The sequence below is a fragment of the Corythoichthys intestinalis genome, chromosome 22 (genome assembly GCF_030265065.1).
Source record: "Corythoichthys intestinalis isolate RoL2023-P3 chromosome 22, ASM3026506v1, whole genome shotgun sequence".
Lineage (NCBI taxonomy): Eukaryota > Metazoa > Chordata > Actinopteri > Syngnathiformes > Syngnathidae > Corythoichthys > Corythoichthys intestinalis.
Window position 1 is genome coordinate 9,317,224 of NC_080416.1, and position 144,179 is coordinate 9,461,402.

At 38.3% G+C, this 144,179-nt stretch overlaps 2 protein-coding genes across 5 annotated transcripts; both read left to right on the top strand.

The window, feature by feature from the left end:
• The first annotated feature begins 13,918 nt into the window (after positions 1–13,918).
• hivep1 (HIVEP zinc finger 1) lies at positions 13,919–91,368 on the top strand. Of its 4 annotated transcripts, XM_057827357.1 has the most exons (10): positions 13,919–14,115; positions 14,257–14,483; positions 16,039–16,176; positions 68,070–68,123; positions 74,535–80,083; positions 82,450–82,583; positions 82,668–82,843; positions 83,143–83,244; positions 85,824–86,284; positions 89,644–91,368. In XM_057827357.1, exons 3-10 carry the CDS (start codon positions 16,137–16,139, stop codon positions 90,502–90,504), a joined length of 7,377 nt encoding a protein of 2,458 aa, XP_057683340.1. In that variant the 5' UTR covers positions 13,919–14,115; positions 14,257–14,483; positions 16,039–16,136; the 3' UTR covers positions 90,505–91,368. The 4 variants fall into 4 exon arrangements, with proteins under 4 accessions (XP_057683340.1, XP_057683341.1, XP_057683342.1 ...); XM_057827358.1 differs by lacking the exons at positions 13,919–14,115; positions 14,257–14,483 and adding an exon at positions 14,502–14,779; XM_057827359.1 differs by lacking the exons at positions 13,919–14,115; positions 14,257–14,483 and adding an exon at positions 14,834–15,314.
• Positions 91,369–95,706: 4,338 nt separating this feature from the next.
• Positions 95,707–99,489, top strand: edn1 (endothelin 1). Its single transcript, XM_057828191.1, has 4 exons — positions 95,707–96,069; positions 96,162–96,303; positions 96,408–96,560; positions 98,975–99,489. Exons 1-4 carry the CDS (start codon positions 96,009–96,011, stop codon positions 99,006–99,008), a joined length of 390 nt encoding a protein of 129 aa, XP_057684174.1. The 5' UTR covers positions 95,707–96,008; the 3' UTR covers positions 99,009–99,489.
• The last annotated feature ends 44,690 nt before the right edge of the window (positions 99,490–144,179 follow it).

Genomic DNA, 144,179 nt, shown 5'->3' on the forward strand with positions numbered 1-144,179 from the left:
GACACCAGAGACAAAATTGTAGACCTGCACCAGGCTGAGAAGACTGAATCTGCAATAGGTAAAACGCTTGGTGTAAAGAAATCAACTGTGGGAGCAATTATTAGACATACAAGACCACTGATAATCTCCCTCGATCTGGGGATCCATGCAAGATCTCACCCCGTGGCGTCAAATGATAACAAGAACGGTGAGCAAAAATCCCAGAACCACACGGGGGGACCTAGTGAATGACCTACAGAGAGCTTGGACCACAATAACAAAGGCTACTATCAGTAACACAATGCGCCGCCAGGGACTCAAATCCTGCACTGCCAGACGTGTCCCCCTGCCGAAGCCAGTACGCGTCCAGGCCCGTCTGCGGTTCGCTAGAGAGCATTTGGATAATCCAGAAGAGGACTGGGAGAATGTGTTATGGTCAGATGAAACCAAAATAGAACTTTTTGGTAGAAACACAGGTTCTCGTGTTTGGAGGAGAAAGAATACTGAATTGCAGCCGAAGAACACCATACCTATTGTGAAGCACGGGGGTGGAAACATCATGCTTTGGGGCTGTTTTTCTGCAAAGGGATCAGGACGACTGATCTGTGTAAAGGAAAGAATGAATGGGGCCATGTATGGAGAGATTTTGAGTGAAAATCTCCTTCATCAGCAAGGGCATTGAAGATGAGACGTGGCTGGGGGTCTCAGCATGACAATGATCCCAAACACACAGCAAAGGCAACAAAGGAGTGGCTTCGTAAGAAGCATTTCAAGGTCCTGGAGTGGCCTAGCCAGTCTCCAAATCTCAACCACATAGACAATCTGTGGAGGGAGTTGAAAGTCCGTGTTGTCCAACGACAGCCCCAAAACATCACTGCTCTACGGGAGATCTGCGTGGAGGAATGGGCTAAAATACCAGCAAAGGTGTGTGAAAAGCTTGTGAAGAGTTACAGACAATGTTTGGCCTCCGTTATTGCCAACAAAGGGTACATAACAAAGTAATGAGATGAACTTTTGGTATTGACCAAATACTTATTTTCCGCCATGATTTGCAAATAAATTCTTTAAAACTCAAACAATGTGATTTTCAGTTTTTTTTCTCCACATTCTGTCTCTCATGGTTGAGGTTTACCCATGTTGACAATCACAGGCCTCTCTAATATTTTCAAGTGGGAGAACTTGCACAATTAGTGGTTGACTAAATACTTGCCCCACTGTATCATAAACTACCACTGCTGTAAAAAAATATCTATTGATGAGTTTATTGATTAATTAACTGTTGGCCCCTTGCAGCAAGTCTTGTGTACTTTTCCTTCCCGGAGATAAGGTGAGCGTGGGTGTGAAGATAGATAGTGGGGTTAAAAATACGCGGCAAAGAGAATGAGTCACCCGCCTTCCCTCCTTCACTCCCTCCCTCCCCTCAATCCCGGTCTGCTTCTAAATAAATCCACGTCGACACGCCCGCGTGCATACGCTTGTACACGCGTGCATGGCTGACATTACATAAGGCCGCGTGGGAGGTGTGACGACAGCCATGTATAATACATTCAGACCCCCCCCCCCAACGTATCACTTCTTATTTTGGGGGTGGGATTTCCATCATGATTGTTTTTAACATTCGGAGGTTTAATGGCAGCAGCAGAATTTGGGGTGACGTCAAAACTTTTTTGGAATTAGTCGACAATATTATTTGCATTGTTTTTTGTTTTTTTTAAATCAGCCGTCAATATTAATTATTTGAATTTTTTTTTTACTAACTGTTCCTTATCAAAACAATGGCTGACTTTGTGATGGGCATCCCAGCAATTTTGAACTGGCGGCAATTATTCGAACATTTTGTTTTGCATTATCTCATTTTTAAAGGTTCTGACAATCTGCAATTTGGATATTTTTGCATGAAACACGAAGTCGAGCCATGAGATTTGCTCTTGCAGACCACACAATATGTTATGATGGGCCAGATATGGCCCCCGTGCCTCAAGTCTGACACTAGTGAGTCAATGCATTGTTTTCAGCTTAAAGTTGGTTTAATCCTGTATGATGGAAGACTTTTAATAAAGTTTAACAATTTTTTTTTTCCAGGTAGGAGTCAAATAATTTCCTTTTTGCTCTCATCTTAAGATGGCGTGCCAATGGGCTCTTGTCACATAAGCATTTTCCCTTATTAGCTTCCCAACTGCAGGAATTTTCCTCCCTGTGGTCACGTCACTGGAAATGTTGACACAGAACCAGGCTGCTCCGAAAAAAATTAACTGAATTCCAGCTCGCTCTCCTAAGTCCTTCGTCGCATTGTAGGAGAGTTTCTAGGTTTCCTTGACATTGACGGCGATAGACGTCTATATGATTTGAGAGCAAAACTTTGACTACTTAGCCTTAAAAGGGACTTTTTGGTCATTTAAAATTGTGTTTTATTAACATTTTACTAGTTTACAAATATAAAGTCATGTGAAAAAATTATGACACCCCATTAAATATTCAGTTCTTTATTAAGAAATGTTCATATATCAAAGTCTTGTTTTTCTTTATCTCTGAAAAAGAAAGTGATTTAATTGCCGGTAAACAATAAAAATTAACATTGTTTCACCCATTAAACCAAATATATAAACAAAAATGCATATTCTGAGGAAAAAGTTTGGAGACCCTACCATCCAATGGCTAGTGTTACCCCTTTTGGCGGAAATAACTTCAGTGAGCCGCTTTTTGTAGCCATCTACCAGTCTTTGACATCGTTCTGAAGAAAGTTTGCCCCACTCCTCAACGCAGAATACTTTCAGCTGTGAGATGTTTGAGGGGTTTCTTGCATGTAGAGCCAGTTTCAAGTCACCCCACTGCATCTCAATGGAATTAAGCTCTGGGCTTTGACTCGACCATTCCAGGACTCTCGATTTCTTGCTTTTCAGCCAGTTCTTGCTGGATTTACTGGTTTGTTTTGGGTCATTGTCATGTCGCAGGGTCCAGATTCCCTTCAGTTCTAATTTTTTCACAGCTGATCTCAAATGTTCCTCAAGCACCTTTTGATACACGATATAATTCATGGTGGATGGTGGGCTGGCCAGGTCCTGCTGCAGCAAAGCATCCCAAACCATGACACCTCCACCTCCATGCTTGACAGTCGACATGAGGTCCTTTTCCTGGAATACTGTACTGGGTTTACACCAAGGGCGTAGGTTTGCATAGGGATCGTAGGGACATAACACTAGGAACTTTTTTCAAGATGCTCAAATTGTCCCCACCAGCTTTTAAGTAACCTTGTTTCATTCAGTTCAAATATATAGGTAGTTTAGATTGTCTTACCATAGGATGTAAGGATAGAATTGACCCTGCCATTATTAAGTGAATTATTTGCATTATGTCAAGACTTACATTTATCCCTTTTCACTTGCTGAATGTGCCAGTACACCCCCCCCCCCCCCCAAACAAACGTTTGGTTGGCTGATGACTTGAAGCCCCCTGTCCCGCCACAAAGACACAAACACAGACATACTCACACAACCCCGACAGATTCATGTCGACAACATGCCACCCCCTTCGGAGAAGAGGGATATTAGAAGTTTTTTTTGGGCCAGCAGCAACCACTGTAAGTCATGTAAAAAGACGTCAGTGTTGTGGAGGTGGGGGAAACACCACTAATTTTGCTCCTGAAAGTCCGACCTGCAACCTGTTAGGATAACATTAAACTTACTAACCGTCAAAAGTACTGTGGTCAGGCCAACCTTCACAAGGAACAACAAAGTCAAGCTAGTTGTCCCATATTTGGATCATTGTTTGCATTATGTGCATCATGGTAATATCGTCCCTACCAATGTTGAGACCAAACGTACGCCCTTAGTTTACACCAAACATGCCCTCGCTCTGGTGTCCAAATAATTCAATTTTAGATTCATCTGTCCAAACAACATTATTCCAGAAGTCCTGGTCTTTGTCTACATTCACTCTGGCCAACTTCAGTCTGGCCTTCATGTTCTTCTTGGAGAGCAAATGTTTCCTCATTGCAGACCTCCCATGAAGGTTAAACTTGTGAAGTCTCTTTCTGATTGTAGAGGCATTCACTTTCACAACAACAGTAGCAAGAGCCTGCTGTAGGTCCCGTGATGACATTTTAGGGTTTTTGGAGACTTCTTCTAGCATCTTGCGGCCTTCTCACGGGGTGAACTTGCTTGGACGACCAGACCTGGGCATGTTGGCAGTTGTTTTGGAGGTCCTTCAATTGTAGACTTATTTTCCAGACAGTGGAATGGCTGATTTTATGTTCTTTTGAGATCTTTTGAAATCCCTTACCAGACTCATAAGCTTCTACAACCTTCTTTCTGAAGGCCTTAGACAGCTCCTTTGATGTCACCACAGTGTTTTCTCTCACTTCAACAGTCAGGGGCACACCAAACTAAATGTGAGGTTTAAATAAGGCAAGCTTCCTTCATGATGTCCTAATCATATGCACCCGATGTGATACACCTGTGTGTGAATTTAGCTATTTTAAGTGGGATTGAATGTGGGTGTGTCCTAATTTATTCCTCAAAAGAAATTGCATTTATTTAAAATTACATTGTACAGAAAGTTATAAAAAATCTTTTTTCCAGTTTTAATTGTTTAGTTCTATTACTTGAATCTTGATTGTTAAAATTGATATTAAATATCCATATGACCAAATATGTTAGAAAACACACAGGCTTCTATAGGGTGTCCTAATTTTTTCACATGACTATGTACAGTATTCTCCCCAATGCTTTTTGAGATGTTAACTGTTAACTTCAAGCTTCAAGGAGTTAATTAAGACCTTCAACTTGAAGAATTAAAAAAGGGGAGGCAATCAGGAAAAAAGTGGGTTTGTTGGAATAATACCGTATTAGTCAGAGAGAAAAGGAGGGGAGGAGTCGGAAGTGGCTCCCCTGCTGCTTCATCCATCAGCTGATTTATGACTTACATGCAGCACTTAATAACCTTCTCTTGTCCTGGTGTGCTCCAGCTCCTCGGGCAAGAACAGAAAAGCATATTGGGGAAAAAAAGACCTGCGCTGTTCAGTGGTCATGTTTCAGTACCATTGGCGGTGATAGACGTCCAATCCATTTGGCTGGCAGTGATCAATCACCGTCTGGTGACAAGTGCTCTTGAGTTTTTGATTACCCAGGTGGGGTTGTTATAAGTATCGAAAAGTATCGATGTTGAAATGTTCTATGTGGATACAAGATTTTGATGACCAAACTATCAATACTCAACTAATCTGGCTTGCTGTTGCACCGTTGTTTGTTTGTTGTTAAAGCTTGAAGTGAAACTTTCTGTGGTGAGTTTATTCATGAGTCACACTACAGAAATTTGATTAAAAGAATTGTTTTTTTTCCCTATACTTTTTTAAAAATATGATTAAAATAATGTAAATAAATAATAAATCAATAAAAATAAACTGAGAAGCCCAAAAAAGGGAATTCGGACAAAATTCATGTCAACAGTGTCTTAATGATGAAATGACTATTAAAATAAAAAATGTATTGTTCCCTCATTTATATTTTAAAAATGTACATAAGTTTAAATTAAAAACAATGAAAAATATAGAAAATATAAAGAGAACATGAAAATAAAATGAATTAAAAAAATATTTTTTTTCTGGTTTCCCCACTACCTTTAATATTTAAACAAATAATTAAAACAACGTAAATTAAAAATTTTGAAATCAAAAAGCACAAAATAGAGGATTTGGACAATTTTTCTTTTTTATATTTGAAAATAATACATCTATAGAAAAAAATGGGTAAAGAAATATATAAAATTGAGAGTTCAGAGAAAATTATTACCGTAATTTTCACACTATAAGGCACACCTGACTATAAGCCGCCACCCACCAAATTTGACACGAAAACAGCATGTCTTTATAGATAAGATGCACTGGAGTATAAACTGTAGCTGTCCTCACTGTATCATGGGATATTTACACCAAAGTATATTAACCAGTAACACTTTATTTGACAACGGCATCATAAGAATGTCATAAGACCAAATGAACCTCATGAAGCTTTGAGCCAATTGGCTGCAAAGCTTCATTGCTTCAAGAAGCTTCATTTGGCCATCACTGCTTCCTTGAGGGAGAAAGTCTACCTCTGCCGCCACCTGCTGTCAACACTGTTGTCGTCCAACATGCCTCCTAGCATACATTGCAGTGCTACAGATGTAAATTACAATCAAAATTCATGTTCTGTGCTAATTATTTCTTCAGTTACTGTTCTAGTTGTTTCATTAATTGCTAGTTATGGTATTTAGTAGCACTTTTTTTGACAGTGGCGCCATAAGACTGTCATAAAACCATCATAATTATGACATGATACAGCAATGAAAATTAGCGAATGCTTATGACAAATGTCATTTTGTGTCATCCAGCAAATTATCTCACCTTTGAATGGATGACATAAATGGAGTTAGTGACATGATTTGCCGGATGACAGTAAATGACAACCAACACAAGCATTCATTGATGCCCATGATAGTGTCATGTCATAAATATCACGGTCCTATGGCAGTCTTGTGATGCCGCTGTCAAATTAAGTGTTACCTATTAACCCAAATAAATCAACCAATAAGCAACACTGGACTATAAAACGCAGGATTCAAAATGAGGGAAAAAAGTAGCACCTTATAGTTCGAATATTACGGTAACTGTTTTTCCCTTTTTAAATAAGTTAAAACAATTAGGGTTGTTCCGATCATGTTTTTTTGCTCCCGATCCAATCCCGATCGTTTTAGTTTGAGTATCTGCCGATCCCGATATTTCCCAATCCGATTGCTTTTTTTTTTTTTAAACCCGATTCAATTCCAATCATTCCCGATAATTTTTCCCGATCAAATACATTTCGCAATGCATTAAGAAAAAAAATGAATAAAACTCAGACGAATATATACATTCAACATACAGTGCATAAGTACTGTATTTGTATATTATGACAATAAATCCTCAAGATGGCATTTACATTATTAACATTCTTTCTGTGAGAGGGATCCACAGATAGAAAGACTTGTAATTCTTAAAGGATAAATGTGACTTTGTATATTGTGGCTAAATATTGCCATCTAGTGTATTTGTTGAGCTTTCAGCACATGATACTGCAGCCATTTAACTTCTGCCCAAATGCATGATGGGAAGTGCAACCATGACTGTGCGTAGGAGCACCAATTGATATATCTTCTCTGCGTTGGGAAAGAACATAGGGTGTTAAGAAAATGATCAACTACTGCCTTTCTTCCCCACATTGCCTCCCACATTTTTTTTTAATTGCTGAGAGAGGTATTGTAAGGCTTTAGCCATATAAAAAAATGGCTCCAAAGGCTGTCAAAATTCTCTCTATTCATTATACGCTGCCTTTTAGCGCTAACTATAGGTAAAACGGCGTCTTTATAGATTGAATGCGACAATGCGTGAGTGGGTCGTGCAGCGCATGCGTTAATTATTTAACGTGATTAATTTAAAAAAAATTAATTACCGCTGTTAACGCAATAAATTTGACAGCCCTACTTTAAGCCAAAACTACTCTGGATGACTGTAAGACATTTTGTCTGTAACGTTAAATACAATTAGAAAACGATTTAAATAAAAAATATGTATATATATTAAAAAAAGGCATGTCCGATATTTTTTTGCCGATTCCGATACTTTGAAAATGACGTGATCGGACCCGATTGATCCCGATCGATCGGGACATCTTTAAAAACAATGTAAAGAAATACATATGAATATAAAAATGAAAATTTTTTGCGTTTGAGTGACACAATAAAATTCAATTTTCTAGTCTCGAAAAACATTACTTTGACTGCACTCAATTAAACTGCATTAACCAAGAACCATATTTTTAGGGTCACGCAGTCCCTCACAAAGTGGTGAACCTCACTCCAACCTTGCTCGTAAACAACAGAATTTTGCATGTGCAGTTAACTCATTCACTACTAAGTATTCGCAGAGTATTTGTTGTGATAGCTAATAACGTTTATATTAAAAACATCCATTTCCTGCCACTAAGAGCAATAAAGTGATACTCATTTCAATTTATTTTTTCATTCATTAGGAGCGACGCGCTGATGCCTGAGCATCAAACCTTTCGCGTGTGTTTGAGCCGTGGACTCATGGGAGGAGTCTGAGCATCGCCAAGGCAACAGCCCCAGTTATGTAACGTCATATGGTGTTGTGAAAACAAGGCGTCCAGGAACGTGTTTCCCACAGCATGCATGGAAACACAAATTTGCTTGAAAACTGCGCTCAAAGTTTATCCCAGGGAGCGTTCGCTTATGAATGCTCACTTTCAATGTCTATTTTTTTTGCATATATGAAGGAAATCACAAGTGGCTTCCCTCCACACAAGAGGTTGTTTGTTCTGCCGGGCAGCTGTGCTTATGCTCTTTCGGTTATTATTAGAATGACTGTCGTTTGCGCACTTAAGTTGAGAAAGTCCCTTTCTTTTGAATAGCCTCACGTTGGTGATGTGACAGCAACCAGAAGGTTTTTTGGGTGCTATTGATGGTTATAGATGTCCAATTCATTTGAACTGGGAGGGCTGCATTATTCAAACTTTGACATGAAACTTTCTTAAGAGAGAGTTTATTCGTCAATCGAAAACACATTTATCTAGAGGGCATCTTGTGTAACATTTTTATATTTTAACTTGTTAGCTAACATTGACAGGCAGCGATGTCCAATCTGCTATGACTAGGAGGTCTGCCAGCAAGCACTCAAATTTAGAAGTGAAACTTTCTTTTGTGAGTTTATTCATTATTAACACCAAATACATTTGATCAAATACACACATCTAGAAGACATCTTAGATAAAACTAGAGGTGCAGTCTTAGAGAGCAGACCTTGTCCTGCTCACCTTGGACCTCACAACCCCAAAATGTATTGACTTCTTCTGTTTCACATTGCAATCATCCTGCAAGTGTGATAGTAATCCCTTCATTCACTCTTGAGCTTATTGAATGCGAATATATAAATTAAATTTTGGCCTTGTGACCTTTGACTCCCAAATTAAATCATGTTTCATATTACAAACATGTCATGCATATTTGATAACAATCCCTTTGTTGTTGTTGTTGTTTTTTATATTTTAAAAACAAAAATACTAATTCAATTTTGGCGCTTTGACCTTTGACCCCCAAATTCTATCACCTCCTTTGTTACATATTAAATATTTTCAGAAAATGTAATCACAATCCCTTTAATTTTTTTTTCTTAAACACAAAATACTAATTGAATTTTGCCCCTGTGACCTTTGACCCCCAAATTTAATCACCTCTTCTGTTTCATATTAAACATAATTTGCAAATTTGGTAACAATCCCATTATTTAATTTATTATTATTTTTTTTTCAACACAAATATACTAATTCAATTTTAGCCCTGTGACCTTTGACCCCCCCCCCCCCCAAATTAATCACCTCTTCTGTTATATATTAGACTTATTCTGCAAATTTGAAAACAATCCCTTTATTTGTTGTTTTTTTAGTTATATTAAACACAAAAATACTAATTCAATTTTGGCCCTGTGACCTTTGACCCCCAACATTTAATCACTTCTTATACATATCAAATATATTCTGAAAAAACTTTTTTTTTTTTTTTTTTTTTTTTTTTTTTTTTGTAGTTAAACACAAAAATGAAAAATTAAATATTGGCCCTGTGACCTTTGATCTCATGACCCAGAAACTGAATCATTTCTTGTTTCATAATGCAAACATATCCTGCAAGTTTAAAACAATCCTTTTATTCGTTCTTGAGTTCTCTTGAACACAAACATGGACAAAAAGACATTTGGAAGTGAATACATACTGACGAAGGTAAAAAAAAAAGCACCCCAATCAGAGCCAACGTGAACTCCTTAGTTGCCATTGACGGCAATAGACGTCCAATCCATTTGGCCTGTAGTAGAGTTAAGACTTACATACTAAGATCAGCATATTTAATGCATTCTAAGACCTAAAAAAACTTAAAGCCAAAAGTTTTTCCATTCAAATGATCTATTTGAAGTGGTTGTAGTTGAAGCAGGTGAGTCATAAAGTGCAAAGAGAGGCAGGAGTCCCACTCTGCAGTCTGCAGGAAGCCTGTAATGCGACAGTGGGTGGCTGTCACACAATCACTTATTAATGGTAATGCCTTACTGCAGCATCCTGGCTTTCTCACACTACAATAAATACAAGTAAAAAAAACTCTCAAACGATCAAATTGTGAGAAAATCTTCAATAATCTTCACTATTTTTGACGCATAAACAAGAACAGCCACTATGTTGCATTGCGGGTTTTAATAAAAGAAGAGTGCCCGGGGGGAATAGAACTACTGTATGTATACACACATTTTTACAAGAGCCCATACTGTTGGGCAAAAAATAGCCTGACCTTTCTGGTTCTGTGATGTGTCATAGCCAGGCCAACTTGCGGCGGGCATAAAACAAGGAGGATGAAAATAAAAACATTGCGTCACGATGCTAAAGGGGGCGGCACAGTGGACTAGTCTTTAGTCAAGGATTGAGCCTGTTTGTCGTTTAACGGGGTTTGCGTGTTCTCCTTGTCGAAAAAATTATGTAGATTGACTGACTTGAACTGAAACAAATTTGGGGTTGCGACACTGGAAATGCACACAAAGGTTTGGTTTTTATTGGAAAAAAGTCTTGTGAGGAGGAGAAATCAATTGTGTGCCGTGACCAGTTTTATAGGAATCGACTGAAAACAAAAACCTCCATTTTGGGGTTTAAGGAAGGCATTTTGTCACAGATATGTAGCAAAAAATAGTCAGGGTTTGTTATCTGAGCAATAAAAATTGTAACTATGGTGAAATGTCACAGGAAATGGATAGAAGTCCAATCTTTTTGGACTTGCAGCAATCATAATTACAATAAATGAAGATCTCGTTGTGAAAGTTTCTGAGGTGCAGCTATTCCCAAATCATTTTAAAATATATACTGTTGTACCTCATTCACTTCCATTGACTGTGATAGACATCAAATCCATAATGTTGCCAAATCACCTTTGCAGGTTGGAGTCTTGCCATGGGCCATTTTTTTTTTTCAACTTCCATTACAGAATTTCAAATGTAGAGGCCATGATCGCTGCCACCACCTCTAGTCCAAATGAATTGGACGTGTATCGCCATCAATGGCAGCTAATGAGTAAGTTTGTAATCTATGCAATAAAACGCGCTAAAAATGTGTTAAAATGTCGCTAAAAGCTAAATTTGCACAATTTAAGTCACTAGTTGCCATTGACTCCGAGATGTGGAGAGTCTGGTGGCAAATAATCCCTCTCAGATCTCCCAGTCAAAATGAATTGGACGTCTATTGCCGTCAATGGCAGTGAAGGAGTTAACAGCGTCCAATGTTGTAGTTGGACTTTTTTTCAAATCAAGGGTGTATGTTTGCATCTGTACATAACACTACCAACTTTTCAGGATGCTCAACTTGTCCCCACCAACTTTTAAGCAACCTTATTTGCATGGTATAATGAGTTCAGTTATATAATTATAATAATTATATTTATACAATAATAATATACAATTATGTAATAATAGTAATATAGATTGTCTTCCCATATGTTGTAAGGATAGAATAGACCCTATTAAGTGAATTATTTTTGTTATGTTCAGACTTTTATTTATCCCTTTTCACCTGCTGAATGTGTAGGTGCCCCCACCCCCCGCCACACAGACACAAACACACAATCACACAGCCCCGACAGATTCATGTTGTCAACATGTCGCCTCCTCCACCCCCTTTGAGGAGGGATATTTTTCAGCCAGCAGCAGCCACTGTAAGTGATGTGAAAAGACGTCAATGTTGTGGAGGTGGGGGAAACGCCACTAATTTAGCTACTAAAAGTCCGACCTGCATCAGAGTTACCATAACATTAAACTGTGTGAACTTGCTAACCTGCAAAACTAATGCGGTCAGGCCAGCCTCCACAAAGTCAAGCTAGCCATCCCTCATTTGGATCATTATTTGGATTACGGTAATGCAACAAATCACTTTTATATTACAATACTTTGAGTCTAGGGCATACGTGGAGATTAATGGGGAGCCGGGGCGGTCATAAATGTCATTTGGCCGAAAATGTCACTAAATATGAATTTAAAATTAAGACATGCCGGTAAAATGTTGTCTATAAAAGTTGTAAAGCGATAAAACAACAAAAATGAATGAAATTAACAAAAAAAATCTTTTTATAATGGGTCAAAATTATTTTTCGAACACATCATGTGACTAGCACCTTAGAGACTGCCATTTGCTTTGCTTAGCCAAAACCACCTGAGGACAGATTCTGGCAATATTCAGTCAAAAAGGATGCGGCGTCTACTTCTCCACAAGGTAAGAAAGAAAAACGCACACGGACACACACACAGCTGGGATGTCAAGTACCGTGCCCTCCATAATTATTGAATTTATAATATGTGTTTTTTTGCTTCTAATATTTTTTTTTCTTCTAAATAATATGGGACCCGTATGAGGTGCTTTTCAGCATGCGCATCTTTCGTGGCACGCCAGACCAACTTAGAGTGTTTGTTGCCAAAAAGCTCAATCTTGGTCTCATCTGACCAAAGCACACGGTCCCAGTTGAAGCCCCAATACCGCTTGGCGAACTCCAGACGTTTGCGTTTATGATTCTGAGTGAGGAAAGGTTTTCTCCATGCATGCCTCCCAAACAGCTTGTTGGCATGTAGACAGCACCTCATACCCACTGTGAAGTATGGAGTTGGGTCAGTGATGCTGTGGGGCTGTTTCACTTCCAAAGGCCCTGGGAACCTTGTTAGGGTGCATGGCATCATAAATGCTTTCAAATACCAGGACATTTTAAATCAAAATCTGTTGCCCTCTGCCCGAAAGCTGAAGATGGGTCGTCACTGGGTCTTTCAGCAAGACAATGACCCTAAACATATGGCCAAATCTACACAGAAATTGTTCACCAGACACAAAATCAAGCTCCTCCCATGGCCATCTCAGTCCCCAGACCTCAACCCCATTGAAAACGTGTGGGGTGAGCTGAAGAAGAGAGGACCCAGGTCTCTGGATGATTTAGAGAGATTCTGCAAAGAAGAATGGCTGAAGATCCCTCTTTCTGTCTTTTCCCATCTTGTGAAACATTATAGGAGATTTGGTGCTGTTGTGTTGGCAAAAGGGGGTTGTACAAAGTATTAACACCAGGGGTGCTAATAATTGTGACACACATTATTTGATGTCAAATAATTATTTCTTTATGTTGGATTTTCCCCCCACTGAATAAATGGGCTTGTATTGAAGGTTGGATTTTTCCTTTTTTTCCCCATGAAGGTCCCATATTATTTAGGAAAAAAAATATTTGAAGCTAAAAAACATAATTATTATAAATCCAATAATTATGGAGGGCACTGTATGTACCAGCATGGGCTAAGCTACTATCTGAGCATATATCATGTAAGTTAATTTCATTGCTGACACTCTGTTCCGGGGTCATCAACATATTTTGCATAAAAGTTAGTATAAGTCAGTACAGATTTATTTTGCATTGATCATATAGCCTATCAATTAATTAGGTTCATATTCGTAAGGAAATGTAGCCCTGACCCCCCTTCAATAATCTGGTCTAATCAATGTCCCGTCCCCAGTAAAAAGTGTACATGCAGGTTATGCTATTATATCGTCCCTACCAATGTTGAGACCAAACCTACGCCCTTGTTTTAAATACTGTACAATATCAGGATTGAACTCATTTTTATTATAGTACACATTGCAGTTACGTTTTTAAATGACTCAAAACCATAAAAGTTATTAGTGAGTCCTAGAAATACTAGTATATTTTTAAATGAAATTTTAGGAATGACGAATTCTAATTTTGTCATAAAAACCTTCGTCCTACTTCATACATTTAGTTTCAAAGAACATGGCGGAAGCATACCTACAAAGCACAGGCTAACCAATGTTTTTTTTTTTCTTTCATTCTTTCTTCCCTTAACCGCTGCTACTGAAAGCGGCCGGTTGTATGTGACCGACTCCGAGCTGCTCGATCCAGGCAACGCTCGCAGAAAAGCCCGCCGTTGTGTCCCCGCTGCGGGTTAGTGCATGGGAAAGCCCAGGCGGTGCGGTGGTGGCGGAGGGGCACAACGTGACCTGACAACAAGGAACCTCCGGGAAAACCGTCAATCCTGAAGTATGCTAGGAGAGAGAGAATGGGGCTCCGCCGAGGGGGAGCACGTACCATAACACGTCATTGCGGCGCAATATTAGCCAATTCACACGCAGTTTGACAACTCCAATTTGACGCTGCTTGTTGTTTGTGTCTTATTAACAGAGGAAAAATAGCACGGATGCTAATTAGCTCCGCCGAGTGGAGCGCAAGTCACGGGCGCTGCGTCCGTCACGAGCCCCCCGCTGCCTTTGAAGGACACCCCGTGGCTAGGAGGCGGAGACGGGACCCCCGGTGACGTCAGTGGGCCTGTCTGTTTCCTGCAATAGAAAGTGAGCGAGAAGGTGAAGAGAGAAAACAGGAGCTGAACCCCGTCTTTCTTCGCTTTAAAGGTACGTTACAAGTGGTAGTAGCTAAGCAACACGCGGGTTTAACTGTAAACCCACTCGAGGGGAGATCCCTATGCGTGCTTTCGAGCGTGTCGGAACGCTGCCTGGATGTTTTTTTTTAAAATTTTTTTAACTACCGCTAGTTAGTAAAAGCTGCGTTCATTCGTCGTGTCATGCAACGTTCAAGTTCACGTGGAAGCTAGCTTGTTGACGCTGTCCCGGCTGGGGTCATTAACTGACGCGTGGTCGGCTAAACTCTCTCCTTTGTGTTCGTTTGCCCTTGTTCAACCCTATTTTAGGTAAGAGCTAGTTGTTTATTCGTTCTAACGAACGTGCGGGACCGCGTTAGGCAATGTTGTGCTAAACTTGCACGAGTGCAGCTTGGTTTTGTTGTCTGAAGGGAAGTGTTCCATTTAGCTGTTGCAGCGACAGCGAGGGGTTTTCCCTGGCCCCTCCCTCTTTTCGCAGGGCGTTCACGTGTTGCCAGAAAATACGCATTTCCCCTTACATTGTGCTGCTTTGCAACATGCTGGATGCAGTAGGAAAAAAACAGGGAAAAATACAGTTTGGCACAACTCACGGGTCTCAAATGTGACACAATTGCACATGCATTTTTGTTTTTTGATATAACGGTTTCGATGGTTCCACTGGTATGCGTGGAGATGCTTCAGTAGTGAGGTGTTTTGAGACAGTGATGGTGTTTTTCTTGGGTGTTTCCTTGCACGGAGGAGAGAGAGCGAGGGTAAGACAGACTTGCAGATAGACAGTCGTCTCACTCCTCCGCCTCGTCAGCGTCGTGGAACCTGCCGTGGAGAATCCAAAGAGAGGATGCAGGTGAGAGGCTCGTCGTGTGGCTCGCATGGTAGATGCATGCAGACAGCAGTGGCGCTCTCATCGATGATGTCATAGCTGGAGCAGCCACATGGAAGCAAGTGAATGGAGAAATAGCATCCACTTGTAGTAAGTGTTATGTAATCACGGCGGAGGGCAAACAAAGGATGGGTCCACAAGCCAGGATGCTCACTGCAAAGTGTCGATGTGTCGTAGTTGATTGGATCAATGTGTCATTTGTATATCTACATTTTCTGACATCCACCCTTTTGAATGTGTTTTTCCCCTTAAAACTTGCAGGAAACCTTGGCCCTTTTTTTATGTAACTTGTGTGTTTTTCCCAGGTCACCAAAAAAAGTGTTTTGTGCGGTTCTATCGCCTATTTGTGCCACCAACTTAAAACGGCAAACATGTGATGCTGGTTATCCTCTGTGTCACCCTGAGCTTTGACCGCAAGCGCGCACAGAGCTTTTATTGTTCGCATCTTTCGTCGGCGGAGAGCGCCTACATGTCAATTCGGGCTCGGACGGTCGCATCCGATTTGGTTACGAGGTGTGACGATAGATGCCACAGAGGACCTCTGAAAGGCCGGGGCACCTGTTTGAGGACCAATCTCAATCAGCTGCTCTGTCCTCAACCAGCACGCAGCTGACTATGAATACAAGGCCGGCATAGTGCGGCGTTTTCTGCTGAACTCATTCTGACTGGCGTGTTTTTTTTGTGATAGATGTACGCAGACGGCGCCGCCACGGGTCGCAGCTCCTCTCAAGGTCCGACGGTATCGCCTGGTTTTCCCAAGATGCACTTGTGAACCGATGAGGAAAGATGCCACGTACTAAGCAGAACAACCCGAAAAATCTTAAAGGTGAGTTTGCGCAGTCGGGATTTTCAGATACAACCAGGGGTGAAAGTGGGCCAGAACGGTCAGGAACACAGTTTTGGTGTAAGATTCAGGGCCGGAACCCAGTTCCGGTGTAAGATTCGGGGCTGGAATGCTGGTCTGGAACATTGTGCTTTGATTCCAAAAATATGACGACGACTGTAAAAACGCTATGTAAAAAAATAAAAAATGCTTAGCTGCCACACATGCATTTCATCTACAAGAAGAAAACAATCTACCAACATCAGATTTACATACACAAGTGCTAACAACAAGCGTAATAAAGTGCTTGTGTAGCATAATCCGTTTCCACCGATATTTATTATTTATTTTATTCCACGGACGGCATGGAGGTTTCCCCAGCTGCTGCAGTTATATGAGTCTGACGATGATGAGTCACGTCAATGTGCGAATGCACGCAGCAAAGCAAAACGCCTGGACTCATTTATCCATTGAATTGGCTGACATACTGACGTGTAATTAGCAGAGATAGTTAGCTCTGATTGGTTCAAATGTGCATGTTTTCTGGAACAGCAAAAAAAAAAAAAAAAAAAAAAGTTTGTTGAATTGATGCCAAAAAAAAGGCCAATGCAACAGAAAATGGATCAAATCTTTAAGAGCAGGGAAATAGTTGAGGAGGCTTATTTATCATATTTAGTTTTATTTGCTCTGATGGGGAGGTTCAGAACATCTTAGCTGTCAATGTGCACTTTGGACTTATATTTGTTCATTTATGTTAGGCCACTTATTCATTTCCTTATGATTTAAAAAAGTCAATGTTTGCGTGATCTTCAAAATATATTCCATTTCACTCTGCAAAATAAAAATCATTTGTACTTATTTTTATTTAAAAAAAAAAAAAAAAAGATAGCAAATATATACATCAACTTCAATTTTATTATACATCCTATGTTCTTAAGTAGTTAAAATTGAGATTTGGCATTTAGTATGTGAGGAAATGAGGGAAAATAAAAATGAGGAGATGGAGGTTGGGGTCATTGCTGTTTTTGTTAACTTTTATTTTGCAAATCATTGAAACAATACAATTTTGAATGAAAATCAGTTTTTGTTTGTGTTATAGAAATAACTGCCAAAACCGTTTTCTTTGCATTTCAGTAGTTTTAGGAGGTTTTAACCCCCCCCCCAAATAAATAAATAAATAAATAAATGAATACATAAACAAAATTTCTGGCTCCGCTGCGACCTTCACGTCGGGGAGTTCTGACAAGAAATTCTAGCCACTTTCATCCCTGGATACAACCCCTAGCAAAAACTATGGAATCACCAGTCTCGGATGAGCACTTACTCAGACATTTTATCATGTAGAACAAACTCAGATAAAAAGCTTGAAAAAATAATGAATTAGTTCAAAAGTGCATCTTTCATTTCATGTTTTCTTCAGGCAGTCATCTTTGTAAATCTCACTGGAACGGCACCAAACAAAAGTTCCAGCATCATCACCTTGTCCAATGCAGATTCTTGACTTTTGACACCTTGTCCAATGCAGATTCTTGACTCTTGACAAGGTGATGATGCTGTAACTTTTGTTTGGTGCTGTTCCGGTGAGAAGAAAACATAAAAATTCCCTCAGTCCTTGATAATGGGCTGCATGTCAAGCAAAGGCAGTGGGGAGATGGCTGTGGTTAAATCTTCAATAAATTCACGTTCAAGTTTACATTGAAATTTTAGACAGCATTCTTATCCCTTCAACTGAAAATATGTCATTTTCCAAGATGACAATGCATCATGCCACAGAGCTAAAACTGTTAAAGCATTCCGTGGAGAAAGACTCATCCAGTCAATGTCATGGCCTGCAAATAGCCCAGATCTCAACCCTATTGAATCCCAAGGATGAGCTGGCAATTGCAATCAAAGAGAGTTGGCACCAAATTGATGAAGAATACTCATTAAGTCCATGCCTCAGAGATTGCAAGCTGTCATAAAAGCCAGAGGTGGTGCTACTAAATACTAGAGATGTTTTAAATGTTATTTCGTTGTTTGTTTCTCATGATTCCATATTTTTTTCCTCAGAATGGAGTGATTCTCTCTATAAAAGTAACATTTACTGACCACCACAATGTTTTTTATTCATTTCTTTTAGTGTTTCTGAATGCTAAAGAGTTGCACTTTTGAACTAACTCATTATTTTTTTCAAGCTTTTTATGAGTTTCTTCTACATGATAAAATGTCTGAGTGAGTGCTCGTCCGAGACTGGTGATTCCATACTTTTTGCTAGGGGTTGTAGAAGTCTAATAAATTTGAAGTGGGTTCACCACTTCGTGAGCAACTGCGTGAGTGAAAATTTTAGTGGTTCTCTGTTACCAGATTGACATTTTCACTGTATTTTTCTCATCGGCGGCCAGTTACGGCAATAGATGTCAGCCAATTTTGACTGGGAGTGAGCGCAAAATATGGAATTTCGTTCTTATTTTGCAGATTTTTTTCAAATGGTTTTTGTATATTTCTACACTTAAAACTCTCCTCCTTTGAATTTATGTGAGTTGTAATGGAGGACTTCCAGTAAATTCTCATGAAAAGTGTCTCAATTGTGAAATTTCTCCCCATTCAGCTGCTCTTTGAGTCTGTAAACTCACTTCTGATTGTAAATGATTCCTTTGTTGCCCGTGACATGGATTTTCCGTCCTTAGGAAAGAAAAAAAAAACCTAAGAATGAGATTGCAATCTCAGAGAAAAATTGGGTGTCATCCTTTATGATGATTAAGCCAGGAATGCTCAGCTCATGTACACAAACGATTCATCGTAAACTGTTACAATATGTCAACTGAAGAACAAGAAAATACCCCAATTGTTTTCATTGTTGCGTTCATATTTTAGTATATTTGAATAGTACTGTTTGTATCTCATTCAAGGACAAGGTTGGGGTCTATCCCTGTTAACTCATATTGGCTGTCATTGACGGCGCTAGTTGGACTTCTATTCCCGTCAGTGGCTGCTAATTATTTAAACTTTGTAAGCATAGTAGATGCTTGAATCCATTTTTCCTGATATTTTGCCATATTTTCAAATATTTTTATAACTCAAGATTACAAATCCGATTTTTTATTACCTTTTTAAAGTGATTTATGAATAGACTCTCGCCTAAGAAACTTTCACTCCCATAAACTAAATCCGCTTCAGAGTATTATTAGGGGGTATTAATTGTATTCGTGTCTTACAAACATTATTAAATAATAAATGTATATACATTAAGTTAATATAAAAAAAATACGTAAGTCATGTAAAAAATAAAAAAAATTTGAGAATATTTAATTTGTTTTTACACCTTGTTGTTTTTGTTTTTTCCCCCAACTCGTTTGCCGCCATTGACAGAGATAGACGTCCAATCCATTTTGACTGGGACATCAATTCAATGCCAGCCATCCCAGTTTACATTTGAGGACTATTACTGTCAATGGCAGTGAATGAGTTAAGATAAATCGTCAATTTCCTGATCATACAATCCCGATAATTTGCACAACAATACAAATTTGCCAATGTTAGTCCATTAGATTCAAGGCTGTCTGATCAATTTCGATACGATAATATGTACATATTGAACACCAAATCCCATGTATAAAAATACAAAGTAATTTTGACGTTTTTGACAATTTTGTTGTTGAAATGGTAAATGGTGTTATACTTAAGTTTTCTTGACACCTGAATGTCAACCTACAGTAATTTTCGGACAATAAGCCAGGACCTTTTTTGTCTCTCTAGTGTCATCCGGCAAATTATGTCACTAACTCCCTTTATGTTCAGCTCAGATCTTTTACATGCATTCGAAAGTGAGATAATTTGCCAGATGACACTAAAAGACATTAATGCTCATTTCAGTGTCATGTCATAATTACGATTGTCTTATTACAGTCTTAAGGTGCCACTGTCAAATAAAGTGTTACCAAATACCATAACTAGCAATTAATGAAACAACTGGAACAGTAACTGAAGAAATAATTAGCACAGGACATGAATTTTGATTGTTATTTACATCTGTAGCGCTGCAATGCATGCTAGGAGGCATGTTGGACGACAACAGTATTGACAGCAGGTGGCAGCAGAGGTTGACTGTCTCCCAAAAGGGAGCAGGGATGGCCAAATGAAGCTTCTTGAAGCAATGAAGCTTTGCAGCCAAGTGGTTCATTTGGTGTTATGAGAGTCTTATGATGCCGCTGTCAAATAAAGTGTTATCGGTTAAAATCTTTTGGTGTAAATATCCCATAATACAGTGAGGACAGCTGCGGTTTATAGTCCAGTGCGTCTTATCTGTGAACAAATGCCGTTTTCGTGTCAAATTTGGTGGGTGGCGGCTTATAGTCCAACAATTACGGTATTTTTCTCACAAAATGTCTACCTAAACAATGACGACTTTGATCATTTTTCTGTTGATCCACCTTAAATTGGCTGTGAATGAGTCAGGTTTCGTTCAAATTAAGGTTAAACAAACATCTCTCCCGGTCTGTATGAATCATCCCCAAATGCAAATGCAAAAGTGACACCCACTGCAGCATCTGCAGTGCCGCCGCCGTCCCTCATTAGGAACAAGGTTACATTAAAAAAACATCAAGTCCAAGTCAGCTACTGATCCCTTTGTCTGCTCCGCTTCCACTTCCTAATTGAAAATTGCCGTGCGGATCGACAACGACGATGCGTGCTTTGGCGCCCGACGCTACCGATTCCCAGATCTGTGAACAGCTGACGTCTGTTGACACGTGAATCTGTCAATTCGCAACATAACACACCAGCACTTTCCGCCAATGGGTGGCAAGATGCTCGGGCTTCCATATGCTCCACCAGACAAATCTTTGCTGTGTGCCCCAGCATGGAATTATCGCATTCAGATCCCTTATATATTGTTACATAACAACCACCAGGGTGTGAACAGAAGACGTTGGGAGTCAAGTAGGACAAGAAAAGATGGAGACGTAACTTTTTTTTGTACATTTAACTCATTGACTGCCATTGACGGAGATAGACGTCCAATCCGTTTTGACTGCGGGGCGAATGAACAAATATTTAGAAAATAACATAGTTTGAGTGCTGTACATGGTAATATGCCAAATTTACTGTGTGCGCAATGTAAAAATGGCTAATTTCTAAAGCAACTGTAGTTCGTCTAACAATATTAATTGTTGATCTGTTAATTTATATCTGTAATTTTGCAGTGAACTATGGATTGTAATTCTGCCAGGCAAAATGGATTGGATGTCTATCACTGTCAATTGGTCACGTGATCATTGGCAGTGAATGAGTTCATAATAGATTAATCTGTTGAATAATTTATCAATTATTTGATGGTTTTGATGGATTCGTCTATTTTATTTATCTAATTTTGCAGTGAACTATGAATTCTAATACTTTTACCCAAAATGGGTTGGACGTCTGTAGGGCTGCAGCTATGGATTATTTCAGTAGTCGGTTAATCGATGAACTGGCTAGTACGAATAATCGAGTAATCGGATAAGGAACATAAAAAAATTAAAATGAGCTAAGCGTCAAACGGTATAAAAAAAAAAAAAAATCAATAAATGATGATCTAAGTACAACAAAATAACAATTGGCTAATTTACATAGCAAAAGTCATCTAGTTTAAATGCTATAAAATCCAAACTTTTTTTTTTTTTTTAAACAATGCCCTTAACAAATGGTCCAAACACATATTCCCAGAAAAAATGTCTAAATATACCTCTAAATTAAATTGTGAATGCATTACAATACATTATCTCAAACAAAAACTTTGCTTATGTTGGTCTTAACAGGGAGCAGCTGGATTCAGCCATGTGAAATGAGTTATATCATATTTAAATTTGCCACCAGAGGGCAGTGTATTCACCCAAATCAATAAAATTTAACGCAAACAATTTCAAAACAAACCATTACAACATCACTTGAATTAAACAAATTAGCGAAGCAGCAAAATTTAATTCAAATCTGTTTTCTAATCGAATTGCTTGAGTTAATCGATTAATTGTTCTAGCACTAGACGTCTGTCACCGTCAATGACACTATCACGTGATCATTGACAGTGAATGAGTGAATGAATGATAAAAGATGAATCTGTTTAATAATTCTTCAATTAATTTCTGGCTTTGAAGGATTCGACTGTTGACTCAATTTCCAATTAATCTAATGTTGTCAGTCAAAATGTATTAGACGTCGATCACTGTCAATGGCACTGTCACATGATTATTGGCAGTGAATGAGTTATTAGACTAATCGGTTGAATATTTCTTCAATTAATTGCTGGTTTCGATGATTCATTTCGCTCCTGAATTTGTGATTAATCTATTGATTCTAGCACTGCCAGTCAAAATGGATTGGACTTCTATCACCGTCAGTGGTGCTGACGTATGATCATTTGCAGTGCATGAGTTAATAATAGATTAATCTGTTGAATAATTCTTCATTTAATCGATGTGTTCGGTAGACTTGTCTGTCTACTAAATTTGCAAATAATCTAATTTTGCAGTGAATTATGGATTGTAATGCTCTCAGTTAAAATGGATTAGACGTCTATCACCGTCATTGGCAACCATTGTGAGCCACTGTTGCCACTAATGCCCACAGTGAGAAAGAAAAAAACGGGGAAAGCACAGTATGTTTGGCTGAAGCTGCTTAGAGACCAGCTGTTTGACAAAAGTAAACACCAGAAAGGAGACGGGACGGAGGCTGCAGGGGTTCCCAAATTTCACTATTGTTACCCGCAAAGTACGTCATGGAGGAAAAACACACAGGAAGGAGCAGGAATAAAAACATTTAGCTGTGGTGAAAATGGAGGCATTTTTACGGCTTGAAATGCTAGAAGTGTGTCACCTCCAAGGCTAATACCATTTCACTTAATCCTTAAGTACATTCTTTATTTCCCCCCAAATCTAAGCGCCACTATATTTTAACATAGCCATGTATTTTGAGAGATGTTAAAAAATATGCTCTTAAGCATATGCAAAAAAAATAAAAGTGTAGTCAATGTAAAAATAACACATTTTAGAGCAGATCTGGTTCTTCTATCGCTGTAAATTAAAGTGACATATTTTGCAAAATTAAACTAATTTCAGGGACGTGACTAAATGAGTAGAATTCCGACTTGCGTGCACGACCCAAACCCGAGCGAGTATGCGGTTCAAGCGGCCTGGGTGGTCTGTTTGTTTAGTTTTTGGGCGCCCCTAAAAACTCACGCGGACTCTCGAACAATGCCATTGTTTATGGAACGAACTCTGCATTCCGCCAGTCGTATAAAAAGCTTCTGCAAAGCCCGACGGGGTTAGCGGGCTAGCACGCGCGGTGATGAATGTACAGTACAACAACTGCGGTGAACGGGGTTGGATTTAACAAGGTGGAAAATGTTCAGCCTGTTAAGATAAACAGGGAGAGGATGCCTTTAAGTGTATTTACGGAGATGGATTGTATTGAACTGTATGAATCTAAGCGTTAGCATTTGAGTTGTTGTAACGTGGTTGAAAATGCTATGGATTTTTTGTCGGTAAGGTTGTGGTTCAGTAGTTTTTAACTGCTTTTGCTGTTAATAATTTTGTGCTGATCGTGGTACAGTGGAACAATTGAGGGAACAGTGGAATTTTTATTTGGTAATGATCAGGCTGAAAATGACATCAGTAGGTTTTATTTTTAAAAAAATGCAATCATTAGGGGTTTTTTCCCTTTACCCTTTCATGCATGAATTTTGATTCCCTCACCCCCACCTCCTTACAGAGCACTCATTAAACTAATTGGCTGCCATTGTCAGCGCTAGACGTCCAATCCATTTTGACTGGGAGGGGCGAATGAACGTTCATTCAGTCAAAATGAATTGGACGTCTACCGTTGTCAATGGCACCGAAGGATGAGCAAGAACAAAGTCCTGTCAGTTTAAATGAATTAGATGTCTATTGTTGTCAGTGGCAGGCAAGGAGCTATGAAAAAAACTACATTATAGTGTTTATTGGTGCTGCGTGTATTTATGTATTTTATTCGTTTTAGTTTTTATTACCATTTTATTTATAAATGTATTTAATTTGATTTAAAAAAGTATAAAAAATACAAAAATGATAAATAATTTAAAAAAAACAAAAGGGCATTCAAAATAAAAAAATGTAACCCCCAAACCCTAACTCGAGGTGAGAGCATGAGAGAGCATAATTAAACACACCATGATTTTAACGAAATATTACCGCGTACTTACCTTGTTTCGATCCAAAAACTCCATGTAGCATGTCTCACTGGGTGTCAAGACACAGCTGTGAATGGCCACAGCTGGAATTTTTGGGGATTTTTATGGATGAAACACGGTAATATAACAAGGGTCGCAATGCAGAAATCGCAGACATCAAGGAGTGGATGAGATTTTCTTTTTCAAATATTTACCCTTTTAAATGTTTTTTTTTTTTTTCTCAAATTTTCTTTGTTTGGATCAATTATCATCTAAAATATTGGGGAAAATGCGACAGTCACAAAAAAATATAATTAAGCGATCGTTATAAGATAGATATCCGTGACCTATTTACAGACCCTATTTTTTTCATTGTGACGTAATTTGTTTAAAAGTTTAAAATATGCGAGTGAATAATTTTATCAAGTTTTTTTTTTAAACTAAATATTAGACATTAATTCATGATTCTAAGCTAAAAATGATATTTCGAATAATAAATATAATTACTTGCCTTCTTTTTATGGATGGGTTGAAATAAAAGCGGTTGGCCGGTGTCTGAAAAACGGGGGTCTCCAGGGTAAAACGGACAAATTAAAAATAGTTCTGGGGCTTAATGCGCCATGAATCTGCCATATATATGGCGGACAACACAGACAAGGCTGAAAAAGCCGTTTCTGCTTTTGCACCCCTCTTTAAAATAAACTGCTGTATTTTAAGCCAAAACAACTTTTGTGTATGATAGAACAATATGTCTGTATGCTGCAATAGCAGATTCATGGCGCATTAAGCCCCCGAACTATTTTTAATTTGTCCATTTTACCCTGGAAACCCCCGTTTACAGATGTCGCGCAACCGCTTTTGTTTCAACCCAGCCATAAAACGAAGGTAATTAATTATATTCATTATTCAAAATGTCTGTTGTTTTTAACTTAGAATCATTAACTGATGTTTCATATTTCGTTTAAAAAAAAAAAAAAAAAGACTTAAAAAAAAATTTCACTCACATATTTTAAACTTTTGATCAAATTCCTGTCACGATGGAAAAAAGTGGTGTCTGTAAAAAAAAGTCACGGATATCTACCTCATAACTATCGCTTAATTGTATTTTTTTTTGTTATTGTCACATTTTCTCCGAGTTGTTAGATGATAAATAATCGATCCAAACAAGAAAAATAGAAGAAAAAAAAACGTTTAAAAAGGTAAATATATGAAAAAGAAAATCTCTACCACTCTTTGATGTCTGCGATTTCTGCATCGTGACCCTTAAAATTCCCCAAAAAATCCAGATGTGGCCATTCACACCTGTGACTTGACACTCAGTGATACATGCTACATGGAGTTTTTGGGTCGAAACAAGGTCAGTATGCGATAATATCTCGTTAAAGTCGTGGCGTCTGTAATTCTGCTCTCACGTGCTCTCACCTCCTTTGTTTAAAAAACATTTTACTTTAAAAATGCCCTCCTGTTCAAAATTTTCCTTCCCCAGAAAATTGAGATTTTAAGCTTTCCAATGATGTATCGCAACTGCATATCGGACAATTTTGAAAGTTGGCCAAATTGGGCATCTCAGAGCGGAACTTCAAGTCACCTGAGTGTTTTCTGCCGTATATACATACATAAAATAAAAAAAAACTATTATTTAGTTTTTTTTTTGAATGACCAGCAAATAGTCACGTTCCCTACAAAGTTTTAAAGGTCTTAAGTGTCCAATTTTGAATGTAACTGTCATGGCACTGCTAATGCCACAACATTGCCACATGCATGTCAATATAGTAATATGTTCTCAGAAATCTGTCTTCAATCCGGCTGCTGCCTAATCTGGGTACTGCATGTGCAAAATTTGCACAATTACATTATGCTATATCAATATCCATGCACAATCTGTCATTTGTCAGCCACCTCCCTCCTATTTTGAGTACTGCAAATTGTCATATACGCACTGTTACATTACCACTACATCACCACTTGCTGCTCGGCATTTAATAATTTATTCCCAATCTGTGTACATTGTAACCTGAGTTTTTATATTAGCCTTATTGAACACGGTGAATGTTTTATATGCTGCACGTTATGGCGAAGCTTTAAAACTCGTTGTACTGATTCTGTTCTATTCTATTCTATGAATAGCTGTCCACTGTACTAACCACTGTCGCTGTAAGGGTTAATACATTTCCGAATTATGGGATCGAGAGTTTGTGTTGGCAAATCCTCAAAATCATGTGACTATAAGCACATCCCTACTCCAAACTGAACACTAACCACGATGGGACAAAGACGACTTTTGACACCCCTGGTCTAAAATACAAACCCACATTTCAGAACCTTGAATTTTTCCACCAAGCTTACAGTATATTCACCTAATTGCGACCTCGGTGTCAAAGTGAAAGCAAGTCGACTGAGATTACCCCAAACTAGTTTGTTGTAGTTACTGTTGCTAAAACTCTGGTTTATTCTCGCCTCTGGGAGAGAACTTCCCTTTGTGTGAATGGTGTTCTGGTCGCACAGTCATTTGAAGAGCTCGGACGGAAACACTGGTTTGGCCGCCTGAGCGTGACACAACATGTAAAAAATCCACGCAGTCCAACAAGGGATGTTAACGCTTTCGCTTCTCTCTGAGGAGAATCCACCGAAGACAAATGCTTGTTGACTTTAATTGACTCCATTTTAATCACCAGCAGGTTCAAACTAATATTTGCGTCATCTGATGTACTAAATTGCAAAAGAACTTTAAATTAACTGGGGTTTAAAAATGGAAGTTACTATACCTTGCTAGCTAGGTAGCCGTGAGGGTAGGATTTGCATGCAGGTGAATGAGAAGCTCCCTCAAACCTGGTTTCGAGGAAACTTGTGCGTCACTTTACTTGGCACATAGTTCAAATAGCGCAGCGTGTTTTCATTCTTGGCTTTTAATGACTGCTTGTACTGTACACGCCAGTCATAACATTTGACTGCTGCATTAACTGGTAGGGTTGGTTTGTTTGTTTTCATTGACAGGGATGTCCAATTTGTTAAAAACTGTTTTGATAGTTGATTAAATGTTTAGACCCGACTAAGGTTGTCAAGGGTATTAAAAAGTAGGGATGTCCGAAAGCATATTTTGGCACCCGAGTCCGAGTCACCTAATATCTAAAATCTGCCGATACAAAGTGATCCGATACCGAAATTTTTTTTTTTTCCCAACAAATGTTCCAAACATGTTACAGTACTGTACTGTAACAGTACCGTATTTTTCGGACTATAAGTCGCAGTTTTTTTCATAGTTTGGCTGAGGGTGCAACCTATACTCTGAAGCCACTTATGTGTGAAATTATTAACACATTATTATATCATTTCACATGTTATTTTAGTGTTTTGGAGTGACACTGATGGTTTGGTAAACTTGTTAGCATGTTCTTTATGCTATAGTTATCTGAATAACTCTTAATAGCTATGTTACGTTAACATACCAGCCACGTTTGCATTTCATTGTTCATGCGTCATGTAACATTATCATACTGTACACTTATTCAGCATGTTGTTCTCTATTGTATTTTTATTTTTAATTGGCGTTTAAGATGACATATCTGGTCTAGGTGTTGGACTTTCTCGAGAAAATTTCCCCCCAAAATGCGACTTATATCCGGTGCGACTTATACCGTAATGGCCTGAATATAAGACGGCCCCTGTTTTTCAAGACTCAAGTTTGAAAAAAGACTTTTTGAACACCAAACTAATTTATATACAGAAAATAATTACAGAACATCTGAAACAAATGATTATAACATTATATTTGAGAGAAAACGCATGTTATTTTGCCTCATTCAAATCTTAATATCTGAACATTTAAATATGTAAACTAAAGTGCAATCACATTCGGAAATGAATAGCTTCTGGTTTTTGAAATGTAAATAAACCAGTCGATTGTGATAAAACAACAAAATTGCAATAACTGCATTAACCATCAAAGTGAGTTCTAACTGTAACTGTAGTCTTGAAACAATCTGAATAAGGAAAAACATTGCAATAAAATAATGCAAACTGGTTAAACTTGAGAGTAGCTGAGATCTGTCATGACAGAACATTACTCAAGTTCAGCAGACCCCGAATATAAGACGAATTCCACTTTTTCAGTCTTATTTCAATGCAAAAATCACTGTCTTATATTTGGGCAAATACGGTATGTGTTTTTTTCCTCTTCGTTGGGCATTTTATGGCTGGTGCGACTTATACTCAGGAGCGACTTTAAAACGTATACAGTGATCCCTCGCTACTTCGCACTTCAAACTTCGCGCCCTCAGTCCATCGCAGATTTTTTAAAATCAATTTTAAAAAAACCCCAAAACAAAACAGATGAGATGTCCCGAGCCGATCGCGTAGTTTCAGTCTCCCTCCCTGCCTCTTCCTGCTTGTTGTTGGTCAGGCAGTGAGTGCACTGGAGTTGTTTATTAAAGTTAACAATGATTGACAGACGTTGTTTGATGTTGCCTTTTGATGTTGCCTGAGAATCGGGTTTCAAAGCGCAGCATGTGTCAATCATCAACTTGTTAAACAGTTACAGTGGCAACTCATTGTGTGTAAGTTAGCAGCTTTGGATTTGTGTGGACTCACACAATTTAGTATTTAATAAAGTATTTTTTTGCTTTATTCCTGTTTAAAAATAATTCGGTGGGACAGTAACATGTTTAAAACGTATCGTAATTATTACATTTAAGTGCTTAAAAACATTTATTAATATATGTGTGTGTGTATATATATATATATATATATACTGTATATACTGTATATGTTTTTGTTTTTTTTTATTTGGGGAAAAAGTGAATAAACATGTCATATATATATATATATGTGTATATATATATATATATATATACACCTTTGCAATGCTAAATTGGAATAAATACATTGAACACACACACACACAAAAAAAAAAGAACGGGGGGGCTACTTTTACTTTATTAACCGCGAAAAACGAGGGATCACTGTATATTTCTTGTTTTGTTTTGCCAATGCCATTGTATTTGTAGTTTTATACCAGTGTTGTTATTGGCAGCCATTTTAATTTTTGTCTTTTGTACAATAATACTTATTTGTCCTAGTCATATCTTAGTCATTTCAAAATGTGTCTTCATCTAGGTATCGTCGACGTTTACGCAATATTTACGTCTGTAAATTTGAAACTCATACTCCATAAATAAATAACAAGGTTTCTAAGGATTTCAAATGAACATTGACGGACGACCACATATTGTAGCATCTACAAATCTATTGCGTGATAATACACACTCAGCAGAAAAAAACTGTACATTATTTTAAATTATTTATACCTACCTGGACGTCAAGAAATGTATGTTAAAAAAAAAGAAAAAAATTATCGGAGTTTAAAAGGACACTCACAGTTAGCAATAGCCTAATGCTAACGCAATGCTAATGCTACGAGTTACATTTAGTGTGTGAGGATCACTTAGCACAGACCTTTAAAGGCAAACCAACATTGCATATTGCAAATCTTTCCGTGATTGTCTTCAAAAAAGCAATGGGGAAACTAGTAGGTGAGTTGAGGGGGCGCAGCACATCATATGAATGACACAATCAGACACTGCTACGATGTAGGCTAACTAAACACAAAATGTCAGTCATGAACATGTAACGGAAACTGACGGGTTTTAGTCTCGTCAGACGAACAATGGCATTCATGTCATTATGTTTTAGTTTCCCAAGACACGTTTTTAGCTCGTTATCGTCTCGTCATTGTCATGTAAAAATTGTACGTCGACAAAATATTTTCGTTATTGTGATTGTTGACGAAAACAACACTGTTTTATACTTTGCAGCACTCCAGGAAAAAGCGGAAGAGGAAGTACTGTAAAAAGTACAGTACTATAACATGTTTGGAACTTTTGTTCAAATAAAAACAAAAACATTTATTTTTCACGGTATCGGATCGGGACTCTGTATCGGCAGATTTTCAAAATAAGGTGACTCTGACTCGGTGGCAAAAATATGTGATCGGGACATCGCTACTGTAAAGGGTAAAAGGTCTTAAGTGTTAACAAATTTTAAATAATGAAAAATACTCACTTTTGAATCGCTGTCAACTGTAGTGACCTCTCTCCCTGTAAGGGGTTAAAACAACAGTTCAATTCAGTCACCTTGTTGAAGTTGTCTTTGGTGTGCTTTAGGCCTGCAGCTATCGATTATTTTAGTAGTCGATTAATCGAATAACTAGTTAGTTCAAATAATCAAGTAATCGGATAAGGAACATAAAAAATTAAAAAGCTGAGCTGAGGCTCAAACGGCATAAAAAATAAATAAATAAATGAGGATCTGTGTACAACAAAAGAACAATTGGCTAACTTACATAGCAAAAGTCCGCTAGCTTAAATGCTATAAAATGCTTTTTCTTTTTTCTTTTTGACAAAGCTCTAAACAAATGGTTCAGACACATATTCCCACAAAAAACGGCTAAATATACCTAGAAACTAAATTACCAATGCATTTAAAAAACATTAGTTCAAACAAAAACTCAAAAGGGAGCAGCTGGATTTAGCCATGTGAAATGAGACAGACTAGAGGGCAGTGTATCCACTTGAATCAATACAACTAAATGCAAACAATTTCAAAACAAACCATTACAAAGCCACTTTAATCAAACGAATACTCGAATCAGCAAAATTTAATTTGAATCTTTTTTTCTAATCAAATACTTGATTTAATCGATTAATTGTTGCAGCACTAGTCTGCTTGGTTTTCACTACACAAACTCACAAATTGAACTACTGCTTATTTATTGATCTCCAGTGACTAATATCATAGTCGAACCACATTCCTGCTCGTAAATATGATTTACTGCATTTGTGTGTTTCCCCCAGTGTGATAAGTTGTGCTGAAGCATGTCAATACTGCATGAGGCATTCGTGGAGCATTATTTAACAAGAGTGAGTTTTGTAAGAAAGATGACCTATCGGGTCAGCATGTGTGTGGGTGAGTAACAAAGTAGCCAGTCAGTCAAATTACTCGGCTTAAACTTTTCAAAGTGAAGCATTAGTGAAGGGCTCAAGGCGAGCCAAGTCAAATTGGAGCTAACGAACGCTGACCTTCTTCTTCTCGTTAGCTCCGGTGCACACTCGCCAGGTGAGCCGCCACGGCTTCTCGGAAAGGTGAGCAACGGCGCGGCGTAGGAGGCGCGATGATGAGGGGAAAATCCAGGCGGGAGCCAAACAGGATTTGGCCGCGCTCACGTCAGCAAAGAGGCCTTGAGCCGTGCAAGAAGGTCTCCCCGCGGGGAAATGCTGGGAATGAATGGATGGCGCATTGTTTTGGAGATGTGTGCGTGACACATTGAGGGATTGTGGGTGAGCGAATACACGTATTAAGGCTCCCATGATGATTCGACAACTATAGTCGATGATCAAATTAATCACAGAATTACTTTGATAGTCGTTGAGTGACATTGTTGACCTCAAAATTTGCCTCTACATAGAAAATATTCCATATGAGATTTTTTTTCCCCCATTGTAAAAGGGGGGGGGAGGGTGAAATACAGCAAATATTCTATTAATTTTTAAAAATAGATACTTAAAATCAACCTTTTCATTTAAAAAAAGGAACAACCGTTTGTATTTTCTTTTCTTAAAGTATTTTACTTTTTTCATTTTTATTGTAAAAATGGATAATGTATTTAAGAATTCTTTAAAAGAAATATTAGATTCAACATTTTATTTAATATACATTTTCAGACTAAAAGCATTTTTAATTTTTAAAAATTGAAATAGCGTTTTAAATTCATATATATACACACACTGAATATATATATATTTAGAAAAAAAAATATTGAAAAAGGAAAGAGTTAAGACAAGTATTTTCTTTATTTAGAAAGTATTTTTTTATTTTAAGACATTTAAAAAAACATTTTTGTTTACTGAAAAACATTGAAAAATAAAAAATATCTAAATATGAATATAATAAAAATAAATATATAAGAAAATTTGAATATTAATGTATTTGATGTATAATATAACCCTTTTAATAAATATGTATATTTTTAAAGAAATGGAAAAAACATACGGTAAATTCAGTGAATATTCGATCAGGAAACAAAAAGGAAAAATGGTGAATATTTATTCGGGAAAGTATTTTATCTAAAAATACTTTTTTAGAAAGTTTTAAATTTGTATTGAAAAAAGGAAGGTTTTTAGTTAATATTGACTAAAAAATATTATTTCAAAATATTAATAGACATATATATTTACAATACATACATTTTTAGACTAAAAATTTTTTCCATTAAAAATGAAAAAAATGACAAATAATACGATTATTTACTTCATTTAAAAAGTTTTTTTTATTTTAAAAGAAATATATATATTTTTTAAATTAATTTAAAAAACATTTTAGGACAACATTTTTAGTTTTGATTTAGAAAAAAGGAACATTTTCGTTCATATTATCTTTATTTAAAAAGTATTTTAAAATATATTTTTTTCAAATTCAACACTTTTCAAGTTTATTTAAATATGAATTTATGAGAATCTAAATATTTATATTTTATTTTTTTACGTAAAATCTAGGGCTGCAGCTATCGATTACTTTAGTAGTTGATTAATCGATGAACTAATTAGTTCGAATAATCGAGCAATCGGATAAGGAACATGAAAAATTAAAATACCTGAGCTGAGCCTCAAACGGTATATATATATATACATATAAAAAGATCTATGTACAACAAAAGAACAATTCGCAAACGTACATAGCAAAAGTCTGCTAGCTTAAATGCAATAAAATGCTAACGTTTTTTTACAATGCTCTTAACAAATGCTGCATACACATATTCCTACAAAAAATTGCTACATACAGTGCCTTGCAAAAGTATTCGGCCCCCTTGAATCTTGCAACCTTTCGCCACATTTCAGGCTTCAAACATAAAGATATGAAATTTAATTTTTTTGTCAAGAATCAACAACAAGTGGGACACAATCGTGAAGTGGAACAACATTTATTGGATAATTTAAACTTTTTTAACAAATAAAAAACTGAAAAGTGGGGCGTGCAATATTATTCGGCCCCCTTGCGTTAATACTTTGTAGCGCCACCTTTTGCTCCAATTACAGCTGCAAGTCGCTTGGGATATGTTTCTATCAGTTTTGCACATCGAGAGACTGACATTCTTGCCCATTCTTCCTTGCAAAACAGCTCGAGCTCAGTGAGGTTGGATGGAGAGTGTTTGTGAACAGCAGTCTTCAGCTCTTTCCACAGATTCTCGATTGGATTCAGGTCTGGACTTTGACTTGGCCATTCTAACACCTGGATATGTTTATTTTTGAATCATTCCATTGTAGATTTGGCTTTATGTTTTGGATCATTGTCCTGTTGGAAGATAAATCTCCGTCCCAGTCTCAGGTCTTGTGCAGATACCAACAGGTTTTCTGAAATGTGGCGAAAGGTTGCAATGTTCAAGGGGGCCGAATACTTTTGCAAGGCACTGTATATCTATAAACTGATTTACAAATGCATTACAAAAAACTTAGCTCAAACAAAAACTTAGCTTACGTTGGTCTTAACAGGAAGCGGTTGGACTCAGCCATTTGAAATGAAGCAGACCAGAGGGCAGTGTCTCAACCCTAATGAATCAAACTAAATGCAAACACTTTCAAAATAAACCATTACAACGCCACTTTAATTAAACGAATATTCGAAGCAACAAAATTTAATTTGAATATTTTTTTCTAATCAAATACTCGAGTTAATCGATTAATCGTTGCAGCACTAGTAAAATCATAGATTTAGAAAAAAAGAAGTAAATATTCTGTGTTTTCCGTAGTCCTGGATGCAAGCAGATGCTTAAATTTGTAGTGAATCTCCAATGAGATTACACAGTTAGATAATATCCATACTCTATAGTTTTTGATTCTAATACCCATTTGCATCTAAAATGTAAAGCCTAGACCAGACATGTCCAAAGTCCGGCCCGGGGGCCAAATGCGGCCCGTGGTCAAGTTTCATACGGCCCCCAGCCTCTGTCATAAAATCACTAACGTCTGGCCCGCACGCAGACTTAATAAATTGGTCAGCAGTACTGCTACCAGCATATGAAGTAGCTTACACACTAAATGCTGCTTCTCATTTACCCACTAAAAGGTAGCAGCACTCTGAGCAAAATTACCCTGTGTGACCCTTTACTCCTAATTTTCTAAAATGGCAACAAAAAAAAGAAAGTTGACTGCGACGGCCGACACTTCAAGGATAGGTGGAAATTGGACTATTTCTTTACTAAAATACGCAACAACTGTGTCAGCCTCATTTGCAAAGAGACTGTCGCTGTTTTTAAAGAGTTCAATGTGAGGCGACATTACCAAACAAGACACACTGACATGTACGACAAGATTACAGGGAAGATACGTAGCGAGAAATTGAAGCAATTTGAAGCTAGTTTAATTTTACAGCATTAGTATTTCGCAATAGGCCGAGAGTCGAAAGAGAACGCCACAAAGGCTAGTTGCGAGATTGTTGAAATTATTCAAAAAAAAAAAAAAATAGAGCAAATGTGACACACAGAATGGCTTGCTAAAATTTGCTTAAATATATTGTTCCACGTAAAGAACGTCAGCCAAGGTCGGCCCCCCACATTTTTCCCACACCAAATCTGGCCCCCTTTGCAAAAAGTTTGGACACCCCTGGCCTAGACTAATATATCAGTAAACAACGAGAATTATACATGAAGTCATCACAAAAATAATCACTGATTTAATTGTGGCAGCCCAACTTATTAGTCTATATCATATCCAGAGAAGAAAAAAGTTTCAAACTGTTCCAAAACAGATAAAAAGCAGTAAAGCTAGCGCCGGAAACCCTTAAAAGGTTGCTTGTGTGGAGGTGCTTTTTCAGTATGTATGTGTGTACGGAGCTGGCATTGCTTAATGGCTTGCACAAGCGAAGCCCAATGAAGGGGTTGCCACGGAAACAGAGCGCCATGAATCTCGGGCTGCAGGTGCTCTTCCTTGTGTCCTACTGCTGGAACCTCCTACGTGGAAGGGGGCGAGAGTGGCGGAGGAAGTCAACGATCACATTTCGGTGCCATTGACGGCAATAGACGTCAAATCCATTTGGACCAGGAGGGTCGGCAGTGATTGTTTGTCCAGATTAATCGGACGTCTACATCCGTCAATGCCAGCCAGTGAGTCAAATAGTTAAAACTTAAACTATAACTGATGTAAATGAATGGTCTATAGATTATGACGCTTGAATAAATTGTCACCTCAGAAACATTCACTTGAACTTCAACAAATAACACACAGATTTTAAAGACTGACTGACTCCCACCCACACTTCCGCCTCCTCGCTCAGTCAATAACACGCCGATCGCGCAGACCCAACAACAGATTTCCTTGCGATGGCAGCGAGCCGACAAACACTGAGGAAATGATCACACTTTGTGAATGAACAAGGACAAGGAAGAAAAATCGAAAAATCCCGATTTGTTTTAGCTAGCGCCGTACCAATTTAATCAGCAATTGTCGGGAATAAATGTCCTAAATCGCTATTGTCTCAACATTTTTTACATCAACAAAAACACAAGCACTTTTCCTCCCGTCACGGAGCGGGAGGGAGAAAAAGCCGTGCAATTTTGTGCAATCATTTCAAACTGCTTGTTGTCCTCCTAAATGCTAACCTTCTTCAAAAGTCTCCACTGAGCGCTTTCGGGTTTCGTAGATGGCCAAAAGAGGAAAAATAGCAAAGAGGTGATAGGTGGAGGGATGTTTGGGTACATTATCGATACAAGGGTTGGAAATGATTTTGTCTGCCGTGAATTGAGTTTATTACTTGTAGACGTCCAATCCATTTGAACTGGGAGGGTGGCAGCGAATGAACATTAACACTTTAAAAGGATTCGACGTCTATGGCGGTCAATGGCAACCAATGAGTTTCATTTTGAGGCATTTCAGGTCTTTTTCTGTTGATTTTCAGTCACTTACTATTGATTTTGGGGCATATCTAGGTCACTTTCTGTTGATTTTGGGGCATTTATGGGTCAATGAGACACAATTCCTAGTTGAAGATTTTGGTAGCAACTTGTTGATTCCTTTATATTTTAAACAGTGACACCTTTTTAAAACGATATATCGATTCTTGGCAGGATCATATGGATAACCTTTTGGGATAGGGCTGAACGAAATTGGAAAAAACTGATATTGTAATTTTTAGGGGTTTGGAATATATTGCGATATTAAAACTAAAAGAATTTTCACCCGACATTATATTCATTAGAGAAATTGGGCCGATCGCGCCATTTTTCAGAGGATCGTTTTAATACGGAGGTGGCTCGCATTTTATGGATGACGATGCTCCTTGTCCACCGAGAGGACCACTCAGATTTTGTTGCAGATCCCCCTCAGTCCTCTTCGCGTGCCCGCCGGGAGACCGCTATACTCGGCCTCTGCTCGTGTTGACACATGTTGACAATTACAGGCCCTCTAATATTTTCAAGTGGGAGAACTTGCACAATTAGTGGTTGACTAAATACTTATTTGCCCCACTGTATATAAAAGGAGTCCCTGCACAAATGCTGCTTTTGTGAGGAAAAACAAAAGTTTACATTAAAAAAAAAAACAAAAAAAACAAAAAAAAACAATTGCACGTCCTGCGATGGAACTATTGCGTATGCACACATTGCGATGACGACGTTCAAACAATATATTGTGCAGGCCTATTTTGGGATTCAAAGTATCACGATTTATCACCATTTCGTTATTTTGTCACACTCATAGTATGAAGTGTTCTGTTTAGATTTCAATGTTTTACTTCATATTGTTGATGATTTTTCATAACTTTATCAAGTAACGCTAAGCTGTCGTGCATGAAGACACATGAAAAAAGGAAAACTGAATGAAATAAAAATAAAATGGAGGCTTTCTTGTTTAGAAAACTAATAAAACTTAAATTTAAAGATAAGTAGCATTTTAGATTTTACATGAAAACAAAACAAAACAAAAAAAGACATTTTTGAAAAGAAAAATAACACTCTAAAAAAAAAAAATCCGTTGACAAACACCCCATACTATAAAAAGTTAGTTTTATGTTTCCGAAACACAGTTTTATGAGAACTATAACAAGAAAAACTAACACTTGCTTTAAATGACATGTCTAACCTACTGGAAGCTGAAAACTCTCAAACTAGCACAACACTGGCGCTAACCACACACCCGCACTGTGATTGGCTGTTGGTGGTAGACATCATATTCAACAGAGACACAGCAAGTGTCAGTGTTGATAAATACAAGCCACAAGCTGACCTTAAAAGCAGCACTCAGCGCCTGACTGCGCACCTGCACTCAACATACACAAGCCGCATCTACTCGAGGTTAAAAGTTAAAGCCCTAACATGGATACATGTTATAACACCAGTGTTGTTAATAACGGCGTTAGAATATAGCGGCATTACGAACTGCGTTATTTTCTTCAGTAGTGAGTAATATAATTAATTACTTTTCTCATCTTTGCAACGCCGTTACCGTGACTGAGGCGGGAAAGGCGTGTGTTACTATGTTGGTTGACTGGCGCGAGAAAAGTCTGAAAAAGACTGACTCACGGAGATGAGCGAGCAGAGCAGGGAGGAGGCAAGGGAGGGTGACGCCGTTGCAAACGCGATGCTACTATGCTAGGTGGCTCCAATAATACCTGACTGTAGCCGATAGCTTACAAACAACGGCCATATGATGCTTCAGTAGATATCACATATATACAGAACTAGATGCAAATGACAGACACAGCTGCATTAGCAACATGTATAACAAAGAACTAGATGCGTTAGTGAACAGCCGCCATCTTAAAGCAGTAGACTTCACAGGAAGGCTCTGTTGTAGAGAACCTTCCTAGCGAACCTAAGTAACTTTTTATCTAAAATGCTCCGAAATCAGCAAAATCTTGACTTAAATTTATCTTTAAATGATGAAATAGTTTTAAAACTTACACAGGGAACTAATGCAATAACAGGAGCAATTTTAACAACTTTAACGGTCGATTCACAACATTAAATGACTTCCACACATAGCAAAGGTTACTATCTAGTTATCGCAATATCTGCAATACCCCTGTGTCTAGTCAAGTTTTGGGTAAAGAATTGAGCTAAGGCCAATTGTCCCAAAATACCCTTTAAACTTCACATTGTGTGACCTGTTTTTAACATGAAAATGATCACCAATTACTTTGCCAAGTAACTAATTACTCTTACATTCAGGTAACTGAGTTACAAACGCAATTACTTTTTGGGAGAAGTAATTTGTAACTGTAATTAATTACTTTTTTTAAAGTAAGATTAACAACACTGTGTAACACTAATGAACTCTTTCATTGCCAATAATCTTTACCTTTAAAACCTGATCAGTTCTAACTCATTGTGGTGAGAACCGGCCAAGTTGTTCTAACTACCTACTGGCAGTTAATGAACACATTTCAGTGAAAATGACGGTGCTCGACGTCCAATCTATTTCGGAGGGAGTGAGGGAGGAGGGGCGAAGTGACGTTAATTTTTCGATATTTCGTAATTTTCGGACTATGAGTCGCACTTTTTTCATAGTTTGACTCAGCCTGCGACTTATACAGAAGTTGGACTTATATATGTTGTTCGTAGATTTATTGTTGGATTAAATTTTTAAGTGTACATTTTAGGGCTGCAGCTATCGATTATTTTAATAGTCGAATAATCGATGAACTAGTTAGTTCGAATACTCAAGTAATCTAATAAGGAACATGAAAAATTAAAATACCTAAGCTGAGCCTCAAACGGTATTTAAAAAAAATAAAAATAAATGAGGATCTATGTACAACAAAAGAACAATTGCCTAACTTACATAGCAATAGTCCGCTAGCTTAAATGCTATAAAATACTTTTTTTTTTTTTTTTTTAACAATGCACTTAACAAATGGTTCAGACACATATTCCCACAAATCAGCTAAATATAGCAATAAACTGAATTATGAATGCATTAAAAAACATTAGCTCAAACAAAAACTTAGCTTACGTTGGTCTTAACGGGGAGCAGTTGGATTCAGCCATGTGAAATGAGGCAGAACAGAGGGCTGTGTATCCACCCTAATCAATAAAACTAAATGCAAACACTTTCAAAACAAAGCATTACAATGCTACTTTCATTAAACGAATACTCGAAGCAATCAAATTTAATTCGAATTTTTTTTTTCTGATCGAATACTGGAGTTAATCGATTAATCGTTGCAGCACTAATACATTTATATAGTGAGTGTTTCAATTACCTTTAATCATCAAAACGCTTTTAAAATATGTATACCATATTTTCTGGACTATAAATCGCACAATTTCCATAGTTTGGCTAGGCCTGAGACTTATACACAAGTGTGACTTTAATTTGTTTTTTAGGCTATAAGCGATCCTAAAAACTTAATATGCTAATTTAACAGATGCCTATTTAGCTATAAATGTGCCATCTTTGTATTTAGCCTGAGAAATACGTTGCCATCAAAGCAATTTTGGATAATTTCATTACATAAAACAAAATATGCTAACAGCCCACATTTCTGGCTAATTTCATTGTTGATTTGATTGAAAAAACGGTCAAACAAATGACACACAGATTCTTCAATGAATCACTACTGGTGAAAAATGGGTGGTGACGAAGGCAGAACTTGTCCTTGCATGTTCATACCCAGCTGAATCAAGCGGGTCGATAGGGAACCATTGAAAACCCGCGAAGAGCATTTACGTAGCTTAGCGGGATTGCAGTGCGAGGTCGGGCCGGTTCAGCAGCTGACGTGTACCGACTAAGTAAACTTATTTCGAGTCATGTTTCGGACATGATGTGGAATCTTCAAATAGGGCGCACTGCAGGCAACTGGGAGCTTCTGCAATCATGCGCAAAGACAAATGCCTCCCACCTCTGTCAGCAGGCAAGGAAAACAGGCGCATGTGAGGGAAGCAAAGGGGGCGGATGGCAGGGATCAAGCACATCCACCGTCAAAGAGTGGGCGAGTGATGTCAGACAAAGGGGCTGTTAAGCAAACACTGTTTTTAACTGGAAACTGATTATACCCATTAAGCGGGACACTCCTCAGTGACAGTGGGCGCGTTTATATGCAGCTAATATTTGGGTTCAATTTATAGTCCCTTTTTTTTAGACATTCCGAGTCATCGATTTAAATGCACAGAGTACGGCGATGACGCAAATCACGTCATTTCTGCTAAAGATTGCTATCACAGTATTTTCTACCACCAATAAATGGGTTAATGCTAAACTAGCGTTGTTTTTCAACAGGTATTAGCAGCAACAACTACTTCCTGTACTGAAAGACCAAGATTTCTTGCGCATGGCGCATGCACAGAATGCTAGCCTGCATTGCTTCGTAGTGGGAAAAAAAACATTTCTGATTTGTCAATATTTTAAAGTACATAACTCACATTCTTTTGTTTTCACGCATGGAGAACCCAACAGAAATCGTGTCATTTCTGCATTCCGTTCAAGCCCAGAAACTCGCTATCCTAGGACTTTCTATCATCAATTAGTAGCTTAATGTTCAACTAACGTAGTTTTTCGACATGCAATATGCAGCTACAACTACTTTCTGTACTTAAGACCAAGATACCTTGTGAATGGAGCATGTGCAGAATGCTAAACTTACACTATGACTATTCATGGACTTCACTATCGGTTGACGGTGCCTATTTTCAAAAACTTAAAACTCAAATATTTTCAAAACCAAAAGCCGGTAGTGACTGTAAACCAAAACAGGCACCTCCCTTAGGCATATTTGAGTCTCCATGAGCAACAGCATAAAAAAATTCAAAGTTGTTCCCTAATAAAATCCTGATTATTTTTTTGTATTACAAACGTTGTACAACCAACCGTATAATGTGAATAAAGGGCTATTCTATTCTATTCTATTCTATTCTATTCTATTCTAAAAATTAGTGCTGCAACGATTACTCGATTAACTCGTGTAATTCGATTAGAAAAAAGATTCGAATTAAATTTTGCTGCTTCGAGTATTCGTTTATTCAAACGGCGTTGTAATGGTTTTGAAAGTGTTTGCATTTAGTATTATTGATTTGGGTGGATACACTGCCCTCTAATGATAACAGTGAATATGAAATAACGCATTTCACATGGCTGAATCCAGCTGCTCCCTGTTAAGACCAACATGAGCAAAGTTTTTGTTTGAGCTAATTTAAAAAAAAATGTAAATTAGCCAATTGTTCTTATGTTGTGCTTACACCCTTTTATTATTTTTTTATACCGTTGGAGGCTCAGCTCAGATTTAAATTTTTTGTATTTTCCTTATCCGATTATTCAATTATTCGAACTGACTAGTTCATCGGTTAACCGACTACTAAAATAATCGATAGCTTTAGCCCTACTTAAAATGGCTAAAAAAATTTCAGATTTGATGCTAGATGCACAAAAATCACCAAATGCAGAAATAATCACCTATATTTTTAGGATCAATAGCAATATTGAACATTTAGGTTGAATTCCGATGTCACTATTGCTTCAGCACGTCTTGCCAGCTATCTGGCCCTCATCATTTTTAGATGAAATGTTATATAAAAAAATACGTAAAAACCGATTTTTTTGCATGGATGCAGAACTGTCTAAATTACAGGGTTTTTTCCCCCAAAAAACGGCAGTTGGCCAAAAATGACCTGATTATTTGAATGTAAAGTTACGCAATTGTGTATAGGTACAAAATCCAACATGACGGCCACCACAAAACAAAGAGCTTTTTAAGTTGAAATTTCTTGTAAATAAATGGGTAAATCCCAGAATTTCTATAGATATGAACTACGGGTGTAACGGTACACAAAAATCTCGGTTCGGTACGTACCTTGGTTTTGAGGTCACGTTTTGGTTCATTTTCGGTACAGCAAGAAAATAAAATGCAAAATATAAATGTGCTAGTTGTTTATTACACACCTTTGTGCTTTCAACAATAGGAACATTAGCCTATACGAAGCTAGAATTCTGCTCAAAAAGTAGCGGTTATTTAAAGATAATCCAGCAACAATTTGCCTTTCAGACCCCTCGTATTGGTCAGCTTTCTTTCTGAAAGAAAGAAGAAAAAAGAAGTCCTGTGCTAAAGAGAAAAGCAATCCCAATGACAAAGATTTTAACATGTATTTTACAAATGAAATGCCTCTATGAATATTTTTTTTTTCTTATGAACGGTTTCCAAAAGCTTTATTGGTGGATTTTCTCAAGTTAAAGCGCCACATAGAAATTAATAAATTTAATTGTGTAAGCAGGATCTGTGTATTATTCTTATTAATTACAGGTGTTTTAGCTCATTTCAATTTATTTAATTGAAATGAGCTATTATTTATTTTATTTGTTTATATTTTACAAATGTGATTAAGTATTCAATTATATTGTATATTTTATGTTGTATAACTTTAGTTCCTATGTGAATATTAGTTCCTACTTGTTTTGTTGTGGTAGGAGGGTTTTGTGTTGAACACGGGCCCGTGTTGGTCATTTTTATAGGAGAGAAGACAGTAGTAAATCAACAAAGACAAGTCAATTGTGCCCCCGATCTACCACTCAAGAGATCTGATTGATTCAAAAAGTGGGTTACGATTGCATATTAGTTTGAAAATCGACTGGATCCACTGTATTTTTACACGAGTGACTTCCGGTCTGCCCCATCCTAGCTACCGATAGTAGTATTGACGCAGGTGGGTCGCGTCTCGTGTCAAATAATAAACTCTGCCGTTCTTTTCGCGTGCGTCGTGTTGAGCCGCTTTTGGGATGCGTCTAACATGCGGCTGCACTGCGACTAGTGTGCATTGGCTGACTGACTTTAACGCCCGCGTTTCACTGCGTTCTCGTGGCGGCCACGTTGTCGCGCCGTTGACATTTCTGGGTTATACTGTCCTACCGTGTTGGTCCTCATTATACTAGAGAAGAAGGAGTAAATATAATCTACACAAAGAAACTGTAACCCGATCGACTCACAGCTTCGAAAAGGGTTACATTACGTCAGAAACTCGTTCGGTACGCCTCCGTTCCGAACCGAGCACCATGCACCGAAACGGTTCAATACAAATACATGTACCGTTACACCCTTAATATGAACATAGAATCTAAATTCTTGGTTAAAAGCAAAAAAACTGACAGTTATCATTAGAGGCGTGCAAAATTTCCGATTCTTAGATTATTCACGATTCGGCCGTGGAAGATTCGAGAACGATTCACAAACATCCAAATTCCGATTATTGAAATATACCAGGTAAAGCGGAAGTAAAACACAGTCAGCGCGGTCTTTGGGACGCAATGAGGAACGGACCGAGAGTAAATATCATGTTCAACTCATGTCGCTAGATAAAAAAAAAAAAAAAAATCATACCTGACTGCAGCTGACAGCCGCTACAAAGAACGCCCAGTTGCTAGTTGCTACAAACATACGGCTACAGTAGATATCATATATATGTAGAACTAGATGCAAAATGACAGATGACATCGGTGTTAGACCATGTATTATTGAACAGAGATGCGAAATGACAGACTTTCCGGCGTAAGTAAACAGCCGCCATCTTAAAGCAGTAGACCTCTCTAGAAGGTTCTGTTGTAGCGAACCTAATTAACTTTTTATCTAAAATACTCCTAAATCGGCAGAATCTTGTCTTGACTCTATCTTTAAATGATGAAATAGTGTTAAAACTTTGACAAAAGTAGACAGAAGAGAAATTATGGAATAACGGGAGCAATTTTAACAACTGTAACAGTTGATTCACAGCATTAATTTAATTGAATGTAGTTTAAAGCTGCTGATACAGAATGGGGAGTCGATTTTTTTATATACTGTTATTTTTGTATATTTGTTTACTTTTATATGTTAACTTGATACTGAAATAGTAGTTTGGTTTAGCCTGAGAGGATTTTTGAACAATTTTGGAACTAATGTACAAAACATTAAAAAAATAAATAAATAAAAGGAGGGGGGTGCATCAATAATCGTTTTATAATCGATTCGGAGCCGCTGAATCGTATTCGTAATCCAATCGTAAGGTGCCCAAAGATTCCCAGCTCTAGTTATCATTCATATTACGCACATATTTCAAGCTAAAGTTGCACTTTGTTTCCGTTCATGTAATTTTTTCACATCGTTTCAAAGTGCATGCATGGTGCTCTTTTATGTAATAATTACCTTGAATCCTTGACCAAATCACTCTTGAGACACTCCTGCCTATTTGTATGCACTAAAACATTCGTCCTGTTTCCACCTAAATCCGGCGTTAAAACGCAGTGTATGTTTGGGTTTATCAGAGTGAAAACTTCCTACTCTCTGCCTGGCCCAGCCCCCTACGGGAAGCTGTGTCGCAATGTCTGTAGGAGCCGTCTCGTCAACTGATAGTCTGTTGAGTGTTCTAGATAAAAATTTCGAATTTTAGCTGGATTTGCTCGCCGATGGAAACTATTCCATCCATTTCTTGTTTTCCGTTTAGCTTATTTTGCTAGAAGTTGGTTTGGCGAATAAATAATGCGTCAGTGGTGCAGACAACTACGTCACAGCAGTTCATATCAGGCACGCTAACCATTTGCGAATCCGACTATGGTTCCTATTACGACTGTTGAGGCCTTAAGTTATAGGAACTAAATACTCGGGTTCTTACAGTCCGAAAGTGGCTATAGGCAGCCATTGATGACGATACACGCAGTCTTTCACAAATTGGACATCTTGGTCGTAAAAATCTCTATCTTCTCCTGGTATTTTGATACGGAGGCAGTCCATTCCACCTCCTACTCTGTGTCTGACTTAGCTAACGTGTCTCGGAATTCCTTCCTCTAATTCTCGCCCGGTATTAGTCCCAATGCGCCGATTGCGGCGGCCGCCGGCATTCAGCGGGATCAATGCGCTGGGATAGATGAGTATTTATAGCCTCGGCGAGGGCGTGGGAGGTTGTGGGCAACAAGTAGGTTAGCGGCTAATCTGATGTTGACAGCGCGTGAGAGACACTTATTTATACGGAGAAATGATTGTTTATTTTTAGTAGAACTGAAACGGCGTATCTTTGGGGGAGTCGCTATCCAGGCGGGCAGGGCTTTCCCTCATTTTTGGGAAGTGATTTGAAAAAAAGAAAAGGCTTGAGGAGGAGTGCGGTGAGGAGGAACACAAAGGGAGGAGAAAGAAGTGAGGAGTGAAATCTCAGCTCAGACGCGCAGCTAGTGTTTGTCTCTCGTGGCAGACGACAAGCAGACGCTTGACTTTAAGCGCTCCTCTTCTTGATTTTATAACAAAAAAAAATTATCTCGTTCTTGGCGGAAATCGGAGCAAGCCCAGGAATGTCAGAGATTATCGGTCAGGAATGTCAGGTGTTCGCTCGGGGAGGGGAAAGCAGTTAGACTTCTTCAAACTACTCAACAACAGGTACTGTCAAGTCATCAGTTTGTGTTAAGTTCTGTTTTTTAACTTCTTAAAAAGTCGAGTCGTTTTTCAGGGTTGTTCTGCAGCATTTTACGTGCGTCGAATCATCATGTTTCAGTGCCACTGACGGCCATAGACGTTCGCTGCTGGCCTCTCGCAGTCCGAATGGAATGGACATCGTGGTCAGTGGCAGCCAGTGAGTTAAAATTGTGTAGTAACGTTAAAGCAGTTTGAATGGTAGAAATGTTGTTGGTGTGTTTACTTAGTTTGAGTCATACTTTTGTAAGTGTTAATGTGTTAAAGTTACTGTTCGGTCAATGTAGAAACAGATTTTTTTAACGGCTGGTTCGGCGAACAACAGTCATTGTTGATCTGTTCCCTTAGTTAACTGATAGATTCATATAGATTAATTGTGATTAATCTATGGATTCTGACGCTGAAAGCTAGAATTAATTGGATCTCTATAACTGTCAATGGCTCTGACACATGATCGTTGCCAGGGCATGAGCTAATATTAGATTAAGTTATGAAATAATTATGCAATTAATTGATGGTTTTGATAGATTCATCTAAATTTGCGATTAATCTAGGATTTTTTATTTTTCTAGTCAAAATGGATTGGACGTCTATCACCATAAAAGGCACGGACACATGATCATTAGTAGTGAATAAGTGAATAATAGAACAAGCTGTTGAATAACTTTGCAATAAAGTGATGGTTTCAAATAGTGCTGCAACGATTAATCGATTAACTCGATTAAAGTGGCGTAATGGTTTGTTTTGAAAGTGTTGATTGATTAGGGTGGAAACACTGCCATTTGGTCTGCCTAATTTCACATGGCTAAATCCAGCTGCTCCCTGTTAAGACCAACATAAGCTACGTTTTTGTTTGAGATTTTTTTAATGCATTCTCAATTTAGTTTATAGGCATATTTAGCTGTTTTTTTGTGGTAATATGTGAACCATTTCTTAAGAGCATTGTAAAAAAAAACGTTAGCATTTTCATAGCATTTAAGCTAGCGGACTTTTGCTATGTAAGTTAGCCAATCTTTTGTTGTACTTAGATCCGCATTTATTTTTTTATACCGTTGAAGGTTAAGCTCAGGTATTTTAATTTTTCATGTTTCTTATCCGATTACTCGATTATTCGAACTAACTAGTTCAACGATTAATCGACCACTAAAATAATCGATAGCTGCAGCCCTAGTTTTAAAAGATTCATCTGTTGACTAAATTTCCGATTCATTTAAATCAAATCGTCACCCGCACTGACACATGAATTAATAATCTGTTGAATAATTTTGCAATGGTTCGATGGTTTCGATTGAGTCATCCGTCGATTAATCTGCGATTTATCTCCTTTTGCGATCAATCTATGGATTCTAACACTGCCAGTTCTTTCAGTGCTTCACAACCGACGAAACAAGAATGTCAAGAAATGTCAAAATTTGGGGGTTTAGTGAAGAATGATGACTTTGAGCAGACAGGAAATGACCCCTCCTAGCTCGTCCTTCCTCTTGGCTCACGTCCTCTGTTGTAACAATAATGTCAGTCCAAGTCTGCTCGCCGCATCTCAGCTTCAGCGCCGAGTTCCCGCAACGTCCTACGCGAGCGGGGGGACGGGATAAGCCGGCGCTGCGGCGGCTGGAGATGAGCTGTTACGCAACAGCTCGCTCCAGAGATACAGCAGGTCCTAACTTAGATGCATGGCTAAGGATTTCCCCGCTGGGTTGGCAGTGAATGATCATGTTTCAATGCCATTGACGGTGATAGATGTTTGATCTTGTTGAACTGGCTTTACCACTTTGTGAGTGACAGGGTGAGCCCCCCCCCCCAAAAAAAAAAATCCAAATTCCAATTAACTTGTTGACTGCTATTGACAGCTTGCTTCTGTTATGATGCAAACTTTGGAGTGAATGTTTCAGAGGTGTGAGTTTATTCAAAAGTAATTTTAGAAAACATCATTATAAGTACATATTTACAGAAAAATTAAATACTATGAATTTTTAATCCATAAACTTTTGAGTGTTATCGAGGTTTTTATTCATTTGAATTATATACTTTTTGTATTAGATTTATTCATTTATACATGTATTTTTTTAAAGCATAGACTTCAACATTAGTTGACGGGACACAGGGCTCGGGGACGATCACTTAAAATTCAAACATTTTTGAAACCAAAGCCGCTAGCGGCCTTGAATCGAAACAGGCACCTTCCTTAGGCATATGAGTCTCCATGAGCAGCTACATGAAAAAATTCAAAGTTTTTTCCCTAATAAAATCCCGATTATTTTTTTTAATCTCAAATTTTACAATAGATGCCCAAAAATCACCAAATGCTGAGATAGTCACCTATATTTTTAGGATCAATAGCAATATTTAATATACAAGTTTTTGCCCAAAATAGCAACTTTTTTTTTTTTTTTTTAAATTCAGTGCAAGTTTTCAACAGCTAATTAATCACTCAATTTTCACATCAGAAACTTAATACTTGAAGAAAGCATGCAAAGCAATTTTACTCAATTTGAGGAACGCATGCAGAATCATCTTAATTTTACTCAACAAAAGCAAAATTTGCATTTTTCTATATACAATCATAACTTATTTAGGTTGAATTCCACTACAGTGTAGGGATACAAAATCCACATGGCGGCCGCCACAAAACAAAGAGCTTTTTAAGTTGAAATTTCTTGTAAATAAATGTTTAAACTGCGGAATTTCTATAAATGTGAATGTAAAACAGTCTAGATTAGGGGTGGGCAAACCGGTCCTCAAGGGCCATAGTGGGTCCTGGTCTTTGTTCCAACTGATCCAGTAGAGACAGTTTAACCAATGAGGTTTCTGCTGAAACAAGAAGCACCTGACTGCGATTAACCGATTGGGCTTGCAAGACACCAGATTGATGAAAAGGTTTCCTCTTGATGGGTTGGAACGGAAACCCTTTGTGGAATAGTTTGCCCATCCCTGGTCTAGATTCTTGGTCAAAAGCAAAAAACAGGCAGTTTTTGTTCATTTTATGTAAATATTTCAAGCAAAAGTTACGGTATTGTGTAATCCAACATGGTGGTCGTCACAAAACAAAGAGCTTTTTAGGTTGAAAATTCTTGTAAATAAATGCTTAAATTGTGGAATTTCTATGGATATTAACATAAAACAGTCCAGATTCTTGGTTAAAAGCAAAAAAACAAAAACGGGCAGTCATCGTTCATTTTACGTCAATATTTCAAGCAAAAGTTATTTGGCAGTATTGTGTAATTCAACAAGGCGGCCATCACGAAACACAGAGCTTTTTAAGTTAAAAATTCTTGCAAATATATTCTTAAATCGCGAAATTTCTATGGATATGAACGTAAAACCGTCTAGATTCTTGGTTAAAAGCAAAAACAAAAACAAAAAAAACGGGCAGTTATTGTTCATTTTACATAAATATTTCAAGAAAAAGTCACGGTAATGTATAATCCAACATGGCCGCCGTCACAAAACAGAGGTTTTTCAATTGAAAATTCTTGTCAATAGATGCTTCAATCGTGTGATTTCTTTGGATATGAACGTAAAACACTCTAGACACTTGGTTAAAAATAAGAAATCCTGGCAGTTATCGTTCATTTCACGTAAATATTTCAAGCTAAAGTTAGGCTAATTTTTTCCATTCATTTCATTGTATTCACAACGTTTCAAAGTGCATGCATGGTGTGAAAAAATATCATTATTACCTTGAATCCTTGACCAAATCAATCTTGAGACACTCCTGCCTGCTTGTATGCAGTTAAACCATTGTCCTATTTCCACCTAATCCGGCGTTAGAACGCAGCATGTGTTTGAGTTTATCAGAGTGAAGGCCAACTCAACGTTCTGCCTGGGTCGGCCCCCTATGGAAAGGCATGGCGCAATGTCTGTGGGAGCTGTTTTATCAACTGATGCATACACTAAAGCTTTACTCACTCTGTACTTATGACTCATTGGTTGTCACTGACGGGATCGGACCTCTATCGTCGTCAATGGCCCTGAAACACGTTCATACGCTCGCATTCCAGATCTGTTTGTCTTTATGTTCTGAAAATGTTTTCTTTAGCTGTACTTGATTTTAACGGGAAAAAAGGTGATGTCATCATGATGTCATCGGGGTTGTCGAGCGTTGAGGCTATAATTGGTAACACTAACGCATAGCAGAGCCACAAAGTCTCGCTTCTTTCCTTTCTTTTGAAGTTGCAAAACAGTAGTGCCCGTCCAAACATCTCATATATATTTTTTCAATGAAATCATTAGTGGCATCGACATAGCCGCGCTTCTCGCCATCATGACGGCCCCCATTAGCGTCTTAGTTTTTCCCCCGATGGAGAAAATTTTGATGGTTGAAAGGGTTTGATTTTGTAATCTAAACACTGGAGGCGAAGATGCCGGATCTGACGTGGGTTTTGTAACTTGATCAATGACCTGGCAACATGTAGATCCTTTATTTCCTGCGGTGCCTCATTACCTTGTCTTATTCTCACTGCCGCTGAGCCTCATAAGCCTCCGATCTCATTAGGAGAAGCTCAAATAGACCCTTTCTTCCATTGCGTCAATGGGAGCGAATGAGTTAAATTAGGTAGTTGGCGAGAACCTCGTTTTTGGAACGCAACGTTAGGCTTAGTGTTGACCAGTTTTTGCGTCATTTGGCTGGAAAGAGTTAATTTATAGGTGTCAAACTCGAGGGATGCAGGGCCAGATCGGGTCCCGCTACATCATTATGTGTGGCTCGCCAAATGGAATCATGTGCGTCAACAGAATGTTTTCTTTTGCTAATATTAAATTGAAATATTGATAGTGTTTAGAATATGTACTGTTTTTCCTTTTTGTTTTAAATTAAGAAATTTAAAAAGTACAAAAAAAAGAACATTTGCTTGCTAATAATGATTTAAACATAATTTCTGTAGTCCTCAATAAGAGATCAAGGATTGCATGAATCAGAATACAGTGATCTCTCGCTACTTCAAACTTCAAGCCACCAGGGATTTTTTTTCACTCTCGCGCCCTCCTTCTCCCTGGTCTTTGTTTTTCAGGCAGTGCATGTGCACTGGAGTTGCTTATGAAAGTTAACGATGATTGACAGAGTAATGTGTTTGATCTTGCCAGAGTCACAAACTTCAAAAGCGCCGCATGCGTCAACCATCGTTTAACTTCTTAAACAGTTGCTGTGGCATCTCATTGTGTGTAATTGAGCTGCCCGAGCGGATTTGAGGAGACTCAATCAAAGAAGCATATAATAAAGCCAAACATTTTTCTACTACTTTATTCTTGTTTAAAAATAATTTGGTTGGACAGTTACATGTTTAAAACTTTTTGAAGTGCTTAAAAAAACATATATATATATATATATATTTATATATATATATATTTTTTTTAATTATACTTTGGGGAAAAAAGTGAAAAACATGTCTTATATGTATCTCCTTCCAATGCTAAATCTCAATAAATACATTGAACACACCCAAAAAAATTGCGGCGGGTTCTGGTCCCTATTAACTGCAAAAAACAAGAGCTCACTGTATTTTGTTTTCTCTTTTTTTCAAAAAAAAATATGAATGACGAACTTTTTTATTTTTTAAAAAGATACATTTGAGTTTTTCTAAATTATTAATTAACCTTATGCCGAGTTATCGTCGAAAAATACGGTGGGCATGTTGTTTGTTCTTCTCTTCTGTCTGCCTTTTTCATTTAAGTCCCCCATAACCCTTTCCTGTTTAATATTTTCTCCTAGTAAATAAATCAAAATGAGCCAGCTTACATTGTACTGACTAGTAAAGCTGCAGCTATCGATTATTTTAGTAGTCGATTAATCGATGAACTAGTTAGTTCGAATAATCGAGTAATCAGATAAAGAACATAAAAAAAATAAAATAGATGACCTGAGCCTCAAAGGAAATGGAAAAAATGAATAAATAAATCTAAGTACAACAAAAGAACAATTGGCTAACTTACATAGCAAAAATCCGCTAGCTTAAATGCTATAAAATGCAAATTTTTTTTTACAATGCTCTTAACAAATGGTTCAAACACATATTCCTACAAAAAACGGCTAAATATATCTATAAATTTAATTATGAATGCATTAAGAAAACATTAGCTCAAACAAAAACTTAAGCTGGTCGTAACGGGGAGCAGCTGGATTCAGCCATGTGAAATGAGTTATGTCATATTCACTGTTGCCACTAGAGGGCAGTGTATCCACCCAAGTCAATAAAACTAAATGCAAACACTTTCAAAACAAACCATTACAGCGCCTTTAATTAAACGAATACTTGACGCAACAAAATTCGAACCTTCTAATCAAATTACTCGAGTTAATCGATTAATCGGTAAATAAAAATGTCATTTCAACTCTACTTTTCACCATTTTGTTTTTGTTAACAATAGCTTTGGTGTTCACGTAGAACTGAAAGTTGTTGTATACTTTGCTGGTTGTTAGCAAAACCTGCATTTTCCACCAGTAAAAAATGCAGACACTAACGCAACACTAATTTACCTTTTGTAAACTCTTGACTCACCATTTGTTTGTGCTTTCTATTTTCGCCGGTTTTATGTTCTTGCCTTACCCCGGCGTAATTACAGAGCCAAATTGTTCCTTTGACATTTTTCCGCTAACGTGTATTCCCTTGCAATGATACAGCAAAACCAGCAAGTTGTTTTGACGCCGGCCTGAGAAAGATCTCTGCAGCTTTTTTGCGGGCTGCCTGTAAAAGCCGCACCGTTGCAAAAATAAAGCTGGAGGCTTCTTCCTCTTTTTTTACGCAGTTAAACAGCATAGTTGTGGGAGTTCAAGCGGAGAGGTCAAAGTCTGACAGGGTCGTCAGTGACAAAAAAAAAAAGCAAAACCAGTCGGACCGAATGTTCCGTTGGGTGGGTTTTGACACTCAAAGTTACTCAAACTCTCCAGAAATGTCCAGCGTGTTTTACCTTTTTAAAAGCTTAATGGCGAGCCAATCCAAAGTGACCTAATGGGCTTTTCCGTTGGGATTTTCAGTCAAGCCTGACTCAACTCTTTCCATCCCGATTTGCATTTCCATTACCGCTTTCAACATGGAAGGCTGTGCCAAGTTTTTTTATGATGTCTGAAGTAGAGCCAAGATACACTCTACGAAGGTTGTGTGACATCTCGGGCTGCCCTTTTTTTCCTTTTTTTTTGTTTGTTTTTTTTTAATTTAAGATGTTGCCAGATGGAAAAATGTTTGATCAGTATTAGTTTATTCACCTCTCCTAGTCTAAATGGATTAGACGTCTAGAGCCGCCAATGGAGCTTAAATATGTTAATTTACTGCTAGCTCTAAAACAAAAACAAAAAATAGATGTCTCGGCTACAAACAGTCAAGATCGCATATTTTTGCATCAAGTCCAAGTCACCTGATTTTGAGAATCTGCAGATACAGAGTCTGCATCTGATACCATTTTTTGTTTTGGAACAAAAGTTCTTAAAAAGGGGGACCAACACCACGATCTGCCAATCCAGAGGCACTGTCCCCGATGTCCACGCAATGTTGTAGAGACGTGTCAGCCACAGCAGCCCCACAACATCCAGTGCCTTTAAGAACTCCGGGCAGATCTCATCCACCCCCGGGGCCTTGCCACCGAGGAGCTTTCCAACCACCTCAGTGACTTCGACCTCAGAAATAGAAGAGCCCACCTCGGAGTCCCCAGACTCTGGTTCCTCAAAGGAAGGCGTGTCGGTGGAATTGAGGAGGTCTTCGAAGTATTCTCCCCACCCACTCACGACGTCCCTAGTCGAGGTCAGCAGAATCCCATCTCCACTATACAAAGTGTTAATGGTGCACTGCTTTCCTCTCTTCAGACGTCGGATGGTGGACCAGAATTTCCTCGAAGCCGTCCGGAAGTCGTATCCCATGGCCGAACTCTTCCCATGGCCGAGTTTTTCCCTCGGCGACCGCCGAAGCTGCATTGTGCTTGGGCAGCCGGTACCTGTAGCTGCCTCCGGAGTCCCACAGGCCAAAAATGCCTGATAGATCTCCTTCTTCAGCTTGACAGCATTCCTTACCGCAGGTGTCCACCAGTGGGTTTGGGGATTGCCGCCATGACAGGCACCAACCACCTTACGGCTACAGCTTCACTTGGCTGCCCCAACAATGGAGGTGGGGAACATGGCCCACTCGAATTCAATGTCCACCACCTCCCCTGGGACAATGGAGAAGTTGTTGCAGTTGTTGTTGTAGCTGTCGGAGGTGGGTGTTGAATCTCTTTCTGACAGGAGATTCTGCCAGACGTTCCCAGCAGACTGGTACCAAGTGCACATATGGACACCCCTATGTTTGAACGTGGTGTTCGTTATGAACAAACCGTGACGAGCACAGAAGTCCAATAACAGAACACCGCTTGGGTTCCGATCGGGGGGCCGTTGCTCATAATCACACCCCTCCAGGTCTTACTGTCATTGCCCACGTGAGCGTTGAAGTCCCCCAGCAGAACGAGGGAGTCGCCAGAGGGAGCGCTCTCCAGCACACACTCCAAGGACTCTTTGAGTGGAGCTGCTGTTCGGTGCATAAGCACAAACAACAGTCAGGACCCATCCCCCCACCTGAAGGTGGAGGGAGGCTACCTTCTCCTCTACGGGGTAAACTCCAACATACAGGTGCCAAGCCGGGGGGCAATAAGTATTCCCACACCTGCTCGGCGCCTTTCACCATGGGCAACTCCAGAGTGGAAGTGGTTCCAACCACTCTCGAGAAGATTGGTACCAGGACCCAAACTGTGTGTGCAGGACACTCCGACTATATCTAGGAACTTCTCTGCCTCACACACCAGCTCGGGCTCCTTCCCTGCCAAAGAGGTGACATTCCACGTCCCAAGAGTTTCTGTAGCTGGGGGTCGGACCGCCAAGGCCCCCACCTTTGGCTGCCGCCCAACTCCCAATGCACCAGGCCCCTTTGGCCCCTCCCACAGGTGGTAAGCTCATGGGAAGGGGGACCTACATACATACAGGCCCGGCCACCAGATGCTCGCCTCCAAGCCTGGCTCCAGAGGGGGGCTCCAGTAACCCGCGTCCAGGCAAGGGAAAACATTTGTGTTTATCATCATAAGGGGTCTTTGGAGTCATGCTTTGTCTGGTCCCTCACCTTGGACCTGTTTGCCATGGGTGACCCTGCCAGGGGCATAAAGCCCCAGGACACATAGCTCCTAGGATCATTGGGACAAGCAAACCCTTCCACCACGATAAGGTGATGACTCATGGAGGGGTATTCCATTTACGTTAGGTAAATACAGTGGTATGAAAAGTATCTGAACCTTTTGGAATGCCTCACATTTCTGCATAAAATCACCATCAAATGTGATCTGATCTTTGTCAAAATCACACAGATGAAAAAACTGTGTCAGCTTTAACTTTAACTCATAGGTTTTCATAATTTAATCAGGATAGTATGCAAACAATGACAGAAGGGGGGGGGGATAAGTGAACCATCACATTTAATATTTTGTAGCCCCCCCTTTGGCAGAAATAGCTTCAACCAGAAGTCTGGCACATCGATCAGGAGTAATCTTGGCCCATTCTTCTCGACAAAACTGCTGTAGTTCAGTCAGATTCCTGGGATGTCTGGCATGAATCGCTGTCTTTAGGTCACACCACAGCATCTCAATGGGGTTCAAGTCTGGACTTTGACTTGGCCTCTCCAGAACGTGTATTTCGTTCTTCTGAAACCATTCTGAAGTTGATTTACTTGTGTGTTTTGGATCATTGTCTTGTTGCAGCATCCATCCTCCTTTGAGCTTCAACTTCCTGACAGACTGCTTCAGGTTTTCCTGCAAAACATCCTGATAAACTTTTGAATTCATTCTTCCATTAATGACTGCAAGTTGTCCTGGCCCTGAGGCAGCAAAACTGCCCCAAATCATGACTTTCACTCCACCATGTTTCACAGTGGGGATGAGGTGTTGATATTGAAACATTCCAAAAGGTTCAGATACTTTTTCATACCACTGTATTACTATTTGTTCTTATTAAACCTATATATCTATAAGTTGGTCATTTTTCGCCTAAATTAAGAAATAACTGCTTTCAAATAATGTTTTCAACAATATCTATTCTAGAATTAAGATTAGATATATTAATTTATTGCTTAGAATAACTTTGTTAATCTTACTTTCGGCGAGCTATTTTTCTTATTTCAAGAAATCTGAGTAAAGTTTACTTGAAGCATCGGCAGATAATTCTACTTATTTCTGGTATATTTACACTGAATACAAGGGAATTCAACTAGTTTTAAGGAGGTGTGTTTTTGCAGTGTAAATCTGTCACCGTCTATGGTAACCTATGAGTTAACACCCAGGTCATTCTGAAAAAGGGAAGAGAAAATCACACAGCAATCTCCTATCACTCAAAGTTGGGCAACCGGTGTTTGGGAGGGAACATTAAGTCCCGCCCCCTCCGGGCCAAACAAGACAGGAGGGGGGGAACGGAGCCAAGGATCCCCCGGAGGGTGCCGAAGCCGGTTTAAGTGACGTCAGCCCTCCTCCTTTATTCCCTCCCCTCCTGCCCCGTTCACCTCAGGCACCTCCTCCGTTCCCGGGCCTTACAGGAATTCCCCTCCTCGTCACATTATTCTGAGGAAACCGCTGGCAACGCCCCAAAACCGCTGCAGCGCTCCAGCTGATAGGGCGGAAACACAGCTGGGACTGTTTTGACAGAGAAGCATGTATGTGCTGACTTTCCTCGCTTCGGAACAAAAGGAGGCACTCGTCGTTTAGTTGGACCAAACGTGAGCCCGCTCACGCGGTAAGAAATGAACATTTTGTCCTGTTTGGAAAGCCTCTGGTTGCACAAAGTCTGACTTACTTTCCATTTTTGCCTTTTACTTTTTGTTCCGGTTCTGAATGGCAGGCACTGTACCTTACAAACTTCACTTTTTGTTTTATGACATAGGCTGAATTTAATGGATGCTAAAATTGAAATTAATCTGTGTTTGTACTCAGAATGAATTATTGGCAAAAAAGTCATTTAACAGAATAACCTATCATTATCTCATTCTCTGCCAATGATCATGTTTCAGTGCCACTGACAGAGATAGATGTCCAATCCATTTTAACTGGCAGTGTGAGAATTCATCGAAATTTAGTTGACTGATTACGCTGTCAAAATTATAATTACTGCTAGCCCCAGTTGGATCATCGGCAGGGCATGCCATCTTTGATAGATTAATCTATGGAATAATTTTCCAATTCATTAATGAATTTCATGGCATTGTGAATGATGATTTATTTACTTTGGATTCATCAATTCATTTCAAAATCATTCCATAATTTACCGTATTTTTCGGATTTTAAATGGCAGTTTTTTCCCCCCCCATAGTTTGGCCGTGGGTGAGATTTATACTCTAGAGCCACTTATGTGAGAAATTATTAACACATTATTATATCATTTCACATGTTATTTTCACACTTGGAGTGACACTGATGGTTTGGTAAACTTGTTAGCATGTTTATGCTACAGTTATCTGAATAACTCTTAATAGCTATCTTTATGCGACCTCTACTATTCAGACCGTCAAGTTAATGCCTGACTCGATTTTTGCATTAAGACCTGCGGTATGAACCTAGCCTTTTCTCCGGTGCGGCTTATGCTCGTTTTTTTGGGGGGGTTTTTTGTCTTCATTCCGCATTTTTTGGCTGGTGCAATTTATAGTCGGAACAATATGGTAATCTATATTTACTCATTCACTACAAATGATCGCGTTTCAGTATTAGGGCTGAAACTCACGATTATTTTAATTGATAAATCGGATAAATGTCACATTTTTCAATTACCTTGACAATTTAACTTGACGTTGCTTTGTTTAGGCATGTTGTAAGTAACAATGAACACAATCGATGACTATTCAATTTAATACAACTTAAGTGAAGTCTGCAACGGAACTCTTTTAAGGTCATAAAACCTGTTTTTAATAGTAATATATAGTAATAATTGTTACAGTTTAATAGTAATTCAAAGTAATTTCAAAACTCTTGAATGACAATTTAAGGTTTGAATGGGAGTTTGTGTTGAAAGGAGAATCCAATCTGTTATATGAATGGGTTTATGTGTGTGGTTTATTTATCAATCAAAATGAGACAACTTTACGATCTAACAATAACTCAAATGCTAATATGTTTCTCCAAAACACAATACAGTAAAGACACTGATTAGCGTAGTCGCTAACATTCTTAGCGCTCTGTGCTAAGTAGTAGCGTCTCATCAACAAAGAAAACAAACAATACAAATGGCTTCATTTACTCGCGTCTTATGGAGGCACACTGGATCTAACACACACGACTCAAGACAATCTAACTCTTGCGTAAATATTATTGATTCAGCAACTAAACTTTAGTGTAGCAGTGAACTCTAATCACTGGAATGAGCGTGCAGCTTTACTTGACACACAAACAAGGACCCAAACGGGACTGCTCATAGCTGCGGGCAAAAATCGATAATCAAATTTGTTGGCAATAGTGTTGTTAATAACGGCGTTAGAGGGTGACTGCATTACTAACGGCGTTATTTTTGTCAGTAGTGAGTAATCTAATTAATTACTTTTGCCATCTTTGCGACGCCTTTACCGTATCTAAGTATGTGGAGGCTTGCGTTACTACAGTTTGGGTGAATGACGCGGGAAACATGGAGCGAGCAGAGCAGGAAGGGGGAGGAGGGAAGGGGGTTGTGACGCCGTTGCAAACTCGATGCTAGGTGGCTCGGAGCGTTAGCATAGCATTCGGTTCTCGCTAGAATTAGCATTTACTGTGGTGAGCATTATCTTAAACTCTAGGGCAACTTTTTTTTTTTTTTCCAAAATACAGTTCGTGGTGTTCAGGTGGGTAAAATTATTTGAAAATAATGGACTGTTTTCCTGTTCAGTATGCATTATCATCACCAAGTGGGAATTGTCCTTGTAGATGCTACAGTATAATAATAATAATAATTTGTTTTTTTTATAACAAAAAATTAGTCACTTGCCCTAAACTTTTTTTCAATGATGAGTCCATAAACCCTGTGTGATTTATTATTATTATTATTATTATTATTTTTAATCAAAACAACTAGAGCAAAGATGGAAGAGCATATTAAAAAATATATGGCGGAAAACACTCAGGAGAATTGAAGTTCCGCTCTGAGACCCCCAATTTGGCCAAATTACAAAATTGTCCGATTTTCAAGTGTCATACGTCATTGGAAAGTTTAAAATCTCAATTTTCTGGTGGAAGAAAAATTTTGAACAGGGGGGCATTTTTAAAAAAAAAAGTTTTTTAAACAGCAAAACCCTAACTGGAGGCGAGAGCACGCGAGAGCAGAATTAAAGACGCCACAATTTTAACGAGATGTTATCGCGTACTTACCTTGTTTCGATCCAAAACACAGCTGTGAATGGCCACAGCCGGATTTTAAAAAAATTTTATGGGTGAAACATGGTGATATAACAAGGGTCGCGATGCAGAAATCGCAGATAACAAGGAGTAGTTGAGATTTTCTTTTTCATATAGTTACCCTTTTAAATGTGTTTTTTTTCAATTTTTCTTTTTTTGGATCAATTATTTATCATCTAACATATCGGGGAAAACGCGACAGTAACAAAAACCAAAAAAATACAATTAAGCGATAGTTATGAGGTTGATATCTGTGACTTTTTTACAGACGCCAAATTTTTCATTGAGACTTAATTTGTTTAAAATATGCGAGTGAATAATTTTTTAAAGTCGTCCCCCCCCCCCCCCAAACGAAATATTAGACATCAATTAATGATTCTAAGCTAAAAATGACAGACATTTTGAATAATAAATATAATTACTTCTTTTTATGGCTAGGTTGAAACAAAAGCGGTTGCGTGACGTCTGTAAATGGAGGTTTTCAGGTTAAAACGGACAAATTAAAAATAGTTCAGAGGCTTTGTGCGCCATGAATCTGCTATGGCAGCATATAAACAATATTGTTCTATCAAACACAACAGTTCTTTTGGCTTAAAATACAGCAGTTTATTTTAAAGCGGGGTGCAAGAGCAGAAACTGCTTTTTCAGCTTTGTCTGTGTTTTCTGCCATATCTATATATATATTAGGGCTGTGACGGTAAACAGTCACGGTTCAGTTCGTACCTCGGTATGGGGATCACGGTTTGGTGCGGGTTCAGCACTACAAGAAAACGAAAAGGCTTTTTTCTTACAGCATTTGAAAGTTAGTCATAAACTATTACATTCTTATTTTGGTGAAATTAAAAAAAATGTAAAAAGATTGATTGAGGTTGAAAAGACAGTTCAGTACAATCAGTTAACATAAACATATTTAATGTGAAAGACGTCATAGAATGGATCATGTAATAATGTGTAGAGCATGAAAAGTAACGTCAGTTACTTTGCTGAGTAACTAATTGCTTTCGTTGAGGTAACTGACTTACTAACTCAATTACTTTTTGGGAGAAGTAATTTGTAACTTTAACGAATTGCTTTTTTAAAGTAAGGTTAACAACTAATTTATTAATCGATTAGTTGTTTGCAGCCTTCTTCAGTGTCATTGACAGCAATAGACGGTCAAAACAATTAAAAACAAGTGAGGCTGGGGTGAGTTTTACACCTTTGTGAGCAACTGCGTGAGCAAAAAAAACAACAACAAAAAACGATCATTCCATTTAACTCTCTGGCTTCTATTGATACAATCGAAGTCAATGCAGCCACTGAGCAAAAACAAAAGTGCAAACCCCATTTCTTGACTGTACATGCTAAAGCACACTGACACATACTTCCTGTCAACGCAACGCTTGGCAACACACCGGCTGTCATTCACTGAGCTCAGTCGAGGGGAATCGCCCATGTCTGTTTTTTTTTCGTTGTCACTGAACACAACCTTGAGGGAACTTGAGGTCCCGACCGGATGGGCTTTGACGTGCAGCTTGTTTTAGGTCCTTTTTTTGAGAAGAAGAAGGAAGTTGCTGTCTGCTCACTTACACATTTCATTACTATAATTTCTAGATTAGTGAACACTCATTTTACAAATGATGTCCAATTTGAGCGAGTTAAAGTGTTTTCTCCTTGCATTCATTTTTCACACGGGTGCCCACGCAGACCCAATATTCAGGAGCCTCCAGTCTGCTGCTTCTGCCACCTACAGTTTCCTGCGGGGGCAGCAGAACTGTACGTACATTGGATATAAAAAGTCTACACACCCTTGTTCAAACACAGCGTGATCTCACTTTTCATTTTATTTTTAGCCAACCAAAAATGAAAAAGATTGGACACGTAGTCGTCATTGGAACCGAAAGACGATCACTCCCTTACTACTATTACATCGAAGACTTGAGATCTGAGTGTTTTTGTCAGCAGGCAACTCTGAAATTGAGGAAGTGATCTGCAAAAAGACGCAAAACAGACTGAGGCAGTCTTTCATCTTTTAATCATTCCGTCACTCCCTTTGTGTCCAGTAGATTAGACGGAGCGAGTCAGTCGTAGATAATGAGAAACATCCCAAGTTACGCAGACAGATGATGATAATGGACTATAACATAATGGGACGCTCCCTCTGGTTGGGGATTCCTTAGCGTCCAATCATGGTTTGACCTTAGATTGATTGATTAGCCTTCCGAGCATGGGGAGTCCGTCTTTTTGTTTTTTGGCCTTTAACAGGCATGTCAGCAAAGATAACGAATTTGTCTGGTGCTGACGCAATGGTTGTGGCTACTTATTGCGCGGGTCAGCAGCTTAAGGCTGCAAAACTGTTGAGCCCTCTCACACTACAGGAAGTAAGCTGAAATAAAGTTAGAAAACTTACTTTCGAGTTGTCAGAAGAATTCTTACGTTGGCGGATGGAGTTTGTGAATAAGATGTAATTCAAGTATGAAGTATTTTACAAATTGATTGGGCCAGCGACTTATAGTGTATAGACCCTACTCACGTGACGTCACAGCCACGCCCCCGCGCCATGTTGTCAGTCTACTCGTCATGTTAATGCATTAGCGCTTCGTAAATTCCTCCTATTATGGCGTGTTTTTCTGCTCGTTAACATTAATAATCAAAATGGTGAAGTTGTGTGTGGCGGTCGGTTGCAAAAACAGAGAAGATAGACGGAGAGACTTGAAGTTTTACCGTATTCCAAGAGACCCTGAGAGGAGAGCGAGATGGACTGCTGTTATTCGACGAGAAAACTGGGCTCCAAACGACTACCACAGATTATGCAGTAGTCATTTTCTATCTGGTAAGATGCATTTAATATATATTTAGAGGGTTTTGGGCTGACAACCACAATTAAGATCATTGCTAGGCTAATCGCCGACAACATACACTCAGACGTTGTGAATGAACTACCTGAAAATATATAATTATAAGGGGATAATAAGACAGTTGTCATACAATTAATTTACAATTTCACTACTGAGGTCAAAAGCCAAAAAATAAATTCAACTAGGGACAATCTGGAGTAGTGCTATCGCACTTCATATTTATTACACATTATATATCTATGTAGTGAGAGTGCTATCGCTAAACCATATAAACATTAAGAGCCCTAGCTCCATTGACAAATGACATGAAATACATTAGACTTGACAGTGGATGTTAGCAAGAACAAAAGATTTTGAATTGAAAATTTCATAACTCACCTTCCCGAGCATAAGATAGATTCCTGCCGAATTTTAGTGGACGAGGACCTGTTTCACCCAACCAGCAACGAAGTATTTATAAGCCTCCAAGCTCTTAAAGTTTTTCAAACTTTCGTGAGAATAGGCTGATTTTGTGTGGACAAGATAGTTGTAAATATCAGGGTAGCAGATGTCAGGCAAAGACGGCGAAGACAGCGGGTCGAAAAACATCGATTTTAGGCATTAAATATGGATCTGGCGAATGGATAAACTGAAACTTTTCCACATAACGCCTTTCATGCAACGCATCCAATGAGTTTACAGCGTCAGATAACACCATGAATTGCTCTATAACTTGCACGACTAATTGAAAACAATGAGAATAGGTCTAAAAAATACGGACAATATGGCGGCCGGATACAGCGACACGTCATTTTGTGACGTAGGTGAGTAGGGTCTATAGGATTCCTATAGGTTTCTTTAAGTTAAATTTAAGACTTTTTAAGGTCTAGTGAAGACCATTTAAAAAAAAAAAACTTAAGACAGTAATTTTCGGACTATAAACCGCTACTTTTTCCCTTTATTTTAAATCCTGTGATTTATAATCCAGTGCTGTTTATTTGTTGATTTATTTGGATTAATAGGTAATACTTTATTTGACAGCCGCGTCATAAGACCATCATAATTGTGACATGAAACGATCATGGGCATCACTGAATGCTTATGACAGATGTCATTAAGTGTCATCCGGCAAATTATGTCACTAACTCCATTTATGTCCAGCTCGGATCTTTTACATCTATTCAAAAGTGAGATATTTTGCCGCATGACACAAAATGACATCTGTCGTGAGCATTCATTAATGCTCATGGCAGTGTCATGTCATAGTTATGATGGTCTTATGGCACCGCTGTCCAATAAAGTGTTACCAAATACCATAACTAGCAATTAATGAAACAACTAGAACAGTAACTGAAGAAATAATTAGCACAGAACATGAACTTTGTTATTTACATCTGTATAGCTGTCTTGCATGCTAGGAGGCATGTTGGACGACAAGTGTTTACAGCAGGTGGCAGGGGAGGTTTACTGTCTCCTCCAAGGGAACAGCGATGGCCAAATGAAGCTTCGTGAAGCAATTGAGCTTAATGGTTGTTCATATTGTCTTATGATTCCGCTGTTAAATAAAGTGTTACCTGATACCATAACAAGCAATTAATGAAACAACTGGAACAGTAACTGAAGAAATAATTAGCACATTACATGAACTTTAATCGTTATTTACATCTGTATAGCTGTCTTGCATGTTAGGAGGCATGTTGGACGACAACAATGTTTACAGCAGGTGGCAGGGGAGGTTTACTGTCTCCTCCAAGGGAACAGCGATGGCCAAATGAAGCTTCTTGAAGTAATTGAGCTTTGCAGCCAATTGGTTCAAAGGTTCATGGTGGTTCATATGGTCTTATGATTCTGCTGTTAAATAAAGTGTTGCCTGATACCATAACAAGCAATTAATGAAACAACTGGAACAGTAACTGAAGAAATATTTAGCACAGAACATGAATTTTAATTGTTATTTACATCTGTATCGCTGCAATGCATGGTAGGAGGCATGTTGGATGATAACAGTGTTGACAGCAGGTGGCAGCAGAGGTTGACCGACTCCTCCAAGGGAACAGTGATGGCCAAATGAAGCTTCTTGAAGCAATGAAGCTTTGCAGCCAATTTGTTTAACGCTTCATGGTGGTTCATTTGGTCTTATGACGGTCTTATGATGCCGCTGTCAAATTGTCAAAAAGTGTTACCGGTTAATATCTTTAGGTGTAAATATCCCATAATACAGTGTGGACAGCTGCGGTTTATAGAACAGTGCGGCTTATCTATGAACAAATGCCGTTTTCATGTCAAATTTGGTGGACGGCGGCCTATAATCAGATTCTAAAATACTCCTAAATCGGCAAAATCTTGACTTGAATCTAAAAAGCAGCTAATAGCTGTGGGGGTAGGGGGCATCAATAATATAATCGTAGACTCTGAATCGTAAGTTGCCCCAAGATTCCCACCTCTAGTGTTTACTAACATTTAATTTTGTATAAATGCGAAATCATGTTGGAGCTATTGCCTCCTCGGCAGCCACCCTCCTTTTACATGTCGGTTGGCCCTGCTCCTCTAAGCCGCGGCCCTCTGTAACTTTTCTGTGACCAAAGTATTCCCATACCAGCGATTTCGTTTTTTTTTTTTAATGGAGTTTCACCTCCTCCAACCATTGTGTAGCACAGCTGACTCACTGACACTGAGCAACAACCAGTGTGGGAGGGCTCAGCCTTACAGCTGCAAGTGAGAGATTTCTCCCTGCATGTTTGGGACATAAAAAATGGCTAATACCGTCGGGACGGTGTGACAGAGCATTTTTGCGGTTTTGAAACCGTGACGTTTTCATACCACGGCATACCTTGAAACCGGTAATCTGCACGTCTAGGGGGTTGTGACTGAAACAGCACTGAAACATGATTTTTTTATTGCCAGGCCCTCTAGGATTAGACCTCTATTGCTGTCAAAGACAGCCAATGAGTTAAGGAACTAGAAAAATGTATACCAGAGAAAAGTGCACCTGCAGCGTTCACTCCAGACTCTTCCTCTCTTATTATTGTAGCACAAATGCCCTTGACTGAAAGAATGCAGTCTCGGCAATGGTTTTTGTGTCAGGCACAAAGCTGGGCGTGTTCAGACTGCTGGTGAAGGTGCAGGAGTTACATAATCTTCTTCCGCGCTGTGACAAGGAAGAAGGGGGCAGCTGCCGACTAGCATCTCGTCATCTCGGCCCCGCGTCTTCTATCTCTTCCTCTATTCAATCCGGAAGCCGCACTTTCGCTATCTTGAGCTGTCCTCTGCCCTGATTTGCAAACCGCAACCTGTATCGGTCAAAAAAAAAGGAAATGACATCCCCTTTGACTCGTCCTTTACCTTTTGCACAGGGTCCATCTGCTGAGAGTCTCTGTTTGGAGTGTACAGGCTGGTGCGCTGTTGTGCATACTAATGATATCGCGAGCTCGCAGATGCTGTTATATCAAAACAAGTGGAGCGTAGATCTTTGACGCTCGCGGGGAGAGCGGCAGCTTGACAGAGAAAAGCCGACGGAGAGGCCCGAAACGAGTAAACACTGCGCATATGGACTCTTGGCGCCGTTTTGAAAAGCTGCCACGACGTAGCCGATGGCGTTTGTTTGGCATGGCGAAGTCGAACGGTGCGGACGGTTGAGAAAATTACGCGATTTTATGTCCAGCTTGGTGGTTGGTCGGAAGGCCGTGCCAAGAGATAAGAGGTTCCTCATTTTACCTCTGCTAGGGATTGTTTAGTTTTGTTTTTTTGTGTGATTACGTAAAGAAATTTAGTTTGAACACAAAAAAATTCCAGAGGTTCTCATTTTAGACACTTTTTATCAGTTCAGTTGAATTTCTGAAGTTTTCTATTGTGCTGATGATCACTAAGATTTTGGTTCTGCATTAGAATTCAGTCCTGAACCAGCACCAAGGACCTGACTCTGGCCTTTGGGGCGCTACTAATCCCATTTGCACCTCATCCCAGTCAGCACTGTGCAGTCACGTAGGATTGTGCTGTTGTCATGGCAGCAACCAAAAAGGAGGCGGACTCCCTTGCTCACAATCCGAACTCTTTTTGGGAGTGTTTAAACCTTTACAAAATAATACGTTATGTTTTTTGTCCCCCACTCATACGCTCATTGTTTTCCATTTTCCACCTGAGAAATCAAGGTGCCAATTGTAAAAGTTTTTTATTTTATTTTTTTTATCCAAACTGATTTGTGAGCAGTTAAAGATTCACAAAATAATACATTTGGTTTGTCCCCCCCCCCCCCCATATATACTCGTTTTCCCTTTTCCAACTAAGAAATCTGGGTGCCAATTGTACAGTTTTTTTGGGGGGGTGGATCGGAACTAATTATTTGTTCATTGTTAAATCTTCACAAAATAGTACATTTTGTTGGTTTTTTTCCCTCTTACCCAATCTCTAATTTTCCCTTTTCCACTTCCAAAAAAATCTAGGTGCTATTAGTAAAGCTTTTTGATCCAAATTGATGAAATGGTAACACCTTAAAAAAATACCCCATTGTATTTACCCTGTTTTCCCTTTTCCAACTAAGAAATCGTTTTTTTGGGGGGGTGGATCTGAACTAATTATTTGTTCATTTTTAAATCTTCACAAAATAGTACACTGTGTTTTTTTCCCCTCTTACCCAATCTCGTTTTCCCTTTTCCACTTCCCAAAAAATCTAGGTGCTATTAGTAAAGCTTTTTGATCCAAATTGATGAAGTGGTAACACCTTAAAAAAATACCCCATTGTATTCACCCTGTTTTCCCTTTTCCACCTAAAAAAAAATCATGGTGGCATTTGTAAATGTATTTTTTTTTAATCCAAACAGATTTGTTAGCAGTTAAAGATTCACAAAATAATATATTTGGTTTGGTTTTTTCCCCTTTCATATATACGCTTTTTCCCTTTTCCAACTAAGAAATCTGGGTGCCAATTGTACAGTTTTTTGGGGGGTGGATCCGAACTAATTATTTGTTCATTGTTAAATCTTCACAAAATAGTACACTTTGTTGTTTTTTTTTCCCTCTTACCCAATCTCTTGTTTTCCCTTTTCCACTTCCCAAAAAATCTAGGCGCTATTAGTAAAGCTTTTTGATCCAAAATGATGAAATGATAACACCTTCAGTCAAAATGGATGGGAAGTTTAGCGCCGTCAAAGGTAGCCAATGAGTTAAATGAGTGCATGAAAGGGTTAAGGACCTGGTGCTTTTTGACTCATTGTTTCTGAGCATGACTTCACGGGTGTCATTCAGCACGAGGGGTCTTGTTCGTGGTCAGTTATGTAAGAACGGCAATTTAAATCATACACAAACCGCTAACACAATGTACACCGTTACACCAATTACGCATACCACGATCGACCGGTGCGCCCTAATACAAGACATGCCGTAATAAGGCAAGCTGTTCAAACAAGGAACCGCCAAATCATCTCACCGCTATCCAAGAATTTAGTTGAGGAATACCGCAACAGCGAAAGGGAGAATGTACAATCTCAACGGAACTCGCTAATACCTCGACGGACGTGCTCTAAACAAATACCGTTGCCGTGTTTCTGCTGGCTGGGTGCCTTTGTTTTGCTCTGCCGCAGCTCTGCATGGGAACGCATTATGTAATGGGTGGCGTGCGCCCGGGATAGAAGGAAAGCCACGGAGAAGGGTGTGACTTGTAACACACACAATGACATAATCCACTGACCTCGTCCTCGCTTCTCTACATATTCCCGGCATGGAATTACCATGATTTTGGCAGTGAGGGAAGAACATCCTTATTTTAGGCCTTCCGTAACATTTGTGCGGTCGAACACTAGGACCGGCTTCCAAATATGATGTCACATAAAGCAGAAAAGTCAGAATGGATGTATTTTTCCATTCACGGTCACAGGAGGTGAACGGCTTATACTATTCAAGTTCAGATGGTCTTTGTATGCCATGTCAACGTTCAGAGTTGTTAGCATTGCAAGTACCGGTAATATTTCTTAAGAGCTGATTTCCCATTACCTTTAATTGAAAGCTCTATCCGTTTGTTTCCTATGGTTGTATTACACAAGAAGTGACGGCAGTTTCCATTATGGAAAGGCACAGTGGAAGAATATCTGGTTTTAATTTAACAGCGGCCGTGTGGGAGGAATCCCCGCTAACATGACTTTCATTCGTGGGCATCTGTGTTGAAAATGGGCCTTTTTCTTCCGTTGCAGATAAAATCGAAGAAGCCCAGAAGGAGCTGAAAGACCCGACGAGCTCGACTAAAGGTAAGAGATTTTTGGGTTTTTCAAATTACAGTTTCTGTTACTTACGAAATTATTTGGTTCTGGACGTAGTCTCATAAACTGAAAATTCCATTAGTAGAAAAGCGTTTTCCATGACAATGCCGTACCAAGCCTCCATAAATTCAGACGTAAATCTTTTAAAAAAGCATTTAAATGCATCAAAACATGTAACGATACATATTAAGATTAGATTATTGCACAATGAACATAAAATGAGAGTCGTGCACAACGTGACAAATAAAGAGTATAACTTAGTACACTCATGTAAAGCTGTCGGAACGCCTCATGGCACGAAGGGCGAATGAAGACTCTGGGATACACAAATACACATACAGTAGAAGCCCCTCTTAGCCAATTGGATGCCAGGAAGATGCTAAGCAATAGCCAGTGACAGAGCAGCAATAAGTATGTTACGTTTAGTAACCACTGGGATTGTGTTCTTTCCTGTCGTATCCTGAAATTTCTTTCAAAACAAGGGGCAATATTTTCCCGTTGAGGCATGTCGTGACCTGAAAATTCTGCATGTTTGGACGTTTGTAGGTAAAGGTACCTCTGTATAACTTGCTAGCGTTTAGAAAATGATTTAAAAGAGAATGCTTAGCTCGTTGGGTTCATTGGCACTGATAGACAAACAAGAGTTGCTTTAAAAATTAAGATCCAAACTTTGGCGGGAATGTTTCCGAGGTAGGAGTTTATTCCGTAACATTTTACAATAAAGGTCCCTTAATTAATATTCGTGAATGCATTTTTAGACAATAACTAATGTTTAAGTAACATTAGGTATTGCCTAATCTAACATTAATTTATATATTAACTAGGGCTTTACTGTGTGGAGATACAGATCTTAACCCCGCTCAGGTTGGTTTGGGGACATTTGCGGGGTGTGTCCTGGTCTTATCAGGTCAAGTGGGGACATTTGAGGGACACGTCCTGGTCATATCAGGGCATTTTCCCCCTTTTCCAACTAAAAAATCTGGGTGCCAATTGTACAATTTTTTTGGGTTGGATCGGAACTAATTATTTGTTCTTTGTTAAATCTTCACAAAATGGTACACTTTGTTGGTTTTTTCCCTCTTACCCAATCTCTTGTTTTCCCTTTTCCACTTCCAAAAAAATGTAGGTGCTATTAGTAAAGCTTTTTAATCCAAATTGATGAAATGGTAACACCTTCAAAAGGTGGGTGATGTGTCCTGGTCATATCAGGTCATTTGGGGACATTTGGGGGCCGTGTCCTGGTCATATCAGGTCATTTGGGGACATTTGTGGGATGTGTCCTGGTCATATCAGGTCATTTTGGTAAATTTGGGGGCCATGTCCTGGTCACATCAGGTCATTTGGGGACATTTGTGGGATGTGTCCTGGTCCTATTAGCACATTTGGGGGGCATGTCCTGGTCCTATCAGGTCATTTGGGGACATTCGGGGGGCGTGCCTTAGTCATATCTGGTAATTTCCTGATTTGGGTTGATTTGGGGATATTTGTTTTTTGCCATTGAAAATGAATGGGTAATTTGGACGTCCATGGTCGTCAATGGCATCGACATCCATATGCGTCAATGGAATCCAAGTACATTAGCATCAATAGAATTGACATACATGGCCGTCGATGGCATCTGTCTAAACTGGCCCAATGCAATGTAAAAGCCATTGGAAATGAATGGGAAATTTGAACGTCCATGGCTGTCATTGGCATCGACTTCTATATGCGTCAATGGAATCTAGGACATTTGGGGGACACGTCCTATTGATATCTGGTCATTTCCTTTTAATTTGGGGACATTAATTTTTTTCGCCATTGAAAATGAATGGGAAATTTGGACGTCCATGGCCATCAATGGCATCGACTTACATATGTGCCAATGGAATCCAAGGCATAATTAAAATCTGTCAATGTATAACCAGACTAACTAATGGTTAAGTAACATTGTGAAAAATATAATGCAAAACCTAACATTAATTCAGATATACATTCGTATACTAATACACAGTTATTATTGTATACTTGTCCAAGTGAATGAATGTATTCTTCCAAATTGCGAAACATTTTTCTGTGAGTCATTGGGTGTTGCAAGCCTAACTTTAAGTACGGTATTATTTAACGTTAGTTACCTAATACCAATTTTAAAATATGCGTACAGATACCTCATAAGTATTACTTAACCATAGTTAACTGCCGTACTACTGAATACTCTATTGTAAAGGGTAGCACATGTGTCCCTTAACTAAGAAATTACAAATGCTTAAAGTGCCTCCCCATAACCATAATTAACCATTACTGAATGCTTTTTGGAGCTATATTATAAAGTGTACCACATGTAACCCTTAGGTAGAAGATAAGATGAACCATTAATAGTTCAAATGAATGAAGTTGAAGCAATCACAACCAGACTTGTACATATTGAAAACAATAAAACATTATTTGAGGTGATATCCCAATTTCAAGAGTCAAGTGCAAAAAATGCACTTTGGTACTGAACCATTAGTTACTGTCTGGTTATGCATTAACTAATTTTAATTAATATATTTATGTTAGATAATGGATTATTTTAATTATTAAAATGTTACTCAAACATTAGTTATTGTCTAAAAATGCATTAACTAATGTTAGTTAAGGGACCCTTATTGTAAAGTTAATTCAAATTCAAACCTTATATTATTTAAAATATCATTTACATCAAAAATGGTTAAAGCTTTAAAACTATCATGGCTTTTGACTCTTTGGCAAAGGTCATTTCACTCATTTTTACTGAGAAAAATAGTTCAGTAAATTTCAGTAGCGTTTGGAAATGTTATCACTTTTTTTTTTTTTTTTAATTTATAGAAATAATCAGTTGGGATCAATCACTTGGGAAAATATGGAATGATTGTTGCGTTTAGATATTTTTGTGACTTGACATTTTTTATTGTATAGAACAGTTATCAATTCTAATATTAGGAAAAATATTTCATTCAATTTTGTAATTGATGAGAATTGCATTTGCTTTTGAAATTCAAAAAAAGTATAAAACAGTAATTAACTAATTATAGGATAAATGCCAGTAAATTTCAGTGAATTAAAAACAAACCAAAAAAAAATAAAGTTGTGAATTGAAAATGGTTAAAAAAATAAATAAAATGAATAAAATTTTAAAAATTATAAAACTCTAATCAGTTATACCACTTGGGGAAAATATGTTATTAAAGGGTGTACCCTGCCTACTGCCCAAAGTTAGCTGGGATTGGCTCCAGCACCCCTGTGACCCTCGTGAGGATAAGTGGCTTGAAAAATGAATGAATGCATTAGTGCTGCAACGATTAATCGATTAACTCGAGTATTCGATTAGAAAAAAAGATTCAAATTAAATTTTGCTGCTTCGAGTATTTGTTTAATTAAAGTGGCGTTGTAATGGTTTGTTTTGAAAGTGTTTGCATTTAGATTTATTGATTTGGGTGGATACACTGCCCTCTAGTCTGCCTCATTTCACATGGCTTAATCCAGCTGCTCCCTGTTAAGACCAACAAAGGCTAAGTTTTTGTTTGAGCCAAAGTTTTTTTTATGCATTCGTAATTTAGTTTATAGGTATATTTGGCCGTTTTTTGTGGGAATATGTGTGTGAACCATTTGTTAAGAGCATTGTAAAAAAAAAAAAAAAAAGTTAGCATTTTACAGCATTTAAGCTAGCGGACTTTTGCTATGCAAGTTAGCCAATTGTTATACTTAGATCATCATTTATTGATTTTTTTTTTTAATACCGTTTGACGCTTAGCTCAGGTATTTTAATTTTTTTTATTTTCCTTATCCGATTACTCGATTATTCGAACTAATTAGTTCATCGATTAATCGACTACTAAAATAATCGATAGCTGCAGCCCTAGAATGAATTATAGTAGCTTTTGGAAATGTTATACCAGTAATTGGTAAAAAATTGTAAGAATAGAAGTTTAATATAGTGAAAATATGTCATTCAATTACAAATTTCAGTGGATTTGGGGAATTTTAGCAACTAGAACTTTGTGATAATATATAGATCATTCGATGGCTGCCAGTTCAAAAGGATTTGACACCTATCGCTGTCAATGGCTTTTAGCTAAGCTTCTTAGCAAAACAAACTAGCTCTACGTAAATAGCACCAATGGAAGTTCCCCGATCAACTGCTGAGTCACGCTTCGTACAAAATAAATAATGAAACTGTCTCACTTGCAGGTCATTCGAGCGATAATTGAATTATTGTTCTGAACATATTGACACCAAATTCACAGCAGAAGGATGTGAAGAGCCACGTAATTGGACGTTTTTCACTGTCAACGGCACTGAAAGAGTTAATGAGATTAAGAAGAGATTGCGAAGAGAAGCTAACTGGTCCAAATGTATTTTTGTCGTCGCAATGCTTTTAAGGGCACAGATTAGGAAAGGACAGGGCGTTCCTCGGTCTAATTACGGAAAAATACCTTGGAGGAACCGTGACCTTGGGAAATACCTTCGCCAGGCGGGAAACTGTGACAGGTCACAATTAGGTTTATGTAACGTGTCCTGAGTCGCTTTAGCGAAGCCAACAAATGATGATGAATGGTCCAACATGTGGATTTGTTCTGGCGTGCCCGATGTTAGATCATTATGTCAAGTGGATTGCGCAATGTGTCGGGGGTTTTTTGGTGGTGGTTCTTGTAAGTAGGATTGTATAAACTCACATTGCTTTGGCCAAGGGATTATTTTGGGCTTTTAAAAAATACATGAGGAGGATATATGCTAGTTTTTTATCCTTTTTTGTTTCGTTTTTAATATTTATGTACGTATATAGTAGAGATGTTCAGATCGATCGGGATCGATCGAGTCTGATCACGTCATTTTCAAAGTATTGGAATCGGCAAAAAAATATCGGCCATGCCTTTTTTTTAATATATATGTATATTTTTGATTAAGTCGTTTTCTAATTTTATTTAACGTTACAGACATAATATGTTACACTCATCCAGAGTCTTTAGTTTAGGCTTAAGGTAGGGTTATCAAATTTATCCCAATAACGGCGGTAATTAATTTTTTAAAAAATGTATCGCGTTAAAATATTTAACGCAATTAATGCATGCGTTGCTCGACCCATTCACGCATTGTCGCGCTCAATCTGTAATGGCGCTGTTTTACCCATTTAGAGAGAGAGAAGGCAGCGTAAAATGAGTAGAGTGAATTTTGGCAGGCTTTGGAGCCATTTTTTAATAGGCTAAAGCCTTACAATCCCTCTCCCTACGATTAGAAATACCATGGGAAGCAATGTGGGGAAGCAAGGTAGCAATTGATCTTTTTCTTAACCCCTTATGTTATTTCCCAACGCAGAGAAGATATATCAATTGGTAGCACTACGCACAGTCATGGGTCCACTTCCCATCATGCATTTGGGTTGAATGGCTGCAGTATCATTTACTGAAAGCTCAACAAATACACTAGATGGCAATATTTAGTCACTATATACAAAGTCACAAGTCTTTCTTTCCGTGGATCCCTCTCACAGAAAGAATGTTAATAATGTAAATGCCATCTTGAGGATTTATTTTCATAATAAACAAATACAGTACTTATGTACTGTATGTTGAATGTATATATTCGTCCGAGTTTTATTCATTTTTTTCTTAATGCATTGCCAAAATGTATATGATCGGGAAAAATTATCGGGAATGATTGGAATTGAATCGGGAGCAAAAAAAAAAAAGCAATCGAATCGGGAAATATCGGGATCGGCAGATACTCAAACTCAAACGATCGGGATCGGACCGGGAGCAAAAAAACATGATCGGAACAACCCTAATAATTACACAGTGTTGCTGAAACCCATAAAATCAGTCGCACCCAAGCGCCAGCAGAAGACGACATAACACCAAAAAACACAAGTATCAAGTGCACGTGATACTGTGCTGTCATTTTAATCTGTTTGAGTGGGGCAAGTGCGTTAGATGCGTCAAATATTTTAACGTGATTAATTACAAAAATGAATTACCGACCGTTAACACGATAATTTTGACAGCCCTAAACAAAATACAATACTTTTGGACTTTTTGGATAGTTATTTTGGCGGTACTTAAAGAGTTCATTCAGACTTACGCGGAAATTCGGGTTAAGTCGCCTCTTGCTCGAGACTACTTGAAATCATTTTTTTTAACTGTTAGTGTTTTAGCCTATTTTGTGTTTTAAATAAAATAATAGCTTTCTAAATGGAAAGAAATATTTTTTAAAAAAATGAATAAAATATTTATTATTAACTCATTCCGTGCCATTAATGGTGATAGACGTCCAAAACCATTTAGACTGATAGGGATGGCAGCGATCGTTCGATCCCCTACCACCTCTATAAGACACCCTTTCCAGTATATATAGTTTTATATTTCTAACATAAATGTTATATGACATTTTTTTTTTTCTCCACAGGTATATCAGAAAGCAGTCGACGACTCGAAGGCTTGAAGAGGAAAAAGCTCGTTGGTGAAAACAAGCAAAAGAAAATTCCGAAATCTCCTGTGAAGAAACCGCTGCAGTTGAAAACTCCTGAAACAGTCCAAGGCGGAACCCCCAAGGAAACTACAACCAGTTCCCTTACTTCCAAAACTCCTTCGCGCAAACCGTCATCATTACTGAGTGAAAAAACAGAGACACAGGATGCTGAAGTGCTTCAACCGTCCCCCGACAAAGGGGAATCAGTCACTGACCATGAACGGCTAAAACCAGAAGAAACCAAGCCACCGTCGCACAAACCAACTAACGATGAAGACGCTTCTTTAAAAGTGGCACAAAGCAAGGATAGCAGCTTTGATAAAGATCCTTACCACACCAGCGCTCCTCTGGATGTCCTACTGAAGGCAATGGAGCCTGACATGCTAACGCTAGCTGAGAAGAAAAACACCTTCCTTGTCGCAGACTCTACAAAACCAACGAAGGGTGAAATCTCAAACATGCCGGCTGTAAATATCAGTCTCCATCCTCAATCGTCTCCTATGCAGACATATTATATCGACAAACAGGGTAACTTCATCGGCATCGCCCCGCCGTTACAGGAAAGCAGGCACACGTCGACACAGCGTGACCATTTGCAGTCGCTGTCGTTTGGGAATCAACGTTTTATTCCGGTTGTATCGAATCCGGAAAAGCCGAGTCTTCACATGAGTTTTAATAGCGGACTGTCTACTATAACTCATGCGCCAGCTCCCTCAGGCTCCAACGCGCTACCGAAAAGCCAACCGCCAATCGTGCACACCTGCCAATCGCTATCCGCAAGCGTGCCTAGCAGCATTCAGGTCCCGGTTACACCTGGAAACAACCACGTTCAGATTACGACCGTGATGAACTTTGGCGCAGATCAGGTTTCCAAGGACCAAAAGCCTAAGAAGCCAGGAAAATACGTCTGCGAATACTGCAACCGGGCATGCGCGAAACCTAGCGTGCTGCTCAAACATATCAGGTCTCACACGGGAGAAAGACCGTATCCCTGCGTAACATGCGGTTTCTCGTTCAAAACCAAGAGCAATTTGTACAAGCACAAGAAATCGCACGCTCACGCTATAAAACTCGGTCTCATTGCCCGCTCCGAATCAGGAGGCGGAACGTTATCGCAGGATTCCGACAAAGTTCCCGGAACGCATTCAGAAGTAGAAGAGAGCGGAGACAGCGACGACGAGGGAAGCACTGTCGATCTGGATCCGGATTCATCGCAAAGTAGCGCCGCTGCCTTGTCAGAAACCAGCTCACAGAATGCTACTACAACCCAAGCAAACTACGGAGAAATCGACTCGATGGCTGTGTTCGATGCGATCAAACCAGCTCTTGTTCAGAGAAGCCATGAGCCAAAAGCAGCAGCGCTGCTACCAAAAGTTGTTGTCTACCCAGCTAACGTTTCACCTCTGAGGGCAGATAGCCCGCAAGTTACCTGCGCGGCACCTGAACAAGCCGCTTCGCAACGCCAGCGAGAGTTTCCGACCGTCAACCTGCGATCGAACGTCACGGTCCTGTCATCTCTGAAAGAGGTCGTCGGTACGAGCCCCTCGCTAGATACCGTGAGTGAAGACGAAGACCAGCAGTGCAAGTCTCCGCTTTTGAGCGGCCACGGTCAGCTTCAGCGGCAACAAGCGACAGACTTTTCTCAACAGCAACAAGCCAAGTGTCTACTCAGCCCTCGTAGTTTGGGGAGCACAGATTCCGGCTATTTCTCTCGCTCTGAAAGTGCTGACCAAGCAATGAGTCCGCCGAGTCCATTTGTAAAGATAACGCCGCCAACTGAGATCGACTTATCCAAAAAGGATCATCCTACCGTCCCTCCAGCTGTTTCTACAGTCATGCACCTAGCAATGGAGCAGAGGTCACAAGCTACAGAGGGACAGATGCGCCCCCCGTTAGAAACAAAAGCCCTTTCTCTGGAAGAAAGAATTTCCAAACTGATATCTGATAACGAGGCAGTGGTAGACAACAAACAACTGGACAGCGTAAAACCGAGGAGGACCTCCCTGTCAAGGAGAGGTAGCATCGACTCTCCGAAATCTTACATATTCAAAGATTCCTTTCAGTTTGACCTGAAACCAATCGGAAGACGGTCCAGTTCCAGCTCCGACATCCCCAAATCCCCCTTCACTCCCACAGATAAATCAAAACCCGTTTTTCTTCTCTCTGTACCTTCTCAATACCCCCCGATGGATTGTTTGCCGATCACAAGGAGCAACTCAATGCCGACGACTCCCGGACACTCTGCTTTTCCGCTCAATATTGCCCAACTGCCGCACCCTTTGCGAATTTGTCATTCATTTGATGAGAAAACATCAGTTAATGACGATGTATTTTCATCTGCGCCCTCCACCCCTAATACGGTGTTACATTCTCGGACCTTGGTCAGACAAGCCGCCGTGGAGGATTTTTCCAGCAATGAGGGGCACAGACTTCCCACCGTTCGCTCCATGGATGACGCGTATCACGGCGTGAATAATAGCTCGGAACACATGCAAAGAAGTCGCTCTTTTGAACACAGTCAGGAAAGGCAAAGAAAACTACAGCAAAATAAAGGCACAATGTACGAATGCGAAACTTGTCGAAACCGGTACCGAAAATTGGAGAATTTTGAAACTCATAAGAAATTTTACTGCTCAGAACTTCACGGGCCCAAAAACAAACCAGTTGTTGTGAAGGAAACAGACCAAGATGTTTTTCACGTGCAACCAAATTTAGTTTCGAGATCAACGAGCGGCCCGGGATTGATCGAACAACAGACATCATTCAGAAAGAGAAGAAAAATGAAAAGCGTCGGGGATGAGGACGATCAATCTCCGACTGACACAAATGCACCTTGTTCTGTCAGTTTTGATTCAGCTCAATTGCTGACAACTCTCGGAAATCCGATTTTCCCCCAACATGCCGTAATGGTTGACGTCCAACCCAAAAACAACCAGCCAAAGCTAACTCAAATTCAACTCGTAGCACGGGGTACAAGTTCTTCAGATTCACGACTGTCGCCGATTCGAGAGACTCAGATCGGCGCCTCCGCTAAAGGAGAAATCCAGAGACAAGGCAGCGGTACTTCAGTGATCAGACACACCAACTCCCTCAGCAGACCCAGTTCATTTGAGACGGAATCTACAGAGCGAAGTTCTCCGTTGGATAGTCGTGAACAAGAACCCCAGAAATCCAAAGCAGACGTAACAGCAGCTGAGGCATACCATGAAACGTTATCTAACAAGATTATCGAAGCTAATTATAGGAATCAAAGAATGGAGCAATGTACTGATGCCGCAGCCACGGCAACTGGAGAAAGTGCTACTCCTGCGCAACAGTGCCGTCTAGTTCGTCAAAATAACATCCAAGTTCCTGAAATTTTAGTCACCGAAGAACCGGATAGAGACCACGAAACGCAGCCTTCCGAGCAGACGGAAAAACATACCGATCAGTTTAACTGGCCTCAAAGGAGTGAGACTTTATCAAAATTACCCGCGGAGAAACTTCCGCCCAAAAAGAAAAGAATTCGTTTGGCTCAAATGGAACATTCGTCAGGCGAATCGAGCTTTGAGTCGAGCCTCTCGCGAAGCCTGAGCAGAGACAGTACTCTTTCGCACTGCTCCAGTATTTCAGCCTCGTTCGACAGAGAAGAACCGTCAAGATCAGAAAGTCCTTCCGGAGGCGAGTGTGTCAGCAGAATTCCAGAGCCGCAAGGTCAGCCAAAAGTCTTCAGCACGCTCGGCGTACCCGGTGCCATGAGGCGTGCGGCTTCTGAACAGATCACTTGTACTCAACCTTCAGTGGAAATTTCATGTGATTACCGTAGCAAGTCTTTTGACTGCGGTAACGTCTCTCCCAGAAGAGGTCAATCGCCGGTTGGGCATCCGACGACTGGACCGATCACACAAGGGGCCCAGGTTCCACTGATTGAAAGGAGACGCGGGCCGTTAGTGCGCCAAATGTCTCTGAAGATATGCCCGGATAATCAGCAATCTGTTCGGAAAGCTGTCATAAATCTTGACAAAGCTCCAATTGTGAATATGAACTCTCTAAACCAAAACAGATCCCAAATTGTCAACAGATTTCCTATGGTCAATCCTTTCATCCTCCATTCTGGAGAGATACCCCTGCCAAGAAATGAACAAACAGTCCAAAGTATACATTTGGGAAGCCCGACACAGCAGCCCCAAGTGTATGGCCTCCCTCACCCTTGGCACCAAACATCCAGAGTTCAAGTAAGCCAAAAGGTACCGCAACCTGCGAGCCAGATTTTAGTAGGAAGTGAAATTACCGCATCAGAAGATAGTAAATGCCTCGTGCCCAAATACCAATTGCGATGTCCTACTCAAAGGCCTAGTGAAACATTTCCGTTCCACGCCGCGCAAGAATCTGCGATGACATTACCGGTTTTAACGATGCCTGTTGCCAATCCCGTTTTAAGCATTTCAAAATCATCAGAAGTACTCCAGAATGAGTCAAACAATCAGACCCGAACTGGTGTAATTCCGTTGCCGCAGATTCTAATAACTCACGATCAGATCCAAGGCAAAGGTACCTATCCAACCACTCACATTGCACATCCTGAAACTCCACTAGTCGTCAAGAAGGACTGGACTACAACCGGCTCTCATAACACCGGGGAAAGAGCGGCATCTTTGGGGTCTTTACATTGCACGCAGAAACTTGCATCCGTAACTCTTTGCCCGCAACAGGAACCAATCGCCTCCAGTAAAAGAATGTTATCCCCCGCCAATAGTTTGGATATCTACATGGAAAAACATCAAAAACGTGCCAAGGATGAGAACGGTGTGGCCTGCCTGACAGATGGCAGATCAGTCAGTTATCTTAATTCCACATTGTCGGAAGTAACCAGGCAGCGGAAACTGACACTAGTTCGTCAGGTTTGCACCACCGAACCGGCGGATAGTCCGATCGAGACAGAAGCGCCTCCTCTGCCTCATGTTCAAACGGAAACTGAGAAGGATCTCGATGACGTAAAACCGATGTCGCCTGACAGTACCGGACTGGAAAAAAGACACGAGGTCATTCCTGAGGAGAAAACTACTTCCCCTGATCGCCAGAGTAGTCAATCCCTGAAACCTCAAGTCAAAGTGGAAGAACATCGCTGGAATCCCGTGAAATCCCCCATAAAACCGTCGAGTTTCCACCACGCCAAACTACCCGTGTCTGTTTCCGTGGTCGGCACCAAAGAAAGCCACCGTCTGTCTTTCCCCAGCTTGAAGACAACCACCACTTTCACTTGGTGCTTCTTGACGAGGAGGAAGTCGCTTCACGCGTTACAGTCCGACCTGAAAACTTCGGCATACGCCGCGTGGACAGTAAACCCAGACAATCCTAATCCGCTCGGGTTGCCTACGAAGGTGGTCATGTCGCTCCTCGACTCCAAGCAGAGCTCCAAGAAAATCCTCTACACCTCGGCTATAAAGACATCCAGAAAATCGGACATCTTGTCCTACTCGGGCAAGCTGAAAGACGTCATGCCAAGGGTAAGAATATACACTTGAATTAAAACGGTTTAAATATGTTTAAACAGCTAGCGTCTAGCGCTGTTTAGCACCCACCCACCAATGAGTTTATCACTATTTGACATCAAGTCCATTTGAAGTGGGTGGGTTGACAGTAAATAATTTGCTGCTAACCCTCCCACTTCAAATGGATTGGACATCTAGCACTAGCAATGCCAGCCTATGAGTTAGCATTACCGTAATTTTCAGACTATAAGCCGCTACTTTTTTTCCTCATTTTAAATCCTGTGGCTTATGGTCCAACGCGGCTTGTTTGTTGATTTATTTGGGTTAATAGCCAATTACGTCTGGCAAATTGTGTCACTAACTCCTTTTATGTTCAGCTCGAAGCTTTTACATCCATTCAAAAGGGAGATAATTTCCCGGATGACACAAAATGACATCTGTCATAAGCATTCATTAGTGCTCATGGCAGTGTCATGTCATAATTATGATGGTGTTATGACAGTCTTATGGCTCCACTGTGAAATAGTGTTAACACATTCCATAACTAGCAATTACTGAAACAACTAGAACAGTAACTGAAGAAATAATTAGCACAGAACCTGAATTTTGATTTATTTACATCTGTAGTGCTGCATTGCATGCTAGGAGGCATGTTGGACGACAACAGTGTTGACAGCGGTGATGCTGTGAAACGAAGCTTCTTGAAGCAATGAAGCTTTGCAGCCAATTGGTTCTAAGCTTCATTTAGTCTTTTGACATCAAATAAAGTGTTACCGGCTGATATCTTTTGATGTAAATATCCCATAATACAGTGAGGACAGCTGCAGCTTATAGTCCAGTGCAGCTTATCTATGAACAAATTGCGTTTTTGTGTTAAATTTGGTGGGTGACGGCTTATAGTCAGGGGCGCCTTATAGTGCGAACATTACGGTAATTCAATTTAAACTAGGGCTGTCAAACGATTAAAATTTTTAATCGAGTTAATTACAGCTTAAAAATTAATTAATCGTAATTAATCGCAATTCAAACCATCTATAAAATATGCCATATTTTTCTGTAAATTATTGTTGGAATGGAAAGGTAAGACACAAGAGAGATATATACATTCAACATACGGTACATAAGTACTGTATTTGTTTATAATAACAATAAATCAACAAGATCGCATTAACATTTTTAACATTCTCTTAAAGCGATCCATGGATAGAAAGACTTGTAGTTCTTAAAAGATAAATGTTATTGCAAGTTATAGAAATTTAATAATAAAACCCCTCTTAATGTTTTCGTTTTATTAAAATTTGTAAAAATAAACTAGTAGCTCGCCATTGTTGATGTCAATAATTACACCATGCTCACTAATTGTGCTTAAACCCATAAAAACATTTGGACCCAAGTGCCAGCAGAGGGCGCCAAACACCAAAAAAAAAAACAAGTAACAAGCGGACATTACACTACTGTCATTTTAATCTGTTTGAGCGGGGCATGTGCGTTAATTGCGTCAAATATTTTAACATGCCCTGCTCGAACAGATTAAAATGACAGCACAATGTCATGTGCACTTGTTACTTGTGTTTTTGGGAGTTTTGTCGCCCTCTGCTGGCGCTTGGGTGCGACTGATTTTATGGGTTTCAGCACCATGAGAATTGTGTAATTATTGACATCAACAATGGCAAGCTACGAGTTTATTTTTTGATTGAAAATTTTACAACATTTATTAAAACGTTACATTAAGCATTAAACATTAAGAGGGGTTTTAATATAAAATTTCTATAACTTGTACTAACATTTATCTTTTAAAATTACAAGTCTTTCTATCCATGGATCACTTTAACAGAATGTTAATAATGTTAATGCCATCTTGTTGATTTATTGTTATAAGAAACAAATACAGTACTTATGTACAGTATGTTGAATGTATGTATCTAGTGTCTTATCTTTCCATTCCAACAACAATTTACAGAAAAATATGGCATATTTTATAGATGGTTTGAATTGCGATTAATTACGATTAATTAATTTTTAAGCTGTGATTAACTTGATTAAAAATTTTAATCGTTTGACAGCCCTAAAAAAATACATATATGAAAATACAATCATTACAAACAAACAAGTTCTCGCAAAATTCCCCTTTTTGACCTCTGTGACCTTTGACCACTTTACAGTATCTCACACTTCATTGAAATGCGAAATCAAATTTACCCCATCACAACAAATTTCTGGTGATCTGTAGTATTTTTGCAATCAAATATCATATCCACAGACAATATTTTCCAATACTGGTAACAACCCTAAAGAACATAGCTTCAAACTAGTTTTTTTTTTTTTTTTGTGCATTGGTATTCAGAAACAGAAGAATACATAACAATAACATGCCTTTCCAGGTGCCGGTGACCCAAAAGACGAGATCAGTGGAAGCCAGAAGCAAAGCGCAAATCGAAACTCATTCCAGCAATGAGTCAGACAAGGAGCTGGCATCAAAAATAGAGCCCAGGAGGATCAAAATCTTTGATGGCGGGTATGCTTTTGTACTTTTAATGAACTTGAGTATAAGATTTTCTTGTTTTTCACAATTCCTTCATCTGTCGCGAACCCTCCTCAGATACAAATCTAACGAAGAGTACGTTTACGTACGTGGACGGGGGCGCGGGAAATACATCTGCGAGGAATGCGGAATCCGCTGCAAGAAGCCCAGCATGTTGCGGAAACACATCCGCACCCACTCGGACGTTCGGCCGTATCACTGCATCCACTGCAACTTTTCCTTTAAGACGAAAGGTAAGCGCGTCAGGTACACTGTAAATACATCATGGCATTACAATTGCTTTAAAAATGAAGTTTCTGCATCCCTCTAAATGAAGACTGTGTGATTCAGCGTTCGTTATCAAACTTGCCCACTTCCCACGCAACGCTGCGGAACAGTACTTTGTCAGAACAACCCACGTTCATTTAAAAATGTCTTTATCAGTTACTCACCCTTTACACGGAGCTTGCCCAGAGACTCTTGTCTTACATAAGTATATCCTGTGATACGGTTCAACTGCTACCCACCAGTCACACCTTACTGCTCTTCGCAGGAAATCTAACCAAGCATATGAAGTCCAAAGCGCACAGTAAGAAATGCATGGAGATGGGTGTGCCTAACGGGCTGAGTGAAGACCAAGATGCAGAGGATTCAGGTACGAAACAGTGTTGTTTTTGGCAGCCCTTTTCATTTTCGTCTTAGGTCTTTTGGACGATAATACTTATTAGTCTTAGCTAGGGCTGTCAAACGATTCAAATTTTTAATCGAGTCAATTACAGCTTAAAAATGAATTAATCGTAATTAATCACAATTCAAACCATCTATAAAATATGCCATATTTTTCTGTAAATTATTGTTGGAATGGAAAGATAAGACACAAGACGGATATATACATTCAACATACGGTACATAAGTACTGTATTTGTTTATTACAAATATAAATCAACAAGACGCCATTAACATTATTAACATTCTCTTAAAGCGATCCATGGATAGAAAGACTTGTAGTTCTTAAAAGATAAATGTTCGTACAAGTTATAGAAACGTTATATTAAAACCCCTCTTAATGTTTTCGTTTTATTAAAACTTGTAAAATTTTCAATCAAAAAGTAAAGTAGTAGCTCGCCATTGTTGATGTCAATAATTACACCATGCTCACTCCCTGAACCCATAAAATCATTTGGACCCAAGCGCCAGCAGAGGGCGCCAAACACCAAAAAACAAGTAACAAGCAGACATTACACTGCAGTCATTTTAATCTGTTTGAGCGGGGCTTGTGTTAATTGCGTCAAATATTTTAACGTAATTAATTTTAAAAATTAATTACGTAATTTAAATTTTTTTAAAAAATTAATTACCGCCCGTTAACGCGATAATTTTGACAGCCCTAGTCTTAGCATATTTTAGTCGTCTTAAAATGTGTTCGTCTTCGTCTAGTTTTTGTTGACAAAAATTCAAGACTTAATTTCGTCTAGTTTTTAGTTGACGTTTACTAAGAATGTTTTCGTCTGAAAATTTTTAAAAAATCCAAAAATAGATAAATAATGGTTTCCAACTACAGGTAGTCCCCGGGTTGCGACGTACTCGACTTATGCGATTCTGACTTTACGATGCCGGAGTCTCGTCCGCCATTGTCTCCAGTCTTTTTTTTTTTTTTTTTTTTTTTTTTTTTTGCACAAACAGTACCTAATTGTACCTCACAGTATCTTATTTTTTACTTTACTTTATCAATATTATTTGTTCTGTCCTCACTAAATGTTAAGTTGTTCAGCTTGACAGACAGCAAACAAAGCATTTGCGCTTTTTGAAGCTTTTTACTTCCTTCAATTTTGAGAATGTGTAAAGCTGCAACACACATATGTACACTTATTGTCATAATGACTCCCATTTTGACAATAAAACACTTGACACAAAACAATTGGTGTTCAAACGTCCATCTAGTCTGATCAATATGGAAATTTAGTAGATTAAATTAGCAGAACAAAAGTCCGCTAGGTTAAATGCCACGAATGCTAACGTATTTACGTTGTCGTAGCAAATCTCTCACATGTGACTCCACAAACTGTAGCTGTAAACCTAATTACCAATGTATACACAAATTTACTGTATATTAGCTGAAATAACTTAGACTTATGTATCCTCCACTATTAAACAAAATACAATACAATACTTTTGGTGTACGTCGCCAGCATAGGAACGGAACTCATTCGTAACCTAGGGACTACTTGTATTTTGAATAAACAATGACAGACAAGCACGTATTGTAGCATCTTCATGGACAATGCCAACATGGTGATATACACACACAGCAGGAAAAGAGTACATTCTTTTCAATTAATTATAGCCACCTGGACGCCACTAACTGTACGTAAAAAAAGGTTGTCCAAGAGTTTAAGAGGACGCTTGAAGTTAGAATTAGCCTAACATAAACATTTGCAACAATTGTAAAATCTTGAATTTATGAATAATTAACAAGCAAAACTGTAAGCTCTGAATCCTTATTAGCAAAAACCTAAAAATTACTATTTTAGAGGTCGACCGATATGGGATTTTCAAATGCTAATGCCAATACCGATATCTAAAAAAATTGAACCGTGACACCCTTAATAACCATATGACAGTTTTATAAAGTTGCCGCCATCTTCACACCACACAGTTACATCTATAATTCAACAAGTATTATAAAGTGCTTTGAGCAACATTTAATATGTGCAAAAATGCTATATTAGCATAAGCGTAATCTACTCTACTTCGATTTTGTCGCTAACCCATATTTTAAGATTTTTTCCAAACCTCCAATACCAAAAACGTGCTATCGGTACAGTATCAGCTGATACCACACGGTTGGAATCTGTATCGACAACTAAAATATAACATCGATGCAACACTACTTGCCAATCAATCAACAACACGTGCGCAACAAAATGTCACCATGCTATGCTATACTATGCTAGTTTGTTTTTGCAGTAACACAAGTTTTCATGGTTTGATTTTGCACTACTCTTGATAGAAAAGGAGGTTATTTTTGCATTTTTCCTGTTAACTCATTGGTCGCCATTGACGGCGCTAGACGTCCAATCCATTTGAAGTGGGAGGGGTGGCAGCGAATGAACGAACGTTCGTTCCCTCCCACTTCAAATGGATTGGACATCTACACGTGATAAAATCACTTAAAGATTATTAATATAGTTTTGGATGGTCTTGAAAATTCAATTCACAATTTTGGGTTGACAGGAGACCGCAGTCAAGTGAGTAGCGCTGATCGGCAGGACTCCGACGGCGACGACTCGGAAGGCCCCGACGAGGAGGAGAACGACGACGAGGAAGAAGAGGACAGCCAAGCGGAGTCCGGGTTGTCCACCAACCCGTCCGTATCGGCCAGCCCGCAGCACATTCCGTCTAAAGAAGCAGAAGTCCCCCCGAGCGCCCTCCTGGCTCAGATGTCCATCAGTTCCTTCAAAGCGGACGCAGCGGAATCCGCGCTCGGCACTGAGGCTTTGTCGCTGAGTCGACAGTACGCCACGATCGGCTACCGCCCGAGCTCCACGCCCCCCGTCGCGGCCGACTCCAACTTCTCTGACACGGAGTCTGTACATATGATGAGTCCGGTGTCGCCGTGCAGGCAGATGTCCATCGACTACCCCGACTGCGAAGGGCCGTTTAGTCCGCCGGGGACGGGATTTCGACCACAGCAGGTGAGATCTGTTGAGTGTCTTCTTGGTCAAGTGTGTCTAAACTACAGCCCGCGATCCAGTTTTTATCGGATAGCAGAAAATGATGAAAGTGTCGTCAAATACAGTATGTCCCCCACAAGAAGCTTGAGTTCATCCTACATTCTGTTGCATTTCTCAACTACAACACAAGATGGAGCTAGTCAGTCAAAGTCAACATTTTAGGGGTCAAAATATAACAAAATGTTGAAATTACTTATGGAATTTTAGTGAGCCGATAGTTATTTTGGAGTATTGGACTGTTTCAGATTTGGTCGCCAGATCAGATCCGGTCAAGTATTCACATGTTTTTAGAAAAGGTCGACCGATATGGGATTTTCAAAGGCCGATACCGGTCTATAGGTCTATAGTTAATTTTGTAAGTTGATACTTAATTTTAAAGCATGTATATTATGAAAGGCAATTGAAACACTCACTATATAAATGTACAGTGGGGCTAATAAGTATTTAGTCAACCACCAATTGTGCTAGTTCTCCTACTTGAAAAGAAGCGAGGCATGTAATTGTCAACATGGGTAAACCTCAACCATGAGAGACAGAATGTGAAAAAAAAACAGAAAATCACATTGTTTGATTTTTAAAGAATTTATTTCCAAATTAGAGTGGAAAATAAGTATTTAGTCACCTACAAACAAGCAAGATTTCTGGCTGTCAAAGAGGTCTAACTTCTTCTAACGAGGCTTCACTCGTTACCTGTATTAATGGCACATGTTTTAACTCATCGGTATAAAAGACACCTGTCCACAAATTCAGTCAGTCACACTCCAAACTCCACAATGGCCAAGACCAAAGAGCTGTCAAAGGACACCAGAGACAAAATTGTAGACCTGCACCTGGCTGGGAAGACTGAATCTGCAATAGGTAAAACGCTTGGTGTAACGAAATCAACTGTGGGAGCAATTATTAGAAAATGGAAGACATACAAGACTACTGATAATCTCCCTGGATCTCGGGCTCCATGCAAGATCTCACCCCGTGGCGTCAAAATGATAACAAGAACGGTGAGCAAAAATCCCAGAACCTCACAGGGGGACCTAGTGAATGACCTACAGAGAGCTGGGACCACAGTAACAAAGGCTACTATCAGTAACACAATGCGCCACCAGGGACTCAAATCCTGCACTGCCAGACGTGTCCCCCTGCTGAAGAAAGTAATAATAATAATATATAATAATGCATTTTATTTATAATGCACTTTACATTTGAAAAACAAATCTCAAAGTGCACAAGTACAAAGTACACGTCCAGGCCCGTCTGCGGTTCGCTAGAGAGCATTTGGATGATCCAGAAGAGGACTGGGAGAATGTGTTATGGTCAGATTAACCCCAAAATAGAACTTTTTGGGAGAAACACAGGTTCTCGTGTTTGGAGGAGAAAAAATACTGAATTGCATCCGAAGAACACCATACCCACTGTGAAGCACGAGGGTGGAAACATCATGCTTTGGGGCTGTTTTTCTGCAAAGGGACCAGGACGACTGATCTGTGTAAAGGAAAGAATGAATGGGGCCATGTATGGAGAGATTTTGAGTGAAAATCTCCTTCCATCAGCAAGGGCATTGAAGATGAGACGTGGCTGGGTCTTTCAGCATGACAATGATTCCAAACACACAGCCAGGGCAACAAAGGAGTGGCTTCGTAAGAAGCGTTTCAAGGTCCTGGAGTGGCCTAGCCAGTCTCCAGATCTCAACCCCATAGAAAATCTGTGGAGGGAGTTGAAAGTCCGTGTTGCTCAACGACAGCCCCAAAACATCACTGCTCTAGAGGAGATCTGCATGGAGGAATGGGCCAAAATACCAGCAACAGTGTGTGAAAAGCTTGAACTTTGACTATACTAAAAGCACAGAAAGGGTAAAAATTTGTAGGGGAAAAAACACAGTAAACAAAGTACATGAAGTGAAAATCTAGTACAAGTACTAGGTTTCAGACATCTTAAAGGGTACCAGACAGAAAGACATGTAGAGATACTAGAGAACAAGATAAATGTTAATACGAGTTAAAATAATTTGATATTATAACCCCTCTTAATATTTTCAGTTAAATAAAATTATTTTAACTAGTAGGTCGACATTGTTTTTGACGTCGCAAGGCGGTGACGTCATATGGGTGCGCTGCAGGACTTCCACATTGTCACTCTTTAACTACATACATACATAAACACGTCATCGGTTCTGCCCTTCCAATTTGAACCCCAGTGGAACATTAATGAGAAGGACAGAAAGAGCAAAATGAACAGGAAAAATGGCATTTGTGTGTCAAGTTCGCTAGTGACAGCACTCTCCTGCTCAGGGCTGGCCCAGGCCATTTGGGAAAGCAAAATAATGCAAAGGGGCCCTATTTTTGGCCCACCATTTCGTCACAGTGTACTGTGAAACCCATACATGCAATCCAACCCATACGTCCATATTTTGTATATTAATCAAATTTTGTTGTACTGCATACTTCAAACTTGTCACCCCAAATGATTGTCAGTACTTACAGTAGATAGCGCCAAACCATTTTCTAAAAGAGGAAAGAAAGAAGTTAAGGAAGAACTTTTATTTTTTTAAGCTTGCAATAAAGTATCAAAACTCACAAAAGTCAAATAAAGCAAACTGAAGTAAACAAAATAGAATATAAATTAAGCAATTGCCAGATTGGGGGCCCCCTTGTGGTCAGGGGCCCTAAGCAGCTGCATAGTCTGCGTATAGGCTGCTCCTGCTCTAGTGACGAGAGCAGGAGAGTGTTTGATGTCAAAAACTGTTTACAGATCTTCAGGGTAAACTATTGTGTCATCCAACTTATTCTAATAGTATTATGGAGATAGTTAGCTTCTCAAGATACAATTGGATATTAGGCACAAAGGACCCGTACTGGGGGGGGGGACTACGCCGTCAGCCAAGTGACAAAACGCACTAATTGGCTTGATCTCTAATTAATTTAAAACTCGCCAACATACCCATGTGACACTGCCCTGCGATGTCAACAACAATGGCGAGCTACTAGTTAAGTTTTTGGTTTAAAATTTTAAAAATGTTAATAAAACAAAAACATTAAGAGGGGTTTTAATATCAAATTATTATAACTCATTCTAACATTCATCTTTTAAGAACTACATGTCTTTCTATCTGTGGTTCCTTTTGAGTTCACAAAATGACCACTTTTTTTTTTTAAACGACTGCTCCCATACCGACTGTTTTGTCTCCGGTATTGCATTTGACTGTTCCTGGCTTTGGCTGTGTATTCCATGCAAACAACGATTAGCGTTATCCGTATCGTGAAAAACTGATTATTAAACAGTTATGTTTATTTTGAACATTAAATTACCAATTTTGTCTGTTTTAGGAGGCATCTCCGGCAAAAATCGAATCCAGCACCCCAGTGGACCGAAGCACGCAAACCTCCAGCACCCAAAGTCCGACGCACGCATCCCTGCAAGCTCCGAGAACGGAAACCCGCCTATTCAGCCACCTCCCTCTGCACTCTCAACAACCCTTCCGCTCCCCTTACAACATGATTCCCGTCGGAGGCATCCAATTGGTTCCCGCCGGACTGGCGGCTTATTCCACCTTTGTTCCGATCCAGGCCGGCCCGGTTCAGCTGACCATCCCGGCCGTTAGCGTCATCCAGCGAAACGCCAGCCCCGACCCTTCGGACTCCTACGCGCGGCCCCTCGTGATCCAGGAACCTGTGGCCAACATGGTGGCGTGCTTCCCCCTGGGTCAGGGTAAGACTGTGGATACGCTGAACCTCATGGGACAAATGTTACCCCAGCAAGGCGTCGCGCTACAAGTACTAGCCGCTAGCCCCACCTCCCAAAGCAGCACCGGTACACAAACGCACGTGCCAAACCTGCAGATTGTCAACATCGCCCTTCCCGCCATCATTCCCTCTCTCAGTCCTCTACCTCGTTCGCCCGACTCGCTTCGACAACCTTCCCGAACTGGAAGCCCCTTAGCTTGCGCGGACGCACCCCGACCGGTCCTGGCTTCCCCAGAACTGACTGCGAGCGACGCTGCAGAGCTAACGCAAACTTTGGAGAAGGTCGAAGGGGAAAAATCCAACACAAGTCCAGAAAAAACCACCGCAGTCCCTAAAGGAGACGCGCCAAAGACAGTGCCACCTGCGTCCAGCTGGCAAACCATCCTCAATGACTATAACGAAGTTTCCAGCGACGACGAAGACAGACTGATCATCGCCACCTAAGGAACTCCTAATTGTTGATTTTGTACGTAATTGTAGTCACTTTAAGACTGAAAAACTCTTCTTCAGGGGTTTGTTTCTTTACAAATCACCTTTCAAAGCACAGACGCTGACATTCATATTCTACGTGCAATCTTACGACCAATCTTTTTTTGTTTCCCCAGACAAAAAGTTTTTGTACATGTTGTATAGACGATCGTGCCTTTATGGAGTTTCTTGTTTAGGAACCTGTATATAATTCCGTATAAAGTCAATCGTGGCGGCTTGCGTTGATGTATATACGCATCAAAATGGAGGACTTTTCTCATTCGTAAATTTATTCAATTGTTGTACTGTTTCTATGGATAATGGGGCAATGTTCATGTGTACAAATGTTGTGTTCAACTATTTATTATAATCCATCTAGTGCCCATTTTTTGGTCCATCGGTATGTGCAAAACGGTAGCTTTACTTTGCTGTATTAATATTCAGATCTGTATGAGTAAAGATTTGTTTACAAACAACTGTGTTGAAAAGCCTACATGTCAAAATGTATTTGACGTCCATCGCCGTCGATGCTTCAATCGATCACTTCTTGTATGAGAACCAAGCATCTTTGCAGGGAGAAGCTCCTGTTGCAGTCCATTCATAAGGTGACTCATAGATAATCGTCACAACACATTGGCGTTAAATGGGAAAGTGGCGGTGAAAGGGAACAGAGACATCTAGTGATCAAAATGTAGAAGTGCTCCAAAGTTTATGAAATGGATTGGAGAAGAAAGCATCTCCTTTCCACACTATGGGCCGCGGTGGGTGCGGGTTTGTTTTCCGACCCCTCAAGAGGAAACCTTTTCACGGAATAATAAATTTAAAAAATTATAATAAAAATGTAAAGGCATTAAAAAATGACCACGTATAATAAGGCTTTTTTTTTTTTTAACGACCATGTATAGTAAGACTTTTTGTTTAATGACTAACTTAAAAAAAAAAAAATACAAATATACTCAGGCATTTAAAAAATTGACAATGTATAGTAAGGCGTTTTGTAAAAATAAGACGTTTATGTAAAAGATCAAAGAATTTATAGAAAGGCATTTAAAAAACAAAAACAAAAAAACAAACACCTTACTATATATTAACGACCATGTATAGTAAGGCGTTTTTGTAAAAAAAGAAAAAAAAGACCACATATGTTTTTTTAACGACCATGTATAGTAAGACTTTTTGTTTAATGACTAACTTTATAATAAGGCTGTAAAAAAAAGACCAAATATACTTAGGCATTAAAAAAATTGACAATGTAGCGTAAGACGTTTTGTAAAAATAAGACGTTTTTGTAAAGTGTTCTACAATAGGGCGTTTTTGTAATAGATAAAAGAATTTATAGAAAGGCATTTAAAAAAAAAAAAACACCTTACTATATATTAACGACCATGTATAGTAAGGCGTTTTTGTAAAAAAAAAAAAAAAAAAAAAAACAATATATACTAAGGCGTTTTTGTAAAAAAAAAAAAAAAGACCACATATAATGTTTTTTTAACGACCATGTATAGTAAGACTTTTTGTTTAATGACGAAAGGCGTTTTTGTAAATATATATATATATATATATATATATATATATACTAAGTCGTTTTTGTAAAAGAAAAAAAAAAATGACCACATATGTTTTTTTAACGATCATGTATAGTAAGGCGTTTTTGTGAGAAAAAAAAATATATATATAGTGAGGCGTTTTCGTAAAAAACAACCATGGATACACATTTTTGTAAAAAAAAAAAAAAAAAAAAAAAAAAAAAAAAAAAAAAAAGGCAATGTAAACAGACGTTTTTGTACAAAATAAGCGAAAATATAAAAATAAAAATAAATAAAAATATATATATAGTAAGACTTTTTGTTTAACAACCATGTATAGTAAGGCGTTTTCGTAAAAAATTTTTTTTAAAAACGACAAAAATACAACACCTTGCTATATATATATATATATATATAAAACGACCATAAATAGTAAGGCGTTTTTGTAAAAAAGAAACGACTATACTATAGTAGGGCGTTTTCATGAGAAAAAAAAATGTAAACAAGCTGTTTTTGTAAAAAAAAAAAAAAATTTATAAAAAGCCGCTTTTAAAAAAAAAACTCCTTAAACGACCATGTAAACTAAGGCGTTTTTGTAAAAAAAAAAAAAAATAGTAAACAAGGCGTTTTTGTAAAAAGAAAATAGGTATGTATCGTAAGGCGTTTTCGTTAAAAAAACGACCATGGATACACTTTTTTGTAAAAACAATGTAAACAAGCTGTTTTTGTAAAAAAAAAAAAAAAATTTTATAGAAAGCCGCTTTTTAAAAAAAAAAAAAAAACGCCTTAAACGACCATGTAAACTAAGGCGTTTTCGTTAAAAAAAAAAAACGACCGTGGATAGTGAGACGTTTTTGTAAAAAAAAAAAAAAAAATTGTAAAAATAAATAAATAAATATATAAACAAAAATGTAAACAAGGCGTTTTTGTAAAAGATAAAAAAATTTATAGAAAGGCTTCTTTTTTTGTTTTTTAAACATTAAAACAAAACACCTTACTATATATTAACGACCATGTATAGTAAGGCGTTTTTGTAGAAAAACAAAACATACAAAAAAAACCCAACAATGTATACTAAGGCGTTTTTGTAAAAAAAAAAAAAGACAATGTAAACAGACGTTTTTGTGCAAAAAAAGCGACTGTACTATAGTGGGGCGTTTTTATGAAAAAAAAAATGTAAAAAAGGCGTTTTTGTAAAAAAAAAAAAATATATATATAGTAAGGCGTTTTGTTTAACGACCATGTATAGTAAGGCGTTTTTGTTAAAAAAAAAAACGACAAAATTAAAACACCTTGCCATATATATATATATATAAAACGACCATAAATAGTAAGGAGTTTTGTTAAAAAAAAAATGTCAACAGACGTTTTTGTAAAAAAGAAACGACTATACTATAGTAGGGCGTTTTCATTTAAAAAAAATGTAAACAAGCTGTTTTTGTAATAAAAATAAAAAAAAAAAGTATAGAAAGTCGCTTAAAAAAAAAAAAAAAAACTCCTTAAACGACCATGTAAACTAAGGCGTTTTCGTTAAAAAAAAAAAAAACGACCATGGATAGTAAGACGTTTTTGTAAAAAAAAAAATATATATATATAGTAAGGCGTTTTGTTTAACGACCATGTATAGTAAGGCGTTTTCGTATCGTAAAAAAAAAAAAAAAAAAACGACAAAAATAAAACACCTTGATATATATATATATATATATATATATAAAACGACCATAAATAGTAAGGAGATTTTGTAAAAAAAAAAAAAAAAAAAAGTCAACAGAAGTTTTTGTAAAAAATAAACGACTATACTATAGTAGGGCGTTTTCATGAAAAAAAAAAAAAAAGTAAACAAGCTGTTTTTGTAAAAAAAATAAAAAATTTATAGAAAGCCGCTTTAATAAAAAAAAAAAAAAAAAAAAAAAAAAAAAAAACGACCATGTAAACTAAGGCGTTTTCGTTAAAAAAAAAAAAACGACCATGGATAGTTAGACGTTTTTGTAAAAAAAAAAAAACAAAAAAAAAAAAACACCTTACTATATATTAACTACCATGTATAGTAAGGCGTTTTTGGAGAAAAACAAAACAAAAAAACGACAATGTATACTAAAGCGTTTTTATAAAAAATAAACGACTGTACAATAGTAGGGCGTTTTCATGAAAAAGACAAAAGGCGTTTTTGTAAAAAAAAAAAAAGAAAAAAAATACAAGACCATGTATAGTAAGGCACTTTTTGTAATAAAAAAAAGTAAGGCTTTGTAAAAAAAAAAAAGAAAAAAAAAAAAGAAAAAAGGTATATATTGTAAGGCGTTTTCGTAAAAAAAAAAAAAAAAAAAACGACGATGGATACACTTTTTTTGTAAAAACAAAAAAAAAAAAAACAACAATGTAAACAAGCTGTTTTTGTAAAAAAAAATGTAAAATATTGAAAACCGCTTTAGAAAAAAAAAAAAAAAAAACGCCTTACTATATATATATATATATAACTACCATGTGTAGTAAGGCGTTTTTTGTAATTAAAAAAAAAAAAAAAAGACTGTAAAGTAAGGTGTTTTCGTAAAAAAAAAAAAAAAAAAAAGCATTGTAAAGTGTTTTTCTAATAAAAAGGCGTTTTAGTTAAAAAAACAAAACAAAAAAAACGACAATGTAAACAGACGTTTTTGTAAAAAATAAACGACTGTACAATAGTAGGGCGTTTTCATGAAAAAGACAAAAGGCGTTTTTGTAACGATCATGTATAGTAAGGCATTTTTTGTAACTTAAAAAAAGTAAGGCTTTGTAAAAATTTTTTTAAAATGACAATGTAAACTAAGCCGTTTTGTAAAAAAAAAATGTATCGTGACGGGTTTTCATTAAAAAAAAAAAAAAAAAAAAAAAAAACAACCATGTATAGTAAGCCGTTTTTATAAAATAAAACGTATGTATCGTCAGGCATTTTCGTAAAAAAAAAAAAAAAAAAAAAAAAAAAAGGACCATGTATAGTAAGGCGTTTTTGTAAAAAAAAAAAAAAAAAAAAAAAAAAAAAGCTTGTTTAGTAAGGCAAGGCTTTTCGTTTAACGACCATGTATAGTAAGGCATTTTTGTTAAAAAAACAAAAACGACAATGTAGCCGTTTTTATGTATCGTAGAAGTCGAAGAAGTATAGTCTTTGTTTTTTTTTTAACGACCATGCATGGTAAGGCTTTTTGTTTAATGACTATGGTAAGGTTTAAAAAAAAAAATACTAAGACATTAAAAAATGACGATATATAGTAAGGCATAAAAAACATTAATAATCACTTTTAGTTGGGCTTGAAACTGTGACCCTCTAAACCACTAACTACTAGAGGTACAACCAACTGCGCCACTTCCGAGAATCGAGCGTATGGTATTTCTTTAGCAAAAACCATCACATACTGTAAGCAAATTAAAAATAAATAAATAAAAGTTTAATAAGACATAACCTATTGGCTGCCATTGACAGCGCGGGACGTCCAATCCATTAAAAACCAGTGGAAATGGTTTGGACGTCCCGCGCCGTCAATGGCAGTGAGGCATGATCATTCACCCATACACATTCATGCAGTCTTGAACTGGAGTCAAAGTCCGTCTTTTACTGCATAGCGAGCACATTAACAATACTGCCACCTTGTGGCCAATTAGCGCAAATAGCCAGTGTGGAATGTCAATGAAATTCAGGCATTTCTGCCCCCGCCTGTTTCTTTTTCTTTTTATCAGCTCACAGACACGCATTCGTCTGGGGAGAAGCCAGACAACTGTATGGCGGCGAAGGAGGAGGAGAAGAAAGGAGGAGGAGACGCACTTGTATAAAGCCGACGCGTGGGGCCAAAACATTCACTAACAACGACAGCAACTTCAGCGCTCACTTGCAAGCTCACTGACAGACACTTTTCATGCAACCTATTGTTTTCTGACCTCTACTTTCTCTTGGATTATTCCTTTTTTTGGAAACCTCCAAGCCGAGCGATGGATATTTACATTTTACTTTCCGTTTTATCTGTATTGCACTCCTGGATTTTAAGCACAGGTAATAAGGGCATTTCAATTGATTTGAAGCAATCTAAATGGCTCTTATTGTGTCTAAAAAAGATTTATTCATTGCATATTTCTCCATTTCAGCACTCGCAGCTCCCGTTGACACGACCCCCAGCGTGTCGCAAGTGCGCCATGTGCGCAAAAAGAGGTGCTCCTGCGCAACGTTCTTGGACAAGGAGTGCGTCTATTTCTGCCATTTGGACATCATATGGGTCAACACGCCTGAGTAAGTTTCTTTTTCAATAATGTCAACATTAACGTTAGAAAATACTTTAAAAATGCCACAAAAATCCTAAATTTTTCATCTCAACTTTAATCATCATTTTTCAGGCGCTTGGTCGCTTATGGGCTAGGTAATGCCCCCAGAAAGAGGCGTTCAGCCCAGGTTTCCAAGGCAACAGAGGCCCCCCGGTGCCGGTGTCTCCATCCGGGCGACCTCACCTGCGACCGATTCTGCCAAAGGCTGGAGGAGGACAACCTCAGGTGAGTTGTTCACGTAACTGCACGCTATATAATGAGCTGGTAACGATGTAATCGCTCTTTGTATTTGATGCAAGTGTGGAGTAAATTTCTGGGGGAAAAAAAATCTCTTTTAACATGTTTGGGCTTGCTTGAGTGTATGGGATTGCCATTGGCGATGATAGACGTCCAATCCGTTTTGAATGGCGGCTTTGTAATACGTAGTGTAGATTCATCGCAGACAGATTGAGATATCGAAACCATCGATTCATTGCACACTTGTCTATTACTCTATTAACTCATTCGCGGCAAATGATCTTGTCAGAACCCATAGATTAATCGCAAAATTCCATCATCACAAATTTAGCAGACAGATTTGTGTATCAAATTCATCAGTTAGTTGCAAAATTATACAATAGATTAATCTATCAACTCATTCACTGCCAATGATCATGTGTCCGTGACACAGACATGATAGATGTCTAATCCATTTTGAGTAGCAGTTTTGGAATACGTAGATTAATCGCAATATCAAAAACATCAATTCTCTGCGTACTTGTTAATCTATTAACTCATTCATGTCAGAATCCATAGATTAATCACAAAATTAGATCATTGCTAATTTAGTAGACAGAGTAAGATATCGAAAGCATCGATTCATGGCTCACTTGGTAATCTATTAACTCATTCGCTGCATATGATCTGTCGAAACCCAGAGATTAATCGCAAAATTCGATCAACACAAATTTAGTAGGCAGATTAATGTATCAAATTCATCAGTTAGTTACAAAATTATTCAATAGATTAATCTCTTTTTAATTAATCTAATTCATTGCACACTTGTTAATCTATGAACTCATTCACGTCAGAATCCATAGATTATTCGCAAAATTTTGATCATCACCAATTTAGTCGAAATTCATTGCACACTTGCTACTCTATTAACTCATTCATGGCAAATGATCCGTCAGAACCCATAGATTAATCGCAAATTCCGATCACACAAATTTGGTAGACAGATTAACGTATCAAATTCATCAGTTAGTTGCAAAATTATTCAATAGATTAATCTATTAACTCATTCACTGCTAACGATCATGTGTGTGACATGGACGGTGATAGACGTCGAATCCATTTTGAATGGCAGTTTTGGAATACGTAGATTAATCGCAATATCGAAATAATCAATTCATTGCACACTCGTTAATCTATGAACTCATTCACGTCAGAATCCATAGATTAATCGCAAAATTTTGATCATCACTAATTTAGTCAAAATTCATTGCACACTTGTTACTTTATTAACTCATTCGTGGCAAATGATCCGTCAGAACCCATAGATTAATCGCAAATTCCGATCATCACAAATTTGGTAGACAGATTGATGTATCAAATTCATCAATTAGTTGCAAAAACATTCAACAGATTAATCGTTTAACTCATTCACTGCTAACGATCGTGTGTCTGTGACATGGATGGTGATAAATGTCCAATCCATTACTACTGGCAACATTAGAATCCATAGATAAACTGGCAAATTTCCTTGATCACAAATTTAGCTGGCAGATTAATCAATCGTATCCATCAGTTTGTTGTCGAACTACTCAACAGATTAATCTATGAACTCCTTAACTGCCAATGTCTGCGCTATGGACTGTGATAGATTGGATTGGTAGCGTTAGAATCCACAGATTAACTGCCAAATTTGCCTTATCTCAAATTTAGCAGGCAGATTAATCGATCGACTCCATCAATTTTCTGCAAATCTATTCAACAGATTAATCTATGAACTCATTCGCTGCCAATGATCACACATCTGTGCCATAGACAGTGATAGACGTCTAATCCATTTGGATTGGCGGCGTTAGAATCCATAGATTAACTGTCAAATTTGTCTATTTAGAAGGCAGATTACTTTCTCAAATTCATTAATTTGCTGCAAAGGTTATTCAACAGATTAATCTATGAACTCATTCACTGCCAATGATCACGCATCTGTGCCATGGATGGCGATAGACGTCTAATTGATTGACGGCGTTAGAATCCATAGATTAACTGCCAAATTTGCTTGATCACAAATTTAGCAGGCAGATTAATCGATTGAATCCATCAATTTGCTGCAAAACTATTCAACGGATTAATTTTATGATCAAGACTGTGATAGACATCTAATCCATTTGGATTGGCGGCGTTAAAATCCATAGATTATAAGACAAATTTGCTTGATCGCAAATTTAGCAGGCGGATTAATCGAACGAATCCATCAATTTTCTGCAAAACAGCAAAATTATTCAATAGATGAATCCGTTAACAGTCAATGATCACGTGTCAGCAGCATCGATTTGATTGGTTGGGATGTGTATGGATTCAATTGCAGCAAACAGGTGAAATGACCAAAACTCAGTGCTCTAATCACATTTTTTTCGTTTCGATTGCAGGGAGGACACAAAAACGAACACTAAAACCCCCTAAATGTTACCTCATGGACACCAGTTGGACGTCGAGCGCCTCCATCTTGATTGCAGAAACGCAGATGAGGAGATCCCGATAAACTGAAGACAAGATTTTTTTTTTTTTTTTTCAACTTTCGCAACAGTGTTCACTCCATAAAGAACATTTATCATCATTTCAAGATCCTACCCCCCACCCCACCAACTGCCATCTATGGATTATTATCCTTCACCACAACTTGGATGCCTATCTAATCAGGAATAGGCCATTCTGGGACTGCTATGCAGTATTGTAGCGCATGGGAATTCTGATTTCTTGGTTCTCCCTTAATAAGTATTTCAATCCTCACCGTGTTAAGTCTTATATATTGCTGTATTTATTTGTAAATTTAATAATCATATTGGTTGCATGGTATTGTTTGTCATTTCTGTGAAATGTACTGACCTCAAGATGCCAAATTCTGGCCGCATATTTTAATAAATTTGTACATGTTTATTTAAAAAGTTGTGCCAGCTTATGTGTATTTCTTAACTGTTTGTATGTTGACTTGAATAGAATATAAGATAGTAATAAAATCAATATAAATTAGGGCTGTCAAAATTATCGCGTTAACGGGCGGTAATTATTTTTAAAAAATTAATCACGTTAAAATATTTGACGCAATTAACGCACATGCCCCGCTCAAACATTAAAATGACAGCACATACAGTGAAAAGTGTATTTGTTGTGTTTTTCGGAGTTTTGTCGCCCTCTGCTAGCGCTTGGGTGCAACTGATTTTATAGGCTTCAGCACCCATGAGCCTTGTGTAAGTAATTATTGGCATCAACAATGGCGTGCTACTAGTTTATTTTTTGATAGAAAATTTTGCAAATTTTATTAAAACGAAAACATTAAGAGGGGTTTTAATATTAAATTTCTATAACTTGTACTAACATTTATCTTTTAAGAACTACAAGTCTTTCTATCCATGGATCGCTTTAACAGAATGTTAATAATGTTAATGCCATCTTGTTGATTTATTGTTATAATAAACAAATACAGCACTTATGTACCGGATGTTGAATGTATATATCCATCTTGTGTCTCATCTTTCCATTCCAACAATAATTTACAGGAAAATATGGCATATTTTATCGATGGTTTGAATTGTGATTAATTCCCATTAATTCCGATTAAGTAATTTTTAAGCTGTAACTAACTCGATTAAAATTTTCAATCGTTTGACACCCCTAATATAAATATAATTTAAAACAATAACACTCTGTGAGCAACTGCGTGACCACAATCCTTCCCACGTATTTTAATAATTTTTTATATGATTATTTAAAAAGCTATGTCAACTCATGTGTATTTCTTAATTGCTTGTACTAGTATGTAAACTTGTTTAATCAAACTTAAGACAATAATGAAATCAACATAAATATAAATGAATTTAAAAAACACTGTGAGCAACTGCGTGAATCAAATTCTGGCCGCGTATTTTAATAATTTTTTATATGTTTGTATAAATGTCAAATATGTTTATTTAAAAGATATGTCAACTCATGTGTATTTCTTAGTTTATTGTATGTAGACTCATTTAAAAGAACATAACATAATAATAAAACCAAGATTAATATAAATGAATTTTAAAAAATTGTGAGCCAAATTTCGGCCACGTATCTTATTAAATTTGTTATGTTTATTTGAATGTTAAATATCAGGGAAGTCCCCGATCCAATCACGTGATTGCACCATTTTATAGAGCATCTGAATTGGTTGAAAAGGATTGAGTTTTTAATCCAGAAATACAATGGCATTGCTAAAAGAAACAAAAATACAGTTGTGGTGAAAAGTTTACATACACTTGTGAAGAACATAATGTCATGGCTCTCTTGAGTTTCCAGTTATTTCTACAACTCTGATTTTTCTCCGATAGAGTGATTGGAACAGATACTTCTTTGTCACAAAAAACATTCATGAAGTTTGGTTCTTTTATGACTTTATTATGGGTTAACAGAAAAAGTGATCAAATCTGCTGGGTCAAAAATATACATACATGGATCTGAAAAAGCGAATCATTGACTTGAACAAGTCAGGAAAGTCACTTGGAGCCATTTCAAAGCAGCTGCAGGTCCCAAGAGCAACAGTGCAAACAATTGTTTGTAAGTATAAAATGCATGGCACTGTTTCGTCACTGCCACGATCAGGAAGAAAACGCAAGCTATCACCTGCTGCTGAGAGAAAATTGGTCAGGAGGGTGAAGATTCAACCGAGAATCACCAAAAAGCAGATCTGCCAAGAATTAGAAGCTGCTGGAACACAGGTGTCAGTGTCCACAGTCAAGCGTGTTTTGCATATCCATGGACTGAGAGGCTGCCGTGCAAGAAGGAAGCCCTTGCTCCAAAAGCGGCACCTTAAGGCTCGACTAAAGTTTGCTGCTGATCACATGGACAAAGATAAGACCTTCTGGAGGAAAGTTCTGTGGTCAGACGAAACAAAAATCGAGCTGTTTGGCCACAGTTTGGCCACAATGCCCAGCAATATGTTTGGAGGAGAAAAGGTGAGGCCTTTAACCCCAAGTACACCATGCCTACTGTCAAGCACGGTGGTGGTAGTATTATGCTGTGGGGCTGTTTTGCTACCAATGGAACTGGTGCTTTACAGAGAGTAAATGGGATAATGAAGAAGGAGGATTACCTTCAAATTCTTCAAGATAACCTAACGTCATCAGCCCAAAGATTGGGTCTTGGGCGCAGTTGGGTGTTCCAACAGGACAATGACCCCAAACACACATCAAAAGTGGTAATGGAATGGCTAAATCAGGCTAGAATTAAGGTTTTCAAATGGCCTGACTTAAACCCCATTGAGAACGTGTGGACAATGCTGAAGAAACAAGTCCATGTCAGAAAGCCATCAAATTGAACTGAACTGCACCAATTCTGTCAAGAGGAGTGGTCAAAGATTCAACCAGAAGCTTGCTAGAAGCTTTTGGATGGCTACCAAAAGCGCCTAATTGAAGTGAAAATGGCCAAGGGACATGTTACCAAATATTAGCGCTGCTGTATGTATATTTTTGACCCAGCAGATTTGATCACTTTTTTCTGTTCACCCATCATAAAGTCAAAACTTCATGAATGTTTTTTGTGACAAAGAAGTATCTGTTCCAATCACTCTATCAGAGAAAAATCAGAGTTGTAGAAATAACTGGAAACTCAAGAGAGCCATGACATTATGTTCTTCACAAGTGTATGTAAACTTTTGACCACAACTGTATACGGCAGAAAACACAGACAAGACTTGCCCGCCCGGGAGAATTTTTTTTTTTTACATTTTATAGTAAAATGCATCAAAAAAGCACTTTGAGAGAAAAGTAAAGCGGCTATGAAGAACTACACATTGCATTATTATACATTTTGACTTGAATACTCACTGAGAAATTAACAATTTCAATGAAAATACAATAAACATTTCATGACAAATCCTGTATACATAACCTTCATTGGAAAACAAAACAATATATACATTATTAAAAATATATATCATATCAATTTAACTAATTATACTTTAAAGTAAAACCATTCATTTTATTAATATTTTGTTATATTTCTTCTGAATGAATATTGCTGCTGCGTGTGCATACATTGTTTTACAGCTAAAATATTTTTTCTTAGGAGAGGGATAGTAGGACTAGCATACTGTAACTTGACACGATTGCAAACGGGACATGGACTAGCTGGCACTAACCCTTTAATTGCCATTTAATTCATTTAAAATGTGGCTACCTGGTGGATAACAATTGCCAATATACCTAGCAAGTAACCCTCTTCATCCCTACTTACTTGCCCTGCGCTTGTCTGCGGAACTTCCACCAGCTCATCATTACCCTGACATGGTTTAAGGACAGCTGCACTCTGGTTTGGCCCACATAAGGCTGTAAGTTGTTTCAGCTAATATAAAGTATGCTTGTGTATTCATTTGTAATTAAGTTCACAGCTACAGTTTGTGGAGTTACATGTGAGCGATTTGCCATTAGAATTATAAATACGTTAGCATTCATAATATTTAAGATAGCGGACGTTTGTTATCCAAATTAGGCTAATTTAATTTACTAAATTAACTTTTTGATCAGTTTAGATGGATGTTTGAACACCAATTTTTTTGTGTCAAGTGTTATATTTTTAAAATAGGTCGTCATGAATATAACTTCACATGTGTGTGTTGCAACTTTATAAATCGTCAAAAGTGAAGGAAGTAAAAAGCTTCAAAAAGCACAATTGCCTTGTTTGATGTCTGTAAAGCTAAAAAAGTCAAGTTTAGTAAGGACAAAACACGTCATATTAATAAAGTAAAAAATAAGATACTGTTCCGAAAATCGACAGTGATTGAAAATCAACAGCAAATGACCTGAAATGCCCCAAAATTCAGATCAGTTTGAAGTAGGGCTGTCAAACGATTAAAATTTTTAATCGAGTTAATCACAGCTTAAAAATTAATTAATCGTAATTAATCGCAATTCAAACCATCTATGAAATATGCCATATTTTTCTGTAAATTTTTGTTGGAATGGAAAGATAAGACACAAGACGGATATATACATTCAACATACTGTACATAAGTACTGTATTCGTTTATTATAACAATAAATCAACAAGATGGCATTAACATTATTAACATTCTGTTAAAGCGATCCATGGATAGAAAGACGTAGTTCTTAAAAGATAAATGTTAGTACAAGTTATAGAAATTTTATATTAAAACTAGGGCTGTCAAACGATTAAAATTTTTAATCGAGTTAATTACAGCTTAAAAATTAATTAATCGTAATTAATCGCAATTAATCGAAATTCAAACCATCTATAAAATATGCCATATTTTTCTGTAAATTATATATATATATACTGTAAAATAAATTGTTGGAATGGAAAGATAAGACACAAGATGGATATATACATTCAACATACGGTACATAAGGACTGTAGTGGACATTTCACTCTACTGTCATTTAAATCTGTCTATGCTGTCCTCACTCCGAAGCGTCTACTTTTTCCAAAGCTAGACAGCTAGTGAACGACACCTTAATAATCAGACTTCTTCCTTTTTCATCTGATTTATTAATAAAATGGCCTCAAACCATTGTCCTCTTTAGACCGTCGTAAAATTACAAAAAAAAGTACACAAGCATTGCATTAGCAACAACCTTAGCTTAGCACGCTACACAGGTTCACAAAAAAAAAAACAAAAAGCGTCTCAAACAAAAAATATAACATTTCGCTTACTAACATAATTTGTACATTCTTTACAACAACCATACTTACGGACAAATCTTGTCCAAGGATCATATAAGCACAACATTACAACGTAGGCGTCAGCCCGAGACGTCGTGCAGCCATATTGAACAGGTAAGAAAACAATAAACCATAATTTTGACAGCCCTAATTAAAACCCCTCTTAATGTTTTCGTTTTAATAAAATTTGTAAAATTTTCAATCAAAAAAATAAACTAGTAGCTCGCCATTGTTGATGTCAATAATTACACAATGCTCATTGTGAAACAGGCTGAAACCCATAAAATCAGTCGCACCCAAGCGCCAGCAGAGGGCAACAAAACACAAAAAAACACAAGTAACAAGTAGACATGACACAGCTGTTATTCTAATCTGTTTGAGCGGGGCATGTGCGTTAATTGCGTCAAATATTTTGACATGATAAATTACAAAAATCAATTACCGCCCGTTAACGCGATAATTTTGAGAGCCCTAGTTTGAAGTAGGAGGAGTGGCATCGAATGAATATTCGCTGCCACCCTCCCAGTTCAAATGGATTGGACGTCTACTAGCGATAAACTCACAGCAGAAGGATAAAAATAGCTTCTTTTTAGGGCCCGAGCACTAAGCGTGCGAAGGCCCGATTGTAATGCAAATCTTTATTTTTTTTTTTTCATTGCAAATGAAAAGGCCTGAACATGCTTGAAAACTCACCAAAATTTGAACATACATGCGGCTTCGCGTAAATTTCGATAGTTTTTCAATGTTGCAAAAAAAATGTTTTCAACTGGCTCAGTGGCGCCCCCTTGAATTTTTAAAAAAGGCCTGTCCTTTGATGTTTTTCAACGTAGAGCGATGAAATTTGGGGAGTCGGTACGCTGTCTAAAACTGCCTCAAAAAGTCTATAGCACCCATATTCCAAACCCAACAGGAAATCGGGTATTTTGGATCGAATGTTGAAAAACATGCCATTTTGCTCAAAAACCAGAGTGCACGTTTGAGACCATTACGCCGAAGCAGTTAGTTGGACCCTCCTCATAATTTGTCAGACTGTTCATGACCCATATGAGATGTTAGGTTATGAAAATGGTGACTTTTCATTCATTCATTCCCTGCCGCCTGGGCAGGGTACCAAAGTCGGGCGTTTTTTTGGCAACACGCCAATTCAGTAAATGACTAATAACTTCCTGATACAAGGTGCAATCCTTTTCATATCTGGCATGCATGTGAGGTATCCAAGCCTGAACACGACTGCATTGACATATTACGCATTAGGCCTGGCGCCCCCTAGTGGGAACAGGAAACGCCTTTTTTTACGAGCAAGGCTCCTCCTCCTCCTCGGGAAAGCAATCAATTGACCTTAAACCTGCATCAGAGGAGCTTTTTAGGGCTCGAGCACTAAGCGTGCGAAGGCCCTATTGTAATGCAAATGTTTTTTTGTTTTGTTTTTTTCATGGCAAATGAAAATGGCTAATTTGAAGGCCTGAACATGCTTGAAAACTCACCAAAATTTGCACATAAATACGGCTTCGCATAAATTTCGATAATTTTTCAACGTTGCAAAAAAAAATGTTTTCAAATGGCTCAGTGGCGCCCCCTTGAATTTTTAAAAAAGGCCTTTCCTTTGATGTTTTTCAACGTAGAGCGATGAAATTTGGGGAGTCGATACGTTGTCTAAAACTGCCTCAAAAAGTCTATAGCACCCATATTCCAAACCTAACAGGAAATCGGGTATTTTGGATCGAATGTTGAAAAATATGCCATTTTGCTCGAAAACCAGAGCGCACGTTTGAGACCATTACGCCGAGGCAGTTAGTTGGACCCTCCTCATAATTTGTCAGACTGTTCATGACCCATATGAGATGTTAGGTTATGAAAATGGTGACTTTTCATTCATTCATTCCCTGCCGCCTGGGCAGGGTACCGAAGTCGGGCGTTTTTTTGGCAACACGCCAATTCAGTAAATGACTAATAACTTCCTGATACAAGGTGCAATCCTTTTCATATCTGGCATGCATGTGAGGTATCCAAGCCTGAACACGACTGCATTGACATATTACGCATTAGGCCTGGCGCCCCCTAGTGGGAACAGGAAACGCCTTTTTTTACGAGCAAGGCTCCTCCTCGGGAAAGTAATCAATTAAGCTTAAACCTGCATCAGAGGAGCCTTTAGACATGTGTTCAAGTATCTGATGAAAAATATTGAGTTTTCATTGAAGCAGCGGTGTCCAAACAGGAACGTGAAAAGACCCTCGGCATTTTGTCTCAAAATGGCCAATTTGAAGGTATGAACATGCTCGATAACTCATCAAAATTTGCACATACACAGCTCAGTAGGATCGCCTTTTTAAATTTTTTTTTTTAAAGAACTCAACAACAGGGTTTTTTTCTTTTAGGTGTGTGAAATTCTTTCTGATCCCTAAAACAGAGGAAGAGGACATTTTCCAGCATGTTAGGTTCTCATTAGATGATTAGAGGGGGACGATCTGCCACCACCCCGACCTGCATGCCCTCCGCGTTTGCGTGAAGTCCAAGTTGCGCCATACTGCGAGGGCCCGTTCAGTCCTTCTTGCAGGGCTAGTTCTGTTTATTATTTGTTTTGTAGAATGGTTTCCTGACCCATATATCGATAATTGTCGTGAGATAATCGTTATCCTCAGCCTTGTATCACAAATCGTATCGTATCGTCAGGTACCCAGAGGTTCCCGCCCTATGTTTTGACTGTGAATTACATCGTGTGTTTGTCCAAATTTAATGGTTTTAGAGCGGCAGACGCACAAGACATAACACATTCCACAATAACATTCCTTAATAAAGAATATTTTGCTTCTGGGAACGTGTTTCATCATCATCGATGCTCCCTGATTGACCTTCAATGTCAATGTTGTCCCTGTTTTTTTTTTACCTGTCAATCATCTTTCTGTTTACATCCATTTTCTACAATCGTGTAATCATGCCAAGAAGCTAAAAACAAAGTACAAATAACAAAGTAAGGACTAGAAATTAAGGACTTAGTTGTCGTAGGTAAGGCGCAAGAGTCAAAATAAACACTCTAGTAACGTAAAGCTAGCTTAAAAATGTTAGGCTTCTTTGAATGTCGTACAAGTTGTTGTTGGGTCGGCTTCAAACGGCGGCGCGACGGCATGGGCGCCCTATCACTCATCGCTAAACTGTTTGAATTGGCAGCAGGTAGCAACCCAGTGCAAATTGGTGGAAAACTTTGAACTCTGCAGCCCGTGTGGCAAATTGACTTGCTGCGCCTCGGGCTCCGAGCGATAAATACTCATACTGTGTCCTATTAACATGAACAACAAGGGTTCCAAGAAGTAGCATGATCCAGGTGAAAACAGTTAGGGCATGTCTAAGACAGAAAGTTATATAAGGAGAAAAATATGAGGCTAATCAGGCAGTTGACACTGCATACCTGTAATTAAGTAAAGGGCTCACGTTGTGTATCCTGACTTTAAAGTGCCTGTGACGCCATTAAAAAAATATTAAATAGCGTTATTATGCAAATATATTTTGAGACTATTCGACTATACAGTGTAGGGCTGCAGCTATCGAATATTTTAGTAGTCGATTAATCGATGGACTAGTTAGTTCGAATAATCGGGTAATCGGATAAGGAACATGAAAAATCAAAATACCTGAGCTGAGCCTCAAGCAGTATAAATTTATTTTAAAAAATGAGAATCTATGTAAAACAAAAGAACAATTGGCTAACTTACATAGAAAAAGTGTACAGATGATTAGTCCGCTGATGTAACACTCGCCATCTTCCGCAATCCAGTCTCTGGCTGGAAGTCACTCATTTTCATGACGAGGGATTAAAAAAAAATTGAATAAATATATTGATTGCTTCCATACACATCCAAGCACAAAAAGCATGTTTATTTCATATTACACGCGGTATTTTACGTTCTTCAATGAAATGGACCGCTTGGATGTGTGTGGAAGCAATCGATATATTTATTCAATTTTTTAAATCCGGCGCTACGATAATAAGAAACTTCCGGTCACAGTCTCGGATTAAGGAAGAAGGCAAATGTGACGTCAGCAGACTAATCGTCTTCACAATAGAGCCATTACTATTGTATGCAGAACCGCAGATTTAGCTGATTTTGCGGATTAATTTGTTTATTTTTTTTGTGTCACGGCAGCCCAATGTGCTGCAGGCTTTTGTTGCTACACCAGAGAGAGTGGTGTGAGGCTTTTTGGATTTCCAAAAGATCCTGTTCAAAGCATAGAATGGGCAAAAGAAGTCCAACAATCAAGAGACCATTGGATGGATGACTAATGAGTAAGCTACATGTTTTATTTTATGTCAAATACAGGGATCAAGGCAAATGTTTTAATAAGGAGGTGGCTTGCATTTTGTGGGCGACAATGCGCCTTTTCTACCGATAAAAGCCACTCGGCCGACGACCGGCAGCTTGTCGCCCCCCTCAGCCCTCTTCAAGTGCCCGCCAAGAGAGTGCTTTACTCGGCTAGGGCTCAGGCAGCCATGTGCTCAGACATTGGTCGATTTGTACACCGGGAATGCGCCATTTTTGGCGTTCATTCCACTCTGCGTCCCCAGCGACGAGCACTGCCTGCCTGCCGGGGCTGTAGCAGAACGACGAGCCGAAACTTACTCGCCACGGGGGGCTGGCCGATCGGTAAAGACACTCAACCCCGCCGCCACGTGTGACATAAGTCGGGGTAGTTTTGTGTGATTTTTCGTTTTCGAAAGTCGAGGAAAAGACTTGGAAAAGCCGCTCGGTTCGGGTTAGCGTGTCGCCTAGCTCTCATAGTAACCCTCGTTTGGAAGCCTAACACTAGTTTTAAACCCAAATATGAAAAACCTAACCCTAGTTTTAAATCCTACTTTGGGATCTTTACCCTACAATAAAACCCAAACCCTAATTTGAAACGCTACTCCTAATTCCAAGCATTTTTTGGAATGCTAACCCTAGTTTTTAAAACTAATTTAGAAACAGTAACCCTCATTTGGAAACCTAACACAAATTTGAAATCCTAACCGTTCCGAGATGACTTTGCACAACGTCCTCGCTCCGGGAGTAGGTTAGCATTCACGTGGGCCCGGCTCGGCGACGCGACACAATGGCCCTGGCCCTCTGAACTATGGACTTGAATGCAAGCAACTCCCCTGAGACGCTGGCTTTTGACACGGGTCATTAGTCTGGTGAATAGCGTGCGAGTCGGCATAATGGCCCATTACGCAGCGAGGAATCTCCTCGGCAGGAATTCCATGGCAAACAATAGAAAGGGAAGGTGCGGGCGGGGTTGACGGGACACCTCGCTCAACACACCTGATTTTCCATTCCGTGCAAGAGAACCCCAGTGGCAAACATGTTCGGCAAAATTTCAGGATGAACTGAAAATCAACTGACTGAACTTTTTACTTTACTCATTAAAGCCTGAATTTACATTAACAAATACTGTATAAATTAAGCACTGGAGGAATACATAAGTACAGCACATAAAAATTGTATTCAGTAAAAAAAAAATAAAATAAATGTTAATTAACCGCACCCAGTTGAAATGGATTGGACTAGGGCTGCAGCCAACGATTTTTAGGTAATCAATAAATTTATCAATTAGTGCGTTCAAATAACCGAGAATGGGGTTACGAACATTTAATGCATTGAAGAATAAATTTCAGGATATGTAAAAAACAAACAAGTGTTTATGCTCGAAATATTTTGGCTTGCTAAGATTACACTTTCAAAACAGCATGATTGCGAATACAAAATAAAATTCCTGAGTGTTTCTTCGAACTATGTAGGATTGCACTTTCATTTCACAAGAATAATAAATGCATGCAAAAATAAATTAAAATACCTGAGCTTAGCCTCAAACGAAAGGCTGCTAGCTTAAATGCTATAAAATGCTCTTAACAAATAATTTAAGCACATATTCCCACAAAAGAACTGCTAAATATACTCTTAAACTAAATAATGAATGCATAAACAAACATATTAGCTCAACCAAAAACATACCTCATGTTGGTCTTAACAGGGAGCAGCTGGATTCAGCCATGTTAGACAAGTTATGGCATTTTCACTGTTGCTAATTAAGTGCAGTGTATCCACCCAAATTAATAAAACTAAATGCAACACTTACAAAACAGCATGAAATGCGAATACAAAATAAAATTCCTATGTGTCTTCAAACTATGTAGGATTGTACTTTCATTTCACAAGAGCAATAAATGCATGCAAAAAATAAAATACCTGAGCTCAGCCTCAAACGATATACAAAAAATACTGTAAGTACAACAAAAAAACAGCAAACGTCTGATAGCTTAAATGCAATAAGATGCATTTAAAAATAAATTAAAATACCTGAGCTTAACCTCAAACGATATACAAAAAAATAAGTACAACAAAAAACACAGCAAAAGTCTGTTAGCTGAAATGCTATAAAATGCTAACTTTTTTTTTTTCTACAATGCTCTTAACAAATCGTTAAAGCACATATTCCCAGAAAAGAATTGCTAAATATACTCTTAAACTAAATAATGAATCCATAAACAATCATATTAGCTCAACCAAAAGCATAACTTATGTTGGTCTTATCAGGGAGCAGCTGAATTCAGCCATGTTAGATAAGTTATGGCATTTTTACTGTTCCCAACTGAGTGCAGTGTATCCACCCAAATTAATAAAACTAAATGTAACACTTACAAAACAGCATGAAATGCGAATACAAAACAAAATTTGTGAGTTTTTCTTTAAACTAAGTAGGATTGCACTTTCATTTCACAAAAGCAATAAATGCAATTAAAAATTAAATTAAAGTAGCCGAGCTTAGCTTCAAACAATATACAAAAAAAAGTACAAAAAACATAGCAAACGTTTGCAAGCTTAAATGCTATGAAATGCTTTTTTTTTTTTTTTACAATGCTCTTAACAAATCGCATATTCCCACAAAAGAACTGCTAAATATACTCTTAAACTAAATAATGAATGCATTAAAAAAAACATTAGCTCAACCAAAAACATACTTTATGTTGGTCTTGACAGGGAGCAGCTGGATTCAGCCATGTTAGATAAAAAATATAATAAAACTAAATGCAACACTTTCAAAACAAACCATTACAATGTTACGTTAATTAAACGAATCATTGAAGGAGCAAAATTTGATTCGATGCCTTTTTTTTCCTCATCGAATTACACAACTTAATCGATTAATCATCAGTAGATGGGATGTCTAGCGCTGTCGATGGCAGCCAAAGATTTCGAGTGCCCTATAAAGGCTTAACCGTAATAACACATTTTAATCAGGTTATTGCTTGCTCCAAGTATTACTCAACTCAGGTTAAGTGAATCCAACAAGTGTTGCACACCGTATTGGAATTCCAGTAATTGCTTTTGTCGTGGAGTTATTTAAAAAATGCTACATTGTTTGGTATTATCTCATTGCAAAAATAAAACACTGAGAAAGAAATGTCCTTATGGGCTTCAGCACCTAATAAATCCACTGTATTGTCACACTATTAGACTAAATATTAAGACAAGCGTCCAAACTAAAAGAATCGGGACACGTTCTTAAAGGGGTAAGCGCATTTTAAGCAGTAAGTATGTCAAATGCATTTGAACTGGAATGATGTTTTAGTGCCAATGCACTGCACCTGCCTTGCCCCCAACACACACACACAAACACACAATGGACAATCGTCTTGGGGGCCTGCGAAAATGTGTAGGGGCGCGCGAATAAAGCCCCTTTCACAAACTTACAGTGTATATCAAAAGTGAGTACACCCCTCACATTTCGGTAGATATTTAAGTATATCTTTTCATGGGACAACACTGACAAAATGACACTTTGACACAATGAAAAGTAGTCCGTGTGCAGCTTATATACTCACCGGCCACTTTATTAGGTACACCTGTCCAACTGCTTGTTAACACTTAATTTCTAGTCAGCCAATCATATGGCGGCAACTCAGTGCATTTAGGCATGTAGACATGGTTTAAGTCAATCTCCTGCAGTTCAAACCGAGCATCAGTATGGGGAAGAAAGGTGATTTGAGTGACTTTGAACGTGGCATGGTTGTTGGTGCCAGAAGGGCTGGTCTGAGTATTTCAGAAACTGCTGATCTACTGGGATTTTCACGGACAACCATCTCTAGGGTTTACAGAGAATGGTCCGAAAAAGAAAAAATATCCAGTGAGCGGCAGTTCTGTGGGCGGAAATGCCTTGTTGATGCCAGAGGTCAGAGGACAATGGCCAGACTGGTTCAAGCTGATAGAAAGGCAACAGTGACTCAAATAACCACTCGTTACAACCAAGGTAGGAAGAAGAGCATCTCTGGACACACAATAGGTCGAACTTTGAGGTAGATGGGCTACAGCAGCAGAAGACCACGCCGGGTCCCACTCCTTTCAGCTAAGAACAGGAAACTGAGGCTACAATTTGCACAAGCTCATCGAAATTGGACAATAGAAGATTGGAAAAACGTTGCCTGGTCTGATGAGTCTCGATTTCTGCTGCGACATTCGGATGGTAGGGTCAGAATTTGGCGTCAACAACATGAAAGCATGGATCCATCCTGCATTGTATCAACAGTTCAGGCTGGTGGTGGTGGTGTAATGCTGTGGGGAATATTTTCTTGGCACTCTTTGGGCCCCTTGGTACCAATTGAGCATCGGTGGAACGCCACAGCCTACCTGAGTATCAGAGGTTGCGCTAGACATTTTCGTTGTCTGTCATTTTGACTGACAGGGTCATAAAAATCCGGTCATAATCTATTTTTACCAGTCACTGAAATTTTTAAAATGATAATGATGACATATTCAATAGTATTTAGTTTTCATTCATTTTTAATTTTGTAACACTTGCTTGGCGGCGAAAAATTAGACACTGAAGTTGTATTTTTCTCCCTCTTTTTACTCTGCTTACCGCCAACAACACCAACAAAACAACTCCACTCCCAAAGAAAAAGAGGCAACCATATAGACCCCAATCACCAACGTCACACAATGATCTTAATTGTAGTTGTCAGCCCAAAATCTTCTAAATATACTGTATATTAAATGCATCTTACCAGATATAAAATGACTACTACATAGTCTGTGGTGATCGTTTGGTGCCCCGATTTCTTGTCGAATTACAGCAGTCCATCTCGCTCTCCTCTTCGGTAATTCCAGCTCCAATAGCATATATTTAAAAATGCTACCGTTCACAAGTTCGTAGTTGGATCACGGCGATCTCGGCGAACCACCGTCTGTCACAATTCCTGCCTCTCTCGGCCTCTCCCGGGAGTCGAGCTGTCATCATCATTGTGGAACGCAAACTATATATGTTCGATATATGTCCATCAACGTACAAGTCAAGTTGTCTTCTCTTTTATAACAGCATTTCCCAGCTGTAAACAAACGAATAAAAACTTGTAACACTTGGATATATGCGGTGCATTCAAACACGATTAGCAACAGGCGGCTAGCAGCAGTAGCAGAAGCTAGTTGTTGTAAAAATGATTAAACTTCGTAATTACAATCATCATCGTAATATCAATAGCAAAGGCAACAAGTCGTTTCATGCGCCAGATTTTAGGTTTCGTATTTTTAGAGCACATTACCTTCCATAACAGCGGGGGCATGACTGCAGGAGCTGTCAGTTTTGTCCATCTCCTTATGACGAGTACGAGCACCCATGGTTTGGAAATCGACATGGTACGAAGCATGGAGGCCTTGGCTTGGTTCTCCACCCGCCTACATCAAAATAACATTCCCGGGATCTTGTATAAAGACCTTCCAACTTCGATTCCACCGCCATTGACTTCAATGGTAAACAGGCGGAAACGGAAGGGGAAGGAAGACATAAGGATCACGCGCTGGCACACCGGGTGCACCAATAAGAACCTCGCGTTGATGTGTCAATCACGGTGCCGCCGCCAGACCCCGGTTACGCTACAATATTCTGACAGAATAGCCAACAACTTCATGCATTAAGAGAGACAATAGCTAATTAATGTGCCACCCTGTGGTCTGGGGTGTGAATTGCAACCTGTCAAAATGACTGACGGACTTCAGTTTTTTCCGTCACCGTTTTAAAAAACCGGTCAACGACGGAAAATTTCCGGTTAACGCGACCCCTGCTGAGTATTGTTGCTGACCATGTCCATCCCTTTATGACCACAAAGTACCCAACTTCTGATGGCTACTTTCAGCAGGATAATGCACCATGTCGTAAAGTTGGAATCATCTCAGACTGGTTTCTTGAACATGACAATGAGTTCACTGTACTCAAATGGCCTCCACAGTCACCAGATCTCAATCCAATAGAGCATCTTTGGGATGTGGTGGAACGGGAGATTCGCATCATGGATATGCAGCCGACAAATCTGCACCAACTGTGTGATCATGTCAATATGGACCAAACTCTCTGAGGAATTCTTCCAGCACCTTGTTGAATCTATGCCACGAAGAATTGAGGCAGTTCTGAAGGCAAAAGCATGGTGTACCTAATAAAGTGGCCGGTGAGTGTATATTAGAGTTAATTTATTTTCCCCTCAAAATAACTCAAAATATAGCCATTAATATCTAAACTGGCAACAAAAGTGAGTACACCCCTTTGAAAAATCGTACATCCCTAAATGTCCAAATTGAGTATTGCCTGTCATTTTCCCTCCAAAATGTCACGTGACTCGTTACAGGAGTGCTCATACGCCTTACTCTGTATCAAACTGGTGTGCATGGCTGTCACCCCAGGAGGAAGCCTCTTCTGAAGACGGTACACAAGAAAGCCCGCCCGTCTCATCAGACCATAGGACATGGTTCCAGAAATCCATGTGCTTTGTTGACATGTCTTCAGCAAACTGTTTGCGGGCTCTCGATTTTAGCGATGCCGGTGGACAAACGCGGTAGTGTTTTGCCTTGAGGAAGACAGCTGACTGCTGAAGACTGAAGACTGATTTCCCATGAGGATCAGCGCTGCGTTTCCCATGAAGACCAGAACACACCCGCACAGTGTTGTAAAATTATCAATCAATCAAAAATCATTCTCCCGGTTGCCTGCAGATGGATTAAATAACATTTTGGTTTATTTGTTTTTGTTACTAATTGTTTGTTATTGTCTGTGTGAAGGATGGATAGTAATAAGTAGGGTTGTTCCAATCATGTTTTTTTGCTCCCGATCCGATCCCGATCGTTTTAGTTTAAGTATCTGCCGATCCCGATATTTCCCGTCCGATTGCTTTTTTTTGCTCCCGATTCAATTCCAATCATTCCCGATAATTTTTCCCGATCATATACATTTTGGCAAAGCATTAAGAAAAATAATGAATAAAACTCGGACGAATATATACATTCAACATACAGTACATAAGTACTGTATTTGTTTATTATGACAATAAATCCTCAAGATGGCATTTCCATTATTAACATTCTTTCTGTGAGAGGGATCCACGGATAGAAAGACTTGTAATTCTTAAAGGATAAATGTGACTTTGTATATTGTGACTAAATATTGCCATCTAGTGTATTTGTTGAGCTTTCAGTAAATGATACTGTAGCCATTTAACTGTTCTGCCCAAATGCATGATGGGAAGTGCACCATGGACTGTGCGTAGTGGTACCAATTGATATATCTTCTCTGCATCGGGTAATAACATAGGGTGTTAAGAAAAAGATCAACTACTACCTCTCTTGCCCACATTGTGTCCCACGATATTTCTAATCATTGGGAGAGGGATTGTAAAGCTTTAGCCAATTAAAAAACGTCTCCAAAGGCTGCCAAAATTCATTCTACTCATTTTACGCTGCCTTTTAGCTCTATATATAGGTATAACGGCGCCATTAAAGATTGAACGCGACAATGCGTGAGTGGGTCGTGCAGCGCATGCATTAATTGCGTTAAATATTTTAACGTGATAAATTTTTTAAAAATTAATTTACCGCTGTTAAAGTGATAAATTTGATAACCCTACTTTAAGCCTAAACTAAAGACTCTGGATGAGTGTAACACATTATGTCTGTAACATTAAATACAATTAGAAAACGATTCAATTAAAAAATATATATATATATTAAAAAAAAAGGCATGTCCGATATTTTTTTGCTGATTCCGATTCTTTGAAAATGACGTGATCGGACCCAATCGATCGGGATGCCGATCCAGTTGTGGCTAAACAACAGTAAATGACGGTTAGCAACCATGTGGCTTAATATGGCAAAAAGCCCCCACCCTACCCGAACTCGGCCCTGAGTTCGGTTTGGGGGGGGTCATCACACCAGCAAGTGAAAGGCGGTCTAATGTTTATTCTGTATATCCTAGTAGCCTCTCTTTTTTTCCTCCTCAGGCAAAACTTTTTATCTTTTTTGTTGCTCTGCCATCTTTGCAGAATTTGCGCGAAAGCATTCGTATCAATTTCTGTCTTTATAATGAATAATGAAAGGGGGAAGTGACGTATGCCGTAAAGCAGTCAGCAAATTTGTAGTTTTTTTAGAGTGGCAGGGTTCCTGCCACCCTCCTCAAAGTTGATTAGTGTCAGTGAGAGCGATAGAGGCCCCCTCAAGATATAAAAGAAGTGCCAATCAACTAATTATCAGTTGACATATTATCACAAATGTTATGAAAATATTCTATAAAGGTTGAAAAGTTACCTAGTGTTGCTTTACATGAATTAACAAGTTGCTGAGGTGTTGGCAAATCCTCAAAATCAAGTGACTGAGACTCTAACTCAGGTGCAGAAATATGCGATTAGGACAACTCTACCCTTTATTCATTCATAAATTATTTTTAACACAAACAAAGACAATCCGAATACATAATCTTTACTCTCATAAAAGTTATGTATTCGGTTTGAAGGTGATACCTACTTTCACCTACAAGCGGAAAAAATACCATAAAATAGCAATATATTTTACAATATAACTATTCAAGGAGCACTTGAGGGCAAAAATTTTTGATCCCGGCATTGACAACACGCACTACATGCAGCGACAAGTGTGGAAATGCGACTCCTTCCCTAAAGAAAAGGCAACACATAACTTTTTATTCCAAGTTAAATCATTACGCACCTCAAAAGCCAAAGGCGACCTAGAAATAGTAAACGATTCAACAATAAAAACATGGCAGATAAGCAACACTTGACCACAATCGTCGCTTCCGGTTGCGTCGCTGATAAGATTAGCATTACAGCGGTTGTCTTTCTGGTCTTGTTGATGGAACATTTCTCCGTTTTTGTAACACATTCCACGCATATTTCCACGCGGAGCCATTTCCCGGTCGCCGCAGAGGCCCCCGCGTGTCCCCACGCAGGAGTGATTAGCAGGTGGAAAAAGTGAACAGTAACGACCGGCGTCACCAAAAAAAGGAAGTTTCGATACCGTAAAGCATTGGTGTCAAACTCAAGACCCGGGGGCCAAATTAAATCTTGTGCATTGACCATGTTTTTGCACTGAAATGACATATGAATCATTTTTGTTAGTCCTAAATGAAATATCAAGGACTAAATTAGTAAGACAATACAAATAGACACACATACTGTCATTGAAAAAAATTAGGACACCCTATGAAAGCCTGTGTGTATTCATATTTGTGTAACATACAGTGGGGCAAATAAGTATTTAGTCAACCACCAATTGTGCAAGTTCTCCTACTTGAAAAGATTAGACGGAGATCATCAGTGGTCTTGTATGTATTCCATTTTCTAATAATTGCTCCCACAGTGGATTTCTTTACACCAAGCGTTTTACCTAGATCGGGTCCGATCACGTCATTTTCAAAGTATTGGAATCGGCAAAAAATATCGGCCATGCCTTTTTTTAATATATATACGTATATTTTTTTTATTAAATCGTTTTCTAATTGTATTTAACGTTACAAACATAATATGTTATACTTATCCAGAGTCTTTGGTTTAGGCTTAAGGTAGGGTTAACAAATTTATCCCGTTAATTTTTTTAAAAATTTATCACGTTAAAATATTTAACGCAATTAACACATGCGCTGCACGACCCACTCACGCATTGTTGCGCTCAATCTGTAATGGCGCCGTTTTACCTATATAGAGAGATAAAAGGCAGCGTATAATGAGTAGAGTGAATTTTGGCAGTCTTCGGAGCCTTTTTGTAATTGGCTAAAGCCTTACAATCCCTCTCCCTACAATTAGAAATATCATGGGAAGCATTGTGGAGAAGCAAGGTAGCAATTGATCTTTTTCTTAACACCTTATGTTATTTCCCAACACAGAGAAGATATATCAATTGGTAGCACTACGCACAGTCATGGTTCCACTTCCCATCATGCATTTGGGCATGGCTACAGTATCATTTACTGAAAGCTCAACAAATACACTAGATGACAATATTTAGTCACAATATACAAAGTCACATGTCTTTCTATCTGTGGATCCCTCTCACAGAAAGAACGTTGATAATGTAAATGCCATCTTGAGGATTTATCGTCATAAAAAACAAATACAGTACTTATGTACTTTATGTTGAATGTATATATTCGTCCAAGTTTTATTCATTTTTTTCTTAATGCATTGCCAAAATGTATGTGATCAGGAAAAATTATGGGGAATGATTGGAATTGAATCGGGAGCAAAAAAAAAAAAACATTCGGATCGGGAAATATCGGGATCGGCAGATACTCAAACTAAAACGATCGGGATCAGATCGGGAGCAAAAAAACATGATCGGAACAAGAACTAGTTTAACCTATTGTAGATTCAGTCTTTCCAGCCTGGTGCAGGTCTACAATTTTGTCTCTGGTGTCCTTCAACAGCTCTTTGGTCTTAGCCATACTGGAGTTTGGAGTGTGACTGATTGAGTTTGTGGACAGGTGTCTTTTATACCGATAATGAGTTAAAACAGGTGCCATTAATACAGGTAACGAGTGGAGCCTCTTTAGACCTCGTTAGAAGAAGTTAGACCTCTTTGACAGCCAGAAATCTTACTTGTTTGTAGGTGACCAAATACTTATTTTCCACTCTAATTTGGAAATAAATTCTTCAAAAATCAAACAATGTGATTTTCCTTTTTTTTCTTCTTCTCTTGGTTGAGATTTACCCATGTTGACAATTACAGGCCTCTCTAATATTTTCAAGTGGGAGAACTTGCACAATTAGTGGTTGACTAAATACTTATTTGCCCCACTGTATTTGGTTATATAGATATTTTGTATCAATTTGAACAATCTTGAGAGATTCAAGTCATAAAACTAAACAATTAAAACTGAAAAAAAAAAGATTTTTTATAAGTTTCTGTAAAATGTAATTTTAAATAAATGCAATTTCTGTTGAGAATAAATTAGGACACCCCCACATTCAATCCCACTTAAAATGGCTAAAAACAGACACAGATGTATCACATCAGGTGCACATGATTAGAACATCATTATCCGGTGTTTTGAAGGAGGCTTGCCTTACTTAAACCTCACATTTAGTTGGGTGTGCCCCTGACTGTTAAAGTGAGAGAAAACACCACTGTGAGATCGAAGGAGCTGTCTGAGGCTTTCAGAAAGAAGATTGTAGATGCTTATGAGTCTGGTAAGGGATTTCAAAACATATCAAAAGAACATAAAATCAGCCATTCCACTGTCCGGAAAAAAGTCGACAAGTGGAGGACATTCAAAACAACTGCCAACGTGCCCAGGTCTGGTCGTCCAAGCAAGTTCACTCCCAGAGCAGACCGCAAGATGTTAAGTCTCCAAAAACCCTAAAATGTCATCACGGGACCTACAGCAGACTCTTGCTACGGTTGATGTGAAAGTGCATGCCTCTACAATCAGAAAGAGACTTCACAAGTTTAACCTTCATGGGAGGTGTGCAAGGAGGAAACCATTGCTCTCCAAGAAGAACATGAAGGCCAGACTGAAGTTTGCCAGAGTGAATGGAGACAAAGACCAGGACTTCTGGAATAATGTTCTTGAGACAGATGAATCTAAAATTGAATTATTTGGACACCGGAACAGAGGGCATGTTTGGCGTAAACCCAATACAACATTCCAGGAAAAGAACCTCATACCAACTGTGAAGCATGGAGGTGGAAGTGTCATGGTTTGGGGATGCTTTGCTGCAGCAGGACCTGGCCAGATCACCATCATAGAATCCACCATGAATTCTATCGTCTATCAGAGGTTGCTTGAGGAACATGGGCTGTAAATCCCCCAAGGACTGGCTGAAAAGGAAGAAATGGAGAGTCCTGAATTGGCTGAGTCAAAACCCAGATCTTAATCCTATTGAGATGCTGTGGGGTGCTGTACATGCAAGAAACCCCTCAAACATCTCACAGCTGAAAGTATTCTGCGTTGAGGAGTGGGGCAAACTTTGTTCAGACCGATAGCAAAGACTGGTAGATTGTTACAAAAAACGTCTCATTGAAGTTATTTCAGCCAAAGGGGGTAACACTAGCTATTAGGTGGTAAGGTGTCCTAACTTTTTCCCCAGTTAGAATATGCATTTTTGTTGATATATTTGGTTTAATGGGTAAAACAATGTTAATTTTTGTTGTTTACCTGCAATTAAATCACTTTCTTTTCCAAATATAAAGAAAAACAAGATCAGACATTGCTTTGTGAACATTTCTTAATAAAGAACTGAATATTTGATGGGGTGTTCTAATTCTTTCACATGACTGTATAGTATTCACTCACCCACTCTCTCATTTTGCCTTTCAATCATAAAAAAAAAAAAAAAAAAAAAAAAAAATCAGGGAGCCATTACTGTTGTAAACATTTTTTTTTTTATCTACCTATACATAATACACTTAATTTTCTCCCCTAACCCGCCCTCTTGTCTTCCCTTTTCCACTTAAGTAAATTATGAAGGCTGATGTATAGGTACTGTATGTCACTGTCGTGACTGTTTTCTTAGGTAGGTTATGACTGAAACGGCACTGACACATAATTATTCACCACCAGGCCCTCTAGCAGTGCTTAATTTGTAAATCCTAAGGTGCCAGAACGCAAATTACACATGACAGCGCAGGGATGAGGAGATGGGCACAGGTCCCGGAACATACGCAGAAAATGGTGCTGAAAACAACACGCAAATGCCCACTTGCCATGCTGTGGGACTTATAAGCCTCCATTTCAGATAATATCCATGGTATAAATGTTATGACAACAATTTACAATTATTGAGGCTATACGCTGCACAGCACAGGCAATTGACCACATAACGACATGTGGGAATTACAGTAATGTACAGTCTAACTTGTAAAACATTAAAAAAAATCAGAGATTACAATAAATAACACAAAACCATTCTTTTGCGAGTTTCACCCCCCCGTCTTCTCTTCGCTGCACCAGTTAGCATGATCGCTGCAGCTGCCCTCATCACCGGTTGTTGCTTTCTGACTCGTTTTGAACCATCTTCCTTCTTTTTGAAAAAAAAAAAAAGACAGTAAATGCAACTGTCTTTTTGGCATGTTGAAATAGCGTTTGATCCTGGTAGCTTGCTCCCCAGATGCCGCAAAGTTTCTTTTTATAAACAACACGCAACTCTTGGGATTAGTTCTGTAAATAAATTTATGCATATTATTATTTTATTTTATACTGTAATGACCGTAACTATGCACGGTCCCTTTAAGAGACGCTGGGACTGGAGAGCTGTGTGGTAGTAGGAAGTGAGGGGGAGACGGGCGAGTAGCAAAAGTTAGCGGTCAAATGTGGCGGCAGTCCGCTGTTATTTTGTTTATTGTTTTCTCATTGTTTCCACAATAAAGTGGAGAAAGGGACAGGGCGGCGTAAGGTCGGTCGCCAACGGGCTTACACTCACAAGGGATTCACACGATTACTGGGTTTTAGATCACAGAGCTGATTTGTGTACACTCTAGCCCTTTCAATCACTTAGCTTATAGACTCGCCCACCCCCGTCCCCCTCTTTCTCTGGTCAACAGGCCCCCCACATGGTGACAACCGGAAATACATCTAGCTGACGATAGCACCAACTTATTAGTAGTTAGTATAGACGTTAAATGTATTTCTTGTTGTATTACAATACATTTTTTAATTACTAATACATTTTTTAAAAGCATTTTCATATTATTTTCTGTACATGAGAGGTGTCGGATCTGCCGATATAAGTCCAGGGAGTATAACACAGGGAGGCCAAAATCAAGAATTAACCCCTGCCCTTTAGGATTAAACGTCTATCTCCGTCATTGGCAGCCAGTAAGTTAAGAGACCAAAAAAAGACATTTTTAAGTCACCAATGTCTCTAAACAATTAATCGACTCGGCAGACATAATAACCGCCATGAGTTTGACACCTCTGTCGTAAATTAAGCCGCGTTTGTCACATTGTGTTTGCTTAGATGTCTAAAGGGTGAAAGTTGTCCGACAAGAAAAGATTTGGCGTGTCACAACAAGCTACGCTAGCTTCCAGCAAAATCCCGCACACACGCACGAGTTTACACGTTATGTTATCGTGGCATCTCATCTGATCTGTCAGCTATTCGACTGCGATGGAAACAGTGTACGTTGCGGCTAAGCTAGCGGGCTAATGTCGCTTTGCCCTTCTCGCTAGCCGCTATCTCTGCAAACAAAACAAGATTGTGACCACCTGCAGCATAACTGAGCTCCATTTTTTTCCCCCTAAACAAAAGTTTAACTCTGTCGACAGTTTGTGATTCAGCTGACAATAAATGTTGTCGCATATGTTTAGCCCAAACAAGGGTCACCCAGAGTGAACCTTGAAGACCTCATTTTACAGTAGCTGACTAAACAGTTTTTTTTATACAGTGTCATGGTTGCGTAACATTCATGTTGTGTGCAATTAAATGTAATGTAATGGCCACACATGCCCTGTTATTTCCTTCTTAATAACAGCATTTATTTGCCATGGTGGCAAAACTGTTATTATTTGTTGTTTGGAATGGTTATAAATAGGGTAAAGAAAATTCTTGTGGCGAGAGGCAAAGATAAAACACATGTAGTGTAGTGAGTTAAATAAGTAAATATTTAACCGGCCAAATTGTCTGGTCTATTTGTAACTCTTTGGCTGCCATTGACGGAAATAGACGTCCAATCAATTTGAACTGGGAGGGTTGGCAGCCAATGGACATTCACTAGCTTCAATTTTGGAAAACACAAAACAGTTCATAGCTCATGAATGTGACATTTTGTTGTACTGTTATTTTCATGCGCACTCAATCAGTTGTTTCATCACTTTGTGTGCGACTGCCTGACAACAACGGAGTTAGTCCTTGGTTTTTAGATTTTGACTTTCAACGTTCTAGTTACCATATTTTTTGCACTATAAGGCGCATCGGAGTATGAGGAACACCTTCAATGAACTTTTTAAAAGTTGTTTTCATAAAGGGCGTACCACATGATAAGGCGCAGTAGTAGTAGTGGTGGCATGAGTTGCGTTAAGCATCCACAAGATGGAGCTGCGCAGAAGGGAATGTCATGCCATGATTATATAAGGCACATCTGATTACAGTGGTATGAAAAAGTATCTGAACCTTTTGGAATTTCTCACATTTCTGCATAAAACCACCATCAAATGTGATCTGATCTTTGTCAAAATCACACAGATGTAAAAATGGTGTCTGCTTTGACTAAAACCACCCAAAAATTTATGGGTTTTCTTTTTTTAATGAGGATAGCATGAAATAAATGACAGAAGGGGGAAAAATAAGTATGGGAACTCTCTGCCAAAGGAGACTTAATGAGCAACTGAAACCAATTTTTACCAAACTATTTAAGTCAGGTGTGTGCCCAATCAGTGATGAGTGGTTTAAAGCTGCCCTGCCCACTATAAAACACACACCATGTAAGAATTGTCTTGATGAGAAGCATGGTCTGATGTGCATCATGGCTCAGTCAAAAGAGCTGACTGAAGACCTGCGATCAAGGATTATTGGTTCATATAAAGCTGGGGAATGATATAAAGTCTGGATATTCATCAGTCGACAGTCAAAGAAGTTGTCTACAAATGGAGAGAGTTTGGCACTGTTGGTTCTCTCCCAAGGAGTGGCCGTCCACCAAAGATGACTCCGAGAACTCAGCGCAGAATACTCAGAGAGGTAAAAAAAGAACCCTAGAGTGTCTGCTATAAACTTACAGAAATCACTGGCACAGTCCAATATCTCTGCGCACACATCAACTATATGTAAAACGTAAAAAAAGGCCAACACTGGTGTTCATGGGAGGACTTCACGGAGGAAGCCACTGTTGTCTCAAAAACAAAACAAAAAAAACAATGTTGCTCGTTTAATGTTCGCAAAAAGGCACTTGGGCACTCCACATAAATTTTGGCAAAATACTTTGTGGACGAATGAAACCAAAGTTGAATTGTTTGGGAGTAACACACAACGTCATGTGTGGAGGAAAAAAGGGAACAGCTCACTCACATCAAAACTTCATCCCTACCGTGAAGCATGGTGGAGGGAGCATCATGATTTGGGGCTTGTTTTGCTGCCTCAGGACCTGGACAAGACACAGAAGTAAATCAACTTCAGAATGGTTTCAGAAGAACAAAACACATGTTCTGAAGTGGTCGAGTCAAAGTCCAGACTTGAACCCCATTGAGATGCTGTGGCATGACCTAAAGACAGCTATTCATGCCAGACATCCCAGAAATCTGAGTGAACTACAGCAGTTTTGTAGAGGAGAATGGGCCAAGATTAGTCCTGATTGATGTGCTGCCAAAAGGTGGTGGGGGGGGGGCACAAAGTATTAAATGTGATGGTTCACTTAATTATCTTCCCTCCCTTCTGTCATTGTTTGCATACTATCCTCATTAAAATATGAAAAACCTATAAATGTTTGGGTGGTTTTAGTTACAGCAGACACTGTTTTTTCATCTGTGTGATTTTGGCAAAGATCAGATCACATTTGATGATGATTTTATGCAGAAATGTGAGAAATTCCAAAAGGTTCAGATACTTTTTCATACCACTGCACAAGGCGCACTTTTGGTTTTTGAGGAAATTGAAGGCTTTTAAGTGCGCCTTACAGTCCATAAAATATGGTGATTCATTGTCTGCCATTGACAGGGATAGACGTCCTATCCTAGGAAAGTTGAATATTTTTTTCATAATTGGGTTGTATATATTTTTCATAATTGGGTTATCATGGAAAGATGTACTATTTTTTATTTTATTATTATTATTATTATTTTTTTTTAATACAATTAATTTGCTGCTAGCATGTCCCAGTCTGAATGGAGTGGAGGTCTATCGCCGTCAATGGCAGCCAATGGATTTATTTTTATCGTTGAATTCAATTGTATTGATTTAAACATTGAAGTAAAAAAGATTACAAGTAAATCACAATCATCTATTGGTAGATTAATCGCAATGAATCGAGATTAACACCAAGTCCAAATGGATCGAAACATAATTTCAGTTCTTATAGGTTTCTTTCACCATCATTAGTAACCGATGGGTTAACTTGCTTATCTTCCATACGAAGTCTATGACGTTAGCGTTGCTCCTTTAACGCACAGCTGCAAAGTTTCTACTGTACCACCTGCACCCTCGCAGATGTTACAGTAGCGCAGGTGTGACCCCGACGCTCTTTGACGTGAAACCGGCTGATGATATGGGAATTAGTTATCATTATGTTTTTGTCTCGAATTAAAAAAACAAGGAGAACACGTCACGCTTGTTTGGGTGCATGAAATATTGAAAGCGCTTTGGCCCGGAGCGACATCGTTGCTTTTGGCGGAGATATGAAATGAGACTGTTGTTGCTTGTTAGCTTGTAAACACTGAGCAGCTTGTTCCATAATAGTCAAATATTTGCATGATTACAGCATACACACATCAAGAATACTATCGGATAAATGTGATTATCATATTTGTAGTAAATGTTCTGTTGATAAATAACTAGCTGATCCTGAAAAAAATGACTTGACTTGTTCAAGTGCAACAAGGAATTGAAACGAATGTACATCTGAACAAAAATATGAAAAAATCGGGCAGACGTTGTTCAAAATGTTGACTTGATTGAGCAAAATTAAGGTTGTAATAAGGTTCAGCACATTAAAATTGTTTGAAAGCTCAAATACAGTATATTAGACCACAAATTTGTTGGTGTCTATTAACTAGTTTCTCATATATTCAAATCATGTTGATTTATTTCAACAGCAATGGATGTACAGTATTCCAATTCTTATTAATCGTTAAATTTATGTTCATTCAATAACGACGACCAATGCACTTTGAAGGGAGGGTTTATTAGAAACTGACGACCTCTAGATGTAACGTGTGTTTCTTGATGAAATTTTCACTAAATAAATTCTCACCTCAGAAAGTTTCACTTCAAGGTTTGAATGATCGCTGACACCCTTCCCAGTTAAAATAGATTAGACATACATTGCCACCTATGGTAGCAAATTGGCTGCACTAGTTCAATGAGTGCAGTAATATGAGTATTCATAGCCAGTCCTCCTACTTTAAATACAATTGGATTGGTCTATTGTTGCCAATGGCAGGCAATGAGTTAATATAACCAAGATATGTATACATCCATAATTTTCAGCGTATAAGCCGCTACGTTTTTCCTTTATTTTGAATACTGCGGCTTATACTCCAGTGTAGGGCTGCAGCTGTCGATTATTTTAGTAGTCGATTAATCAATGAACTAGTTAGCTCGAATAATCGAAGTAATCGGATAAGAAACCTAAAATTTTAAATACCTGAGCTGAGCCTCTAACGGTATAAATAAATAAATAAGGCTCTAAGTACATCAAAAGAACAATTGGCTAGCTTCCATAGCAAAAGTCCGCTAGCTTAAATGCTATAAAATGCTAACTTTTTTTCTTTTTTTTTTTTTTTTTTTTTTTACAATGCTCTGAACAAATGGCTCTAACACAAATTCCCCCCCAAAAAACTGCTAAATTTACCTATAAATTAAATTATGAATGCTTTAAAAAATTTAGCTCAGACAAAAACTTGCTTGTGTTGGTCTTAACAGGGAGCAGCTGGACTCAGCTCTGTGAGTTGTATTCACTGTTGCCACTAGAGGGCAGTGTACCCATCCAAAATCAATAAAACTAAATGCAAACACTTCCAAAACAAACCATTACAACGCCACTGAAAGGAATATTCGAAACAGCAACATTTAATTTGAATCTTTTTTCTAATCGAATTACTCGAGTTAAACGATTAATCGTTGCAGCACTACTCCAGTGTGGCTTATTTGTTGATTTATTTGGGTTAATAGGTAACTTTTTATTTGACAGCAGCGTCATAAGACCGTAATAATTAGGACATGACACTATCATGGGCATTACTGAATGCTTATGACAAATGTCATTAAGTGTCATCCAGCAAATTATGTTACTAACTCCAATTACGGCCAGTTAGGATCTTTGCATCCATTCAAAAGTGAGATAATTTGCCGGATGACACAAAATATCATTTGTCATAAGCATTCATTAATGCTCATGGCAGTGTCATGTCATAATTATAATAGTCTAATGACAGTCTTATGACACCGCTGTCAAATAAAATGTTACCAAATACCATATCTAGCAATTAATAAAACAAATAGAACAGTAACTGAAGAAATAATGAGCACAGAACATGAATTTTGATTGTTATTTACATCTGGAGCGCTGCAATGCATGCTAGGAAGCATGTTGGACAACAACAGTGTTGACAGCAGATGGCAGAAGTGGTTGACTGTCTCCCCTAAGGGAGCAGTAATGGCCAAATGAAGCTTCTTGAAGCAATGAAGACTTGCAACCAATTGGTTCAAAGCTCTATGGTGGTTCATTTGCTCTTATGGCAGTCGTAATAAAGTGTTACCGGTTAATATATTTTGGTGGACAACTGCGGCCTATCTATGAACAAATGCCGGTTTCGTGTCAAAATTTTGGGGTGGCGGCTTACAGTCAGGTGCACCTTATAGTGCGAAAATTACGGTGTGTGTATATATATATATATATATATATATATATATATATATATATATATAGTATTTTTTTATATATTAAATATAACTCAATCTAAATCTTTATTTATTTATTATTTATTTTGTGGCACTAATGAGTAAATTCTCACTTCAGAAAGTTTCACTATAAGGATTGAATGATCGCCAACAGCCCTCCCAGACAACATAGATTGGACCTATATTTCTGTCAATAGTAGCAAATAAGTCAACATGAAAAAAAAGGCATTAATTTTTGATATGACAACCTCTAGATGAAACACTGTGTCTCTGATTGACTATCTAATGAATAAACTCTCACCTCAAACAGTTTCTCTTCCAGGTTTGAAGCTCCCAGTCCAAATAAATCGAATGTCTATCAATGTCAATGGCAGCCAAAGAGTTAAACATTATAACAGTTCAGATTTGGAGTTTTTTTTTTTTAAGAGAAAATAAATAACGGTGGTTCTTACACGCATTTGACCCTCTACTGAGGCATTAATTATATATTGAATGATTTTTAGCACAATTTCTGTCAATCAAAGTGATTGTGTTACATAACTTTTTGTGTATGAAGTTGATTTTGACTTTCTTGAAAGGCAAAGTGTGCGCAAAGGCCCCGTAACCCATTTATCAAACCCTAACTGCATATTTATTTAGCCGAGAGCATCCTGCCCATCGCTCCTGATTGCCGCTGTTGTGTCCTTCCATTCTGCCGCGTGGCCAAGTTCGACTTCTTTTATCGGGTTAGAAAAACACCAATGCTGTCTGCTGAATTGCAGACATCCCTGCAAATCAATGTCAATATCCTCCTTGTGCTCATTTGCCACAAAGGTACAGATAGGAGAATGCGTGTGCGTTCCGAAGGCTAGAAGACACGCGATTTTCCGAGCCTTCTTAGTCTTGGTGACCCTTTTATCACTGGGAGGAACTGGCCTTTGAGGGTGAATAGTAGTCTCTATAAGTGGAAAGGGTGAAAACATGGCAGGATTATCTTGGCACGTTGTTTGTTGTTTTAACAAGATATAAAGTGACTAAGGAGGGCAAGCCCTTTTAGCTCAAACCTACTACCACTATTAACGATACTGGAATGTGGTCACCTTACCTTACATGACTGAGATTTATGTGGAACTGGATAACCAAGACTTAGCCAAGAATAAAGCAGATGTGACCAAGAACATAAATTATTTGTTATTTTAGCAAAGAGCAGGTCAGTGAAATGAAGTTACGTGAATTGAAATGATAATGTCACTAGTAGACGTTGTGTTCATGTCAAATGTTCAAATACCGTAATTTTTTAACTAAAAGATACACCTGACTATAAGCCGGCACCCACCAAATTTGACACGAAACCGGCATTTGTTCATAGATAAGCCGCAGCTGTCCTCAATGTATTATGAGATATTCACACCAAAAGATATTAACCGGTAACACTATTTGACAGCGGCATCATACAACTGTCATAAGACCAAATGAACCACCATGAAGCTTTGAACCAATTGGCTGCAAAGCTTCATTGCTTCAAAAAGCTTCATTTGGCCATCACTGCTCCCTTGGGGGAGACAGTCAAGTTAGTCAACCTTTACTGCCACCTTCTGTCAACACAGTTGATGTCCAACATGCCTCCTAGCATGCATTGCAGCACTACAGATATAAATAAATTAAAATTCTGTGCTAATTATTTCTTCAGTTACTGTTCCATTTGTTTCATTAATTGCTAGTTATGGTATTTGGTAACACGTTATTTGACAGTGGCGCCATAAGAATGTCATGAGACAATCATAATTATGAAATGACACTGTTATGAGCATTAATGAATGCTTATAGCAGATGTCATTTATTGTTATCTGGCAAATTATCTGAATTTTGAATGTATGTAAAAGATCCGTGCTAGACATAAATGGAGTTAGTGACATAACTTGTCGGATGACACTTAATTACACCTGTCATAAGCATTCAGTAATGCCCTTGATAGTGCCACGTCATAATTATGACGGTCTTTTGACAGTCTTATGACACCGCTGTCAAATAAAGTGTTACATATTAACCCAAATAAATCAACAAATAAGCCGCACTGGACTATAATTCCAAGGATTCAAAATGAAGGAAAAAAGTAGCTTCTTATAGTCCAAAAATTATGGTAGTTGGGACGTCTATCACCGTCAATGGCAGCTAACGGGTAAAAATACAAACAAATAAAGACCACATTAAAATAAAGGTTATGTGAATAAAAATGAATTACAAAAATCACTTTAAAAATGACTTTTAAAAGCTACACTGAAAAGAAGCTTATTTTGAAAAACATTTTAAGAAAAATGTTCTAAAAATTACCTCAATCTTTCCAACTGGAGTTGAAAAAAATGTTTAAAAAATACCTAAACTAATAAAACCCACTCTAAAATAAAGCTTATTTGGAGGGGAAAAAACATGAATATTACCAAATTAAAAATTCATCCAAACTTATTGAATTTGAAATTTTTTTAAAAAACTATCACAAAAAAACCAAACTTTTACAATCAAAATTGCAAAATGAAATCTGAAGTGATGGAAGTGGAAAATCAGGTGAAGAATATTAACTCATTGGCTGCCATACTCATTTCAATTCACAGCAGAAAGATAGGAAAAAAAGCACGATTGGACGTCTATCATTGTCCATGGCACTGAAATATTTAAAATCATTCGGCAGACAACTGAAGTAGAAAATCTCTTGGAAAAAAAACTGAAAATAATAGAGTAATAAAAGTCAAATAAAAGACCACGGCACAATTGGATGAGGTTCGCCAATTTGTGAGTGACTGCGTGAGGGGAAAAAAACAGTATACGGTAATAAAAATACAATTATAAGATTTAAATTTTTTAAAATCGGTCCGCTTTGATATGCAATAAAATGAGAAAATTAAAAGTAAAATAAATATTAATATTACTAAAATATTCAAATACTGTACAACCAGAGGAGGGTAGAGTAGCCCAAAATTTTACTCACGTAAGAGTAGCGTTACTTCAAAATAATTTTGCTCAAGTAAAAGTGGACATCCAAAAAATGTGAGTAAAAAAGTATCTGTGAAAAAGAATACTTAAGTATTGAGTAACATTGTCAGTAACTGTTTCTTTTTTTTTTTTTTAAACAACAGTATTTCTTTTCTCTCAGCACAAATTTACCTATATGACCGGTTGTTGTAATGATACTGCACAACAATAATCCATTACAGAAATACAAAAAAAACAACAACAAAAAACCCTGAATTCTGGCAAGAGAAAAAAGACAGTAATGAAGCATTATTCGTCCAAAGAGCATGAGTGCCTTCTAGTGGAGAAAACTGCTCCTAGTTTGAATAGTGAATAGATCCTTCAAAGTTACTATTATGAAATTAAAAAGATCACATATCCGGTTTTCTGTGGTCAATCGGTGCCAAATATAAACTGGGAGAGAGATTAAAATCCGCACTTTCGAGTCATGTTGACAGCTGCAATCTATGTCAAATACTTCATTTTTTACGATGCTTTAAAGACGCCACGTGATTGAACAGACATATCATAGAACGGCAAGCTTGCATCTGATTGTTATAATGTAGTCATGTGATTATTATTGCGACGTCTCATTGGTGAAATTAGTAGAGCTTATCTTGACATTACTGGCATAAAAAATCTAAATACATAAAATAAAGAGGAAAAATGTAATGACACTTGTGTAGCCCAAAGTAGCGGAGTAAGAGTAGCGTTTTTTCTTCACAAATCCACTCAAGTAAAAAGTATGGCTTAATAAAACTACTCTTAGAAGTACATTTTCCTCAAAAAGTTACTCAAGTAAATATAACGGAGTACATGTAATGTGTTATTACCCAACTCTGTGTACAACAATATTAAGATAAGCTCAAATAACTATAGGGAAAAAAAAAAAAAAAGTTTGAAGTTTGAACAAAAGAACAGTGAGAAAGCTTAATCGTGATTTTGGAGAATCAAAACAGTTCCTTGGGCGCACGTGCTGGACGACTAAAAATCCACGATTTTAATCAGGACATTTCTTATCTCCCAATTTTCTGACACCCTTATCCGCATTCTTCATCTGGGCCTGATATCAATGTCGACCGCCCGCCGTTTCGCTTTACACAACCTCCATCTAGTAACTTGTTGAAGTACGTTCATACATGACAATGTGTTAGGAATATTTGCTTTCTGTTCCCCTTTGAAGCCAAACTTGTCTCTGCTTCCACTTTGTGCGCGTACAGACGTTGTCAGTCAGATCCCATGGCATTAACCTCTAACCTAAGGACAAGTACTTCCAGGTGGTTCCTCTCCGCTGTGGTCCTGACACCAGACAGCGACATCGTGTCGTTACACATGCACATGGTGATTCTGAACTAGCCATAAAATAGCTTAAAATACAGGTGTCCAACTTATGGTCCGGGGTCCTGATCTGGCCTGCCAAAGGAATTTGCGTGGGCCGTTCAAGTTAATCATGTGTATGTTTCTCGTTAAAATAAACCTTTTATAAACATTTCTGTAGTCTTCAATGATAGATCGAAGGATGTAGAAATCAAATATCGACAATTGTTTTGGGAAAAAAAAAAAACTAAAAAATTACTGTTTTTCGCCTTTAACCCTAAAAGACCTGCAACATGAAGCAATTATCAGAGAATCCCAAAATTTGAAAAATAAGGTCCTAATGAAAATTTTTTTCAAATTTGTAAAAAGAAATGACAAAATTAATATGTGTGATAAGCGCTCTAATATCTATAACCCTAGCTAAATCCTGTTTTTTTTTTTCTCATGGAATCTGCAGATGCATGTGTTCACTTGCATCCATCATTTTTCTTTTGTCAAAAAGAAATGTCAAAATTCTGAATTACTCTCAAAATCATGAAATTTTAGGTGTATCAAATGTGATACATTTGGCAATAAAGGGTTAAATAAAATAGAAATTTACTGTTTGTTCCCCGTTTTTCTTTTTTTGAATAATATTATTTTAAAAAATAAACATGAGAAATAAATAAAAATTAAAAATGAAAAGAGGATTTTTCACAAATAAAAATACATTTTAAAAAATATTTAGTTTTTTTCTCCTGTTTTAAATTAAAAACAAAATTTTTAAAAATAGTCTACTGTTTTTTTCCTGTTTTTTATTTATGATTAAAATATGTAAATACATTTAAAATAACAATTATAATAATAATACAGTTTTCGTTTTTAATTTTAAAAAATACATAAATAAATAGTATATTTACTTTTCATTTATTTTTCTTTTCTTTTTAAAATACATCTAGTAAGGTTAAAAAATAAAAATGAAAAATAAAATAGTAAAAACTTTACATTAAAAAGAAGCAAAAGAGAATACTTCCCGATTTTCTGATTTAAACCAAACAAAAAATTTAAAATAAAAAGATTCTTTATTGTTTTCCCCATTTGCATTTTTTATTCAAATTAAAAATTGTAAAAACAGAAGTCAACATTGAAATTAGCAAAAATAACCATGTCTTTACTATTGAGGGCTTCACAAAAAGATATAGACAATTTTCACGATAAAAATGTCTCCAAATGAATAATCGACTAAATTAGTCGTTCATTTGATAAATTATTCGATTAATCTCGGCAGGCCAAGATAGCAGAAAATGTCCCTCCGAAGGAAACCATAACTCTGCCGAGTTTCACACCCCTAGCTTAAAAGACCATCAACTTTTTTGAAACCAAATCTTCTTCTTGTGTGGTGAAGATCCAACATTTCATCCAGTGCTTCGGAATGTTTCTTTTCTGAGAAGACCAGACTCTTTTCCGATTCTTAACAGGCGCTTATGAGCATACTTCCTGTCCGAGTAATCTTCCCTAAGGAGACTTCGGCGGCTAATATAGCACGCAAGTCTCAGTTATGTCATCTTTCGGCGCTTCCAGCCGAGCCCTCCCAGGTTGTCTTGTGAAACATTACACAGCGTTCCACCGTGCAATAACTTGTCCCAGTCGATCACGTGATCAGTAGCTGCACCATCAATAAAATGTGTACCCAATTCCATCTTCATTTGTCAGATGAGTTTACCCATCTGCAACGTTTCATGGATTTCCTTACCAGGAGTTCCAGGGGGTCCGTCACCTGCACACGCGAGTGAATTGGAATTCTGTAAAACTCTGTGGACTTGTTTGGCGCTGATTGAATGATGCCAGGTGCTGCTTGCACAAGCTGCACCGGTCCACTTCCATCCTGTTTACTCCTCGGTTCCATCCGAATATACTCGTTAGCCGCTTACAGACATGCCGAAAATACCGCAATGTTAGCGTGTAATGTGACCCGTAATCTACAAGGAATGTCTGTTTTCAGACGTCGCGACTGTAAAACTAGACTAAAAAATGAATTTAGTAGGGCTGCAGCAATAGATTTTTTTAGTAGTCAATTAATCTATCTACTAGTTAGTTCAAACAATCGAGTAATCAGATCAGGACCACTTAACGCGAAGCAGAATAAATTTTAGGAGATGTAAAGCAAAGGCTTACCAAGATTACACTTTAAAAAGAGCATTAAATGCGAATACAAAATAAAATTCCCGAGTGTTTTTTCAATCTATGCAGAATTGCACTTTCATTTAAAAATAAATTAAAATACCTGAGCTCAGCCTCAAACGATATAAAATAAAGATGTCCCGATCGATCGGCGATCGGGTCCGATCACGTCATTTTCAAAGTATCGGAATCGGCAAAAAAATATCGGACATGCCTTTTTTTAATATATATATCTTTTATTTAAATCGTTTTCTAATTGTATTTAACGTTACAGACAAAATGTCTTACACTCATCCAAAGTAGTTTTGGCTTAAAGTAGGGCCATCAAATTTATTGCGTTAACGGCGGTAATTAATTTTTTTTAATTAATCACGTTAAATAATTGCATGCGCTGCACGACCTACTCACGCATTGTCACGTTCAACCTATAAAGACGTCGTTTTACCCATAGATAGCGCTAAAAGGCAGCGTTTAATGAGTAGAGAGAATTTTGACAGCCTTTGGAGCCATTTTTTATGTGGATAAAGCCTTACAATACCTCTCTCAGCAATTAAAAATAATGTGGGAGGCAATTTGGGGAAGTAAGGTAGTAGTTGATCATTTCCTTAACACCCTATGTTCTTTCCCAACGCAGAGAAGATATATCAATTGGTGCCCCTACGCACAGTCATGGTTGCACTTCCCATCATGTATTTGGGCAGAAGTTAAATGGCTGCAGTATCATTTACTGAAAGCTCAACAAATACACTAGATGGCAATATTTAGTCACAATATACAAAGTCACATTTATCCTTTAAGAATTACAAGTCTTTCTATCCGTGGATCCCTCTCACAGAAAGAATTAATAACGTAAATGCCATCTTGAGGATTTATTGTCATAATAAACAAATACAGTACTTATGTACTGTATGTTGAATGTATATATTCGTCCGAGTTTTATTCATTTTTTTCTTAATGCATTGCCAAAATGTATATGATCGGGAAAAATTATCGGGAATGATTGGAATTGAATCGGGAGCAAAAAAAAAGAAATCCGATCGGGAAATATCGGGATCGGCAGATACTTAAACTAAAACGATCGGGATCGGATCGGGAGCAAAAAAACATGATCGGAACAACCCTAGTATAAAAGATAAATGAGGATCTAAGTACAACGAATGAGCAATTGGCTAACTTGCATAGCAAAAGTCTGCTAGCTTAAATGCTATAAAATGCTAACAAGTTTGATGTTTTCTTCTATTTATTTTGCACTTAACTAAGAGCTAATTTTTAGTTTTAGCCAATAGACCAAACTTTAGCTGTTAAATGCTGTGATAACATTTTTTTTTTTTTTTTCCAAGTCTTTTTTTGTTTACCCTGTTGTTACCGAACCCGTACTGAACCGTGACCCTGTGTACCGTTACACACCTACATACCAAAGGTTAATATTGTGGACCAAAATAACCGAAAATGTGCTTTTTTTTTTTTGGGTCACCCAATAAAATAAGCAAAAACATGATATAAGCATAAACGGAGTTTAAAGGGGGGGCAGAGGAGCCCCCCCCCGGTGGCCGAAAAGTGTCATTGCATGTAATAGTCTTTCTTATATATATAAAAGTTGTAAGGCAACAAAACTGCAACAAAAATAAATGAAATGAACAAAAAATATATTTTTATAATGGGTCAAAATGATTTTTCGAACAGATCATGTGACTAGCAACTTAGTCATTTGCTTTGCATATAATTTTCAACAAAAAATAGGGGAGGGCAATTTTATTTTTCAAATGATTTTTTTCTTTGATTGAATTTTTTTTTTGTTGATTGAATCATGTTTTTTTGGTATTAAATGATTTAGACACAAATGTACTACCCATAATATGGCCCAAACACAAAAAAAGGATTGCTTCAATCAAACAAAAATTAAGTGTTCAAATGTAAATTTTTCAATCTCAAATATTTTTTCGCATTCAAAAACTTTTTCCATGATTGAAATTTGTCTTTTTTTGATTGAAGTGATTTTTCTTTTTGAAAATATGTATTTTTTGAAGCAAACTTTTTTTTGATTGAATAATAAAGACAAAAATGTCCTAGCCAAAATGTGGCCCAAACACAAATCAACATTACTTCAATCAAAAAAGTTGCTTCAATCAAAGAAAAAAGAAATCAATCAAAGAAAAATAGCTTTCTCATGCATTTTAGTTTCAATTTTATTTTTGCATTCAAACACATTTTTTTTATTGAAGCGACTTTTTTGGGGTTGAAAATATGTATATATTTTGATTGAAGCAATTTTTTTTGGATTGAATAATAAAGACACAAATCTACCTCCATATGGCCCCGCCCAGGAGACACAATTTTTGACTGGGGTAACTACATTGGCATGACACTGGCGGGCGTACCATATTCAATGGATGACGATTTTGGCGAAAAGTATTGCCTAAGCAGACAGATTTAGAATTCCCCTCAAGAATGATGTGGTGAGGGCGGGGAAACGCTCATTGTCAACTTATTATTATAAATATTCTTGTAAGTTAATTTTATTACTGAGACTGCGTTTCAGGGTCATCAACATGTTATGCCCCCCTGCCCCAAAAAGTCAAACTCCACCTATGGATATAACCAAACCTTATTTTTTTTTGACAACACACTATTTAAGTGGCAGTTTTTTGTCTACTACTGTCAATAACTTTGCCACTCTATTGCGATTTCCCTGAATCTCACCAAATTCCTAAACACGGCTGATAAACCGACGATGTCACTGCGCGAACCCGACTGTGTATTCCCTAAAAGAGGTCACGCCGCTTTTCAGATCCAAGCGTCAACACTTTTTTTTCCAAAAAGTCCAGATTCGAGCAAGGTCAGCGAAGCAGCGTGCCAGCTATTTAGTCTATTGAGTCGCAGCTCCTCATAACATCCACGGGGGGCTTCGCGTCGGCGCTTATCAAGGCATGCCAGACATTCCCTCCACGCGTGTTTGTGTGCGATTGAACGCGGCGTGGAAACGCCGGCGCGTGCATGCTCCGACCTGAGCGCAGACGTGAGCGTAAACACGTGAATTCAACTCCTCGACATTCCAAACACTTGTCAAGCAAAACAACGGCTCGCTTTCCTGTTTTGTTCTCTTTTGAAAAATGAGACTCCGCTCTTTCCAACGTCCGCCTAACAAACCCCGACGACTCCCTTCGTCCTTTCAAAAAAAAACTTCCCAGGTAATCGTGAAGTAGTTTTCCATTTTAGATTAGCAGGCTTTTGTGTCTTATCTTGTTTTCGACGCGCAACTTTGGCAAATTCCAATAACAGCGGAGCTTCCTGTTGTTCGCTGCAAAACTTTCCAAAGTGCAAGTGGTGCTGAAATGCGTGTGGGCTAACAGATGATGTAAAGCAGGGGTCTTCGACTCAATTTGGGTGCTAGAAATAAGAGTCTGGATGAGTCTCAACTGGGCATGTGGCGATAAACAGTTTCAAGGTATACCGTGGTATGGAAACGTCATGGTTTCAAAACCGCAAAGTTTTTTGTCATACCGTGCCGAAGGTATTAGCTATTTTTTATGGAACATAAATGCATGGAGAAATCCCTCGCTTGCAGCTGCAAGGCTCAACCCTCCCCCACTAGTTGTTGCTCAGTGTCAGCTGTGCTACACGATAGCTGGAGAAGAGCAGGGCGGTAAACAGAAAATTTACCGTTACCGAAATTCTTCAAGATGACCGACGTAATTTTGACAATGTCGGTAAATTCGGTAATTTTCATAAAACGAGAAAATATAGTCTTTTCATTCCGCTTTGACTCTGTGTTGTTCGGCTATGTTCATTCCCCTTTAAGAAAGCAGACAGTGTGCTTACGTATGGAGTCACGTGGTTTTCAGGAAGCCCAAAAAAACAGAAGCCCGGTAGGCTAACGCTAGCGGCTAACGCTACAAGTAAACAGGATGGAGTCGGGCTTAAGTTAGCTTCGCCAAACTTTCACCCGACATTAAGTAAACTCTTGGCGGGTTCCAGACGGGCTTTCACCCGCTGTCCTCCCTGTTTCTCACGATATCAGGACAGGATGCTTTCAGCGCTTCCTTCTGGTAGCCAAGCCACAGGCTAACGCTAGCGGCTAACAGCGGCTACAAATGAACGTGATGGAGTCGGATAGCGGCTCTAACCTTGTCGAAACGGCTTAAATTTATGAGTGGACTGGGCACGGACTTCATGTAGGAATCATTATGTCGCGTTATTTGGCATCTCTGTGTGATTTCTCTGAAAGCTTTCATGATGGTAAAGCACTCAGCATAAAGTATAATCCAACAGTGAAGCCTATATATAATATGACAGTTTAATGGTCACAGCTATTTTTCCTGTATGTGTTTGCTTTATTCTGCCATCATAAAACCTTAAATGTTTCATTGGCATCAGAGCAATACAGCTTTAATCTGGTTGTGTCTGTGTGGGGGGTGCATGTATTAAAAAATGTTTCGGAAAAAAAAAAAAACCAGAAACCTTGACGTAAACACTTGTGTTGAATAATTACCAATAAGTTGTCTGAAGTGTACTGTTAAAGCTGCAAGTCATTTGTGTTAGAAAGACATGTTTGCACAGTCGTCATATTGATTTTTATAATGTTGAACATTTTTCAAGTCATATAAGCTGTTATAAATGTTCACACTAGAATTCTTATTGTTTACAAGATTACAAGACCGCCGAGAATGTGCTTTTTTTTGGGCCGTTTGCCTTTTGGCTTTGACATTTAATACAGTGGTAGATGAGGAAAGACCACTGTTTACTGTGTCTAAAAATGATTATAGCGGACAGCCGGAAGCCAAATCAGTTAAGACGCCACTTAAAGACATTAGACCCCAATCTCATTGATAAGCCGCATATTGCCAACAATCGTCCCGCTTTGTCAGTGTTATATCAGTAAACCAGTGAGCACTGTTAACATCCTCAGTGCAAAATAACCCCACACCATTGCAAACTGGAGGTGATAATGTGAGCAGCGAGCAGCGAAAATAAAAACTGTCCTTCTGTCCAAAGACACTCTTTTTTTTTCTTCTATTCAGTTGTGTTTTTTCGGTAAAATTTTTTGGCATATTGTCCTCATGAGTTAATGTTTCTAATCAATTTGAATTTGTTATTGTTTACTGATTTTATTTTTCAATATCAAATGGTCAAAAATGTACCTTGAGTGTATTTTTACAGTTTGGATGTGACTTTTTTTTTTTTTTTAATTCAGGCAAATTGATGCGCGTTAAGTATTTTCTGTTACAAACAAAACAATGTTAATAAAGTTATGCATTATAAGTTGATCTCTGTTATTTTCTCTAATAGGAAAAAAAAGGACAATGTGAGGCAGAGGCGTACTTATAATCGTAATATTATAGACAAATGATACTATTTACAGTGGCGGCAGAATTTGGAGGGGGCGCGAAACATTTACGTCTTCCTTGGGGGTGGCGTAACAGAAAATAATTGAGAAGCACTGGCCTAAGAGCAGGGAGAGGCTCGGGACAGTTCATCTGTATTTATTTATCTATTTATTTTTTTAATTGGAAAAAACATCCGCGATGGACTGAGGGCGTGAAGTAGCGAGGGATCACTGTACTACACTTTGATGTCAAGTAGTGGGCCGGAAAATATTGTCCTGCAGGCCTTAATTGGCCCCCAAAGCTGCAAGTTTGAGACCACTGAGATCGCATCTTTTCTTCACTAGTAATTTTATCACTCCTTGCTTTGTTGTGGTTTCAAATATCCTACAAAAAATAAAATAAAATAGAAAAAAAATTCTTACACACTTCCCTGACAAAATCTTAAAAAGATCAAATTAAATAAGTAAAATAGAATGGTTTATATTGAAATGTCTGAAATGTTTTAGCAACAAAATAGTCAAAATTCATAAAATTACTGATTGGTTAACAACAATCATGCAAGCAAGGGTGAACAGGTAACAAACCCTGCGCTGTCGCGCCATTATATTTGTCATAATATTTTCTGTTCACGAGGAATAACAAATACATTTGACTCCAATTAAAAACGGTCCTAGAGTCATGTGCCAAATGATTTTTTTCTTTACATCCATTTGGCGCCTTCCTCGCGTGTGTGAGCGAGGGCGTACACGCTAAAGGATTTAACATGAGACGGCATTCCACGAGTTGTTGTCATACATTTTCCGTGACATCAAAGGAGACAACACGGCTGTCAAACTATGAAAGCGGGCCACGAGTGTCATAATGGGAGATGAAATTAACCTGGTACGCCGACCTTTTGTGATACCGCCAGCGTTAACGTATCTCGCGATGACTTTACAGCACTTTGATATTATTAAGGCTATTCCTACTTTTATGAGGTATTCACGAGCCCTTTGGTTCCATATTAAACGTTGTTCTTATCTGCTGTGCTGCAGGGGCCAATGTGCGGTTCCTGTTATTGCGGTCCCTCCGCGCTCCGGCTCAAAAGTGCGGCCTCGCTTTTGCCCGGCGATTCGGATTGTTTGAGTCACGACGGTGAAAAAAACATGGGGATTGTTTGTTATTACAATGCCCTTCCACAGCGACTTGAGCGTGCGTTGTTATGACTCGGAGAACAATCAGCTGTTGCAATAATGCAGTCTGCACTAGGTTTATTTACAGCGGCGATTGCTCAAAAATGGGGGGTTCGAGTTCTAAACTTTTACTGGAAATCAGGAATTTTATTGTTGATTGCTTGATTTTTATGTTATTTCATAAGTTAAGTCCACAATTGGCCACAATTGACGGCGATAAACGTCTAAGCCATACATGTCCAAAGTCCAGCCCGGGGGCCAAATGCGGCCCGTGGTCAAATTTCATCTGGCCCCCAGCCTCTGTCATAAAATCAATAAAGTCTGGCCCGCACACAGACTTAATAAATTGGTCAGTCGTACTGCAACCAGCATATGAAGTAGCTTACACACGAAATGCTGCTCCTCATTTACCCACTAAAAGGCAGCAGTACTTTAACCCTTTATTGCCAAATGTATCACATTTGATACACCTAAAATTTCATGATTTTGAGACTAATTTAGAAGTTTGACATTTCTTTTTGAAAAACAAAAACAAAAAAAAAGTTGAGTTGTTGAAAAGTAGTTGATCATTTTCTTAACACCCTATGTTCTTCCCAATGCAGAGAAGTTATATCAATTGGTGCCCCTACGCACAGTCATGGTTGCACTTCCCATCATGCATTTGGGCAGAAGTTAAATGGCTGCAATATCATTTACTGAAAGCTCAACAAATACACTAGATGGCAATATTTAGTCACAATATACAAAGTCACATTTATCCTTTAAGAATTACAAGTCTTTCTTTCCGTGGATCCCTCTCACAGAATGTTAATAATGTAAATGCCATCTCTAGGATTTATTGTCATAATAAACAAATACAGTACTTATGTACTGTATGTTGAATGTATATATTGGTCCGAGTTTTATTCATTTTTTTCTTAATGCATTGCCAAAATGTATATGATCGGGAAAAATTATCGGGAATGATTGGAATTGAATCGGGAGCAAAAAAAAAAAAAAGCAATCGGATCAGGAAATATCGGGATCGGCAGATACTCAAACTTAAACGATCGGGAGCAAAAAACTTGATCGGAATAACCCTAGTTTTAAAGCAATTAAATTGTTGTAAAACCAAAAGAATGTAGTAATATTTGAGAAATTATATAGTTTTTCTTTTGATAATGCTGACGGATGGATGGTAGTCGAGGAGTGATAAAAACTCAAACATGATATGGATCAGCAAGCACAAGAATTTGACAAAGGTGCTCCATGATGTCATGCATCAGAAAGTTGAAACTACTTCACTTCCTGCTGCGGTTGACTCATTTACCAAAATCTGTAAACATGGAGGTTGGCAGGAATGTTATGTTCAGGCTTTTATTTGGGAATGCAGCATCATCCATCAAAGTGGAATGGTATACATTCTTGGACTGGCCAGAAAAGAATAGTTTATTCAATCACCGAACATCTCTGGCATTCCCGAGACATGAGTCAGAGCAAATCAGTTGAAAAATACAGACATTTTTTTAAGAAGATGCGGGTGTTTGTGACTCTTTGGTATCGATATGACGAATCCCCTATTTTGTCCTTGGTGTTAGATTTCACAGCCTTTGGATATCAGATGGGACACCGGATGCTGATTATTATCCGCGTTACCCCCATGTGACCAACCCTAAACAAATGTCAACAAAGCTGCGTTTTCAACATTGTTTCCATGAAGGTCGCAAGTAAGGAATAAGAAATAAAGTTGTAAATGTAGGTCAGTCATTTGATAGCAAGGAAGAGAAGGTCTCACGGGCCTTGACTTTCCACCTCACTAGGAAGTTCTTTTAAAAATACGCCGCAATAGAACTTTTCTTAGTTCCTCAATGCTCGTCAAATGCCACTTAAATATGCCGTGATCTTCCAAGCGCTTCACGCTGATGTCACGGTAAGGGAGTTTTCTCGAAGAAACCTCCGCTACGTAATGTTGGCATTTCACAATACCGCGATATCAAAAGTGAGTCAATATCATTGTAATCTAATCCCAAAATGGGATTTCTACGTCATCGCCGTTTGTTGTATGACAAAGAAAAAGGTCAATGTTTGCAAGTGATTCCCAAAGTTGGCACATGCAGAATGTGTCGGTTAATGCGTGTTGCCCTGGTTGCCTAGCTTGTTTACAAACATGTTTGTTACATCATAATAAGATGATTATATTGGCGCTGACAGAACATTTATATTAATGACCGTTGAAATTGTTTTTGAAAAGATCAGAAAACGCCTTTCCAGGTACAGTACAGGCTTTACACGGCTGATTGAAAACATGAGTTCTAAATTTAGAACTGGGAGGACTGGCAGTAAAGGAATGGGTGGGGAAAACGGGCATGATTGGGGTATTTTTTTCAGCTGTTTTCTCAATAATCCTGATGGATCTTTTTACAATCAAATCTCAAAATTTGAAGTGGTACTTTCTGAGGTGAGAGATAATTGCATCTAAGGCTACGTTAATACTACATGTTAATGCACGAATCCGATTTTTTGTCATATCTGTTTTTCTGGCGTGCCCGTTCAGACTGCCTTTGTCCATTGAGACCATTCAAGTATTACGCATGCGCACTAATTCGCAGTCCAACATGCCCTGAGCAAGACGACCCGCATGCGCAGAAGCATCAAAACAAATGACACACGTCATCCGTCATTCCAGGGATATCATATTTTGCTTTTCAAAAGGAGGACACAAATAACAGACATAAATAATCCCCGTTTAGGCTTATATTCAAAGTTTATATGGATCGATAGCATGCACGCACGGTCCGTGCACGTCACACACACACATACGGGCAGTTTGCCCCGACCTCGGCCGTGTAGGCAATGTTGAAATATTGCTCACTTGGAGCAGAGAGAAAACTGAGCATTCTCAGGCGTATCCTCAACCCATTTTTATTTTTTCTGACTGTTGTCAAGCCCAGCCCTTCCCCAAAAGCCGTGTTCACTGCAAGCTAGGCGCTAATAACGCTCCGCGGCACCGCTACGGTAAGCGTCTCTCTCGCTATTTGATGACGTAATTGCTGCATGAAATCCGATTTGGGAGAGTGGACAGTACAGACCGCCGCGACAGTCTGGAAAAATGTGGCCCAGATCGGATTTGAACCACATACGAAAG

What these genes read in the sequence shown, in the direction of transcription:
- hivep1 (XM_057827357.1), top strand. Translation starts at nt 16,137, where the DNA reads ATGCCACGTACTAAGCAGAACAACCCGAAAAATCTTAAAG. An exon ending in CCAAGATGCAGAGGATTCAG is followed by an intron (nt 83,245 to 85,823) that starts GTACGAAACAGT and finishes TTGGGTTGACAG; the next exon opens with GAGACCGCAGTCAAGTGAGT. An exon ending in CGGGATTTCGACCACAGCAG is followed by an intron (nt 86,285 to 89,643) that starts GTGAGATCTGTT and finishes TGTCTGTTTTAG; the next exon opens with GAGGCATCTCCGGCAAAAAT.
- edn1 (XM_057828191.1), top strand. Translation starts at nt 96,009, where the DNA reads ATGGATATTTACATTTTACTTTCCGTTTTATCTGTATTGCACTCCTGG. An exon ending in CTCCTGGATTTTAAGCACAG is followed by an intron (nt 96,070 to 96,161) that starts GTAATAAGGGCA and finishes TCTCCATTTCAG; the next exon opens with CACTCGCAGCTCCCGTTGAC. An exon ending in CTGGAGGAGGACAACCTCAG is followed by an intron (nt 96,561 to 98,974) that starts GTGAGTTGTTCA and finishes TTTCGATTGCAG; the next exon opens with GGAGGACACAAAAACGAACA.